This window comes from Trichomycterus rosablanca, chromosome 1 (genome assembly GCF_030014385.1).
Source record: "Trichomycterus rosablanca isolate fTriRos1 chromosome 1, fTriRos1.hap1, whole genome shotgun sequence".
Classification (NCBI taxonomy): domain Eukaryota; kingdom Metazoa; phylum Chordata; class Actinopteri; order Siluriformes; family Trichomycteridae; genus Trichomycterus; species Trichomycterus rosablanca.
This window is the reverse complement of record NC_085988.1, coordinates 46,932,240-47,053,607: the sequence shown is the minus strand read 5'-3', so window position 1 is coordinate 47,053,607 and position 121,368 is coordinate 46,932,240. Positions and strand designations below refer to the sequence as shown.

Below are 121,368 nucleotides of genomic sequence, written 5' to 3'. Positions count from 1 at the left end.
CAAGTGAGGTGAATTGTCCATGACTGTGTTCGATATAACCTTGTGAACTGATGAACATTGAGTAACGAGTAAATACCGTTTCCTGTCATGAATGTAACCAAAGAGTAAAACATGACGTTAAAATCCTAATAAACCAACAAACAAACAGGTGAAAAATCTTTATCTTTAATAAATGAAATGACCAAATGACCACTTGTGTGGCCTTTATCTTATATTCAATTAATTACTTGAAAAATCTAAAACATTAATCAGGGACACATTAGCAAAAATAGAAGACGCTGGGTGAGGGGCAAATACTTTTTCACAGCACTATATGTAAACTCCCTAATTATGAGCTTAATGGACATCAAACTCTAAAACCAAAATATAGAGTTGGCCCCCACATTGCAGCTCTAACAGCCTTCACTCTAGATAGGCTTTTCACTGGAATTTGGAGTGTCTTGCGTCTATTCAGTTAAAAGAGCATTTGTAAGGCCAGACGCTGATGTAGGATGAAGAGGCCTGGCTTGCGATCAAAGTTTCAGTTCTTTCCAAAGGTGTTCAGTGGGGTAAATATCAGGGCTCTGGACAGTTCCTGCACTCTTTATGCACCACACTAAACACAAACTGTTTTATGTCACAATGTGTTTAAGAAAATAAATACATTTTATTTAATTAATTTTATATGTCTGTTGCTGTCAGTGGGTGTTGCTGAAACACCTAAACTCAGGAGGGGTGTCCAGATATTTTTGACCACATAGTCTTACCTAAAGCAGTCTTTTTATTATCACAGTTATAGCTTGTTCACAAGACATTGTACTAATTAAATAGAATTGTTGGATTTGCAGTTCATACTACTTTGCTGACCAATATTCTCTAGTCTATTGTTTAGTTCATCAATCCATATAAAAGATAAAAAGGAAGTAAGGTAATACAGGCTGTTGAAATATATATGTTGATGTATTATGGACCATTCCACTTCCATTAGTTTTTGCAATTTGTCAGCCATCGAGTACTCATCTAAAGAAAGGAAGCACCATACACTAAGCTAATATTTGGATGGCGGATCATTTTCAGCACAGCTGAGAGACTGACATTATAATCACATGGTGTCGTATATTACGCTGGTAAAGATGTAGGCCTATTAGATGCAGCAGTGTTGCTGGGCCTTTAAAGCACCTTAATAACACTTCACTGAGTGTAGTTTAGAAGCCAAATCTAGTGATTCTATGATCTATGTACATTCTTTAATTCATTACATCACAGTGCAGCAATACACAGCGCAGGAGTACACATCATAGGACATTTTTTTCACTCACTTAAGCACAAAACAAGTGGACAAGAATGTGACTCTTTTTTTACATACAGTATACTATATATACTGTGTATGTATATATATATATATATATATATATATATATATATATATATATATATATATATATATATATATATATATATACTGTATGTATATATACACCAATCAACCATTACATTAAAACCACCTTGATTCTACACTCACTGTCCATTTTATCAGCTCCACTTACCACATAGAAGCACTTTGTAGTTCTGCAATTACTGACTGTAGTCCATCTGTCTGTCTCTGCATACTTTTTTAGCCTGCTTTCACCCTGTTCCTTAATGATCAGGACTCTCCCAGGACCACTACAGAGCATGTATTATTTAGGTGGTGGATTATTCTCAGCACTGCAGTGACAATGACATGGTGGTGGTGTGTTAGTGTGTGCTGTGCTGGTATGAGTGGATCAGACACAGCAGCCCTGCTGGAGTTTTTCAATACCGTGTCCACTGACTGTCCACTCTATTAGACACTCCTACCTAGTTGGTCCACTTTGTAGATGTAAAGTCAGAGACGATCGCTCATCTATTGCTGCTGTTTGAGTTGGTCATCTTCTAGACCTTCATCAGTGGTCACAGGACGCTGCCCGTGGGGCACTGTTGGCTGGATATTTTTGGTTGGTGGACTATTCTCAGTCCAGCAGTGACAGTGAGGTGTTTACAAACTTCATCAGAGCTGCTGTGTCTTATCCACTCATACCAGCACAACACACACTTACACACCACCACCATGTCAGTGTCACTGCAGTGCTGAGAATGACCCACTACCTAAATAATACCTACTCTGTGATGGTCCTGTGGGGGTCCTGACCATTGAAGAACAGGGTGAAAGCAGGCTAAAAAAGTATGTCGAGAAATAGGTAGACTACAGCCAGTAATTGTAGAACTACAAAGTGCTTCTATATGATAAAATGGACAGTGAGTGTAGAAACAAGGAGGTGGTTTTAATGTTATGGCTGATCAGTGTATATTATATTGCATTCTGTTGGCGTCTCATGTCAGACTGGTATTTTTATGAATGGAAGTAGGCGGAGCTGCCCATTGGCACAAATAATGCTGAATAACTCTGCCTAGGTTGACTTGTATCCAACAGGGGGCGCTATTATAAGTTTGCCTTTTCCGAGCTGCATTTGGCAAAGTACAGCCAAAGCCTGAACGCGATCGGAAGGGATCTTTAACTTTTTACAACTTTTCTATAATCTAAAAGCGGAATGATCAGGGATCTTGGTAGCGCAGATCGTTATTTATATTCGATCGTTAGGTTTTGTGTGCTCATGCGCTAGCCTGAGTAGCAGCGAGCTAACTATGTGTGTTTAGGTGTCGCCAGCGAACACTGAGTGGATTGTGTAGCAGCAGTCAGTCTGATCAGTGTTGATTTTGATGTGCCTGGTGCAGATACTGAAATAGACTCTGTTCGATCGAGCAGTTATGGAGCCTATGAGGCTTAGATCCGAATTCGGGTGTTATTTCATCTCTCTAAAATGCGGTCATGTTTGTTTTGGTAACATTGTTCATGTGTTTGGCTCGCATTTTTGATTTTTAGTCATTTTACTGGCTGAATCGCAGACTGGGCTGTGTGAATGTGACTCTGTAGTTGGCCTTTGCGATAAATTGTTGCACGTTTGTAATCCCATTCTGAAGGATTGGCTATATATATATACAGTATAAGAAGAAAAAGGTGCTGCATTGTTTTGGTCCAGACTTGAAGAATGGCTGCCACTTTATCAGCAGAGGAAGAGCAGGTAAGTGAACATACAGCTGCTGGGTTAAATAAGACATGGGTGTTGTTAATGTAGAAAGCTACCAGTATATGAACATACACTACGACACAAAACACACTCATTTTAAACCATTTAAAGCAAACCATATTTTGCCATTTTCTAATAACACAAAATACTGTATAATATTAGGGTTTTAAAATACCTTTACAAAATTAATAACGTCTTGAATGAAAAGGCCAGAGTTAACTAGACCAATTATATTACTGTTTAAATACTAAGTGTGAAAACTTAACTTTAAATTGAATGCAGTGTAAAAGTAAAAAGACAGTCGAGTTCTTACCTTGCTTACTTAACTTTTGCTTATGAATATTGTAGCTTTTCAGCTATTAACAGTAGACAAACGCGACCATACCATTTAAATACGTGTCCATAGATTTAAGACACATAATGGCTAAGAACGATGTATTTTCCACCTTAACTGTGGCAACTAGAAACGCCTAGTGGTTAAGGTACTGGACTAGTAATCAGAAGGTCACTGGTTCAAGCCCCACTCCTGCCAGGTTGCTACTTTTGGGCCCTTGAGCAAGGCCCTTAACCCTCAATTGCTCAGACTGTATACTGTAACTGTAATGTAAGTCGCTTTGGATGAAAGGCGTCTGCTAAAAACGTAAATGTAATGTCTACCTGAACCTTGGGTTTAAATATATTTAGGAATTATTTATTCAGAAATAATTAAGATTATTTATTCATTGGTATTTAAGTAAGTCTTATTTCGGCTCTTCATATTAAATACAGAGGCACATTTGAAGGAATTTAAGTACATTGTGTTTCACAGTGTTCATTTTTGCACTAGCAACACTGACGCTATTACAGTGATGCCATTCATGTAATAACTATGTTTATATATATATATATATATATATATATATATGTATATGGGTCATTCTATAATTTGGGGTACATTTCACATCTCCAAAAAAAGTACAAAAACAATGTTCTCTCTCAATAGAACAATCAGTGGTTCAAGTTAATATATTCCTTTAGTGTAACATATCCACTAGTTGCAAAGCTTAAACATAATTATTTTTTATTTTATTTAAAAGGGCAAGTAGATGTAGACTACTAGGTAACTTAGTTGACAGGTAACATAGTTGACAATTTCCCTATTTTGACCCATAACTTCAGTGGTAGACCTTGCCTGGCTGACCACATGTCATTTCTTGAACAGAATAATGTCTAATTTGAACATACATTTGAATTAAAATTATTAAAAAAATTGTAACCATAACAATGTATGTAACATAGTTGACGGTCAATTAATATACTCACTGACAATGTTCTATTATAGATAAAATATTTAAAAAAATAAGAGGACACTTACCACAGTTTGTTCAATATACCCTCCACAGAGAAAAATGATATCATGTAATGCTGGTCACATAGTTTTAGAACAAACCATTTTTGAGTTGCTGAGTGGAGTTCTGTTAGTAACATAGTTGACAGAACTTTTGCGGACAATAATAAATAAATATATTTAAATTATTTAAGAGATATTTAAAATATAAAATATTATTTTTCTTTAGTATTTAAACTATTGAAATAAATTTAAAAAAAAGATGTTGATGCCCTTAATGATTTTATTCATTATTTTGAAACCAAGGCACCCTCAACTTAAAAAACAGACACAGCAAAAACTGTTCATTTAGGAAGATCATGACAAATTTCAAGCTAAATGAAGCATAGGATGCACATAATGTTTTTGTGATATTACAACATGTTTTCCATTAATAGGTAAAATATGACATTTTTAAAGAAAATTGTTAGAATAAATATAATTATTATCACTGGACATGGAATGTACCCCAAATTATAGAATGACTCATATATGTAAACATAGTTATTACATGAATGGCATCACTGTAATAGCGTCAGTGTTGCCAGTGCAAAAATGAACACTGTGAAACACAATGTACTTAAATTCCTATATATATATATATATAATTTTTACAGCTTTGTTACATCAACATAAACCTAAAATATAAACCAGCCTGGTTCATTTTAGTGTCTTTCAAGTTTCAGAGTGGGAAAATCATGAGAAAGTGTTGCCCCGGGTTTCGCAATGTTTCCTCGAAATGGAGGAACACGACCAGCTAATTTCCTCCGTCCTGTTCAAAACCTCAAACGTGCAGCTATTACGTATTCAGCTGAATGTTGGCTCTAGACTTGTTATACTTAACTGTTTAGTATAATTCTGTATTTTTGTCATTAAATAGTTTAAATACTAACCGACTAAGTTAGGACTGAAGCCCAAATTGGTATCTACTCGATATATGTGGTGCACACTAACAAAATGAAAGCTCGTATTTTTACACCCTACATAGTGCACTCGTGTAGAGAGTTTTAGTACAAAGCCATTAGAAATGTAGCCCTTGTTACCAGACGCTTAGTCAGTTTACTTACCCGGCTTGCAAATGTTATTTTTTATTAATATTAATTAAATAATGTTATTTTCCCGAAAAGTGTTGTTTTCAGAACAATATCATTAAAACTGCTATAATACTTGTTTTCTTTTTCACCAACAACAGTGTTTTATTATCATTATTATCAGCATTTAGTTTTTAAGCTCTATTTTATATTACTAAGGCTGCAAACATATAATATATGAGTGTGCTGTAATGTGAAGAGTGTGAATGCTAATCATAAGGAATGTGTTGGCTTCGGTTTTGCAATGTTTCCTCGAAAAGGAGAAACACAGCTGCTAATTTTCTCTGTAATGTTTACAACTTAGAAACGTATTTATTCTGTGTTCAGTTAAATTTGGGTTGTTGTTAAGAAGTATTACTTTAACTGCTATTTTTTTCAGAGGCTATGTTAGGGCTGAAACCCAATGGCTATCCATTGGATTATACACCGATCAGCCATTACATTAAAACCACCTCCTTGTTTCTACACTCACCGTCCATTTTATCAGCTCCACTTACCATATAGAAGCACTTTGTAGTTCTACAATTACTGACTGTAGTCCGTCAGTTTCTCTGCATACTTTCACCCTGTTCTTCAATGGTCTGGACCCCCACAGAGTAGGTATTATTTGGGTGGTGGATCATTCTCAGCACTGCAGTGACAATGACATGGTGGTGGTGTGTTAGTGTGTGTTGTGCTGGTATGAGTAGATCAGACACAGTCCACTCTATTAGACTCTCCTACCTAGTTGGTCCACCTTGTAGACGTAAAGTCAGAGACGATCGCTCATCTATTGCTGCTGTTTGAGTTGGTCATCTTCTAGACATTCATCAGTGGTCACAGGACGCTGCCCACGGGGCACTGTTGGCTGGATATTTGTGGTTGGTGGACTATTCTCAGTCCAGCAGTGACAGTTAGGTGTTTAAAAACTCCATTAGCGCTGCTGTGTCTGATCCACTCATACCAGCACAACACACACGAACGAACATGAAAGGGGGCTAACAAAGCATGCAGAGAAACAGATGGACTACAGTCAGTAAGTCTAGAACTACAATGTGCTCCTATATGGTAAGTGAAGCTGATAAAATGGACAGTGAGTGTAGAAACAATGAGGTAGTTTTAATGTTATGGCCGATCAGTGTATATGGAACAGTAACATACTGTGAAAGCTCCCTATTTTAGTGAGTTGAAAGCATTTTCAACTCAGTTTATTTACATAAAGTATCTATCCATCCATCCATCCATCCATCCATCCATCCATCCATCCATCCATCCATCTTTATTGGTGTGAATACAGTATATTCTTAAGTGTTATTGACCTAGTATTATTTACCTGACAGCCAACAAAATTTACTAAGTTAATTTTGCTTTTTAGTACAACTATTTACCATTGCACCTTTAACACGATTCTTTGGAGTTTTTCTAAAACATTTAAGAAGTATGGACCCAGGTCCCTTTTCTGAGTGAAGCACAGTATACTTTGAAGAATACTTTTGAGGAGGTGCAGGATATTGGTTGTATATGTTAGCTCTGGATTTCATCATGACTTGGCAGTGGTGGGAGTCTGTATGTAGGAGGTAATTGCATCTCTGGCTGGACATATGCATCAGAAAAGGCGCCCTGTCATCCGGCTGCTAAAACCATTTCCCCTGTCTGAAGGCTGTGCTGTGGAATGTACCATCTCCCAGGAAGCTCCAGGTTGAAGTTTGTTGAGTGTGAGCTTGAAAGCGAGAGAGAAGTGAAAGACAGAAGCATGGGCAGAAGTGATGACGCTTATCTCTTCCTGTTCTGTATCGACTGACTGAAATAGACACAACTGACGGCAGATATACGTATAGCTATGGGGCATTGCATATGGATTTTCAGAACTACGTCTGTCCGATGTTAATTATATAACGCTTCAGAGCTTCATATGGATCGTAGAAGTGAGACAGTATGTAGGACAGTAGTCTATAATTTGAGAATAAATTGAGGTTATGTATCAGTACGAGAAGATTTAAATAGCTCATTTGATTGATTTCGGCTGTCAATAAATCCTTTTCAATTGTGATTAGCCCCACTAATGACTGTATAACCCATCCTGTCATGCTTCTTGCTTAGCTTTTTACTTCCATTAGAGCTAAAAGCTTAATTCAGCGGATAACGCCCCCCACCCCATTTGCGTACTTTACCTCTAACTCCAAGTGCCAACAATGCATACACAGTTAACGCTCTACAAATGGCTGTGCATGTGCAGCCCATAAAGCTAAGTTTTAATAAGCAGTTCTGATTGGTTGTATTTATATTGACTACTCCTGACCTCAAGTGTACCCCTGCTTGGACAACTTAATAACCAGGGCTGCCTGATCACAACCGTAGCAGAGCTCACATGACATTAGGTATTTAGGAATGTATACATAGTAAGTTGCATTGTAGTGGTGTGTCCAGGCAGAAAGTGTTAGCCAAGTGTTTTGTGTAGTACTTGCTAAGTAGTTCTTTGTAGTTCTACAATTACTGACTGTAGTCCATCTGTTTCTCTGTATGCGTTGTTAGCCCCCTTTCATGCTGTTCTTCAATGGTCAGGACTCTCCCAGGACCACTACAGAGCAGGTATTATTTAGGTGGTGGGTCTTTCTCAGCACTACAGTGACAATGACATGGTGGTGGTGTGTTAGTGTGTGTTGTGCTGGTATGAGTGGATAAGGCAAAGCATTGCCGATGGGGTTTTTAAACACCTCACTGTCACTGCTGGACTGAGAATAGTCCACCAACCAAATATATCCAGCCAACAGCACCCCGTGGGAAGTGTCTTGTGACCACTGATGAAGGTTTAGAAGATGACCAACTCAAACAGCAGCAATAGATGAGCGATCGTCTCTGACTTTACATCTACAAGGTGGACCAACTAGGTAGGAGTGTCTAATAGAGTGGACAGTGAGTGGAAACGGTATTTAAAAACTCCAGCAGCGCTGCTGTGTCTGATCCACTCACACCAGCACAACACACACTAACACACCACCACCATGTCAGTGTCACTGCAGTGCTGAGAATGATCCACCACCTAAATAATACCTACTCTGTAGTGGTCCTGTGGGGGTCCTGACCACTGAAGAACAGGATGAAAGCAGGCTAAAAAGGTATGTAGAGAAATAGATGGACTACAGTCAGTAATTGTAGAACTACAAAGTGCTCCTATATGGTAAGTGGAGCTAATAAAATGGACAGTGTGTGTAGAAACCAGGAGGTGGTTTTAATGTTGTGGCTGGTCGGTGTATGTTTACAGGTAGACGTTTTCTCTATTTCTACTATCTGTCCTGAGGTGTTTATATGTACACTCTATTTAACAATCTGATTAAATTCTCTGTTTATATGCACAAGTAATCTGATCCAAAATGACGCCCACATGTAGAGTACCACTTAGTCTACACAATACCATGACAATGAGCATCACATGAGTCCAGTCACAGTAAGAGGAGCAGCAGTATGTTACCTGAGTGTTCAGGTGGTGTTTGTTTTTTTATTTTCTTTACAATCATAGCCGACCCTGTACATAAATGTACATAAGTAATTTAAAGTTCACAGCGTAAACCACATCTCTTCTGCAGAACAGATTTTTACTCCCACCATGTCAAATTTTGTAAACTTCTGCCATGGTGTAAAAAAAAAAGCATATGCACAGAACATGCTTTTCAGATTGGGAATGTAATCTGATACTTGTGTTTACATGGCTATTATTATCCTTGTAGATTATTTAAAAGATTACACACCTTGGGTGTGTCTCAATTGGATAGAAATTGTATTCGGAATGGCCTCAATCTAACAGACTGGTGTGTTTCAGTTGAGGTGTATACTTTGACGTTCTTTTCTGATTGAGCTACTAGTCAGATTATTAACAGATTATCAGGCTGCATGTAAACATGGCTTACTAGAATTAAGATGTTTAAAAAAAGATAACTAATGATCTGGGGGTTTGTGAATACAGTAGACCCTTGACTTATGAATTTAATTGGTTCTGAAGGGCTGTTCTTAAGTCAAAGTGTTCCTTAGTTAAACCTATTTTTCCCATAAGAAATAATGTAAATAGAACTAATCCATGCCAGACCTCCCAAACCACCCCCTTACCTAACCTTTCTAATGTCTTAAATGGTATTTTTTGTTATAAATAGAAGTATATTTCCCCTTAAATATTAAATTATAGAATAGATAATACTGTAATAAACAATAATAAACAACAATACACAGTAGTACTGTACAGTACATAAACGCACGTCACATTTCAGTACAGTACGTGTGCTGTACCATACACCATAATACAATGTATCTACCAGAAACAACAATAACTCTCATATTTCTCTATTATTTCCTTCTTTAATTTAATAGCGTTTCATTTTGTAGGTGTAATTTAACGAAAGAATAACTTCCTTCTTCTCTCTCACTCTCTGTCCCCTCTGTCTGATACACAGTGACATCTACGTGCAGGATTAATTATACAACAACAAAAAACTGCGCTTTCTCTGCACCTTCTCTGGGGACATTTTAATATTAAATTTTACAAAATGTAAAGAAAACACCGTCCGCTGTCCGTATTTTCTTGTTGGTGACGTCACGTGTTTCGCGAATTTTTGTTTGTAATCCGAAATTTGTTCGTTCATTAAGTTGAAATAGATGGTTTGTAACCCAAAATGTTCGAATGGTAAACCGTTCGTAACTCAAGGGTCTACTGTAATATGTTGCACATAAAAAAACAGAAATGTTTTCTGACCAGGAACACTATCTTAAAGGCTGTATTGTAGGCAGACATGGTATTATACTGAAAATCCTAGTATTGGTTTGTACAGATTATGATGCCGTTCCCTTGAATGAGGATGATTCGGCTGTTCCTCTGGTCTGTTTAGTTCAAGGTTAAGTTGGAATTTGAAGGATTTCTCGCATGAGGATTTTGAGCTGATGTAGGGTAGCATGTCCTTTTAAGGCTGTAAATCATGGAGATGTTGAAGACTCTAGAGCTTGAGTCCCTAGGGAGAGATGCTTATTTAATGGTCAGCACAACTGGACATGCTCCAAGAATGAAGGAAGTGGTTTGGTAAAGTTTTATTTGATGCTGAGGGGAATAAAAGGAACTATGTGAAGTGATTACGTGTGACCTTTATTTGAAGTACAGCTGCACAGGATTTGCTAAAAATATAATCCTGCTTATTTGTCCTGCTTAGATGTCTATGATTAACCGGTAACAAACAGCAGTGGTCAAACAATTATTTATTTTTTATTATTAAAAAGGTCATCTTAATTTATTTCCAACAGCTGATGCTGTGCTCGTACACACCCCAGGGTCATTAAAGAAGAAGTTAGGTGCTCTTATTAAATTTGACACTTTCAACATGCAGTTTTTGCCCAACAGTGGCGTCATGCTTTGCCTGTAGGCATATGTATACTGTTATTTCTCAACAAACACGATTCTGACAGTTTAACTAGTGGCCAATTTTAAAGGCAGTACCCTGCTGATCATGTTTAATTATCTAACCAACTAACTAACATGTTGAAAGAGTAGCTTTTTGATACTTGCTGCCGTCTTGATAAGCACATTTAGCTATAATAAACTGCTACCACTTCCTTTGTTTAAAATCTACATTCTAAATGCTGGACTAGTTCTAGTCTTATCATTTATGTGTAGGCATAACCTCTACATTAAACAGTCTTATGAATCATAGTCCTATACGGCCTACATGAAACTCAGTGTTGTTTCATATTTAATGGGTTGTTATAAGATTGTCCATTATTGGTTAAAAGAATGCGTTAAATTTTCATCACTACAATTTATTGCACTTATTTAACCAATTTAGGAAAAAAAACTGTTTTTCTTTTTTTCTCTGCTGCATTTGCTTTCCAAACATAAATTCTGATCCAACATTCCTTTACATGTACCATCCCAAAGTAGCAGAGCATGGGTGTTTAAATAGACTGGAGGAATGGACCACCATTCTTCTAACAGATAATTTCTCAGTTGTTGTTTTGATAATGGAGAGTTCTGTCTTATATTTCCTAAAAGTGTTCAATGGGGTTAATATAATAAGGGACCCCTTAATAGATATGATAGGGCTGTTTATCTGTATGGGGAACAGGTGGGACTTAAACCCTGTCAGCTTCTGCCCCAAAGGTAAATGATTGTTTTAAATTAAATAGATAATCTGATCAAGAGCAGCTATGCTCAACTTTGTGCCCTGTCCAGGGTATTCCTGGCTTGATCCTGACCAGGATAAAAGAGGTTCATGAAAATGCAAATGAAATGTACATTTCTAATTTGAAATAGTGTAGGAAATGGGCTGGTATTGATTAAATCAGTGGTTTTCAAACTGTAGTATAAATATCATGGTGGGATGAAAAACTGCCCAGGTAACCACAGAAAATGTGCTGTTTACACAAAAAATACATTGGTAATTTGAATGTTTACTGTTTTTTTTTTAAGTATTAAATGTTAAATGTTTTACAGTTTAATGTTTAAACGTAAAGTTCACTGTACATGTATGCATGAAGTATGTGTGTTCTAGAATATATAGTTATAGACTTATAGTTCGTTCATAAGGTTTAGATTTTGGAACTTTGGCACAGTATTTTGAAAACCACCTTAATTCTTGAGTCATGACTTACAGTAAGCTGTATTTTCAGGCATAGATTTCTGGTGAAAAAAACAAAGTTTCTAAATACAGAAACAATGGCTGAGCAGTAATTATGCTTAATTATTGATGATTTTCACAAATAACCGCAAAAATCTCCAACAATAACCTAATAAAGCAACTGGCTAGAAACGTACACCCACTAACATGGTTTCAAAAGGTATAGGGGAAAACAGACATAGGTAAATATATGTCATGATGAGTCATGACTTTATTAGACTTCTCACAAATGATGAATATAAGTAAGGTTTAAACACAGTCATCCTGTCACTACTGTGTGGCAGTTACTCTCGGCGTCTTCCGTACTTAGGAGTCACCACAAAGGATCATTTTGGTCCGCATACCTGATCTGGCCCAGTTTTTACACCCGATGCCCTTCTTGCTGCAACTCTCCCAATTTTATCCAGATTTTAGACCAGCACTGAAAGCGCACTGATAAATGAACCTTCCAATAGCTAGGCTGTTTGTTACCCCCCAAATCGTGTCTGTGTAGATGCCTTACTGGCTGATAGCATTGCTGAGATTTGAACACCAGATCTAAGTGGTAGTGGGCTAGCATGTTTTACTGCTGTGCCACTCAGTGCTTTGTATCAATAAAATGTAATCCTGTCACATGCAATTTTAAAAGTGACTATAAACTGTTTTATAATGCAAGAACAAACAAGGTCATTTCTGAGTACAAACCCGAAAAAATTTATTGATGGCATGGTTTCTGTTGCAAGGCTGCTGTAGCCTCAACTTCCCAGCATGCCTTGTGGCAAATTAGTAATCTACAGTATTACATAATAATTTGGAAAAGATGCATTGAATCTGCAAAACTTTAAACAAAATTAACTGCTGTGTTTAACAAGCTGTGTTTGCAGCTTGGTTTATAGCAGTTTAAATAATGTAAATGCTCCTAAACGTACCAGTTTGGGGGGGTGAGGGTTAGCTCTTTAAAATACACTAATAAATTTGATCGTTGATCTTAAACAGAGGAAGTGAGTTGTTTGTAGGACTTTGTTTCCTGTCCTTGCTGATATGTTTGTGTGTGTCTTAGAAAGTTCTTTTTTGGGAAATGACTCTGTTGACCCATACTAACACAACTATAGCAGTCTATCCTGGGTCAATTTTAAATTCTATTTCACTTAAAATGCCTGTAAAATGTAGCTCTAAGTGTATAGAAAATGGGCTTTGCCAAATTTGGTATTCCCAGAGTTTCACTGTGTCATGTATTTTAAAAATATCTATTCAGTTACTAATTTACTCCTCATACAGCAAGGGGAAAGAAGTATGTAACCACTTTTGTTTTTTGGATTTTATAATACATCCTGTACATACATCTACTTCATGTTTACACATAATGTGTTCTAGTTCTTCTTCGGAATTTGTTACCACAAATGAAAAATAACAGTAAGTACTTAGCTGCTAAGATTTTGTTGGCAGGTACAGCTGTGAGATGTCAAAATTTGCTCTCTGCAACACTGTGACCATTTTTTCTTGGCAAGCAGCTTTTAATGCTATATGGTGTCAGTGTACCTCTAAGTCACGAAATAGCTAGGCAATGCAACCTCCTTCACCTTCTTTTTGACCAGTCTTGCTTTTTTGGCTTTTGGGTTTAGGGTCATTGTCTTTTAAAATAAATTCATTCCCTGGTACAACTGTGACCTGTGTGTGGGGTTTTATGCTTTTCACATTAAGACTGAAGTTTGGTAGACTTTTTTCTTCGTACTTACATAGATATCTGACACTCGCAGCCTACATTAGATTTGGAATGTATTCAGACCCCCTGCTTTTTTGTAAATTTTATTGTGTTTTGTTTGTTTTTAAATAAATGTATTTGACATTTTCGTCTTGTGGCGAAGTAACTAAGAATACTCGCTGCCAAATGTGCTTAAACAAAGCTTTTGAATTCTTCTGTAAATAGGATATTTCAGGACTTTCTTTGCATACTCAATGCCGACTTGTCATTATGGGTGATTATGTGCAGATTAATGGGTAAAAGAGGCAATTAGAAGTAGAGGTGGGTTTATAAAATAGATTTTTCGATTCGAATCGATCTTTATTTGAACGATCCGATATCGATTCATATAAACCCGAGATCGATCTTTTAAATACGCCCCTTTTTACGGTGCACACGGAAATCTGTTACCCCCTTTAATTTCGCGTGACCAGCCGTGTTTTTTCATGCAACGAGATCTGACCTGCACATCAGTTCAGCATGGCAGAAGCTCAAGTTATGACCACTACACAACTTTTTGCACTGATTTTCGCTCGGCGACGGGTCAGTGCTGGATTCGGGAGGAACTCGGTGTTCGCTCTGCGATCAAAACTCGGCTCTCGATCAATGTGAGAAACAGCGAGGGGAAACACAGGGGGGAGGTTGTAAACAGGTGGTGGAGCGCAATATAGTTTCTATCAGAATACATCAGCACACACGAGTTTTACAGTATTTCTGACCGGATCGTTCTCTACAAAACAAAATATTTATTAACCTCCAACTCACTATAGAACAAGCCATGCTGCTCGTGTTGCCAAATCCACTCAGATTCATTTATTTCATCAGTGCACAAACTTTGATCGCTCGCTACTTGTTGATGTGCATGTTTGGACGTGGTATCATTAAACCTTTCATCACTTCTCACGTGTGTTTTCGTGACAAAACGTAGTTTTGGAGACATTTACATTTTCGGCATTTAGCAGACGCTTTTATCCAAAGTGACTTACACAATGAGCTGAACACGATGAGCAATTAAGGGTTAAGGGTCTCGCTCAGGGACCCAACAGTGGCAACTTGGTGGTGGCGGGGCTTGAACCGGCAACCTTCTGTTTACTAGTCCAGTACCTTAACCACTGAGCTATCACTCAGAATACATAGACCAGAGAAGCTCGCCTGTGATTCCCCCTGGTGATGGATGGTGTAGTGTAAAACCCCCCATCGTCGATCAGTGGTGTAGTGTGAACATTACAGCGACCAGGTGTTAATCAGAGTGTCGTGTAGTGTAAACTTGGCATAAGCTGTTCAACAGCCAGGTGTATGTTTACATTACATTTACAATGTTGTAGCGTGTCAGACATATAAAATAATAATAAAAAATGAATGTTACTGTTTTCTATTTTGGAGTAATTATTTATGTAAACAAAATACGCAAATATTTTTAATAATGAGTGTTCTTTGTACAATTATCACATTCGTTCTCTGAACATCTTTACATATTTAAACAAAACCTGTTAATGTAACTCAAATATGTCTAACTGTGTTGAATCGAAGTCGAATCGAATCGGAAATCGAATCGAATCAGGACCTTGTGAATCGAATCGAATCGATCCAGGAAATTAGTGGCGATACCCAGCCCTAATTAGAAGTCTATATATTTTACTTCTATGTCATTTGCTCTTAAGTCTGCATAGTGTTTCAGGTTCAATAGCCTCAGGTAAGGAGATGTTTAGGAAAAAAGTCACCTTCAATTCTTGCATAATTTAGGCACAATATTGATCTAGAAGTTGATTATTGACCGGACCGGTATCCAAGTTGCCATGTTTATTTCCAAAAAGGTATAACTACCTTCAGTGGTGCTACCTTGAGCATTGCATGCCATACAGATTCACCGCTTCAAAGCTCAGTTTTTACCACTTGGCGCTGTGCTCAAAGTTTAGTTTAATTGAACTTTGTCTTATTGGTGGTGCCTTGAAAAGGTCAGCAGCAAACTGGGTCAATTTTGTATATCACAGTTTCAAAAGTAATAGCCAATTTCCAAATCCTGGAAAGAAACCGCCTTCAATTTTATACTCTCATATCTCCCGGTGGTAAGTTTTCTTGTTTTAAACTGTCAGTACTGTCAGTCAGAAAGGTTTTCCCACATCTCATGTGAAAGGTTGTGTGAACATTGTAAGCAACGAAATGCACCCAGCCTAGCTGCGAATGAAGCGCAAACCGCTTATCATGTGAAAGCCACCTTAAGATGGTATCTTCTTTCCTGCTTTATTGAACTGGAGGATCTATAGGGGCATGTGGGTGAATGTGAGGCCACCATCCAGGCGAGTGAAAGAGCTTACTGCTGCCGCTTCCTCATCTGCTGATTTATAATCACAGCACAGAGCACGGACTCCTCACAAACACCAACAAAAGGCTTCTTTCAGAATAAACTTAACAGAATAAGCTTATATTAGCGATGACGCTTCCTCTTATCCTATCAACCAGCTCACTTCAGAAGGGTTTTCCTGGCTCGCAATGAAGCAAAGGTGGTTGACTTGCAAAGCAGAAATGGGAAGAGGGTGGGGGTTAGGTTCCCACCAGCTGCAGGATCTTTCGACTGCACCAAGAGAACACTTTCAGACCTTGTTTGAAACCTGCATTTTGAACGAGAAGTCAAGCTAAGCTCTGTGACTGCAACAATAGCAAAGAAGAGCTTCCGAGAGTCTTGAATTCAACCTCAATGAACATTTGCTTGAACTTACCCATGGCTTGGTTTTTGAATGCTGTTCTACCTTCATAGCTCCATACATATGTCCATAGATTTGAAATTGAATGTCCAAAAAGCTGAAGGTTCTTTGGATAACAATGCAATAGGACTGCAAAAACAAATTATGATCAAACATCTTCACCATATTTGTTTAAAATTAAACAGTATACTCTTATTGATTTTTTCAATATGTTTTCAACATGTTTAATTCAATAGGACTTTCAGATTTTCTGTCTAATTTTCTGTCTGTCATTGGTTTCACCCAGCGCTCACACCAACAGCGACTTTTCGCCTCTTGTAGCCTAAATCGCTGATGGCTCATTGTCCTGTGTTCACACCGGCAGTGCCATCACCTGTGGGAGTTTGGTTGCCATGGTTTACTTGACGTCAAGCAAAAAAAAAAAAAAGCAGAGGCAGTACAGCAAACATTACTAGCTAGTATCTACAGAGAGTATATATCTCATCGTGGCTGAGATACAGCGCATACTGCTCAATACCTTTTGGTAATCGCCACATCACTTTGCTTCTAATTTGCATTTGCAAGTTAAACTTGACACCAACGTTTGTCTCCTGCTGCCGGAAATTATCAGCTCTAATTGAAAATTAATAAGAGTCAAACGCTTCTGGTGTGAATGCAGGGTTACCATTATGTTGGAGGTAGGGCAGTGCGATATGCCTAAAAAACTAATATCTTGATATGCTTTTGAGAAGTGGCGATATACGATACGATATAATGTAAACGTAAAGTACTGTGGCAGACCACTGCCCGTATTTTAGCTTATTTGGTTTACAAGTTATCTTAAAATAAGTATTATTATAAGGCTGTATTTGTATTCATATTGACAATATTTATATCAAACAAACCAGCAAAATCTCACAATGACATTTATGCTGTCCATTTTACTTCAAATAAATGAGCATCCAAAATAATCCCGAAAAAGTTCAATATTTGATAATGCAAAATGAAAGCGTGCGTTAAACAACGGCACCGTGACCCAGATCATCCACACAGCAGCATAAAATCATAACCGCTGCTTACCTGAGCTTCTCTTCCTCAAATTGCGAATCAAATTTATTGCCGTGTGTTGTTCCATTAGGGATATAATCACCTTGTTTTTCTTCTTGAAGGCCACCTTATAAGTTTCCAGAATATTTCCAGAATATATTAATACATTTTCAACTGTTTATCTGAAACCAATCAAGAGAGAGATTGAAATTCCGCCCAAAATCTGAATTCGAAAGCTCTGATTGGTTTATACAGCTGTTTTTCAAGGCTCGAATGAATCTCTTTCACAAATGAACTGATGAAACGGATGAATCGTTACCATAGATAAGAGCACAGCTCCCTGATTCGAATATTCCGATGAATAATTCATTTGAAAAGAGTCGTTTCTGACTCTTTACTCAGTGATTCAGTTTGCATGTGTGTGCGTGCATGCGCCCACCCGCTCATGCGCTAGAGAAAGCGTAATGCGCAGCACTTGTGCTCTGTTTTAAATGTTCTCAAATGGTAACCTGTGTATCCTAGACATACTCGATATATCAAATATGGTCATTTTTAACATCGTGTAAAAAAGTAATATCGAATATATCGATATTCACGATATACTGCCCAGCCCTAGCTGGAGGTGGTGTTTAAACATCTTAAAAATTCATACATTTATGTCATCAGATGCCTCTATGTGGGAAACCCATTAAACTGTGATAATCTTTTATTTCACAGATTCTGATCTTATATTTGTTTGACATTTAGAAGAGCTGTGTGGGTTAATAGTTTACAGAAAATAAGACACTTTGCACAGACACCCAGTCAGGACACATCCTTAGATCTAATAAACCAATAAACCCAATAATCTAGCATTGCCTCGGGATGGACAATTTTCTACTTTTCTACTTTGACAAAACCAGATTAGTTTCCCCATGTCCACCATGTGACCTTCATCAGCTAAAGAGAGAAACACCAAAAACATCATGAACTCATGTATGCAGGAAACAGGAACTCCTAAACAATTGCAGCTCTGTTCAGCTCCGCTATTCATTAAGGACAGCTCGACTATAGGGTTTGATAATGTGACTGGTCATCTTGGTAGGTTACTATTTCCCTTACCTCACTTAGCACGCAGTCAAACAAGCCTTAAATGCCTTAGTTAACATTCCATACCCAGGAATGTTAATGATTAACTGCTTGTTCCATAACTGACAATGAAGTAGTGTAGTTGTTATATCCTACATGTGTATTCATTTTATTTAGCTCTTGTAATTAACTGTTCGCTGGCTACTCTGGTTCTGCTTATGATCTTTATGTTCATCCTAATGTTTTACATCACTTCCATGTTCACTACACTACACTGTTTTTCATTCAGTAAAACCCACCATAGGGATCCTGGGCAGAATAGGTCTTCAGCACCCCCTTGCTGTTTGCAAGAGGCGAACAAATGGCCCGCCTAATTAGCTGTTAGGTGTGATCTGTGTCTTCCAAGGAATATTTCCTGTTTATTCAGGGAACCTAACGCAGTACATCGGCTCCAAAGTCCTGTCGATGCAGTTAACTGGCTGGTCAGGACGTGCCCTAGGTTGTATCTTTGTCGAGATGCCTAGAAGACAATGGCTCAGGGTCAATCAAACACCAGATACATCTGGTTGTTGAAGTATGTCACCCCTTTAGCCCTGATGCATACCCGCTGAAGATCTTGTTGAGCTCTGATGTGGGTGGAGAATAAGGATGTTAAAACTCTACTCATATAAACATGGCTACCAAACATAACCCTAAAAGGAAACTGACACATTACGTGATGACCTAGATTCGGATTCTGGATCCTCACTATTTGCTGTGATTTGAAAAATGGTCAATGGAATCAGCACCAGCTCTGAAAATGCCTTTGACAAAGCTTTACTTATTTGCTATACAAAACGGTATTATAGGCATAGCAGGAACCAAAATTTTTTTTATCAGGACAGACTAGGGATGTAATGATGCACCACAATACAGTAAATAACCGATTCAAAAATGCCACGATTCAAATCGATTTGACATGTAAAATGAATCGATATTCACTTTAAACAGCAGAGAGCACTGGTGCTATACACCTCGCCTGGTTGACGTCACTGCCGCTATAAGCCTGGTTGCCAAATTTGGGGTTTTTCAGCCAAATTGGACTTAATTCCAAATTGTTTTGCATAGTTTGTACCTACCTCAGAAATAAAGGGAATTCATTATTTAGATAAAAATAAAAGACAATCACAAATACAGTGTTTTATTTTAATTTTTTTAAAGAAATAATAAAAGGAAACTTTGTGATAATTTGTCCTCAATTTCAGTTTAAAAAAATCGGGAAAAAATCGTATAGTGAACCCAGTATTGTGAATCGCATCGCATCGTGGGTAGAGTGTATCGTTACATCCCTAGGACAGACCCTGATTGAAGATCTCAAAAAGGTGCAAGCTAATAACCTCTTAAGTGTCAAACCATTTACTGGCAAGTGTGTAAAGACACTTCCACATCCAACCCTGAACAGCTGCAAAGGCAGAAGAGGAAATAACTGAAACGAATGTTACCAACATAAAATGCATAATAATAAAGTCATTAAAACCGACACATACTTCATAACTAATAAATTTAGCAGGGCCCTACTAAATTGATGGACAAATGTGCTTAATTTCACAGACCTTGTGTTTCAGAAATCACAGATTTGACAGATTTTTAAAGAAAAGTGCCACACTTCATGGCAGTCATTAAATTACACTCATAAAGCGAATGATAGAATGAATGGAGGCTACAATACACAGCACAGCCTACCTTAACGGTTGAATGTAAACCTAGAACGTCTGTGTTTTGACACCCCCCCCCCCCTGCGTACACAGAATTGATTGGGAGTTTTCTAAACTCGAGTGGTGTTTTTAGATGCTGTAGGCTTGGACTTTTTGATTAAGCGATTGCTAACTGAATTGCTGTAGGCCTCATAGTGCAAATTAACAATTAAACGTGAGGCGCGTGAATGCTACACGAATGAAAAATGTTAAATCCCTAAACACAAACCTTACATTTTGAAATTTACAGCAAAGTGCATATTACACTGGAAAAGGCTCATTTTACAGTTTGTGACACGATTTTCACGGCCGTGAATTAGGTAGGGCCTAATCATATAATCATAACCTTTGATAAAACAGTCCCCCTGATAAAACTCATGACTGGATACCGAAGAGTAGATACAGAAATCTACGTCCCCAACCCTGTCAAAGGCTACGAATGCCAGAAATATGAACATGGATCAGCCATGTGCTAGACTAACTCAACCTATTGCAATTGTGGAGAAGCGGGCCATAATCTGCTCGAAAGTTCTCAAATGTAGAAGCTGCAGGGGTCCACACTCTGCTTTAGATAAAACATGCCCAATCTGGATAGACAAGTCCAATAATTAGATACCGAGAGAGTCAGCCACACAGAAGCAAGGAAACTGGTTTAAAACAGTCATTTGCTGCAGTATTGGCAGCAACACAATCTACTGTGAGCCAAACAGTATGTACATGGCTAAATAAAGCAGCAGATGATTACCAATTTTAAAAACCCAACACCCCCTCCAAAATTAAAGCACTCATCTGTTCAGAGTTCCCCCATACTCTTCCAGACAACCCCAAAAAATAAAACCAAATGCAATGCGAGTTAACACAATGGAAGATATGACCCAGAAGAGGACAGGATATTCACATCACTACCCAAAATGAACCAAAACCCTACCTTAAAGAGAGCAAACACCCCAAAGACATTGAGATGAAAGACAATGGACAAGGAAACCAAAGTATATCCACAGAAACACGCAAAAAACCAGCATATCCCCTTCTGGAATAAAATGACTAAAACGGACTCATTCAGTGGAACTGCTGATGCTTACAAGCCAACTTGAACTACAACAACTAGCTACACCCCTCACCCCAAAAATGATATGTCCCAAAACTCAACCGACTACCGACACTACCCTTTAAAGGGTTTTGTCCTTTATAACATCAGCTGGAGCTTTTCTTTAACAAAACAAAACAGACAGACAGCTACAAGAAATTAACATTCATAAATTTAGTACACCAGACTAAGAAATGGGATGGCCACCAATACAAAAATAAATCGTGGAGCAATTAGCCATAAGCTCAGCTGAAAACGACTCCAAATCTGAATTTGAAACTGTACTAACACAGACAAAGGAAACTAAGATCAACTTCTTTTCCAACAAGGCAGAGCCATATAAATAAGTCTTCACCCTGGATGAACTCCAACTCTCACTTCTTAAATCTTATAACACAGCAACCAGACCAGATAATATTCATTACCAGATGCTAAAACACTTACCACCAAATTCACTGTGTCTACTGCTAAAAATATTCAACCGGATATGGAAAACAGGAAAAGTCCCACCTATGTGGAAAGAGGTGACTATCATCCCTATTCCCAAACCAGGGAAAGATTTCAGTAACCCAAATAACTACAGGTCTGTAGTACTGACTAGTTTCAGTTGTAAGTACATGGTCAGCATGGTCAGAAGAAAAAGCTTCAGTAGTACAGAGGTATTGATTGTACATTTTATTTTTGATCTGCTGCATGTTTCTCCCATGTTAGTTTAAATGAAAGCCATTTTTTTCTCAGCTAACAGCTAATTTTACATTTCTGCTGGAGAGGTGTGTGTAGTGATAGTTGTTTATGTCTCAGTCAATACAACAGTGTCACATTTACAATGCTATTTACTACCAGAGGGCAAGGTTTTATATCTAGAGAGGTACTGCTGTAAAACCAACAGAAGAAAGAATGCAATTGATCTTATTAGAATGCTGCTCATTTGAATGGAAACCAACCACCTGCATGTCCTCTTTCACCATATACATAAACCTCCTCTTTGGCCTTCCTCTCCTCCTTCTCCCTGCCAGCTCTATCCTCAGCACCCTTTTGTAGATAGAACTCTCATCCCATCTCTATACATGCCCAGATCATCTCAGACCAGATCTTTTTGTGTTTTGATGTTGAAATTATGCCTTATTGTGGTACCTTGTAACTCAACGTCCCCTAAGCTCAAAATCTTTGAGACTCAACACCCTTCGTCAAGAAATTTGTACCCTTAAACTTAACATTTTCCTTAAACTCAATGTGTGTGTGACTGCTGCTTTGTTCAGCGCTCGACTTGAGCAGAGCGGTAAAACATCATCAACGTGCGAATATGAGACTGTGAGAGTGAGAATCTGCATTTGTGTGGAATAACCATCAAATCACTCTGAAAGCATCCACATGTATCTGTTTAGCTGGATTTTTCTTCTGTTTCACTTTTAAACTTGTGTTATAGCTCAGGGTTCTGAGAAATTGTGAAAATCAGCTTTTCCGAGAGAGAGTCTAGAATGCTTATTGTTAAAAAAAAGCTTAATGTGACGATGTATTAAAAGAACGATATAGAAACACTAAACCTCTCAATTATTACTGCTCATAAGTTCTCTCCACTAATTAAGAAGCATAAGGAAACAATAAAAAAGTTAAGCTAAAGAGCAGGTTTTATTGTATTTTTTTTATATTTCATTTTTATATTGACTTTTAATTGTATTTCAGTGTTTTTATATTATATGTGTTGTTTTCAGTGTATAAGTGTCAAAAACAACCTCATCATTTTACATGATAGCCTATGGACAATGGAACACATTAACAGGCTTTCCATACATCCTTGTTGGAAGAAATACCTTAAAACTCAAAGCCTTTAAAACTCAATGCCACTCTCAGAACCAATTGATGTTGAGTTTCAAGGTACCACTGTATTTGTACTGGGGGCAGCATATTTTCCTCCCACCCTTCAAAAACATGCATAATACAGTACAGTACAGTAATTTGATTATTTTATTTTTCCATTTTCATCAACCGTTTTATCCTGGGCTAAAGCTAGGAATACCCTGGATGGGGCACCAATCCATTGCATAGCTAATCCTGTGTAGATATCTGAAATTTAAACCCAGCTCTCAGCAGTGGTGGGCTAGCGTAACAGACCACTGTGCCACCCGAGTCCAGTGATTTGATATTATTTTAAGCCACTGCTAATAAACATAGTGTTTGGACAGACTTTAAAATATTGGGTTGTGAAACATGATTATAGTTTGTGATGTTTTGCTTAAATAATAGTAATAAGGTGAGTATGTGATGTCTGCCAAACAATTTAGGCATGTATGAGGGTACCTGCTGTGTTTCTGCTTTACCTCCTTATATTTTCTGTTCTTAATGCTGGTCTTGAGATCTAAATACAGTGTGCTGTTCATGTGTTCCAGGCAACCAAGCAGTTCCTGGAGGAGATCAATAAATGGACAAGTCAGCATGGTGTCTCCCCGCTGACCTGGGATGTGGCTGTGAAGTTCCTCATGGCACGCAAGTTTGATGTCCTCCGAGCCATAGAGCTCTTCCACAGCTACAGGGTATGTAAAAAGGGATATTCCTGTGTTCAGTTCTTTATATATGAAAATGTGCATTACAATTATTCATTACAAAGAATATGGAACTGTGCTGCTTATCAGGTTTAACAGTCTCCGCTCTGCAAGAAGTGAGATCATGGCTCTGTGGAGTTTTTCCACACCAAACCATGCCATTATGAACCCCACTTTGTGCTCAGGGACACAGTCATGTTGGAATAGCAAATGGTCTTCCCCACACTGTTGATAAAAAGTTAGAAGTATATGATTTATTACATTGATTTGAATTTATACAACCGGCTGAAACACCTGAATTCAATAATGAAGAAGTGTCCACGTACTTTTGGCTATATTGTATATGTTTGCTTTATGAATGTTGATGGAGAAGCATATTAAAGGTCAGAATGAGTTGCTTTGTGTGTTTGGAGATCTAGAGAAAGTTTACTACAGGGCATCAGAAGAGGAGCTGTGGTATTGTATGAGGAAATCGTGAGTGGCAGAAGTATGTGAGGGTGTTGCAAGACATGTATGAGGACAGTGTGACAGTGGTAAGTTGTGGAAGTGGGAAGTGGGACTGAATCAAGAGTCAGCTCTGAGAGGTATCTGCTGAAGTGAAAGGGAAGGTTTACAACACAGTAGTGAGGCCTGCTGTGTTATATGGTTTGGAGACTCTGACGAGAAGACAGGAGAGGGATCGGGAGTTGGAAGTGACGAGGATGGACGAGACTGGGAACGAGTTTGTTAGAGGGACAGCGTAGGTAGGACGTTTTGGAGATAGTTAGAGATTGAGACAGTTTGAGCATGTGCAGAGGAGGAATGAGAGTTATGTTAGGAGAAGGTTGCTAAGGATGGAGCCACCAGGCAGAAGAAGGATGGTTATGGATGCGGTGAGCGAGGACATGCTAATGGTTGGGGTGACCTGAGGATGTTTAGAACAGGGCAATAAGGGACGATAGAGCTGCTATGGTGACCCCTAACAAATGCAGCCAGTAGAAGACACTCCATAAGCCAGTTGCCTGTGATTTGTTACTTTTTTTAAATCATTTTTTTTTTAATTATGACCAACTTGATTGTATTTCATAAATATAAACAAATGTAGAATATGATGCCTGCAACAAACTCAAAAAAGTTGGGACATGGGCAGGATAAGAGTAAAAGGTTTATAGAATATAAAAATATGGTCTTTCACCATCTACCACGCATAATATTGTGAAAAGATTCCGAGATTTTAAAGAAATGTTAGTCTGTTTAGGGCAAGGCCAGAAACCACTGTTAAATGTGTGACCATCGAGACCTCAGATGGCACTACATGCCACTGTGATAAAGATAGCCATATGGGCTTGGAGGTGCTACGGAAAGTCCATAAGTTATTTCAGCAAGACAATGCTAGAGCTCATCCTGCATGTACGTGTAGCTTTATAGACAGAGCCCCCTTTTTTGGTGGACTATGAGAGCAATAATAATAGATGCACCATTTGGATTATTAGGCTTTCCTAGTCTGATAAATGGCCCACGGTGGCTAAGTGGGTAGCACTGTGTGTCGATCCCCAGGTGGGGCGGTCCGGGTCCTTTCTGTGTGGATTTTGCATGTTCTGCCCGTGTCTATGTGGGGTTCCTTCTGGAGCTCTGGTTTCCTCCCACAGTCCAGAGACATGTAAGTGAGGTGACTTGGAGATATAAAATTGTCCATGACTGTGTTTGACATTAAACTTGTGAACTGATGAACCTTGTGTACCAGCAATTACCCGTCCTGTCAGAAATGTAACCAAAGTGTGTAAAACATGACGTTACAATCCTAATAAATAAATATCCATCTGATCACTAGCCCAGAGCCATGACCAAAGGGCCAACACTGCCCAAACACCTAAGAAAGGTACCCAGTAACTGTGCAACCTTTTGCAATCTTTTAAGATGTTCGGGCAGTGGTGGCTCTGTGGTTACGATTTTTGAATCCCATCATTGGCAACCTGCTGAACCACCATGTCACCCATTGCAAACTATGCAAAACACATTCAAAACTACCACCAAAAAGGTGTTTATGAGACATGTTTAGCTTCAACTAGTTGCCCCCATAACTGCTAGTGGACGTTTTATTTATTTAAAGGAGTTCTGTTCTTTTCTTAGTTGGTTGGGATATGGCCTAGTACTCTAGTCCACCACCGCAGAATCCTTTGGTTGGATTTTGAGTGTCACTGGTGCCAGTGGGCTGGTCAGGTGCTCACTTTGTGTATATGTAAAGCCTGAATTTCTTCCTCAAGTTAGTTTCACAGTATTACATTATACTTTTAATGTCTACAAAACCAGAATGGGCATAGCTCAAATGCTAAGTCATGGCTAAACTTCCGATTGAACTGTAATGGTGCACCAGTTCCCAGCATATTCATATAAATAGCAATTTTATAGTGTGTGGTTTTAAGTTCTCTTTCTGGGTCTTGTTTTGATCTCATATCTTTACTGTTATCATCACTGTTTTGATGATTTATAGAATCCCTCAGAGCACACGCTTGTAAACCATAACATTCATAAGAACTACAGAATAAACTGCCCGAACCTGTGAACCACTTAAAAAAGGAACTGTAATGTTAGTGGTGTTGTTCCACGATATGACTTTCAAAAGAGCTTAGCAATCAGCTCTCATGTCTTATTCCACAGAATGACAGAAGTGAAACCACATGGCTGATCACACAGACACACTCTAGTTAATGACTGTTAATGGCACTTGTTATTGACACTTGCTCAGGAGACTTGATTCTGTACTCAGTGTTGATTCTGGGCTGGTTTATCATAAGTAGATTTAGTACCTCTTATTCATGACTGTGTAACTAGTGCCTAGTGTCATATACTCTTCAGCAAATGGGAGATTTTTTTAATATATATTTTATGCAATTTTCTCCCAATTTAGTGTAGTCAATTTATCTTTCACTGTTGGTTATCCCCGATATTTTGCATTTGAGGAGGGTATATTGCTGCTTACGCCTGCTCCGACCTGTGCGCACCCCTTAACGGAACCCTTTTCCACCCATGCACTCTGCACAAATGCCTCTATCCGCCAATCAGTGTCCTTACACAGCGTTTGAAGACCCCGCCCACATATTCCGGTCATCCCTCCCTGCAGGCACTGCCAATTATGCCCGCTAGATGGTGCCCAGCTGACCGGTGGCAACGCCGAGTTTCGAACCAAGGAGTTCAGAATCTCGGCGCTGGTGTGCTAGCGGAATATCCCGCTGTGCCACCTGGGCACCTGAAATATCATTTTTTTATGTTTATTTGTTTGTCTTTTATAATGGACTGAAATATAAAGACAACAGACAGTAACATAATAGCTGTTTTTTGCCATTAAATGACACGTGGTAAACATGGCATTAAAACCCAAACAAATAAATAAATAAATTTGTCTTTTATAACTGCAGCTTGAAATGTTTTAAAATTTTCCTGACAGGGCTTCATACATCCATATATTTACTCACTCATTTACACATTGAGTCGATTGCAAGTAGGCAATCCACGTCATTTGTTTTTTAAATAATGAAGTACCTGGAGAGAACCTACAGGTGGCACATCGGGATATTCCGCTAGCACACCAGCGCCGAGATTCTGAACTCCTCTGTTTGAAACTCGGCGTTGCCACCGGTCGCCTGGGCGCCATCTAGCGAGCATAATTGGCAGTGCTTGCAGCAGACACCAATTGGCTACCGTGTCTGCTAGGGCGGGATGACCAGACTATGTGAGTGGGGTCTTCTAACGCAGTGCAAGGATTAGCAGATAGAGGCGCCTGTGCAAAATGCATGGGTGAGAAGAAAGGGTCCGCTAAGGACTGCGCACGGGTCGGAGGAGGCGTGAGCATGCAATCATGGCTCCCCAGCAGCAGAAGATGGATTGATTGACTATACTAAATCAGGAAAAAAATGGGAGAAAATACATAAATAAATAGAAACTATAGTGCCGCCAGTATTGTTTTTATTTATTAAGTTGTTTTCAAGGCAATTTCGAGCAGCCGATCCACTTACTGAATATTTGTGAAACTTGAGAAGAAACCAAAGTACCCAGAATTGAACACACATTTTTAAGACTCATGCTGATGCAACCCACTGATGACTGTTATTTTAATGGCTGAGTATTATGTGTCAGTGCTTTACCTTGTAGGCTTACTTACTGCCTACTATTTTAGGAGTTGTAATTACTTGTTTTAACTCCCCATCAAAGGCCATAAATAGAATTTACACTACCTCATGGTTTTATCTGCTCATTTCCCACCAGCATGAAACTTAAAATAGGATTCAGCCAGTCACCTTATTTACATTTGATGTTTTTTTTTTTTATTTAGAGGACGTTTTTATCCAAAGAGACTTGGATAAGCAATTGAGGGTGAAGTGCCTAACCCAGGGGCTCAACTGTGTCAGCATTGCAGTAGTGGGGCTTAAAGCAGTTGTTCACCGATTAGTAACAGACTGCTTTCCTACATGGTATAACAAACCTAGAAATTTGTACCTGGAAGTGCAACCAGACTCAATTTGTTAAAAAAAAGTCAGAGGAATCTTTGTAGAACTAAAATCACATTTTCCACTATCAAAACAGGGCTGAGATGTTGTGTCTTGAATGTCACATGACCCTATGAGCTACACAATTTTAAGCCAATAATATATATTATTCAAGTGACTGCATGATAATGAGATTCTTTAAGCATTTAAAAAAAAATTAGGTTTTCATATATGCATTTAGTAATAAGATCTGCTTACTATGTGCTAACATTGTACCATAATAACTAAGATTATGTTTTAGTGAACAGTTCATTATAAGCTCTAACTACACATGGTCTCTATATAGAAGCTCTTTCTGTCAATATTAGTGTAGTTATTATGTAATGAAAGGAAAAGTTCTACCTTTATACTGGAACATAAATATTCACATCATTTTTGTAAAACCAATAAAAAAAAGTTACACAGACTACAAACTATGCAGTAAACTTTATATTAATGCAAAACATTAGCCAAAGTTTATTTTATAAATAAATAAATAAAAATCCCTCTAATCACTAGCCCAGAGCCACGACCAAAGGTCCATCACTGCCCAAACACCTGATAAAGGTACCAAATAAATATCACTTATTTCAGTCAGGGCTGTGGTGGATCTGGCTCTTCCAGAATAAAAAAAACAAACCATGGACCAGCCCATAGCAGCACTGGGGGTTTGAACCCTGGATCCCAGTGGTAGTGGGCTAGTGTATGATTTTCAATATAAATGCAAGAAAGAAAGAGTTATGGAATTGGAGTTATCGAGTTAAGGGAAATGGAATTATGAAAAGATGGAAGTGGTAATAATGCAGTAACATGGAAACATGTTTTAGTAATAAAGTAGTACCCTGAAACTCAACGTCAGTTGGTTCTGGGAGTGGCGTTAAGTTTAAAAGACGTTGAGTTTTAAGGTATTTTTTCTCATAAGGATGTATGGGAAACCTGTTAATGCGTTCCATGGTCCTGTGGAACTGCATATATTTTAGGCTAATGTCAAATAAAGGGGTTGTTCTTGACACTTATAACACATATAATATGAAACACTGAAATACAATTGAGAATTTAAATAAATAAAAAAATACAATAAAACTTTACCTTTACTTCTTTATTGTTTCCTTATGCTTCTTAATCATGTAGGTGCTTGATCTTGTAATACTGTATTCTGTTCAGTAAAGGCGCATTCACATGAGAAGCAGCATTATAGCTTTTGTGCCGGCTGTGCCGTTATTTCTATGGAGTGTGGCGGTACACAAAGTTTAATGGGACTTATTGTACTAAAACAACGAGCGAGGAATTTCATTAGTGGAGTAACTTATGAGCAGTAATATTTAAGAGAAGTTTAGTGTTTCTATGTTGTTCTTGTAATACATTAAGTCATGTTGAGCTTTTTTTTTACGATAAGCGTTACAAGAAAAAAAAAAAAACAGATCCATGAGCTATAACGCAAGTTTAAAAGTGAAACAGTAGAAAAATACAGCTAAACACAGATACATGTGGAGCTTTTAGTGTGAATTTGACGGACGGTTGTTCCACACAAATGCAGATTCGTCTCATATTCCAACTTAACCGAGTGCTGAGCAAAGCGGCTGTTCATTGTTAATTTAAAATTAAATAAATAACACGTTAAGTTAAAGGTAAACACTGAGTTTAAGGGTACAAATTTCTTGACGAAGGATGTTGAGTTTCACAGACTTTGAGTTTAGAGGACGTTGAGTTACAGGGTACCACTGTACTCAATTATTTAACATTTTTAGATAAAGACCTGGCTTGTCATTCTACTCACTCACTCTGTTTGAAATGACCAGTTTTGAAGGACGTTTAGATGGAAACACTTGCTAGAATTTGAACAAGTTGTATTTTTATATACAGTCTGTTGTACCAAACCTGTAGGGATGATTCATAATGAAATCACAATGATATTTAATATGTTCCACTAGAAGAGGTGTTACTGCAGTGGAAGAAACTGCTAGTTGTTCAAAATCTGATCAGCCAAAACAGGGTTGTTATGGAGGGGAGAACGGAAAGCTTTTTTCCTCTCTTCAGTTGCTGTAATGACTGAAAGTGTGTGACAAGTTACTGTAGGCTGAGTAAGTCCAACAGGACCAGAAATCAGTCATCATGGGTATCTCTGTTTTACGGAAGAGCCCTGAAGAACTCAACATTTCAGATAGCTTTGTTCTTCAAAACAAGACAGTTTACAGGCTGTTATACCACTTAAGTCATGGCCAGTTGGCAGTGTTTGTAAATAAATATTTTGTATATCGTGCTTTCTTACAGCTAAATATGTATTTATTTATGTTATATATTTTTGTTTTTGCATTTTCTCCCCTTTTTCCTGACTTTTTTTTAGTGTATCCAATTACCCAATTGCATTATGCTTTCTCTCTACTGATGCTGATCCTCGCCCTGGTTGAGGAGAGTCGAAACTGACACACGCCCCCTCCAACATGTGTGCAGTAGCCAACTGCATCTTTTTACCTGCACGAGGCGAGTTCATATGCGGATCAGCTTTGTGTACAGAGAGCCACACCCTGATCCTCATTATCCCTTGTCTCTGTGCAGGCGCCATCAATCAGCCAGCAGTGGTCCCTGTCCCACTCCCACCCAATATGAACAACAGCCAATCATTGTCCAACCTGCTGGATGGCAGAGCTAAGTTTCGAACTGACAAGTTCGAAATGTCAGCTCTGGTGTGCTAGCGTGTCTTACCACTGCACCAGTGCCCAGCTAAATATTTTTAAATGAGTAGTGTTATTATTTTATCTCAGAAACTTGTTACATTGTGGTTTCTATGTTGATGCAGCAACTGCTTAATTTACACCCACTGTGGCCTGTAAATAATAATGTCGCCTTCAGTTCTGTTCCTTCAATGTTCTGTCTTTTTCAGACTGAATGAAATTCATTACAAAGCCTCTTATAAAATTCATTATTTACTATAAAAACCATGCTGTTCATTTCTATACTGGTGTGATAGCTGTGATATTAATTCCACATTGTTATTTTGCTGTTATTACTTATCTTAATGTATTATTCTTTATATCAGTCGCCTATAGACAGGCCTCTGCTGACAGGCTGTTTAAACTCCAGGCAAATTCTTCATTACGTTTTTATTACTCTTGTTTTGTATCTAATAAGAAAGCAGAAGGTTCTCAAAGAACAAACTTTTGGTGTTCACATACTTGAAAATGGATTGCTCAGTGTGCCATACTGATCCCTTGCTTTGATTGCTAAAGCTGTAATTCATTTTCATTACTTTTCATGATTTTAAAAAGAAAAAAACATATAATTTCAACAATAACTATACTATGTATAATGTTCATAATGTTTCACAGTTTAGGTAGAGACAAGTCCAAGGTGTTTTTCTTGTACATCAAACCACCAACCACTGAAAAGTAATATTTAAAAGTGTGTTAAAAGTAATATTTTCTTTGTGGTGGCAGGAGACACGTCTGAGGGAGGGTATCGTCAAACTTCAGCCTCAAGAAGAACCACTGCGCTCTGAACTACTCAGCGGCAAGTTTACTATATTGGTGAGTTTTAAAGCTTACACTGTCTGCCTTAGCAATTGTACAACATCCATCTGTGCTGTCTATCACTGGATTGGGTCTTCCCTAAAGTAAAGTTGGGGGTCAGTGTCAATAAACCACTTATAAAAAAGAGAGATAAAGGCAGATTTTCCTATTTGAATGTAATGCCAACACTATAAGCCAAAAACATTTCAACAATAGATTTAAAATCATTGTCAGAATCTGATGATAAAGATGAATTAATAGTAAATATTAATTATAAGCATGTTTTAGAATTGTTTGATTTATATCCATTATTATGGTAACTTACCAATCCGCTGCTGGGGACCCCAACTATGTCCAACGTGTGTCTTACCAATCCCTTTTCATTCACCCACACTTTGGTGAATTTGCGTGTGAGGTCGGCTTTGCGCACGGAGAGCCACACCCCGATCTCTGCGCTCCTCCACTTTCTGTACAGGCACCCTGGGCAACCAAGGTCCTTACACAGCCCCACCCCTTTTTTAATCTGGTCTTTTCCCACAAAGCAGACTGGAGGCTAATTTTGTCTTAGCCAATAATGCCTGCTAGATGGCATCCAGCCAACCGGTAGCAGAGCCAAGATTCAAACCGGGAAACTCAGAATCTCAGCGCTGGTGTGCTAGTGGATTATCCCACTGCGAAAACCTGAGCACCTATCATTAAATTTTTTTGGCCTTCAATAGTTCACCCCCAGCCCTGTCTGAGGGAAGCCGTTGGCTAGCATCTGCCCCCTCCAAAACCGTGTGCAGTTACCAGCGAAACCTTCCCGCCTCCCTGTAGTAAAATCTTAAACAGCCACACCTCATGCCCCATGTAAATCCTACACCGCTCATGCTGGGGCCTTAATTTGAAAGAGGTTGTATGAGGAAAATTCCATTCGACCTTCAGTCTCTCAGACAAATGTGGTTAGTTTTACTGTAGCTAAGTAAAGTAATGTGTCACAGTTCACATTGTTTTTACATCATAGTTACTTGGATGACTTTTGTGCTTCTAGACAAACTATGACTTACTAATAACTTAGAAGACATTCGTAATATACACTGTGGTTCACAATAATAATTCATTATAATTTTAGGTTATAAATTATAAGTTCATTATAATTACTATTTACTGATGAGCACTGGTCTCTGGGTGGGAGGTATGTCATTCGCTTCTTCCATGTCGGTCAGGCATTACCAGATAATTTTAGGAGTCTATGAGCTCTTGCAAGTGGAGGAAGTAAAACTCTGATTTAAAGAGAGTGGGAAGCACCTTCCTCCAAATGTGGGACAACATTTAGTGCAACAGACTTCGTTTGCAAAGATAATGTTGGCTGGATTTAGGAATGTTGAAGTAAAGGCAGTTAGCCATTATTCTGTCAGATGGTTGGAGAACAATAGAGAAAAAACAAAAAAATTAAAGGGGAATTGACCCCAGTCTGAGAGGTTAAAAGAGGAAAAAAGAATATTGGAGATACACTGGATTTCTCTCTTATTGGAAACGTCTCCATTCACTGCTATTGATTCAGTGGCTGTACACCTTAAGTGAATCACTCAACCAGCAAACCATAATCTCAATGACTCACTTACTGCAGGAAGTAATGTGGAGATCAAGTTTAAGGACCAAATGGAGAAGATGCAATTATATTGTTTACATGTGTCAGTCTTGATGGCTGCCTTTGATTCATGGGAACGCTTGTCGGGAACTTCTAAATTTGATCAGCATGTTAACAGGAAATGGAGGAACTGTCTGATTTTTCTCACACAACCAATGTAGCCAAAACACCGAGCAACATCTTTACTAAAATATTTTAGAAAAATAAAAATCTAACAGTATGGTAATATTTAGGTGGTGCCATCGCTGAGGTCCTGAGCTATAAAGTTTGAATCTCAGCCATGCTATCAACCTGGTAGGGCATCCAATGGTCACTGAGGTAGTTGCTTGATGGGCTTCCTTATTCCTTTGATAACTAATCAAGGACCACTCCACCTTAGGGGTTGCCACAGCAGATCATTCTGGCCTGCATACCTGATCTGGCCCAGTTTTTATAGCAAATAATAGCAAAAGTAATAGACGTATGTGACAGTGTCAAAATAATACAGAACTATACATTTAATATGTTTGGATATCTTTCTACAAGCTTTAAACACCTGGATTTGGGCAGTTTATCCCAGTAATAATGGCAGATCCTCTCAAACTCTTTCAGATTGGGTTCTGGATTCTTAGGTTTATACAAGCTTTGATGTTCTGGATTTGCGCAGTTTGTCCCATTTGTCATGGCAGATCTTCTCAAGCTCTTTCAGATCAGGTTCTGTATTTTTCAGGTCTTGCAACAGATGTTTGATGGTGTTTAGGTTTGCTTAGGTGAACTGAGCCGTCTACTCATGTCCTTTACATGCTTTTACTCAACAGTGGGGGCGGCACGGTGGCTAAGTGGGTAGCACTGTCGCCTCACAGCAAGAAGGTCCTGGGTTCGATCCCCAGGTGGGGCGGTCCGGGTCCTTTCTGTGGGTCCTTTCGGGTGCTCCGGATTCCTCCCACAGTCCAAAGACGTGCACGTGAGGTGAATTGGAGATACAAAATTGTCCATGACTGTGTTCAGTATAAACTTGAGAAGTGATGAACCTTGTGTAACGAGTAACTACCGTGTGTCTGTCATGTATGTAACCAAAGAGTGTAAAACATGACGTTAAAATCCAAATAAAACAAAAAAACTCAACAGTGGCTTACAACTTGCCACTCTGCCATATGATCCTAATGTATGAAGTGCTGCAAACATGGTTGTCCGTCCACCACACAAGACATTTAGAGCCCTTTTAGAGTGACTGTTGGGTTCTTACCTTTCTGACCAAGGCCTTTCTTTCCCTGATACCCATTTTGTCCAGACAGCCACCTATCAGGAGGTTCAAGCTTGTCCTAAGCTTCACCATCCCAATTCATTAGGTCTTAGTAGTCGTGGAAACACTCAAAGCATTAGGTATTATTTCATATCCTTGCCCTGATCTATGACTTGCCACAGTTTGATCACAGAGATCCACAGACAGTTTCTTGGAATTTATGGTTTGGTTTTTGTCTTGACGAAGTGTAAATTGTGGGCCTTTCGAAAAAATGTCCAATCAGTTAAGATTGCAACAGACATACTCCATTTGAATTCTAGACAGTCTCAAGTATAATTAAGGCAAACAAGAGGCACCTGATCATAATTTGGAGTGCCACAACAAAAGTGTCAACTTTTGTCAATAGAACAAGTTGGGACATTTTGTAAAATGCAATAAAAACAAGAATCTTCACAAGAATACGAGAATATTTCGTTGACAAAAATACAAAGAAATTGCTCATTCTTGGCTGACCAACTTTACTGTCTTAAAAATATAAACCTATTCTGAATTTGATGCCTGCATCACACACAGATGTTGGGACAGACGTAAAATAGGACTGAAAAGAATATTTAAGCTACACTGTTTTGAAACATGATTCAAGTTGAGTATAAAAGGAGGTTCCAACAAAGGCTCAGTCTTAACATGCAAAGCTGGGTCATGACTCAGCTTGAGAGAATTGAGAGAATTGTCTATTAGTCTAAGAATATTTCTCAGTGCAAGACTGCAAATAATTTGGATCTTTTACCATGTACCATACATTATATTGTAAAAAGATTCAGGAAGACTTCTGATGAATGTGCTTGACTTTGAGTCCTCAGACAACATTGCATGAGAAACCATCATGCCACATGGTTTTGGGAGTATTTTAAAGAACTGTTATTGCTTAATGCAATCTGTCGTGGCATCAAGAAATGCAATATAAAACTATTATGCAAAGAAAGAAAATTTACATTATCTTTTAAGTGTGGAAATGTATCATCAAGAGGAGAGTCTGACAACAGCAACTACAAGCTTTTATCAAGCAAGAATTGGAAAAAATTCCACTTTTAAAACAATTAAAACAAAATAAAAAGTGGATGGTAGGCATCACATTCTAAACAAGTTTATATTTATAAAATATTACAATAACATTTTGGTTTCTCTTGAACTTAAGTAAATTTGACATTTGTTATTTCTCTTGAAACTTGAGACCAGATTGTACAACATGTTCTCTTCCAGAAATAGGGTTTGTAGTTGTATCAATGATTATGGACTGTATATTCCACTGTACATTACAAGCTTTGTCCACATCTACCACTCATCACAAATATTATTCATCTAAATTTGTTGTTGTAGTTTATTATTTATTTATTTTTAAATGTTTCAGGCTCTTTGCTTTTCTGCCTCCCTGTGGACGAATCAAGAACATCAGTTTGAGTTGCAAAATGATTACGATTCACGATTGTATTTTACCATTTAGTGCTAAGTGAAAATATTTTAAACTGAAATGAAACAATACAGTAGACCCTTGACTTATGAACTTAATTGGTTCCAAAGGGCTGTTCTTAAGTTAAAATGTTCGTATGTTAAACCTATTTTTCCCATAAGAAATAATGTAAATGGAATTAATCCGTGCCAGACCTCCCAAACCCCCCTTTATCTAACCTTTCTAATGTCTTAAATGGTCTTTTTTGTTATAAATAGTATAGTATATTTCCCTTAAATCTTAAATTATAGAATAGACATTCCTGTAATAAACAATAATAAACAAAAATACACAGTAGTACTGTACATAAAAAACACACACCACATTTCATACACCATAATACACCATCACATACACCATATAACATTTCCTTCTTTTTTTATAAAATGTATCTACCAGAAACAGCAATAACTCTCATATTTCTCTATTATTTCCTTCTTTATTTCAATAGTGTTGTATTTTGTAGGTGTAATTGCACGAAAGAAACAATACTTTACTCAGCAGACTTTCTCCTTCTCTCTCACTCACTGTCCCCTCTGTCTGATACACAGGGACAGCTACTGGCAGGAGTAATTATACAACAGCAAATGTAATGTTTCTCAGCTCTGCGCTCTCTCTGCACCTTATTTGGGGACATTTTAATATTGAAAACACCGGAAAAACACCGTCTGCTGTGCGAATGTTCTCTCACTATATATATACAGAGAGAGAGAAGCTCGGAGTCAACTTGTTCGTGACGTCATGTGTTTTGCGAATTTCGGTTTGTAATCCGAAATTTGTTCGTACGTTAAGTTGAAAAAGTTCGTTCGTAACCCGAAATGTTCGTATGGTAAACCGTTCGTAACTCAAGGGTCGACTGTATGCTTAAATTATCCAAATACACCAACTAAATAGAAATGTAAATTATTGCTCATTTAACTTATTAAAGCAGAATTAGATATCAAAATTAGACGTTATCTTTTCTTCAAAACAACCATGATGTATCTTATCTCATGTGTCCTTAAAAGAATGACCCAGAATCACTGTGGTATATCTTAATTTTTGTTATTATTTAAACTTATATGCAGCAAGTTTTATTGGGTTCCATTATTTTGTACTTGTATAACTACAACTCTCTCAGTGTTAGAAATAGACTTTAGCCACATTCTAGAGATTTCTGCAGGACTATTGTACATTGTGCTCTTGGTGTGGCCTGTCCCATGGAGAACATCAACAGTATTGAATTTCCTTTAGTTGTTGGCTGATTGTATTGTTTGTATTGGTGAGCAACAAGGTATTGTTTTGTAGCATTTATAGTCTCATTTTACCTCTATACAATTCTTTTCTTTATGTAGTTTGTGATAGGACATGGTTTACAAAAAATGTCTACAACCCACATCTTTAATGGTTATTTCATTTTCAGTAACCTTTTATTTATTCTGGTCAGAGTTGCTGTGGGCCACTTTCATTTGGATAAAACACACACTGGATAGGACACCAATCAATTCCATGGCTTCAGCCATCTGAAACCCCTCAGACATAGCCAATCATGTTTGTGTAGATGCCTGCTCAGCCGATGACACAGCTGAGATTTAAACCTGGGTCTAAGCAGTGCAATAGGCCGCTACGCCACCAGGGCGCCATCTCTAATGTAATCTAATTAAAGTGTATTTCATTGTGTAATTGAAGTGGGTGAGGTTGGTGGCCAGGAGAGTGTGTTTACTTAGGGCAAGTCGTAGCCTAGTGGCTACGGTACTGGACTAGTAATCAGGTTGCTGATGTTGGGCCCTTGAGCAAGGCCCTTAACCCTCAATTGCTCAGACTGTATAATGTAACTATAATGTAAGTCGCTTTGGATAAAGGCATCTACTAAATGTCGTAAATGTATTCATGCATATGACACACCCTTAAATAGAATAGAATATAATGCCTTTATTTGTCATATACAGTGTATCACAAAAGTGAGTACACCCCTCACATTTCTGCAGATATTTAAGTATATCTTTTCATGGGACAACACTGACAAAATGACACTTTGACACAATGAAAAGTAGTCTGTGTGCAGCTTATATAACAGTGTAAATTTATTCTTCCCTCAAAATAACTCAATATACAGCCATTAATGTCTAAACCACCGGCAACAAAAGTGAGTACACCCCTAAGAGACTACACCCCTAAATGTCCAAATTGAGCACTGCTTGTCATTTTCCCTCCAAAATGTCATGTGATTTGTTAGTGTTACTAGGTCTCAGGTGTGCATAGGGAGCAGGTGTGTTCAATTTAGTAGTACAGCTCTCACACTCTCTCATACTGGTCACTGAAAGTTCCAACATGGCACCTCATGGCGAAGAACTCTCTGAGGATCTTAAAAGACGAATTGTTGCGCTACATGAAGATGGCCAAGGCTACAAGAAGATTGCCAACACCCTGAAACTGAGCTGCAGCACAGTGGCCAAGATCATCCAGCGTTTTAAAAGAGCAGGGTCCACTCAGAACAGACCTCGCGTTGGTCGTCCAAAGAAGCTGAGTGCACGTGCTCAGCGTCACATCCAACTGCTGTCTTTGAAAGATAGGCGCAGGAGTGCTGTCAGCATTGCTGCAGAGATTGAAAAGGTGGGGGGTCAGCCTGTCAGTGCTCAGACCATACGCCGCACACTACATCAAATTGGTCTGCATGGCTGTCACCCCAGAAGGAAGCCTCTTCTGAAGTCTCTACACAAGAAAGCCCGCAAACAGTTTGCTGAAGACATGTCAACAAAGGACATGGATTACTGGAACCATGTCCTATGGTCTGATGAGACCAAGATTAATTTGTTTGGTTCAGATGGTCTCAAGCATGTGTGGTGGCAATCAGGTGAGGAGTACAAAGATAAGTGTGTCATGCCTACAGTCAAGCATGGTGGTGGGAATGCCATGGTCTGGGGCTGCATGAGTGCAGCAGGTGTTGGGGAGTTACATTTCATTGAGGGACACATGAACTCCAATATGTACTGTGAAATACTGAAGCAGAGCATGATCCCCTCCCTCTGGAAACTGGGTCGCAGGGCAGTGTTCCAGCATGATAATGACCCCAAACACACCTCTAAGACGACCACTGCTTTATTGAAGAGGCTGAGGGTAAAGGTGATGGACTGGCCAAGCATGTCTCCAGACCTAAACCCATTAGAACATATTTGGGGCATCCTCAAGCGGAAGGTGGAGGAGCGCAAAGTCTCGAATATCCGCCAGCTCTGTGATGTCGTCATGGAGGAGTGGAAAAGCATTCCAGTGGCAACCTGTGAAGCTCTGGTAAACTCCATGCCCAGGAGAGTTAAGGCAGTTCTGGGAAATAATGGTGGCCACACAAAATATTGACACTTCAGGAACTTTCACTAAGGGGTGTACTCACTTTTGTTGCTGGTGGTTTAGACATTAATGGCTGTACATTGAGTTATTTTGAGGGAAGAATAAATGTACACTGTTATATAAGCTGCACACAGACTACTTTTCATTGTGTCAAAGTGTCATTCTGTCAGTGTTGTCCCATGAAAAGATATACTGAAATATCTGCAGAAATGTGAGGGGTGTACTCACTTTTGTGATACACTGTATACAGGTGTGTACAGTACAATGAATTTTTTTTTTCTCATATCCCAGCTTGTTTGGAAGCTGGGGTCAGAGCACAGGGACAGTCGTCATATGACACCCCCGGGGCAGAGAGGGTTAAGGGCCTTGCTCAAGCACCCAACAGTGGCTGCATGGCAGAGCTGGGATTCGAACTCTCAACCTTTCAATTGAAAAGTGGCGCCATAGCAGAAGTAGTGCTAGTGTCTTACTGCTTCCGAATCCCAGTGGCTGTAATCTGATTACTGTCTGTTTAGAGTGTGATGTTTTTCCATGTGTCTGTTTGGGTGTCTTCCAGAACCTTCTAAACAGTGTACCATTAGCTACTTTAAATTGGATCTAGATGAGAGTTATCATATTCTCTTGTTTCTTTGCTTCTGGGATAAACTCAGGATCCAGCACCTTTCTGACCAGATTAAAGCAGTACAGTTAAATGAAACTACATTTCACCACATTTACATTACATTTTGAGACCATAATAACACAGGTTGAAACTACATGAGTTGTTTAATGGTTGTAGCAGTGTCGTCTTACTGGTCTTGTATAAATATCGTTAACATGTTAGGTAATATTCCTACATGTACAGATGTGTATGCTATATTAAACAAGTCCTAATTCCCCTCTGCAGGGTGTAAGAGACCCAACAGGTGCATCCATAGCTCTGTACACAGCTAAGCTGCACCACCCGAATAAAACAGGAAACCACGTGGTGCTACAGTCTCTCTTCTACCTGCTGGACCGAGCAGTTGAGAGGTCAGTCTACCTGTATTTGAATGAACACAAAGGTGATATACAGTACTGCAACATTTTTTTTTATTATGAATTTATTATATGCAATGCAGAACCAGCTTTAGAATGCTACATACATATGAAACATGTCAGTTGCAGTTTGTTTTCTGTTTCTTCACTGTAGTTTTGAAACTCAGAGGAACGGCCTTGTGTTCATCTATGACATGGCGGGATCCAACTACACCAATTTTGAGCTGGACCTGAGCAAGAAGATCCTCAACCTGCTCAAGGTTACTTTTACTTTTCTCTATTATATCTATAAATGTTTTACTACATTGTTTACTTTTAATGTTTTCTGCAAAGTAAGTGTAGAAATGAGTAGATGGTTTTATCCAATGGGAACAACCTATAGTTGGAGCAAGTGGCTTCTGGGTTTATGACACAGAAGTAATCTCCATGTACTACTACTTTTAATTAAAGATTTTGTTTTTATTCTATTATTATTGTCACATATGTTACTTTTCATATTTAATGATGTAACTGCTATTTAATTGTTACTTTATATTGAAACTACACCTGCACATGAATTCATTCTTTATAACTTCCCTGTTTGCTATTTTAGCTGTCTTACTGTCTATCTGTCTGTCTTACTATCTGTCTGTCTATCTATCTGTCTGTCTATATATCTCTTTGTCCATCTGTCTGTCTATCTATCCATTTATCTGTCTGTCTATCTATCTATCTTTCTGTCTGTCTATCTATCTATTTATCTTTCTGTCTGTCTGTCCGTCTGTCTTACTATCTGTCTGTCTGTCTATCTATCTATTTATCTGTCTGTCTTACTATCTGTCTGTCTATCTATTTATTTATCTGTCTGTCTGTCTTACTATCTGTCTGTCTATCTATCTATATGTCTGTCCATCTATCTATTTATCTGTCTGTCTGTCTTACTATCTGTCTGTCTATCTAGCTGTCTGTCCATCTATCTATTTATCCATCAACCTGTCTATCTGTCTGTCTGTGTATCTATATATCTATTTGTCCATCTGTCTGTCTGCCTATCTATCTATTTATCCATTAATCTGTCTATCTGTCTGTCTATGTATCTATATATCTACTTGTCCATCTGCCTGCCTCTATCTATTTATCCATCTGTCTGTCTATCTATCCATCCATCCATCCATCCATCCAACCATCTATCTATCTACCTGTCTACCTGTGTAACTAACTGTCTGTCTTTCTGTCTTTCTGTCTGTCTGTCTGTCTGTCTGTCTACAGTGCCTAGCAAAAGTATTCGGCCCCCTTGAACTTTTCAACCTTTTGCCACATTTCAGGCTTCAAACATAACAATATGAAATTGTAATTTTTTGTGAAGAATCAACAACAAGTGGGACACAATCGTGAAGTAGAACGAAATTTATTGGATATTTTAAACTTTTTTTAGAAATAAAAACTGAAAAGTGGGGCGTGCAATATTATTCAGCCCCTTTACTTTCAGTGCAGCAAACTCACTCCAGAAGTTCAGTGAGGATCTCTGAATGATCCAATGTTCACCTAAATGACTGATGGTGATAAATAGAATCCACCTGTGTGTAATCAAGTCTCCGTATAAATGCACCTGCTCTGTGATAGTCTCAGAGTTCTGTTTAAAGCGCAGAGAGCATCATGAAGACCAAGGAACACACCAGGCAGGTCCGAGATACTGTTGTGGAGAAGTTTAAAGCCGGATTTGGATACAAAAAGATTTCCCAAGCTTTAAACATCTCAAGGAGCACTGTGCAAGCGATCATATTGAAATGGAAGGAGTATTAGACCACTGCAAATCTACCAAGACCTGGCCGTCCCTCTAAACTTTCAGCTCAAACAAGGAGAAGACTGATCAGAGATGCAGCCAAGAGGCCCATGATCACTCTGAATGAACTGCAGAGATCTACAGCTGAGGTGGCAGACTCTGTCCATAGGACACAATCAGTCGTACACTGCACAAATCTGGCCTTTATGGAAGAGTGGCAAGAAGAAAGCCATTTCTCAAAGATATCTATAAAAAGTCACCTGGGAGACACACCAAACATGTGGAAGAAGGTGCTCTGGTCAGATGAAACCAAAATCGAACTTTTTGGCCACAATGCAAAACGTTATGTTTGGCGTAAAAGCAACACAGCTCATCACCCTGAACACACCATCCCCACTGTCAAACATGGTGGTGGCAGCATCATGGTTTGGGCCTGCTTTTCTTCAGCAGGGACAGGGAAGATGGTTAAAATTGATGGGAAGATGGATGGAGCCAAATACAGGACCATTCTGGAAGAAAACCTGTTGGAGTCTGCAAAAGACCTGAGACTGGGACGGAGATTTATCTTCCAACAAGACAATGATCCAAAACATAAAGCAAAATCTACAATGGAATGGTTCACAAATAAACGTATCCAGGTGTTAGAATGGCCAAGTCAAAGTCCAGACCTGAATCCCATCGAGAATCTGTGGAAAGAGCTGAAAACTGCTGTTCACAAACGCTCTCCATCCAACCTCACTGAGCTCGAGCTGTTTTGCAAGGAAGAATGGGCAAAAATTTCTGTCTCTCGATGTGCAAAACTGATAGAGACATACCCCAAGCGACTTGCAGCTGTAATCGCAGCAAAAGGTGGCGCTACAAAGTATTAACGCAAGGGGGCTGAATAATATTGCACGCCCCACTTTTCAGTTTTTTTTATTTCTAAAAAAAGTTTAAAATATCCAATAAATTTCGTTCCACTTCACGATTGTGTCCCACTTGTTGTTGATTCTTCACAAAAAATTACAATTTCATATCGTTATGTTTGAAGCCTGAAATGTGGCAAAAGGTTGAAAAGTTCAAGGGGGCCGAATACTTTTGCTAGGCACTCTATCTATCTATCTATCTATCTATCTATCTATCTATCTATCTATCTATCTATCTATCTATCTATCTATCTATCTGTCTACCTGTGTAACTATCCATCCATCCATCCATCCATCCATCCATCTACCTGTGTAACTATCTATCTATCTATCCATCAATCTGTCTGTCTGTCTTTATATTTATATATATATATGTATATATTTGTCCATCTGTCTGTTTATGTATCCATATATCTATTTGGCCGTCTGTCTGTCTGTCTGTCTGTCTGTCTATCTATTTATCCATCTATCTGTCTATTTATTTATCTGTCTATCCATCTGTCTGTCTGTCTGTGTATCTGTATATCTATTTATCTATCAGACCCACGCCTCGACCAAGGATAGCCACAGATTATTCCATTCCCCCTCCAACATCACTACTGTCTGTAACATTTCCTATCTCTGGTGCAGCAACCTTGACCACCCAGCAGAGGCTGCAATTGCACCAGCAATGAGGAAACTGTTTGACCATCCATGTCAGACACTGCCATTCGAGTCTGTGTCTGTGCCTGGACAGTCAGTAGTACAGCTGAGATTTAAACTTGGATCTCAGCAGTTAGAGCTTTGCGCCACAAATGCATTCAAATATTTAATTACATTAGTAATAATAGAATTGAGGTCATTAGCATAATTAAAAATGCCTGCAAATAATAATAATTGCAAAAATAAGAATGTTTTATTAACCAACAAAGAAAGTATTCAGATATACTTATAATATTGGGAATCTATGTTTTTGATTTTGTTATTTAGGAGAGTCAGAGACAAATGTGTTAGGAACAGTAATATTAATAATAATAATTAAATACATTTGTATGCAAACGCCCCCTTGTGGAGACCTTGTTACAACTTGTATAGAGAGAGTAAGATGCATTGTGTTGCCAGTTGGGTATCAATAATAGATGTGAGGTCATTCTTTTTACATGTGTACAGGGTGCGTTTCCTGCCCGACTGAAGAAGGTGTTTATAGTTGGGGCCCCAGTTTGGTTCAGAGTTCCTTACAACCTGCTGAGTCTGCTGCTAAAGGAGAAACTCCGAGAACGGGTCTGTTCATATCCAGCCTCTATCCACACCAAACCCAGTCATTAGCTACCATGCTTTTATTTTGCTTAACTGTGTTTTTATTCTTTTACTGTGTTTTTATTAACCAATCTCAGGTCCAGATGGTGAAAATGACAGACCTGCGACAGCACCTTCCCAGAGACTGCCTGCCCGAGCACCTGGGTGGTTGCTTGCCTCTGGATGTACACGGCTGGAACCAGAGGCTGCTGGCCGAGCAGAATGGGCGCGTGGACCCGGTCGACGAGCTGCTCGGTATTCCGCTCAGCTCCTCGGCGGTGCACACGCCAGGCCCCGACGCCATGCGGCTACCTGAGTTTGCAGCTCATGTGGCGCAAGCACAGCGCGGTGGAATTTACCATGAATATGACGACATCCGAAGGGAGCCGCCTCCTGGAACCTTTCTCTGTGCGCTGTGAGTACAGCAACATGACAACATTGTCACATTAGGTTTATTCACTGTTAGGCAACATGGGCTAGGTGGGGAAAAAGGGATTTAGAGAATGCTTGACTTTTTTGGCACTGAAAAGCAATATCACTCTCATATGAGGTGACATCATAAAAATGTATTTGCACCATAGGGTGCACCTGGCACTGTAGTATTGCCTCATACAGTTAAGGTCAACATCAAGAGGCCTTGATTGTTTATAAAAGGCCAATATCTTCAGAAATTAGTGGATACACATTTCTTTTCTAAATTGTTGTCCTGCCATCAAGATTATGATGCTAGGAGAAGACATGAACACTCTTTTAGATGTATGCTCTCATGACTGGCATCCGGCTACAATTTTATCAGTAATTGTGGCACAGCAGTCTATTATGGTAGGCATCACCATTTAAGTCTCAGTGGTGCCACTGGCCTGGTCAGGCAACAGACACAATTGACCGTGTATGAGGGAAGGAACACTAAATAAAACCCTTAGTTATTAGGGCTCTTTATTGGTCTGTCTGAAAACCTAGTGAGCTGCCTTGGTGCCCACTGCCTACCTAAGCAGCTGCCAAAGTAGAGTGGATTCTAACTGACATTTACAGACTTTATTTAGACGCACTACTAAGACAGCGATTCATCAGCCGTTCCCCATCTGTCGCCACAGTGTAAGCTTACTAAGCTAACAGAGTTAGTCTCAGGCCATTCAGACCAGTTGAGGTGACACAACCCGCTAGCATGCCAGCTAACATCTCCCTCCGTGTACCAAAAACTGTTACATTGTCACTGACAAACCCAAAATTGCAACTAAATGACACACAAATATTGGATTTTTCTTGTGAGCAAAGTTGTACCGCACTGAATACTGGGATTGCGTTCGCAGGTAAGGAAGCATGCGGCGCTCCTCTATTATTCAGTCAGAATATGGGTCAGAATAAGGCCTCTCTTTGGTGCCCAGGTGGCGCAGCTGAATATTCCGCTAGCACACCAGCACAGAGATTCTGAACTCCTGGGTTCGAAACGCCTGCAGCAGATACTAATTGGCCACTGTATCTGCAGGGTGGGGGCCGGACTATGTGTGGGGTGGGATCTTCATATGCTGTGTAAGGACCCTGATTGGCGGAAGAGATTCCTGTGCAGAGTGCAGGGGCGAGAAGAGGCATGTACAGTGACGTACATGCAATCAGGTATCCCTCAGCAGCGGAAGACAAATTAAGTGCGCTAAATCGGGAGAAAAATTGGGAGAAAATGCATTAAAAAAAATAAATAAATAAGGACTAAGGCAGCATTTTTAGACAGCCGGGTGCCCAGGTGGGGCAGCGGGATATCCCATTAGCATACCAGCGCTGGGAGTCCCCGATATCGAATCTCAGCTCTGCCACTGGTCTGCTGGATAGAAGACCAAACTTAAGAAGGGGTGGGATCTTCGATGCTGTGTAAGACAGCATTTCTGGTTAGTAGCCCGAGGCGCCTATACAGAAGTGGAAGAACGCGGTGATCAGTGCGTGACTCTACCTGCGCAAGACAGGCCTTACCCGTAAAATCACTGAAGTATGGGCCAATAAGCAGGGGTCAGTGGACTGCACGTGTGTCAGTTGAATATTCCCCTTCTCTCAAGCGATCGGGGTCCCCAACAGCGAAAGGCTAACTGGCATAGGATGACATAAAATGCTGTCTATGTAGAGAGCTCACTAGGTGTACAGACAGACTCTATAAGAATAGATAGATCACTTTATTGATCCAAATGGTAAATATCATATTATTCACAATTCAATATATGAATGGTGTAAACAGCTACTGTAAACATCACATAGGAGGCACCTGGTGTCCTGTGGCCCCCCTGGGCTGGCATTGCACAAGTGGCAGGGGTCACCAGAGTGCACAGGAGAACTGAAAGAATAGGGAATGACTTAGTGTTTGACCTGTGTTGCAGGGCTACCTACAACCAGGAGAGGAATCGCTACGGTGATGTTCTGTGTCTCGACCAAACCCGTGTACGTCTAAAAGGCAGGAGAAATGAGGTCTGTATTCGGCTAAAAGTTCTAGCTCCTGGCTTTCCTTTACTATGTTTTTGTTTAATGTTGATTTTTAATAATGCTTAAATTGCTTCTCATTGAGACATGCTATGCTCTTTCAGAGGTCGGACTACATCAATGCCAGCTTCATGGATGGCTACAAACAGAAGAATGCCTACATTGGAACCCAAGGTAGAATAAAACTGTCCAAAGTCAACTGTAGTAAAAAAGGTTTTGTATTTCATTTCAGTACGACTTTAATAAGCGGACTGTTTGCAGGGCCTTTGGAAAAAACCTATGGAGATTTTTGGACAATGGTGTGGGAGCAAAATGTGCTAGTCATCGTCATGACGACAAGGTGAGATGTGAATCGTACGTACACCTCTGTCTTAACCCAGGCTGCTGGGTTGGTTTTAGACAGCAGCCTAGTTTTAAAAGTAAAATGCCAGTATGTATGTGTGTGTGTGTACAGGACGGAGGAGGGCGGCAGAAGAAAGTGTGGACAGTACTGGCCGCTGCAGGAAGGGGGTCAGGAGGTGTACGGACACATAGCTGTGGTCAACCAGAGAGTGGACAATCACTCGCATTACAATCAGACTTTTCTGGAGCTGCATAACACAGAGGTAACGCACATGGATGAAGGGAACGAGGGCAGGGTTGAGAGCCGTCATGCATTAGTGTGCTTTTAATGAAGATTTGAGACAGTTACTGGTTGCGGGGTGGCTCGGTGGGTAGCACTGTCACCTCACAGCAAGAAGGTCCTGGGTTTGATTCACAGGTGGAGCGGTCTGGGTCCTTTCTGTTTGGAGTTTGCATGTTCTCCTCGTGTCTGTGTGGGTTTTCTCCCACAGTCCAAAGACATGCATGTGAGGTGAATTGGAAATACAAAATTGTCCATGACTGTTTGACATTGAACTTGTGAACTGATGAATCTTGTGTAATTGAGTAACTACCGTTTCTGTCATGAATGTAACCAAAGTGTGTAAAACATGACGTTAAAATCCTAATAAATAATACTGGTTGCTTGGCTTCACTAAATCAGGTACATCACTGGTGTGTCCAGAACAAAAACTCAGACAGTTCACCTGGTACTAGACTTTGGGGCTTTAAATGAGAAAGCTGGCAACCTTACACATTCAGTTTCATTCAGCTAATTGCATGTCTTATCTTCATGATGGTACTTACAGAATATATTCTAGGTGAAGATGAAGGAGCTTCCTAAAGTTCTCAGGAACAAAAATAATAAAACAGCACTGGTCAGGTAGAATAATGGAACCAAAAGCAACCAACCCTGGTGATGTGCGCCTCTGGTCATATAATAATCTTCAGCAGTAATTTAGCCTGTCATGTTTGGAGAAAGTAGGGTTGCACATATAATTCCAAGACCAGCACACCCACAGTGAAGCATAGTGGTGGGAGCATCATAATTTGGAATTGCTTCTCTGCAAACTAGGGCAGCACATATTATTGGTTGAAGATGTTGGAGGAGAATTTAATGACCCCAAACATACCGAAATACCCGACTGAAATAACTCAAGCCGGGTTTTTAAAAGAGAAGGTGAAGTTGCTTGCTTAAAGTTCCTAGACAATCGGGGTGCCCAGGTGGCACAGTAGGATAATCCGCTAGCACACCAGTCGATGCCGGTCGGCTGGGTGCCTTCTAGCAGGCACAATTGGCAAAAAAAAATTGGCTTCCAGTCTACTGGGTGGGAAAGACCAGACTACAACTCTGTAAGGTCCTGTGTAAGGACCTTGGTTGCCCAGGGTGCCTGTACAGAAGGTGGAGGTGCGCAGAGATCAGGGTGTGGCTCTCCATACGCGAATAGAAAAAGTTCCTAGCCTATCTCCTGACTTTGGAGTGGGGTCATTCTGTTAAAAAACTCCTCCACAAATTCTAAATGGAATTTAAGACTACCAGGTCCTACATGAGACTGATAATAAGGTTTGCAGGCAGATGCAGGGTTCAAATGTTTGTTCACCTCAGAGCATTAACATTTTTTTATTCTTTCTTTGCTTTCTCTATTAATACATTTCATGTCTCTTTAATTTTGCACTATTGTTTGTTAGTTACAAAACCTAAAGATGAATACAGACCATTAGTGGGCCATATTAAAGCCAAAACCCTGCCATTAAAACAGATCATCTGTCTAGCTTACATAAAATATGTTCATACTGTACAAGCAGAATGCATCAACTATTTGTCTTTTGTATATATTGTTTGTTCTGTTCTGTTCAGACCTGTGAGCAGAGGCAGGTAAGCCACTTCCAGTTCCTGAGCTGGCCTGACTATGGCGTTCCTTCATCAGCTCTGTCTCTGCTCGACTTCCTGAGCACGGTGAAGAGGCAGCAGAAAACAGCAGTGAAGGCTCTGGGCTCACAATGGAGGGGTCATCATCAGGGTCCACCTATGGTTGTCCACTGCAGTGCTGGCATCGGCAGGACTGGTAAAGCACTCTTTACTAGACATTATGAAAGTGCATTCATTTTTAATAGACTGTATGGCTAAAACTATTTGAACTCTTGACAATGAGATTGTTCACCATAACATTCCAAAATCATGGGCAGTTATATAAAATTGGTTCCCCATTACTCTCTGTTTTATTCCCACATTATATTAAACTACAACATTTTAACACACAAACACACATATATACAGTACATATACAGTATATCCAAATCCAAGAGAGCAGAAAACAAAAGGTTTGTTACAAGGCCATTTCTAAGACTAGGATGGCACCAAACACCAAAGAGTGAGGAACATCTACCAATGAATCTACCCAAAAGTGGACAGCTTTGTGTAGCGCTTGGCTTGGGCAGTGCGGTAAATTGTTATCAAAGTGCAAATATGAGACAAATCTGCATTTGTGTGGAATAACCGTCAAATCCGCTACATAAGTGTCCACATGTATCTGTGTTTAGCTAAATTTTCCTCCTGTTTCACTTTTAAACTTGTGTTATAACTCAGGGTGCTAGAGAGAGTTTAAAATGCTTATTGTTAAAAAAAAAACCTTAATGTGACTTAATGTATTAAAAGAACGCCACAGGAACACTGAACCTCTCCTAATTATTACTGCTCATACGTTTCTCCACTAATGAAACTCCTCGCTTGTTGTTTTAGTGTAGTAAGTCACCTCAAGCTTTGTGCACCGCCACACTCTAAGGGAAATAACAGCACAGCCAGCACAAAAGCTATTGTGCCGCTTCTCATGTGAATGCTCCTTTACTGAACGAAATACAGTATTCCAAAATTAAGCATCTCCACAATTAAGAAGCATAAGGAAACAATAAAAACGTAATTGTAAAGAAGTTTTCTAATTGTATTTCAGTGTTTTATATTATATTTGTGTTATTTTCAGTGTATAAGTGTCAAAAACAACCCCATTATTTTACATTAGCCTAAAATATATGCAGTTCCACGGGACTTGAGTATGTAGACACCTGACCATGAGCTTGTTGGACATCCAAATTTAAATCTATAGGCATTTATATAAAGTTAATTGTTTTTTTTTTTATATATATATTTTTTACCCTCTTTTCCCACCAATTTTTATCCCCCAGTCTAGTCGTGTCCAATTACCCTAAATGCATCCTCTATACTGATTCGACCCTTCACCGCTGACTGAGGACGCCTCTCAATTGACTTGCGCCCCCTCCGGTACGCACAGTCAGTACAGACAGACTGCATTTTTCACCTGCACGAGTCGAGTTTATACACTTGACGGGCACTGTGCATGGCGGGCCACACCCCCATCAGCATTATTCCTCGGCCCTGTGCAGGCTCCATCAGTCAGCCAGCAGGGGCCGCAGTCACACCAGTTATAAGGACCTATGATTCGACTTTCTTAGCCATTAACCCTGAACAACAGCCAATCGCTGTTTATGGTGCCGCCCAGCCTAGTCGGAAAGGCAGAGCTGAGGTTTGATACGATGTATTCGAAACCACAACAATTCTGGCATTGTGACGGCTTTGAATATGACTGATCTGTTAGCTCTCTATTGTCTACATCATGTTATTTGAACCATATGTTTGAACAAACCACAGAAGAGGAAAGCTCTGCACAAAAGATGGGTATTTTTGTTTTGTTTTGTAACATTTTTCATTTGAAAATATTATTATTGGGGAATAATATGACATGCCCCAGTGCTCTTAAATGGCTAAACTGAAATGTTTTGGTGTCCAGTTCTACTAGTAGGTACATGGATATGAAGTCAGCAGAGGAATTCAAATATGTGGTGTGTCCGTCCATGAAAAGGATCGGAGGCCCTCTGAGGCCCATCTTTTCTTTTCAAATAAAAAGCTTGATAAGCCACTTTACCCAGAGCTGTAGTTTAAATATAGCTCATTTCCATTATAACCCAAAAGCAAATGAAAAACTAAAAAAGTTTATATGAGAGAAAAACTAGTTTCTCTTGGCTCAGGTTTTCTATGAGTTAAATGGTTGACAGTAATATTGAATGTGTTTGTCAGCGACATAAACAGACAGCATATACAGTAGTATATTAGTACAATATTTATTATTAGTACAGTGTTTATTCTCAACAGAAAGCCATAATATTAGGTAGTACTCTACTAACCATGTTGATCTGATTAACTGGCTGTCTAATATTTGAGCTTATTAAGCCATTACCATACTTTAAAGAACTCTTTCTGTTACTTTTTCATATTTCTCTTCCCTCAACAACTGACAGTTATAGGTAAAACAAAGCTGGTAAAATGTGCATTCTTAATTCTAGGACTATTTGCATAGTACACGATATGGCCGAAAGTATTTGGACACCTGACCATGAGCCTGTTGGGCATCCCATTCCAAAAACAAATGGTACTAAAATAGTGACATCTATGTGATCTTTTCAGCAATAACAACAGCCATTCATTAGGTACGACACTCCTACGTCAGGGTAGTGGTCTGTAGCTGTGGAGGAATGATAAATTTGGGTAAATGAAAATAGCAAAAATGCAGAAATAAAATAAAATAAAAATTTGTAATAAACTACACCCAGTCATACTAAATAGTATATCTAATAAATGCACTAAATTTTATAGTGGGCGCCCAGGTGGCACAGCGGGATATTCCACTAGCACACCAGCACAGAGATTCTGAACACCTCGGTTCGAAACTTGCCGTGGCCCCCAGTCGGGGGATTTTAATACGCTGTGTAAGGACCATGATTGGTGGAAGAGACGCCTGTGCAGAATGCAGGGGCGAGAAGAGGAGGCGTGAGCAGTGACATGCTCTTCTCGGATGCAATCGGGTATCCCTCAGCAGCGGGAGACAAATTGAGTGTGTTAAATCAGGAGGAAAATAGGTTGAAAAAAAATACAAAAAATGTATAGTGACTGACAGTCATATATGTAAATAAGCATGTGAATACAATAAGGAATTAGCTGGTATTGGAATAAATACAAGCAGGAATATGTAGTGATGGAGCAGTAATCAAGAGTTGTATAATTTTTATTAATATTAAAAATTAATAATATTTTTTTCGAAGATCAAGTGCATAAATGTACTGGGTTTTTTTTACACAATTTTTCATTGGTTTGTTACTTTCCTTTCTTTTCTTTTTACTGCTGCTCCCATATTTAGGGGTTGCCACAGCAGATCTGGCACAGTTTTTATGCCAGATGCCTTTTCTGATGCCTCCTATTTTTATCTAGGTTTGGGACCTGCACTGAGAGCGCACTAACGGGTGCATCTCTCAGTGGTTACCCAATTATGTCTGTGTAGACATCTGACCGACCGACAACGCTGCTGAGATTAGAACCCTGGATCTCAGCAGCAGTGGGTTTTCATATTTTACTATTGCACCACCTAAATTGACTCAGTAGTAAAGCTTTCAACCTTTTTTCCAAATTGTACTGCTGCCTAGGTAGAAGAAAAAAAGGTCAATTTGATTAGTCTTGTCCATAGAACATTGTCACCAAAGGTTTGGGTAACATCATTCTGTTTCTATAGGTTAGCAGTGTTCTCTTCATTGCTAAACTCCTGTTAATCCTGTTTCCCTTCTTAGAAAAATAATAGACAGCTGTCCACTTTTGGGTAGATTTATTGGTAGAAAATGCTCCTCTTTGTTTGGTGCCACCCTAGACCTAGAAATGGCCTTGTACCAAATTCTTTGTTTTCCGTTTTTTGAAGGTATAAATACAATTGAAAATGGTTAATATATATATACGTATATATATATACAGTGTATCACAAAAGTGAGTACACCCCTCACATTTCTGCAGATATTTAAGTATATCTTTTCATGGGACAACACTGACAAAATGACACTTTGACACAATGAAAAGTAGTCTGTGTGCAGCTTATATAACAGTGTAAATTTATTCTTCCCTCAAAATAACTCAATATACAGCCATTAATGTCTAAACCACCGGCAACAAAAGTGAGTACACCCCTTAGTGAAAGTTCATGAAGTGTCAATATTTTGTGTGGCCACCATTATTTCCCAGAACTGCCTTAACTCTCCTGGGCATGGAGTTTACCAGAGCTTCACAGGTTGCCACTGGAATGCTTTTCCACTCCTCCATGACGACATCACGGAGCTGGCGGATATTCGAGACTTTGCGCTCCTCCACCTTCCGCTTGAGGATGCCCCAAAGATGTTCTATTGGGTTTAGGTCTGGAGACATGCTTGGCCAGTCCATCACCTTTACCCTCAGCCTCTTCAATAAAGCAGTGGTCGTCTTAGAGGTGTGTTTGGGGTCATTATCATGCTGGAACACTGCCCTGCGACCCAGTTTCCGGAGGGAGGGGATCATGCTCTGCTTCAGTATTTCACAGTACATATTGGAGTTCATGTGTCCCTCAATGAAATGTAACTCCCCAACACCTGCTGCACTCATGCAGCCCCAGACCATGGCATTCCCACCACCATGCTTGACTGTAGGCATGACACACTTATCTTTGTACTCCTCACCTGATTGCCGCCACACATGCTTGAGACCATCTGAACCAAACAAATTAATCTTGATCTCATCAGACCATAGGACATGGTTCCAGTAATCCATGTCCTTTGTTGACATGTCTTCAGCAAACTGTTTGTGGGCTTTCTTGTGTAGAGACTTCAGAAGAGGCTTCCTTCTGGGGTGACAGCCATGCAGACCAATTTGATGTAGTGTGCGGCGTATGGTCTGAGCACTGACAGGCTGACCCCCCACCTTTTCAATCTCTGCAGCAATGCTGACAGCACTCCTGCGCCTATCTTTCAAAGACAGCAGTTTGTCAGGATGTGACGCTGAGCACGTGCACTCAGCTTCTTTGGACGACCAACGGTCTGTTCTGAGTGGACCCTGCTCTTTTAAAACGCTGGATGATCTTGGCCACTGTGCTGCAGCTCAGTTTCAGGGTGTTGGCAATCTTCTTGTAGCCTTGGCCATCTTCATGTAGTGCAACAATTCGTCTTTTAAGATCCTCAGAGAGTTCTTTGCCATGAGGTGCCATGTTGGAATTTTCAGTGACCAGTATGAGAGAGTGTGAGAGCTGTACTACTAAACTGAACACACCTGCTCCCTATGCACACCTGAGACCTAGTAACACTAACAAATCACATGACATTTTGGAGGGAAAATGACAAGCAGTGCTCAATTTGGACATTTAGGGGTGTAGTCTCTTAGGGGTGTACTCACTTTTGTTGCCGGTGGTTTAGACATTAATGGCTGTATATTGAGTTATTTTGAGGGAAGAATAAATTTACACTGTTATATAAGCTGCACACAGACTACTTTTCATTGTGTCAAAGTGTCATTTTGTCAGTGTTGTCCCATGAAAAGATATACTTAAATATCTGCAGAAATGTGAGGGGTGTACTCACTTTTGTGATACACTGTATATACTTGTACTAAATATGAACTAAAACATAAAACAACGAGCGAGGAATTTCATTAGTGGAGAGAACTTATGATCAGTAATAATTAAAAGAAAATTCAGCTACATGTGGATGCTTTCTGAGTGGATTTGATTTATTAGTCCACACAAATGCAGATTTGTCTTGTATGCGCACTTTGATGACATCTTACCAGAGATGTTCACAAGTCACACAATACGAGTCCGAGTCAAGTCACGAGTCATTAGGCTAGAGTCCGAGTCAAGTCACGAGTCTTTAAGCTAGAGTCCGAGTCAAGTCACGAGTCTTTAGGCTAGAGTCCGAAAAATAATAGAAAGCTGTTCACTTCTGGATAGATTAATTGGCGTTTTCCGCTGGTATAAATATAAGGTATAAATATAATATAAAAAACACTTAAATACAAGTCACAAGTCTTTAGACTAGAGTCCGAGTCAAATCACGAGTCAGCGTAGAAATAAACAAATAATATGTAAGTTCAGATAAAAAAACAACAATAGATTAGCGACTGTATTTTGCCGTTTTACTCAGTGCCTTTACTTTCCTAGTCATTGTGCAAATGATTGTAATTTCAGTAACAAGAAGGTACCAGTTAAAAGCTTAAACTGATAGGTTTTGTTTTCATTGCAAAACAAAAGCGCGCGATAAATCACGGCAAAACAAGGCAAACAAATCATAACCACTGCTTACCTTAGCTTATGTTCTTCCAGATGCTATTAAATTTATAACCGTATGTCCCATTAGGAATATAATCCGTTATTTTGTAAATGTGCTTATAATTAAAAACCTCCAAACTTTTCCCGGTTGTGAAGTAAAACACTAACTCATTAGAAAGCCAATCAAGCGTTTCATTGACACGTCATCTGTGTGACGCAAACTGAATGAATTCAAATAACAGCATTTCTTACTAAAAATTTAAATCAGAAGGTCTGATTGGTTCAAAAAGCGGTTCTTCCAACCATTAGTGCCAATTCTGTAGGAGTGTTTCATTCACCCCAGTTGTTCCTGTGAAGTGCACTACGTAGGGTATTCCACCATTTTAAGTGAGATTCCAATCCAAAGGTAACGAAAATGTTCAAATGAAGTGAACTTGTCACACGTAACTAATGTTAACACATGCTGACGCTAGCGACTCTTGTTGTTTACGAGTCATTTTTTTGCGAGTCATGAGTCGAGTCTGAAGTCGCTGTGTGTGCATCTCTGCATCTTACTGCACCGCTCAAGCCAAGTGCTAAACAAAGTGGCTATTTATTGTCAATTTGAAATTAAATAAATAATTTTTTTTTTTTTTAAGCTAAACATGTTGAGGAAAACGTTGAGTTTAAGGGTACAAATTTCTTCACATAGTACACCATGTTTTAAAGGTTTTGAGTTTAGGGGACGTCAAGTTACAAGGCACCGCTGTGTGTGTATATACAGCTTTATATATAGCTTTTAAGGTGACCACATGAATTTAAGTGTTTTAATGATGGCTTGTGTTTCCTTCATTCCCAGGTACATTCTGTGCTTTGGATATCTGTTTGTCGCAGCTGCATGAGGTCGGAACACTGAACGTTTGCCAGACGGTGAGGCGCATGAGAACACAGCGTGCCTTCAGCATCCAAACACCGGAACAGTATTATTTCTGCCACACTGCCATTCTCGAGCATGCCCAGCGACATGGACTGCTCTCTACCAACCAGTGAGAACCAGTCAGCTTTTTGTGTAGAAGCAAGAGCGGAGACTGCTCTTAGCCAATCAGTGGGTCAGTGGCTGACGGACTGAATGGTTCCCCTTGGCCATGGATCTCTTTGTTGTACTGACATTCACTCCAGACGCAGTATTCAAGTCCTAAAAATGTATGATGTGTAAGAAGTGCCAGAAAGTAGGCAACGCAGTCGACCATGAGGCCTACATCTCTGCTGGATCTAGCTGAAGCCTGAAAGAGGTCGCTGTGTCATCGCCAATCAGTCATGCTGTTCACATTGTGCTCGAATGTTCGTGTGTTTTTAATTAGCAGTAAGTGTAGTGTTTGAGACTAACTGCACAGGTCACATTAGAGGAATTGAATGTCAGTAGAACTGCTCATCAGATTTTAATTGACCCTCAGATGACTGCCATGCCTAAATTATTCTCGTTTCTCATTCAGGCAGCTTATGTTTAATTATTGCTTAGGTTGAAATTTTAAACAGGCGCACATTTTTAACTGAACAGGAGACTCTGTGATTCTAGTTCTAAATTCATTTTTGACTGCAGAAGCGACTGCATCGCTTTACAGTGTGCAGCAATTCAATTAAGGGCAATTCACACTGGAGCCGGTTCTAAAGCATTTTATTATTAATAATATGTCTGTTTCCAATTTATGACTGGCTGTGTAACTCCAGACCTTCAAATAATAATTTTTCTTTAACCTCAGATTGGTGAAACAAACAAAGAAACCAAGAAACAAACCAATATCATATCATTATAGCGTCTTAATAAAGCAGGAGAAGAACCCGACTACATTCCTGACTTTTTGCTAAGGAACGATAGATTTGAGGTTAAGTGCATTTTTCTACACTGATCAGCCATAACATTAAAACCACCTACTTGTGTCTACACACTGTCCATTTTATCAGCTTCACTTACCATATAGAAGCACTTTGTAGTTCTACAATTACTGACTGTAGTCCATCTGTTTCTCTGCATGCTTTGTTAGCTCCCTTTTATGCTGTTCTTCAATGGTCAGGACCACCACAGAGCAGGTATTATTTAGGTGGTGGATCATTCTCAGCACGTGCATGGTGGTGGTGTGTTAGTGTGTGTTCTGCTGGTATGAGTGGATCAGACACAGCAGCACTGCTGGAGTTTTTAAATACCGTGTCCACTCACTGTCCACTCTATTAGACACTCCTACCTAGTTGGTTTGTCTTGTAGATGTAAAGTCAGAGACGATCTCTCATCTATTGCTGCTGTTTGAGTTGGTCATCTTCTAGACCTTCATCAGTGGTCACAGGACGCTGCCCACAGGGCGTTGTTGGTTGGTGGACTATTCTCAGTCCAGCAGTGACAGTGATGTATTTAAAAACTTCACCAGAGCTGCTGTGTCTTATACACTCATACCAGCACAACACGCACTAACATACCACCACCATGTCAGTGTCACTGCAGTGCTAAGAATCATCCACCACCTAAATAGTACCTACTCTGTGGAGGTCCTGTGGGGGTCCTGACCATTGAAGAACAAAGTGAAAACAGACTAAAAAAAGCATGTAGAGAAACAGATGGACTACAGTCAGTAATTGTAAAACTATATGGTAAGTGGAGCTGAGAAAATGGACAGTGAGTGTAGAAACTAGGAGGTGGTTTTAACGTTATGGCTGATCACGTTTTCATCTTGAAGCAGCTAAAAATGTATTGTATATACTGACAAAAGACTCATCAACGAGGGACTTTTACATCTCATCAACTGTAATCAAAACAAGATGAAAACAAGCTGGAAAAATCATTCTGAAATGAACCCAATTGTCAAACATTGATGGTAACAAAAACATTAGAAGATGTGAAGTCAGCATCCTATCCTGTAGTGTTAGAAAAAGAAATGATTCTACTCTATTATGCTAAATGATTCTATAAGTCGCTTCTGTGCTGTTTGTCCTTGTACGGTTCTTAACCAGACCACCTACAAACTAAAGAAACCTTTGTTTTTCTTGTTTGATGTTTGTGGACATGATGTTCTTCATGGTGTTATGTATGTAGAAATAGTCAGCAATGAGTAAGGCTTGTCTTGTCCGTGATTATAATTAGGTTCTGTCAAAGCAGGAACATCTGGCTCTGAACTAGCAGCCATTGGAAAAAGCACAGCTCCCAATTTTCATACAGTAAAAGTTCTTGTATGCTGTGAAGTGAATATAAATGTAATGAAACTTATGTTTTAAGGAGAGGGTGGCACAGCAACGCAGCCTCGGGTCACTGTCGGGGTTTTCTACAGATACTCCGATTTCCTCCCACCTCAGTGAAACAGGCCAGGTGTTTGACTGGCTACTCACAGATGCCCCAAGGTGTAGTGCAGTGTCACCATTTGATTCATGTAACAGCACAAAATCTTAAATTCGAATATAAATCCTTTTACAACTATAGCTGCCACTTACTTAGGCGTATATTTACTTTGCATGTCAGGTCTCAATTGTGATCAGCAATGACGCACAGCACATTTTTGTTTAATTTATTTTACCTCCTGTACAGAGATGTCTTATAAAATGCTGCAGGCGCACAAACAAAAATGCATGGAAACCTTATTAATTCCCATCCCGTATAGTTTATCCACACTTTTATTCTCCTTAGAGAAAAAGTCTTGTCCCATGAGACTTGATCTAGACAGATGCTGTATTGCACTCCATCTTCAGCTTTTGCTTTGTTTTTAGCGTTTTATGTAATGGACCAGAAACCGATCTTACGTTTTGCTCTGATTACATGCTAATGTAAATGCAGATTTAAGGTATTTACCCACTTAAGTCTATCATTGGTGTAGTTTAAGCTTATAACCATATGGATGCACTGTTAGGCAAGCATTCACTATGTGCATTCAGTGTATGTGCAGTAGCTGATTCTAACACTGCAGATGTTTAATATTATGATGTGGAAATGCAGTGGTGGTAACATGACCAACTTCAAAGGTCTGGTAAGATGTTTATTCTCGTAATCATATGTTTATCATGTTTTACATGTTATAGCTTCAAGATACTGTATGTATTCATAATGTCATGTATGTTATTCTTCGGTATAGAAACCTTTGCTACTCGATTCATATTGAATTTGCTTGTAGTGGAGCGTCTTGTAAATCATACATCTGTACACACACACACACACACACACACACACATCTAGGTTAGTCCTTTAAAGTTTAAACGATGGACACAAAACATAACTGACTTTATTTTTCTATTATACCCAACATATTTGTGTCCTTACAGCCATTATTATTTGCAGATATCTAATTATATTTTCTCATACTGTATCTTATGTGTTTAATTTTATGATTTAGGGTCATGTTATCATGCTATATAATTGATAATACCATCCTGTCTATAGGACCAATTTTCTGACCAATTGCTTTTGTTTCGAAAGAGATTATGGGATCATGTAATATGGGGGTTGTGCTGAAATGTAAAGTGGAATCCTGTACTCTGAGCCAGGAACACTTGTTAAAGCAAAGAACCTTGTAAAGTACAAACTTTAAAAACTGTGTGAAACAATTAAAAAGAGCTATTGATTCTTCACATGAAGCATTTTGTTGACTGAAAGACTCTTTCCTCTTGTGCACTTGTGTTCACTTCTTGGTAAATATCCATAAAGACAAACATTAAAGTGTCTTAGAAGATTAGAACATTTGTGATGCATCAGTTGGACAAGTCTGTAATGCTACTGGTGAATGGAACAACATTTTGTGTTTTGATAAGGTGGCACAGTGTAGCTAAGACTTGGGTCAAAAATAGTGTAAGTGTTTAATTGGCTTAATATCAGATAAATATACACCGATCAGCTATAACATTAAAACCACCTCCTTGTTTCTACACTCACTGTCCATTTTATCAGCTCCACTTACCATATAGAAGCACTTTGTAGTTCTACAATTACTGATTTTTTTGCATGCTTTGTTAGCCCCCTTTCATGCTGTTCTTTAATGGTCAGGACTCTCCCAGGACCACCACAGAGCAGGTATTATTTGGGTGGTGGATCATTCTCAGCACTGCAGTGACACTGACATGGTGGTGGTGTGTTAGTGTGTGTTGTGCTGGTATGAGTGGATCAGACACAGCAGCACTGCTGGAGTTTTTAAACACCTCACTGTCACTGCTGGACTGAGAATAGTCCACCAACCAAAAATATCCAGCCAACAGCGTCCCGTGGGCAGCGTCCTGTGACCACTGATGAAGGTCTAGAAGATGAACTCAAACAGCAGCAATAGATGAGCGATCATCTCTGACTTTATATCTACAAGGTGGACCAACTAGGTAGGAGTGTCTAATAGAGTGGACAGTGAGTGGACACAATATTTAAAAACTCCAGCAGCACTGCTGTGTCTGATCCACTCATACCAGCACAACACACACTAACACACCACCACCATGTCATTGTCTCTGCAGTGCTGAGAATGATCCACCACCTAAATAATACCTGCTCTGTGGTGGTCCTGTGGGGGTCCTGACCATTGAAGAATAGACTAAAATAAGGGGGGTGGTTATAATGTTATGGCTGATCAGTGTAAAAGTAAGCCCTTATATACTGATATGTCCTTTGAAACAGAATTGTTCCAAAATATTAATTACTCAGAATAACTTTGTATTGATTTGCAGGGACGCTTTCTTCATAAAGAAAAGATGGGACTAAAGCCATGCAGAAAAATGCTTCCCACACAGTATAGCAGAGCCAGCAGAGGTCAAGCATTTAAATCTGTACCGTTCTCTTGGTATATGCTATACATCCACTTACTCACTTGGTGATAGATAACCCATCAGACCATATGACATATTTTCATGCCTCTAGAACAGTGCCATCAACATAAACCATTGTTGTCACTTTTTGATCCAGATTCTTGATTCGCCTTTTGATTCAAAATCGAAGTTGGTGGGACCTGCTCAATGTGACGTTTATACATGCCACATTAGTTTACATTACCTGTTTCAATTAAGCACCCCTGTGCTATGGTGCTGTCACCACAACATAGCACTGCATGGATGGTATTACCCATATGATATGCAGTTCCTTTTTCACCAGAACATAGTGCTTGCTCTTCTGCCCGCATGTTGCTGGAGTCATTTACATGCTGTTTAGGGAAATCCAAATACTCAACAGTGGCTTCTATCTGGCAATACAGTCCTGATTTGTGGAGTGCTTCAGAGATGGTTATCTGGTTGGAGCTCTTTTAGAGTGATGATTGAATTCTGTCTTACATCACTGACCAATGCCCTTCTTGCCCGAATGCCTAAATTGGCAATGTATCTATATAAGTTCTAGCCAAGTTTCTCCACTGTTTGAAGGGTTCAGGTTCGGTTATGGAAAAACTGTTTTAACCAAGTAGGTAAGTGGGTCACTGCTGGGCTACCTATGATGTGTGAATGTATGAATCCATAAAAGGGACCACCACTGACCAGATATTATTTTTTCCTTAGCTCTACAGTGTCACTCACATGGTCATGTTTTCGTACAGTTATCTGGTGCAATGGCATTACTGCAATATTTCACTGTAGAGTTGAGGATAGTCCAGAAACCAAAAGCATCCTGACTAGATTTGCAGAAAACATGCTATAAATGGTTAATATACACTGATCAGTCATAACATAAAGACCACCTCCTTGTTTCTACACTCACTGTCCATTTGATCAGCTCCACTTACCATATAGAAGCAATTTGTAGTTCTTTGTAATTTGTAATTCTTCTCCCTCCAAACACGATGAGTTGAGTTTTTACCAAAAAGTTCCATTTTGGTTTCATCTGACCACATGATATTTTCCCAATCCTCTTCTGGATCATCCATATGCTCTCTGGCAAACTTCAGACGGGCCTGGACATGTACTGGCTTAAGCAGGGGGACACGCCTGGCACTGCAGGATTTGAGTCCCTCTCGGCGTAGTGTGTTACTGATGGTAGCCTTTGTTACTTTGGTCCCAGCTCTCTGCAGGTCATTCATCAGGTCCCTCCATGTAGTTCTGGGATTTTTGCTCACCGTTCTCATGATCATTTTGACCCCACGGGATGAGATCTTGACCCCAAGATCATTATCAATGGTCTTGTATGTCTTCCATTTTCTTACAATTGCTCCCACAGTTGATTTATTCACACCAACCTGCTTGCCTATTGTAGATTCACTCTTCCCAGCCTGGTGCAGGTCTACAGTTTTCTTCCTGGTGTCCTTCGACAGCTCTTTGGTCTTGGCCATGGTTGACTGTTTGAGGCTGTGGACAGGTGTCTTTTATACAGATAACGATGTCAAACAGGTGCCATTAATACAGGTAACGAGTGGAGGACAGAAGAGCTTCTTAATGAAGAAGTTACAGGTCTGTGAGAGCCAGAAATCTTGCTTGTTTGTTATTGACCAAATACTTATTTTCCACCATAACTTACAAATAAATTCTTTAAAAATCCTACAATGTGATTTCCTGGATTTTTTTTCTCATTTTGTCTCTCATAGTTGAAGTGTACCTATGATAAAAATTACAGACCTCTCTCATCTTTCTAAGTAGGAGAACTTGCACAGTCAGTGGCTGACTAAATACTTTTTGACCCCACTGTACATGGACCATTTTTAGATCTTCCTCAGCATGGCTGTGCTATTGATATTAGGCTACAACAGCAGTATTGTGGGTTCCATACATGCATTAATGTTTAGGAATAATAGGCAAGGGTCCATATTTTTTTCTGATTTAGAAATCTACTAAATTGTGGAGTAAATGTACTAAATCACTTTTACTAGCAGATTGTAGCGCCTTACTGATTTGTGATTTGACCTCCCATTCACATAAAACTGTCTTTGGTCACTGAAAACTGAGCTTTTTCTAAAACACTGAATATATTCATTTAACAAAATTGCTGCTTTTTCAAAACACTGACAGACAGCATTGACTTCTGCATTCTTATTGCTGTTTTTGTCTGATAATAATGATGAATCTAGACAACATGGCTACAAACGTGGTTCTATATTTGTGGTTGCTTATACTGCATTTAATGTGTACATTTAACATATTTGCACCACTAAGCCAATTCATTAGAACCACCTGCCTAATATGGTGTCCAAAAAGCTCTTTCACACTGAGATATGGACTGCACAGTGCATTTAAAGGAATCCTGTGGTATCTGTTACCAGGACATCAGCAACTCCCTTAACTTTTGTATGCTGCCAGGTGTAATGTTCAACAGTGCATCCTGGTCCCATCTTTTCCATATGTTAACGATGCACACATGCCCAGCTCTCCATGTGATTATGGGGAAAACATGATATTTCTGACCTGTTGATCTTCTTCCATTGCTTCTAAGTACAGATCTGATGCCTACATGCCTATTGTATGTGCACAGTGGACAGGAGTTAGCACAGAAATTTTAGAAATTGTACAAGATGGCTCAGTGGTTAAAATACTGGTAATCTGAATGTAAGTTCAGGGCCCTACCACCAGCAAGTTGGATCCCTAAGCAAAGCCCTTAACCTCTAATTGCTTGCATTGCATTTGGTCACTGTTGTAAATGGATTCTAATAAAATAGTCTGTTAAATGTCGTCATTTCAAATGTACAGGATACAACTTTTCTTTACAGATTGATCTGATATAGATACCACGTTGTGTTGTGACTGACATGAATTCCATATAGGGTGTCCATATAGTACATCTGGTTTTCATCTGCCTGTCCGCAGTCCGACGCAATGCCTGGATGGACACGTATTTTTCCTACTTTGGAAGCTAACCTGATGCTTGTAATGATCATAATTATTTTTCCTCCCATTGGCTTACGTACATGTCAAAAGAAATTACTTTTATTACATTGGTTTAAAGCCACCACTTTCAGAGAACATCCACCACTTTATTGCGGAACGTCCAGCCCTGAAATGCTAGTTAATTACTGTTTACTAATAGCTGTTTATGCTGTCAACATGCCAAAATGAAAAACAACATACAGCTCTGAGTGGTCGGCTCACCACCCTTAATTTTGAAAAGTAGGAAAGTATCACAAGTAGATTCTAAATGTGGTGAGTAGAACATTAATGTGGCAATTTTCTAATTCAGTTGGTTGCATCACAATATCAATTAAGGTTTTAATTTTGTGTGCTGTAGTCCCAATCCTAACTACCTACTGGCATGCCCTCCTTTTTGGGGCTATGTAGGGTGACCATATTTTGGTTTTCAAAAAAGAGGAGGGAGCTATTCTTTAACAAGACAACTAACAAATGCATTTATGGTCAGATAATCTTATTCTCCACCATTCAGCATTTTGCCCTAAACAATAAAAACAACAAATAAAATAGTTCATCAGTAGAGCTATTTCGCCAGAATGTGGCGCGATCACGGCATCGACAATAACCTCTATCTTAGTACGCACATTTGGAAATGTTTACGCTGTTTCAGCATTAGGTAAAGACTTTTTAACAAGGCAGACGTGCACTCATTGATCTGTAGCTGTTGTGATGCTTCAAAGTGTGAAATGCAAAAACTCCCTCTGCAGAAGTAACATCTTCTGTTTTACCCCGTCTCACAAAACAGTTAATTTACATGACAAACTCTTCTTTAGCTGCACTTTTGTATTTTGCTGAACTTGTACCTTTTTTGGACACTTTGCAGGTCATGCATTCCTCTTCCCAAGGATCCAGACCGAGATGAAAACACAGACATTTTTTCTGTAATTCATCTGTGAGAGGGCAGAACCTAGAGAAAGGTAAAATCAGGGCAAAAAGAAACAAAAAGTAGTATGTGCAGACTACAAAAGTCGAATCCCGGACATTTTTGGTAATTTAGAGATCACGCCCCGACGCATTTTTAGGTCCAAAAAAGAGGACATGTCCAGGAAAAAGAGGACGTATGGCCACCCTAATTTTAAATGATTGCAGTGCTGTAAATAATGTGTATGAGATGTAACACTGGCACCAACATATTCTCAACTTAATGACAGCAGTATTGAAGCTGAGTGTCACAAATATGCCAGAAAGAATTCATTTACTTTTTACCCTCAGTCTGTACACCAATCAGCCATAACATTAAAACCACCTCCTTGTTTCTACACTCACTGTCCATTTTATCAGCTCCACTTACCATATAGAAGCACTTCGTAGTTCTACAATTACTGACTGGAGTCCATCTGTTTCTCTGCATGCTTATTTACCCCCCTTTCATGCTGTTCTTCAATGGTCAGGAATCTCCCAGTACCACTACAGAGTAGGTATTATTTGGGTGGTGGATCATTCTCAGCACTGCAGTGACACTGACATGGTGGTGGTGTGTTAGTGTGTGTTGTGCTGGTATGAGTTAATTCAGACCCAGCAGCGCTGCTGAAGTTTTTAAACACCTCACTGTCACTGCTGGACTGACAATAGTCTACCAACCAAAAATATCCAGCCAACAGCGCCCCGTGGGCAGCATCCTGTGACCACTGATGACGGTCTAGAAGATGATCAACTCAAACAGCAGCAATAGATGAGCGATCGTGTCTGACTTTACATCTACAAGGTGGACCAACTAGGTAGGAGTGTCTAATAGAGTGGACAGTGAGTGGACACGGTATTCAAAAACTCCAGCAGCACTGCTGTGTCTGATCCACTCATACCAACACAACACACACTAACACACCACCACCATGTCAGTGTCACTGCAGTGCTGAGAATCATCCACCACCTAAATAATACCTACTCTGTAGTGGTCCTGGCTAAAACAAAAAATGTATGTAGAGAAACAGATGGACTACAGTCAGTAATTGTAGAACTACAATGTGCTTCTATATGGTAAGTGGAGCTGATAAAATGGACAGTGAGTGTAAAAACAAGGAGGTGGTTTTAATGTTATGGCTGATCAGTGTATTTTCCTTTGATGTTCCACCACAACTGTTACTGTACATACGGTATTTGGCGGGTCATATTCAAGCTCTGATTACGTAAACAATGCTATCGACCAATGAGAAGCGAGAGGGGCGTGCCCAGTGATTTTGTTACAAACACGAATCCGGAGTAAGAGCTTCTTTTTCCTAGGTATGTACCAGCTGCTAAACTAAACTAAACTAAATATCAAATAACAACGTAAAGCAATGTTCAGAACTAACACTAGCTCAACGCGTGAAGTGTAACTTTCTCTGTTTGTTTGTGCAAAATTGGGTCTTTTTTGTTAATGACAAATGAAGGAGCCATAACGAAGAGCTAAGTAGTTAGCGCGCGTTCATGTTCATACAAATTTCATATTTCGTTTAATGGTGTTCTTTAGTGGTGTGCCGCTTTACCTCGGGTATGTTAAATACACCGTGCTATATCCAGTCCAGCTTTGTACTGTACTCTCTTCAGGCTGCTAGTTAACGGAGGGGGAGGGAGTTTTGTTGTGGTGAATCGCTTCGACATTTTCGCCTTCTATATAGAAGTAAACAAAGAGCCGTTTACTCGGTTTGGTCGCCTGTTTCACGTAGACAGGAGTCGGTAAACTTGTGGTGCTACACGTCGACATGCTGGACTCGTGTTTACGTCTGGAGCTCGGTTTTGACTTTAGGACATTAGGGACGTGTTGGAAGGGTGAAACGTTCATCCAGGAATATAAGTTCAGGTCGGGCTGTGTGTGTGTGTGTGTGTGTGTATAAAAGGCTTGAGTATTACGAGTGATAGACATAATAGTGTATTTTGTGTAATATTTACTGCGTTTCGGAGTCTTTTGTTCACCGGACATTGAAGTAAGTGTATGTGACGTATTAAAATGGACGCGGCCCGACTCCTAGTCTAAACCAGCGATTACAACAAACAAGCGACACTGTCTTTATGTATCGCAAGTCAGTTAGTGCCTGACCTGTGCGGCAACCATCTCTTTTAATTAGCAACTTTTGACAACAATCGATACCTATGCATATACCGCGCTGTCTGTAAGCACAAACTCTCAGCGTTGCGATAAATAAGCTTTTCGCTAGTTGAAGAGCTTAGAGGTTTTACTGTTTAAATCTGTCCTGATTAATTAAATTCCGAACTATGGGCATAAAGATGGTCGGTTTTCTGTGAGCGACTCGCTCAGCGTCGATAAGGAATCCCGGGCAAGTGTTTGACTCCGCCTGTCGTGGGCGACGCTTTATCCTAAATGGTCCACCTCTGGTAGGTGGAGCTTACTATATTTCGTGTTTTGATTGGTCAATATGAAAAGTAGGCTGTCACTTGCGGTTAGAGCTGTGTGTGTGTGTGTGTGTGTGTGTGTGTGTGTATATATATGACGTATGCACTAGATCAACTAGCGATGGCCGCTCTGGCTCTTTTCCTTGATTCACATAATTGGATTAACTCACCAGTAAGAGACGACTCTTTTGACTCCACCTACCTACTCTTTACTTGCCAAGATCCAGTTATTATGATGTGTTTTTAAAGGAACAGTGCCCGAGTTCAAGAGAGGCTTTATTGTCATTTTAGCTATATATGATCACATATTGAAACAACTTTTCTCCAGGACCAGGGTGCAACACAGAACACAAGTGCAAACAAGACAATACACACAGTGCAATACAAACTACAATAAACACAAGGCACATTCTAACCTAAAAAATGTGAGTGGACGGGACCAAGGACAAGTGTGCTGTTGGCCAGTACACGGTACTGAGTGAATGTTAAGGTAGTTACGTTGAAGAATATTGTGTAAAATTGTGCAAAATGCATTACTGTCCAACCTGTTTGAAATATACGTGTAGTTATTTCGGGTGGCACGGTGGCTCAGTGTCCAAGAGCCACGCAAGAAGTCCAAAGACATGCAAGTCCATGACTGTGTTTGACATTAAACTTGTGAACCGATGAATCTTGCGTAACTATTAACTACTGATTCTGTCATAAATGTAACCAAAGTGTGTAAAACATGACGTTTTTTCGGGTGGCATGGTGACTCAGTGGGTAGCACTGTCGCCTCACAGCAAGAAGGTCCTTGGTTCGATCCCCAGGTGAAGCGGTCTGGGTTATTTCCGTGTGGAGTTTGCATGTTCTCCCTGTGTCTGTGTGGGTTTCCTCCGGGAGCTCCGGTTTCCTCCCACTGTTCAAAGACATGCAGTGAGGTGAATTGGAGATACAAAATTGTCCACGACTGTGTTTGACATTAAACGTGTGAACCGATGAATCTTGTGTAATGAGTAACTACTGATTCTGTCAGGAATGTAACCAAAGTGTGTAAAACATGACGTTAAAGTCCTAATAAAATAAAATTAATATTTTGTAGTTTTTTCGGGTGGCTAAGTGGGTAGCACTGTCGCCTCACAGCAAGAAGGTCCTGGGTTCGATCCCCAGGTGGAGCGGTCCGGGTCCTTTCTGTGTGGAGTTTGCATGTTCTCCCCGTGTCTGCGTTTCCTCCCACTGTTAAAAGACATGCAGTGAGGTAAATTGGAGATACAAAATTGTCCATAACATTAAAACTTGAAATGATGAATCTTGTGTAATAAGTAACTACCTGTTCTGTCAGGAATGTAACCAAAGTGTGTAAAACTTGACATTAAAATCCTAATAAACAAATAAATTGTAGTTATTTTAACAAGTCATAGTGTGCTTATGTGATTTACTGTATAAGCAGATCGGTTCAGTCAATACTTGTTGGAAAAACTACAAATTCAAACAGGTTGGGCAATAGGAAAATTCTGATCAGTTTATTATTATTATTATTATTATTTATAAATGTGTTTGGAAAATAATCAGTAATACAATTGACAAATAAGAAACTGCACCAAATCCTTATATATTATCATTTTAAGTTATATTCCAATCCCATGTGACCTATTTGCCCGTCTAAAACGGATCTCTAGCGCGAATCGGTTCTTTCTCAAAGGATTCGACTCATTGGCGAACGACACAACTATGCTAAACCTTGCCGACCTGATCACGTGTGTTATAAACTTCAGGAAGTAACTCTACAGTTGCACTTATGCATAAAGCATTGTTTTTATTTTCGCATACATTGTGCTGTAGTATTCGGACTTAACATAAGTGCTTGTAATAGAATTGATTATCACATGTATCAATCGTTTTTGTAGCATTTAGTTTTCAAAAAAACGTGGTCCTAGGAAACCTAGCAACCAAACAAGCGCTAAACCAAACTGCCAACGCGCGTGAACGGTGACTCAAATGAGCTACAAAACGATGTTCTCGGTTTACGTTATACACATAATGCATGTCCGAGCTGTACAGATAGATATTTAAATAAAAAAAATTATTTATTTTCCAACGCACCGTTTGTTTTGTTTTATAGATGTGTATAGGCTGGTTTAAAGCGTGTATTTGTGTAGGAGATGAGCCCGTGTTCATGGCTTTTCGTTGGAGTGACGTCTAAAATCGTCCAATCAAATCCACTCGTTCTCCGCCCTCGCAGCTTTTCTCAAGCATCAGCCAATCAGATCTTTGGTGGGTGGGCGTTAAGGTAAAAGCCTTCAGAGCCACGCCTCTCGACAAAGAACCAACTAGGGTTGTTTTCAGACCAGATTTTCCCCCCTTTTTAGCTGTTCTTCTGAATTGCGCTTTTTAATAGTAAACCAGGCTGATCAATATTTTAGTACCGCATGCACAAGTGCTCTCCGATCCACGCACATGTTTTAGTTTTAGTGTTTCGGCTTTAAAGTTGATTCGGATTTTGATCGAATTCGTGGTGTCTCAACTCGACTAGCTTAGCGACTGCCAGGAGGTGAGTGTGAACTGTTTGTTCTGATTTTGTCCTGTAACTTACTGAGTAAAAATCATCAACACTGGTACGTTCTTTTTTTTTTTTTTTTACCTCGATCGCTTGCTTACAGCTGTATGTCCTGGTAAACGAAAGGAGCGTGGACACAATGTAGTCGTGTGTAGGTGTGTGCTGTGGAAATAGCTAGCTGTTGTGTACATGTGGCTGTCCATCGTGCGCTGACATATGCACTAGGTTTAATCACGAAGTTGGCTGGGAATCAGCGGGTGTTCAACACTATCTGTCTAGGTAGTGTGGTGGTCTTCTTAAAGGATTAAAAGCATCCAGATCGTCTTTCAGCCCTGCTGTGTTCAGACTGCAGTGTAGTTGCTGGCTGCTTGCTTATGTAGCCGATCGCTGATTAGACGATTGTTTTGAAAGCCTCTGTATAGCTGGCTTGATTGTAAAGGTCTTGCACGGTGGAGGTTTCAGCAGGCACTGACAGGCCTCAGGCGCAGGGGGAGGGGGCGGATAACACAACACACTGCTGCTAGCTGCTACACTCCGCTTCAACCAGGAATTACTTACTATACATTCAATTGCGATCACAGCGACCACAAGCTTTAGACCTAAATAATACTAAACAAGTGGGCGTCTGAGAACCTTTGAGGCGAGGTTTTAGCTTGTTATTGTCGTGCTGCTGTCCTTTACGCGTTCACTATGGCTAAGGAAAGGACGGTTCATAGTAGACATTAGTGTTTCTTAATCCTGGTGTGCTTCTTATTCGCACACGATTGCTCGTAATCAGTAGTTTTTCCGTAATGAGTTTATTACATGATATGTGTGGTGTGCAGAGGAGGCGATTAGTAAAGCATGCTGCTAAAGGAGTACTCCAGGTACAGGACTAAGCAAGATTGTTGTATATAATAATATACCAGTAGAAGTATATATGTATCTTTAAGACAAAACGGGTTATCGTTTCTGATCTAAACCATAGTAAACATACCAGGCTTGCTACGTGGACTGAGATCAGACGAACACGTGAAGTTAACACGGGCTGCTCGTTTGCTAGCGTTTTGTGTAGTTGTTCAGTCTACCAGATCGTCCACATGTTCGAGATAAACAGTAATACAAAAAGCGCAAACCAATGGTAGTTGCTCAGACGATCGTTCGAACGAAACGTCTCGATGGTTCGCATCTTTAACCAGCATGTGTTGTTGGCTCGGTGCGAGTTCCCATTTCAACCGTTCAGTCCTATTAACGATCGATCGATTACACGATCAAACAATCCAGTCCTCACACATCCAACGCGGACTGAAAGCTGTCGTGGTTCTATAACCGAGACTTGGTCATATTTTTAAGTCGTGCCTTTGTTGTGGTTAGCGTGTGCGCCTTGGCAGGATCAGAACGATGGCGTAATGCTCAGATCCGCAGCATGCTTCCTTCTCGGTCCCCAATCGAAGGACTCCCAACTGCGGAAAATGCAGAGCAGAGCAGAACAACAGCTTACCCAGTCCTATCTTCCCGCTGTACATTGAAATAAAGTGACGAGCTGAAGCAGGTGTGGAAGAGCAATGAATCACTGTGCCTAGTGGTCTGCGAGAGGCGGCCAAACTATAAGCTTGTACATGTAGCTCAACCATCAGTAAAGCATCACCATCCTCTTATCACAAGTACCCATGGCAAGAGTTCCCACATTTACACTTGACTCAACATTTTAAGTCCTAACCACACACCCTGTTGAGCTGCACAATTATGCAAGGACTTTCCCCAGACAATGTGACAAACTATCTGCCACCCCTGCTCCCCACTAACCCATTACTGATTACCAGTGTTAATTTTGACAGCAAATTTTGATTTAGTTTTAGTCATAGTCTTTTGACTAAAATGTAATTTAGTTTTAGTCATAATTTAGTCATCTGAATTGTTTTAGTTTTAGTCGACTAATTATCATAAGAATATAGTCGACTAAATCGACAGTCGATTCAGTCGACTAAAATACATATTTGTTTGTTAGGATTTTAACGTCATGTTTTTACACATTGGTTACATTCATGACAGGAACGGTAGTTACTCATTACACAAGGTTATATCGAACACAGTCATGGACAACTTTAGTATCTTCAATTCACCTCACTTGCACGTCTTTTCACGCAGACACGGGGAGAACATGCAAACTCCACACAGAAAGGACCCGGACCGCCCCACCTGGGGTTCGAACCCAGGACCTTCTTGCTGTGAGGCGACAGCGCAACCCACTTAGCCACCGTGCCGCCCTAAAATAAATATAAAGGGTGTAAAATGTAAATGCTTTTTTATCACTTCCCTTAAATTATTTAATTCATTATATACACTTACACAAAATGACACATTTTTAACCAGTTATGGAATATTATTAATGTTTGAATGTGCAATACACACAAAACCAGATTTAACTTATTTCAAACAACATCTTTATTTACCTGACCTTGCTTATTGAGCATAACAATAACAAAAGATTAATGACCAGTAAGCCTGCTCTGCCTGAAAAATATATGCATTGTTCATAACAAATTGCATATTACATTCTTTATAAAACTGGGTACCATAAAAGCAGCTGTGACATTATGTTGCCATTATACTGCCAGCGGTGCCAGATGTTTCAGATGTGTTGTGTTTTTACCCTAGATGGCCCACATGGTTTATACACATCGTCTTGTTTTTCACGACATCAAATGAGAAATGTGTCCAGATATCGGCTCTCCTCTTTCTCCCTGTTGACATTGTGGAGTTAATCTAGTTCAATGAGTAAAGAAAGTTCACAGGCTAGTCTGGTCTTCCCGGGTTTAGATCAAACTTGTGCGAGTGTGCTCTTAACGCGGTACTGCAAAAGATTAGTACTGATTGGATGGCTAATCGGCTTGTCCCGCCCCTCCTCATACGCTAAAGTAGTTCTGATTGGATCTCTTCCTAACTTGTCCCTACCTTCCACAAAACTAAATCAGTTATTGGATGTCGTCCCTGCCAAACATTTTCGTCTCGTTTTTATTCGTTGACGAAAGTGTCGATTCATTTCGTCATAGTTTTTATCTTTTTTTGTAGTTTTTATTTAGTCATCGTCTCGTTTTCGTCATGAAAAAAAAGTCCGTTGACGAAAACTATGACGAAAATCATTCGTCAACGAAATTAACACTGCTGATTACCTGATTAACAGAGCCTCACTAACATCATTTTAGCAGATCTTTGATCATTCAAACCAGTGATGTAAATAATGCTGAATTCTTACAACATATAACTATCAGTATTCAATGGTTAACCATAAATCAAAGAAACAGATACTGTTCCTTACTATCGATTAATTTTGTAATCGAGTATTTTACCGATTAATCGAGTAATCGGATAAGAAATACTTTTGCTTTAATAAAGATCAAAAATAAATACGTATAAGATTAAATAACACCTGTCTCTCAAAACAAACTGTACATTTTTATTCCTCGTGTACAGGACAGTTGGCGGCACGGTGGCTAAGTGGGTAGCACTGTCGCCTCACAGCAAGAAGGTCCTGGGTTCGAACCCCAGGTAGGGCGGTCCGGGTCCTTTCTGTGTGGAGTTTGCATGTTCTCCCCATGTCTGCGTGGGTTTCCCCCGGGTGCTCCGGTTTCCTCCCACAGTCCAAAGACGTGCAAGTGAGGTGAATTGGAGATACTAAATTGTCCATGACGATTCGTGTTCGATATAACCTTGTGAATTGATGAACCTTGTGTAATGAGTTGCTAGCGCTTCTGTCATGTATGTAACCAAAGTGTAAAACATGACGTTAAAATCCAAATAAACAAACCATCAAAATACAGGACAGTTTAAAGAGAACATTTTAATATGCATTAACAAATACATCAAAAATAAATCAAATATTTTTAAAATGTATACAGGCAACCTAAAACTAAGGCATAAATAATAATAATAATAAAGCCTCTAATTTGTGCAACTTTTAGAACTAAAGGTTTTAGCTACAGCTCACACATAACATAAAGCTTTAATATTTTTTTAATAATTTTTTCCAGCTTAAAATTATCTCAGACTTTCTGTGGTTTTCTCTGTCCAGTCTCCTCTGTTCACCCCTCACTATTTTCTCTCTCTCTCTCCCTCCATTCTGCAGTCCTCGCTATCAAATCTCGGCTGCATCCTAAATCGCACTTTTATACTGAACAGTACGCAGGAGCGGCGGCGAGCGTGTCCAAAAAACGTAGTATTTATTGAACTGTACGCGAAAAGTACCCGGATTAAGTCCTGTTAAGTACTGTAAGATAAGTAAGTGTGAGATTTCGGATGCAGCCCTCGGCTTCTTAACGTCACCTTCCCACAGCGTGAACGCGTTGTGCAAAAGTGCGAAACACTGTGAGCTGTATGTAAATGTATGGATTAAACCAGTGTTTTTCAACCTTTTTTCAGTCACGGCACCCTTTAAAGTATGCAAAATCACCCCAGTCTAAAATGTATTAAAAAACGTACACTCTGCATCCCTCGGACTACTAACACACACGCACACACACCATAAGGTGTCGTTTAGGGAAGGAGGGGTAAACGTGACTTACTTTTATTGGGAAACTTGAGCCTGGGATGATGCACACAATCGCCCTATTCTGGCAGGGATGGATGAGAGGCAGACACGGAGCTCCTGGTCCAGAGCCCTCAGTCGCTCCCTGTACTTGTTCTTGATGTAAGTTTGGCTCGAAAAGCTCAGTTCGCGCCATGAACGAATCAGATTTAACATAATTAAACAAGTTTATAGTTTATTTCTCAATTATTTGTCATTATACTAAGAGCACTGCTTCTTTTCTGCATGTTCTCTCTGTAGCTCGGTTACGGCTCTCTCAACTCAAACTCAAAAGAAGCTTTACTGGCATGACAAATAAAGACATTCGTATTGCCAAAGCAAGTTAGAGAGAAATAATAAAAAAATAACATTAAGAAAGAACAAATATATACAAAACAGTTACATGTGCAAAAAAATATAAAATAGAATAAAATATTAATTAAAACAGTGCAAAATAATAACAATAAAAATTATTATATTTACAGTAATGAGGTAGTAATAACGATCAGTTTGTGTGTGTGTCTGTGTGTCTGTCTCTCTCTCTCTCTCTCTCTCTGTGTGTGTGTATGTCGCTCGCTCTCCACTCTCCGTTTTCAGATTTGAATTTCGACAATAAACAGCTCTTATTATGACTGATTGATTCCCTTTACTGATGGAAGCGGAATGGGTGGATTACAGCCGATAAGAACTGCGCAGAAATAAACCGACTTGGTTCCTTTTGTTCATTTTAGAGAGTCGTTCAATAGAATCGGATCGTTCGCGAACGACCCATCATTATCAGAATATTTTTGACGGCACCCCTGACGAAGCCAGACGCGGCACCCCGGTTGAGAAAGGCTGGATTAAACGATGCCTCGATGTGAAAAATTTGAATAGATGATTTTTAGTAATCGAATTACTCGAGTTTCTCGAGGAATCGTTTCAGCCCTATTCCTTACATTGACTCTTATTTTATTGCAGACAGTATGAACCCTATTCATGCTATTTCATCTGTTAATACACAGTCAAGTCACATTATTATGACCACCAGCTAATATCCAGAGTAACCTCCGTGTGCAGCATGGACAGCAGCTAGACGGATTGGGAGTGACTCAATAAGGTCCCGGGGTTGTCACAGGTATCTGGAGCCATGCTGACTGCAGTGCACCCCACAGCTGCTGGAGGGTGCATGCGGGAGGATCCATAGAGTGAAAACGATGATCGAGGTGGTCCCACAGATGCTTAATTGGGTTCAAGTCTAGGGAATTTGGGGGCCTGGGTTGTACTTGGAAGTCTTGGTCATGCTCTTCCAACCAATGTCGGACATTGCTGTAAGATCCCATCCACCCCAGGAAGGACAATCAGCATCTATGGGTGTACGTTATCTGTAAGGATGGATTCATACCCAAATCGGTTAAGAGTGCCTTCCACATGGATGCATGGGCCCAGAGAATGCCACAAAAAACATTCCTCAGACCACAAAGCTGTCGAAAGTAGGAAGTGGTCATAATTATGTGCCTCGACAGTGTATTAATCCATTCTTGCATTTCATGCCTGCATCACATTTCGAAAAAGTTGGGAGGGAGGCGGTTTAGAGCTAGTACGACATAGTATGATATAAAAAAAATTCAAAATAACGACTTGAATTCAAACAGATGATGTCAGCAGGTGATTGTAATCATGATTTGAAACATAAGCAGTATCTACAAAAGACTGATATAAGGATATGCATCTTTTCCTTGCATAATATTCACAGTGCATAATATTGAAAAAAGATTTAAGTAATCTTGAGAAATTTTAGTGGATGATGGGCAAGGATGTTGATCTCTGATCCCTTAGACTTCACTGCATCAAGAACCATCATTCATCAATAGCTGATATAACCACATGGGTGAGGGATTACTTTGGCAAACCTTTGTCAAGCACTACAATACAGAGTTACATTCACAAATGCCACTTAAAACTTTACTATGCAAAAAAGAAACCTTATGTTAACCAAGTCCAGAAGTGGCGTCGACTTCTCTGGGCTTGGAGACATCTGGGATGGACCATCATACAGTGAGTGTTTTTGGTGGTCAGATGAATCAGATCTTTTTTTGGAGGAAACGGACACCGTTGCATTAGTGGCTACGCACTTAACCAAAAACAGGGAAAAATGCATCGGAAGGTGACTATAGAAAAGTGATGCCATTTGTTTTTGAAAATAGTTTAAAAAAGTAGAGAAAACTTTTCTTTTAAGAACGCTTCTGATCCCTTACACTTCTGTGATAATGCAAGTAATGCAGAAGGGTACATTGAGATTTTAGAGCAACATGTGCTGACATCTTTTCCGGGGATGTCCATGCAAGACAATGCAAAACCACATGCTGCATACATTACAAAGGCATGGCTACAGAAGGAGAGGGTACGGGTACTGGACTGGCCTGCCTGCAGTCCTGACCTGTCCCCAATAGAGAATGTGTGGACAATTTTGAAAGGAAAAATGCAACAATGACGACCCCGTACTGTTGCACATCTTAAGACGTGTCTGCAGGACGATTGGGACAAAACAAAACCTGAAACACTAAATCACTTGGTATCCGCAGTGCCAAAACGTATTTTAAATGTTGTGAGAAAGTAGTTTACTGTTCCAACTTTTTTTTGGAATGTGTTGCAGGCCTGAAATGAAGGAACGGATGCATTTTAACAAATTAAATATTTGTGGGTTCATGTTCACTGTCTGCAATAAAATAAAAGTCAAAACTGGTGTAACTGGTCATTTATGATCATTAATAACTTGAAAGGCAATTTCTTTAAACAAAGGTCAAAATTGTTCAGGTTATGGTCTTCACTGTGGTTCTTTATGGATGTGAAAACTGGACAAGTGTGAAATAGAAAGAAATGGATTCTTAATCAATTTAGACCTCTTACTTACACAAATAAACAAACTGAAGCTTCTTATTTTTGACACATAAGAAGAACCATTTATTAATACAGTACATTAATTCATTGGAAAAAAATAATTAAGCTCAGAGGGGTTGAAGGCAAAAGAGGAAGAGGACAGCCAGCAACAATATGGATTAGAGGAACAATTAACAAGCAATTAGGAAGCCTAAAGCCTAAAACAGAAGACAGGAGGAAACAGAGGACTGTTTCTTGATGGTGTCACAGTAGCTTTTAGGATTTGCTAATATATACTGGAATACATTGTCCACCTATTTGTGCAAAGTTTCCTGTGCCACTGACTTTCACACCAGGCGTAATTGGTAATGTCAAAATCCCCTTTTCTTTGCTCGTTTTCCCCAAAAGTTCAGATCATGCTTTACTGACCATTGCTGCACAGTAGAATGGTGCACCACCACTTAGCAACTCAGCAAAGTGGTGATTCTTTGCTGTAATATAGGGTTTTTACTTGGCCTTACTGGCCAGCGTATCAGCAGTTCTATTTGAGAATTTTCTTCTGGGTCTGACGATTTGTCATGCTTTAAAGTTGTCATCAGCTGTAATGTTTCACAATAAAATAAAAGCATATTCATTTAGTATGTTGTCTGCTTTCTTTCAGGTGTTTGCATCTCATGAGAATGAGTTCAGAATGAAGCGGCGTTTGGAGGATCAGGAAGTCTTTGCGGCGCAGCAGCGCAGGCCGCTGGGAGGCATTGAGACCTACCAGCACAGGGTTTTGGCACCAGCGGTGTATGAGGCTGTATCTGACAATGTCCAGCCCACTGCAGGCATTCAGTATCCAGTTCCCCAGGGCTACCAGGTATGCATACAATATGTGAATGAATATATAAAAATCCATGAATAATCATGAACTACGACTATGTCTTAAAGCTGTTCCCATTAAGGGTCGCCACAGAGAATCATTTGTCTTCATATTTCCTTGTCCTGAACATCCTCCTCTTTTACCACAACCACCTGCATCCCACACCTTGACCTTTCTCTCGCTTTCGGCCTGGTGGTTCCATCCTCAACACCCTTCTCCCAATATAACTCTCATTCCACTTCTGCACATGCTCAAATCATCTCAGTCTCCAAGCCTTCAAGCCATACAACATAGCAGGCTTTGCTACTGTCTAATTTTCTCTTTTACTCAGACATACCTTTCTGTCATACATCACTCCTGCCAATCTATCCCATTCACTCCACCCTGCCTGTACTCTTTTCTTCACCTCTGCATCACACTCTCCTTTATTTTGTGTAATCAATTTCAAGTATTTAAACTCGTCCAACAATTAACAATAACTTAAATACAGTATGTAAATAATTAAAAATGTGCAAAGATTACACAATATAAACCACTGTTCTAAAGGAACAGCAAATATTACTGTGGAAAATTAAAATATGATATGAAAATATGATTTGCCCACTTTGACTATTTTACCAACTTGGCAAATTCTTCCAACTTATGACTGACCACTTTTGAATAATGGTAATTCGTTAACAGACAGGCCTAAAGATTCTCATTTTAAAATAAAGGCTACACTAGGAGTTTGCATGTTCTCCCTGTGTTTGCCCGAGACACTAAATTGTCCATGACTGGTTTGATATAAACTTGTGAACTGATGAATCTTGTGTAATGAGTAACTACAGTTCCTGTCATGAATGTAACCAAAGTGTGTAAAACATGATGTTAAAATCCTAATAAACAAACAAACGCATCAGTCTACACTTAATCACCTATAATGGCAAAGTGGAAATGTGAGTTTTCACTTAATAATTACAAAAAAATGCTATGTTCAATACTATGTTTTGCACATGGCTCGCTTTGCACATGAATCTAGGCAGTTTATCCAGTCTGTCATGGGAAACTTACTTAAGTTCCATCAGATTAAATGGCAAGCATTTGTGTACTACCATCAGATGTTTGATTGGGTTTTAGCCTGGGCTTTAGCCTGGGCTTTTCTGTTTTTCATCAAACATAATACCTGCTGTTCTGCTGAAAAAAGTTGCCAGACTCATTTATGAGGTGTTATATGTTTTTATGTAACTGTGTCCTTTTATCTTGCCACTCTACCATAAAGGCCTGCAGAGATGAGTGCTGCAGAGATGGTTGTCTGGCCAACTGCTTCCACCATTTCTGCAGAGGACTGTTTGAGCTCTTTTAGATTTGCGTATTGAGTTTCTTTACTTTCCTTACCAAGGCCCTTTTTGCCCACATCTTAAGACACATCCCAGAGGATGCACCTGCCCACAATTTGGAGTGCCACAGCAAAAGGGACTAAATACTTTATATTCAGAGATTTTTTGAAAAGCTCTAAAACATTTTACTTTGCCATTATGGGTGATTAATTGTTGATTGATGTGTAAAGTGGTAATTATACACACTTAAAATCGAATCCATCAAAAAATAAAGTGCACAAAAAGGCAAGGGGTATAAATACTTTCTGAATCCCCCATACATTTGGCATGAATGGTTTTGTGGTAAACGTGTTATTTTAAAATGGTATATTTAAGCTGAGGGGGCACAGTTAGATTTCAGACACTAATGTGTAATATTCACATCTTTGCTCTCAGTTCTGAAAATAAATGCCATTGTTCTCTTTGAGTGACTGAACTGATCTGTAAACTTACTTGTAAGTTATTGGCTAATCATTATAATTTCAATTAATAAACCTAGTGTTTGCCATTGTATTAAAACATAGAATTGTAAATTCTATGCTCCTGTATTTTATGGCTTGCCACAGTTCATCACTTTGGTCTGCATACCTGGCACAATATTTACGCCAGAGACCCTTCCTGACAAAACCCTCCTTTTTTTATCTGGGTTTGGAATCTGCACTGAGAGTGCACTGACAAGTGAACCTCCAATTGACTAGGCTGTTTGAGATGTCCAACCAGCTGATGGCATCACTGAGATTCAAACATTGATGGCACCACTGCGCCACCTGAGCCCCTTCTAGCAAGGATTTATTTACATGAAACAATTGCAATTTGCTGCTATTGTAATGATTGTCTGAAGAAGATTATACGTATAATATAAGTACTTAATAATGACTTGGTATGTTTTGAGTGTATTCTGATATTTTTCTGGGATTCTTTGCAGGTTTCCACTGTGACGCAGAGTTCTGGGAGTCATGGCCACACTCCGAACACTGCTGTTCACAGCAGCTCTCACCACCACAGCCCTGCTGTGCAGCCACACGGCCCTGCGCTGGTCCAGAGTCACGCTCACCCACCCAATCCCACTGCTTCTGCACAGGGCCAGCAGCAGTTCCAGAGACTCAAGGTATAAAATACTCACTCTGCAGTCTGCATTACAACTTATAATTAAAATGTATGATTTGGATGTTAATTAAGAATCTTTTTAGCTTTAAGTGATTTGTCAAAGAGCTTCTATGTGAATAACAAGGTGATGCCACAGCTATACATGGCTGAAAGTCCAAGAAAGAATATTGTCTCTGCTCTCTGTGAATCACAGTCATACTAGCCAGTTTACTGAAAGAGTACTTTTTCACTACAGGGAACGATAATTGGGGTGGCACAGTGGGTTGTGCTGTTGTCTTACAGCATATAGGGCCATAGTTTGAGGATTTTGCATGTATATCCGTGTGGGTTTTTTCCAGGTCCCACAACTCCAAAGACATACAGTCAGGTCAACTGGAGCTACTAAGTGTGTATGTGTGTTAGCAAGTGTTAGCAGGCTTCAGGACTTCTGGACTTGTTTCCTTCAAGCTTTGATTGATGTGGAAATATACTTGGGATCACTATCTTGCTGGAAGGTCCAGTTATTATCAAGGTGGAATTTTACATTCCTCTTAAAAATGTTACGTGCACACGTGAATTTGTGAATTCATGAATCATAACGTCAGTCACTTTAAAGATTCCTCACATCATCACCGACCCACCTCCATGTAGGGCTGGGCAGTATATCGAAAAATATCGATATATTCGATATTACTTTTTACATGATGTTAAAAATGACCATATTGTTATATCGAGTATGTCTAGGATACACAGGTTACCATGCTCTCTTTCGCGCATGAGCGTGGATTATATCCCTATCGGAACAACACACGGATATAGATATAGATTCTCAATTTGAAGAAGAGAAGCTCAGGTAAGCAGCGGTTATGATTTTATGCTGCTGTGTGGTTGATCTTTAATGTGACTTATCCGTGCAATTCAATTGAAAAAAAAAGCAATCATTCATTTTAGGGGTGAAACTTAAATAATGTGGTTTCATAGGCGTGCACTACATTTTATAATTGGGGGATAATTGAAAAGGACTGTGCACAGGAGATGCCCTCACAGTCTGGCAGATTTTGAGTGGTTTTTCAGGGAAAAGTGAGCAAAGATTGCTAAGTCAAGATGTACCATGCTGATAGATTTCTACCAGAAAAGACTGAATGCTGTCATACAATCAAAAGGTGCTTGAACAAAGTGTTAGTTTGAGTGCATATTTATGCAACCACATGACTTAAACATAACACTGATCATGCCATAAATAACACAATGAAGTGTATAAAGTGGTGTAAAAAACTCAAATAAATTAATAAATATGCAACCACATTATTTCATTTTTTAATTTCCCAAGCTTCAGGCATGTGGTTGCACACTACATGCATAGGAAGCATGTGTGTTAGCCAAATGCTGCCAGAATGGAAAGGATTTAGCAGTGAGTAATCTGGGTTGCCTAAGCTGTCCTGCTTCAACTATTGCAATTTTTGTTTTGCAGGTTGAGGACGCTTTGTCCTACCTGGACCAAGTCAAGTTGCAGTTTGGAAGTCAGCCACAAGTTTACAATGACTTTCTGGACATCATGAAGGAGTTTAAGTCACAGAGGTGACCTCAGTTTAACTTCTTTCTTTTTAAAGTTTTGGCACCAATGCTGTATTTTATAGTTTTGTTTTAAAAAATAGTACAATATATGGCCAAATGTATGTGGACACCTGAACATGAGCTTATTGAGACATCCTACTCTAATAACATAACTTTAAATCTAGAGTTCAGGCCTCTGTGTATGTCACTGAAGTTTTTCCAAGCCAAGCTTGTCCAACCTTGTCTTAATGGACTACGCTTTGTGCACAGGGGCACAATTACACTTCAACAAAAAAGGTCCCTCCCAAAATTAAAAGCCTATTATTTATTATGACTGATTTTTACAGGTACTTAGGAAATGTATCTACATAGTTTTGACCTAGGGTATGGCACGGTGGCTCGGTGGGTAGCACTGTCGCCTCACAGCAAGAAGATCCTGGGTTTGATCCCCAGGCGGGGCAGTCCGGGTCCTTTCTGTGCAGAGTTTGCATGTTCTCCCCGTGTCTGTGTCGGTTTCCTGTGGGAGCTCCGGTTTCCTCCCACAGTCCAAAAACATTGTCAGGTTAATTGAAGACACTGAATTGCCCTATAGGTGAATGGTACTGTGTGCCTTGCACCCATTGAAAAGCTGGGATAGGCTCCCCCCCCGTGACTCACTCCGTGAGTGAGTGAGTGATTTTTGACCTACAGTGTATTTTTGCTCAAACCTTTTTGCTCTTGATCTCTGTGTAGTATTGACACCCCTGGTGTGATCAGTCGAGTGTCGCAGCTGTTTAAGGGTCACCCAGACCTCATTATGGGCTTCAACACCTTCCTGCCACCTGGATATAAAATTGAGGTGCAGAACAACGACCTAGTGAACGTCACCACACCGGGTCAGATCCACCACATTACACCACATGGCATATCGGTGCAGAACATCCCTCTAGCAGCTCCAGCACAGCACCAGAGTCATCTGAACGCTCAAACTTCGGGTACTGGTGCCCCTCCAAGCCAGCCATCCCAGAAAACCAAGGTGAGATTATTCCGGCTTTTAGTTGTACTTTTTTGCTGCTTTATTTGGCAGTCATACATTAAGGGTAGGGGTGGGATGTTATTAAAAAAATCAACCACAGTGTTTGGTTTGTCAGAGTCTGTGTCCCATTTTGAAATCAGACTAGCATTATATGACGTAAAAGTGCAAGTGCAGTAAAAGTTATTTAAATGACGTGTTACAATTAGGGGAATTATGTAAAATGCAGTAAAAGGAAGAATCTGTGATCTGTTCATTCCATTGAATCTTTATTTAACTCACAAAAGTAAAAAAGGAAAGATGGTTCAGTGTTTTCACTCATTGGCTTAATTATATTTACAAAAAGATACAAACTCATCTACAATTTGAGGGCTACAATGCACTCCAAAAGTCTGGGATAGATGCTAAATAAAAGGCTAAAATTTATAGAATATTCAAGTTCAACAATACAACAATAAGCAGCTGAATTGGTAACAGGTGAAGGACTCGTGATTGGGTATAAAAGGAGGATCCCCCAAAGGATCTTTATAAGCAGTGTACCACTGTTGAAAACCAATGTTAAACATGCATGACCTTTGAGCTCTCAGACAGCATTGCATGAAAAACAGTCATGGTACTGTGATAAATATAGCCGTGAGTGTGTGAAGGTTTGCCTTAAATACTATTGTATCAATATAAAGTAGGTGTGCATTGCAAATGTTAACAAATTTCTATTAACCGATAACTGACCAGCATTAGTTGACGGTAAACAGGTAACCAACATCCCATTAAAGTGAAAATTAAGTCTCTTATGCTTTATTAATTAAAGAATGCTTTATCAGGGGTGCTTGGGTGGTGCAGCGGTGTAACACACCACCACTATGAAGTGTTCACACAAACAAAATTGGCCATGGTTAAGGAAGCGAATATCTGATGGTGTCTCTTCCTGCTGCTGCTGTAATATGCAATATTCCCGACTGGCCTGGGAGCCTGTGCCACTATATGGGGAGTCACATGGAGCTTAGCACATGCTTTTTGTATGTGAGATGGCTCTGTGTAGGAACTCAACACCGGCAGGTGATAAAAAGAATGTCAAAGGGGGTGTGTGGTGATCTGGCTCTTCTTGTTAAAATCGGGTGTTGTACAAGCAGCAACAGATTCACAATCAAGAATTAGAAATGATTAGATTGGAACATCAAGGTAATAAAATCCAGGAAAAAACAGTTTAAAATAGTGAACCTGGTAGTTTGTTTGTTTGTTTTATTAGGATCTTTTAATTAAAGTCATGTTTTACACACTTCGGTTACATCCACGACAGAAACGGTAGTCACCCGTTACACAAGACTCATCCGTTCACAAGGTAATATCGAACACAGTCATGGATAGTTTAGTATCTTCAATTCACCTCACTTGCATGTCTTTGGACTGTGGGAGGAAACCAGAGCTCCCGGAGTAAACCCACGCAGACACGGGTAGAACATGCAAGCTTCACACAGAAAGGACCCGGACCGCTCCACCTGGGGATCGAACCCAGGACCTTCTTGGTGTGAGGCGACAGTGCTACCCACTTAACCACCGTGCCGCCTGAACGTGGTAGTAATGTAGAACAGCACCACAGTGAGCGCTTTTATACAAAGTTTATAGCATTCTATTACAAGAAAAATTAGAAATGCAGAGGGCATATTAAAGCTTTCCCTGACTACATCAGTGTAGTTATTACATTTTGTACGAGCAGACCATGTTTCAAATTACTCTGTACAGACTGTAGCTCTTCTCTCAAGTAATATCCAGCCTTTGCAGCATTAGAAATGAATGTCACTTACATGCTCCCAACAAAGATCTGTACTTACCTAGTATTTGATCCATGCCTTATTTTAAATTTTCTCTTGACTATGTTTCTATTTGTTTTGTGGACAGTGTATACCATACTGCTAGACATCTAAAAGATTTCCCTTTTATTATTCTACCTCTCAAAACATCCTCTGTTAAACACATTTTCTATGCATCTCAAAAAATGAATAACACCAGAACAAAATTTTACAGCTACACTTAAAATCTTTACCTCACTTCTTTCCAAAAAAAAAAAACCTGCTAAAATTCTTATAAGCAGTAGGACTTCAAACACCATATAAAATGAAAAGAAAATCAATTGAACTCTACTCCTTCACAGTTACACAAACAACACTAATCCATATAAAGTATTTTCATGAATTCCTATGAAGAAACATTTTGACCCCCGCTTTGACTTTTTAAAGTTGGAATTTTTTATTCAGCCATAATAATAGCCATAACAGCTGACATGGCATTAAGAATTTAACAAACTAACAAACAAACCTCTCAAAACATAAATGTGGTTTGAATGTTTAAGGCTTGTTTGTAGGCTAAAAGGAGCAGTTCGGTGGCTAAGTGGGTAGCACTGTCGCCTCACAGCAAGAAGGTCTTGGGTTCGATCCCCAGGTAGGGCGATCCTTTCTGTGTGGAGTTTGCATGTTCTCCTGTGTCTGTGTGGGTTTCCTTCGGGACATGCAAGTGAGGTAAATAGGAGACACAAAATTGTCCAAGACTGTGTTTGATATAACCTTGTGTGAACTAATGAACCTTGTGTAATGAGTGACTACCGTTCCTGTCATGATCGTAACCAAAGTGTAAAACATGACGTTAAAATCATAATAAACAATAAACAACTGTAGGCTAAAAGTTTTAAATAAACCAATAGGACGTGGTGTTGTCCACTGCTTGTATCCGGACAGATTCTATGATGCAGGCCTGTGAAATTTCAAATCAACCATATTTCAAACCCATCCTATCAAGAAACTCCCCGAATTTAACAAATGCTTCTCCTCTCTCTTCATTTTTAGCTGTTGCAATCTCCAGCACTGACGCCTAGCAGTCAGCCCAATCCATCCATCCCCCCATATGCCTCACCTCGTTCTCCTCCTCACCATCCTCACACCCCCATCAGCAGCACCCCCAACGCCCCACCCCTGCAGAACAACCAGCCTGTGGAGTTTAACCACGCCATTAACTACGTCAACAAGATCAAGAACCGCTTCCAAGGCCAGCCAGATATCTACAAATCCTTCCTGGAGATCCTTCACACATACCAGGTGGGCACCGAGGTTCTTTTTGCATCCTTATTTCAATACGCTGTATGGTCTAACTGTATGGTGTCAATTGTGAACAGCAAAGCCTCTCAACCTGCATCACTCACTTTTACCTTCTGTACCGGTATCTGTAACTTCCTCCTGCTGCAGACCCCCACCCTGACCCTATCACTCACTCTCTCTGACATGTGCTTAGTCACTGACCGACAGTGTCACAGAGCATTATCACATACAGAGAGTCAAGCACTGCTATCTGTAAATCAGCCATCTTTTATGCAGTCACCTTGAGACTGCAACTCATTTGACCTTCTGCCCCTCTTAGACACAGTCAAAGAAAAATGTTTGTTCTTCCTTTGTTAAGTCAGTGTGGTTGTACAATATATCCCTGAGAAGCATGTTCTATCAATCGTAGATCGTAGGCTGGTTGACTACTGGATCCAGCACTGGCATTAGATCAATGACACTATTTATACCTGGTTGTGTGGTTAATGGGGCAGTGAATTATGCTAACCCACTACTACTGGGATCCGGGGCTGGAATCCCCAGCCGTGTTTTCGGCTGGTCAGGCGGCTACATACAGACATGGTTGACTATGTCTGACGGGCCTCTATAGATTGGTATGTTACTTCATTGGGCCCAGCAGTACTGGGAAAACACACTGTGACCTTGACCAGGATAAACATGAATATGAATCAGAGAAATAGTCTGTAACAGTTTTTTTATTGTGTTGTTTTTGCAGAAGGAGCAGCGTAATGCAAAAGAGGCGGGAGGAAACTACACCCCAGCTCTTACCGAGCAGGAGGTTTATGCCCAGGTGGCGAGACTATTTAAAAACCAGGAGGACCTGTTATCAGAGTTTGGCCAGTTCCTTCCAGATGCCAGCAGCTCTGTGGTAAGGAACTGAAAGACACTCAGTGAACTTGAGTTACAAAATTGTTGCCTTTTTTAAATTGATCATTCGCTTTTGTACGGTTGTCTCTTCCATATTTACATACTCATTGTTTCTGCCTCTTTGTTTACTAGCTGCTGGGCAAGACGACGGCTGAGAAGGTAGAATCGGTGCAGAATGATCACGGAAGCACAGTAAAGAAGCCACAGCTTAACAACAAGCAGAGGCCGAACCAGAACGGCTGTCAGATGCGCCGACACTCTGGAAACCCTGCAACCACTCCACCAGTTAAGGTAAATGCAATAAAAGCACAGCTAGAAATGTATTCACTGTTAAAGGAACATTTTGCACGTAGAGAAGCAGTCATGTCCAATTTAAACATGCTCGGGTGCTGCAGCCCACCATAGCTGTGATCAGAGTTTGAACCTCAGCGCTGCTATGGATTTTCTGCGTCACTATGTTGGTGATGCTCCTAGAGTTAGAAGAGGCAGGGCAGTAATCAAAATCATTTTCAAGTGCAGATAGATAGATAGATAGATAGATAGATAGATAGATAGATAGATAGATAGATAGATAGATAGATAGATAGATAGATAGATAGATAGATAGATAGATAGATAGATAGATAGATAGATAGATAGATAGATAGATAGATAGATAGATAGATAGATAGATAGATAGATAGATAGATACTTTATTAATCCCAAAAGAAAGTTAAGGATTGCATAACGTGACTACATAGGGATCACATGACCTTGGAAAGATTTTTTTTATTGCCATCAGATCATACAGTGGATGCAATAAACATGCCACTAAAATCAAAGCAAAGTCTATAACTGACTTAAGACATAAAATTAAGGGTATTTTAAAAGAACCAGATATACATGATGTTGACAAGTATTTGGACACCTGACTATGAACTTCCCATTTTACAAACAAATGGTGAAACAACAGAGTGACTTCTATGTGATCTTTTTAGATATAACAACAGCCACTCTTCTGAGAAGGCTGTGTGAATTTGTGCCCAATCAGTCAAAAGAGTATCTGTATGATTGGCACTGATGTTGGTCAAGAAAACCTCAGTTGATGTTCCAGTTAATTCCAAAGCTGTTTAGTGGGGCTGAGGTCAGAGCTTTGTGCAGGACATTGGAGTTTCTTTAAACCAAGTCTTTCTTCATGTCTTTATAGACCTTGCTTTGTGCACAGGGGCACAGTTATGGTAGAACAGGAAAGGGCCTTCCCTAAACTGTTGCTGCAAAGTTGGAAGCATATAATGTACAATATAATATAGTAATCTACATATAATGTATAATTATTACACCTGTTAGCAATTGTTGTGGCAGTTGTGTTGTAAAACACATGAATTTACTAATTAGAGTGGTTGTCTTAATATAGTGACTCTTTAACCTCGACCCTCTGACCCCTATTGCTTTTTTCTATTGCTTTGGCCCACTGAAAATGTATTGCTGGACAACCAATCACAGTCCAACATTCTTTCTTGCTACAGCAATGGGTGGGCTTCTTTTGTTTAACCCTTCACATTCTAACTCAAATTTAACAGGCACTTATGACGAATTTATTTGCTTAGATTTGTATTCATTTGAATGTTTTAAAACTATGAGTAGATAAAATATATAAAAACAATTTTTATATATTAGTCCACGATCTATGATAGTAAAAAAAACAAACATGTGTGTATAAAATTGTCATTTGCTGTTCTAATTTGATGACTGGTTTTGGCTTTTAGAAGAAGCCCAAGTTACTGAACCTGAAGGAACCACCCACAGCAGAAGCCACTAAGCACGGAGTTGGCACAGAGTCTCTGTTCTTTGAGAAGGTATGAATTATTAAAACAGCATGCTTTTATAGCATTTTTCAGAAATCCGCCAGTCACATTTTAGCATCCTTTGAAATTCCCTCCTAGGTGCGGAAAGCCTTGCGAAGTGCTGAGGCCTACGACAATTTCCTGCGCTGCCTGGTCATCTTTAATCAAGAGGTGATATCACGAGCCGAGCTCGTACAACTGGTGCTGCCTTTCTTGGGGTGAGTGTGTTGATGTTAAGACAAAAAATATTACACATAATGGGTCTGTTTGAAAACCTAGTGAGCTGCCTTGCTAGTTGCTGCCTACTTAGGCAGCTACCTATGTAGCGAGGATTCTAATAAGACATGGAACTTATAAGGCAGGTTATTCAGATGCACTATTAAGACAGCGATTATGTCACCGCAGTTTTAGTTTACTAAGCTAACACATTTAGCCTCAAGTCATTCAAACCAATGGGCTGAGGCAGCACAACCCGCTAGCATACCAGCTAACATCTCTCTCTGTGTACCAAAAACAGTTAAATTGTCACTGACAAGCTTGAATTTGCAAATAAATGACACTTGTACACATTTATACAATTTTAAAATCAGTAAAAATTTATTTACATTTGAAAAGAACTCCATTCGTTGCTCTGCATTTGTCCTCTATATTAGTATTTTTTTGTGAGAAAAGTTGTGCTGTACTGAATGCTGGGATTGCCTTTACCGCTAAGGAAGCATTGGCTGCTCCCTCGTTATTCAGTCAGATTATCGTTTAGAATTAAGGCACCTCAGTAGGCAGCATTTTAAGGCATCTAAGAATTTGAGCCTTCTTCTCAGGAGCATGCGCAGGATGAAGTAAAATGCTGTCTATGTAGAGACCTCACTAGGTTTTTGGACAGACCCAGTGTGCTGTATGACGTGCGTAGAGCTCCATGTGTTGAATATAAAATTCTACAAATGCCACTTTTTGATTTGGTTGCAAATATTTGGACGTCATTCAACCAAAACACAATTGTGCTCTTTAGGAAGTTCCCAGAGTTGTTTACCTGGTTCAAGAACTTCTTGGGCTACAAGGAGATGTCACATTTGGAGACCTACCCCAAAGAGCGTGCTACAGAGGGCATCGCCATGGAAATCGACTACTCATCATGCAAAAGATTGGGCTTCAGTTACAGAGCACTGCCCAAGAGCTACCAGCAGCCCAAATGCACAGGGAGAACCCCACTATGTAAAGAGGTAACGTGCCTTTTAGTTCATTATTATAATAGGTGTCTAGACATGATTGACACTGAATCAAATTTCTCTCTAAATATTTAAAGAAATTTTATCACTGTTAAGAGTCATAAGCAAATATGAAGTATCAATATTTTTACTCCGTATTGGTCTACACTTAACGGTCAGTTGTCATATAGAAAGGGAAAATGGTATTACTGCATCCCTGATTGATTGTATCTTTGATCAACCTGTTTGCCCAGGTGCTTAATGACACATGGGTGTCATTTCCTTCGTGGTCAGAAGACTCCACTTTCGTCAGCTCAAAGAAGACACAGTATGAGGAGCATATTTACAGATGTGAGGATGAGCGCTTTGAGGTTAGTCAGCTGAAATGGTTCTTCCTTTTTTCTAGAAAGCAAGGAAGTAAACACAGCATTTTCAGCCAACTGAAGTCTCATTCAACAATTACCCAAAGGGACATTCAAGATTTGGAAATGGGGTAGTCGATGTATCATGATTAGGGCCCACTATATTCACAGGAAAATGTGCTTAGTTTCATGTACGCTAAACACAAAACTTTTTTGCATATTACAAGAGAAACAGCTCATTTCATGGTCCGTGATGCAATTTTCACGGCAGTAAATTAGGTAGGCCCTTAATCGTGATATATTTAGCATCTGCACCTGATGTAGTGCTGTGGAATCATAGCAGTATACCACTGCATTGTAAAGAATAATAAAGCCTTGTTCCAAAAGGGCTGCACAGTTCTTTTAGAGCATTTTAGTTTTTTGCCGTTCTGCAGTTGCAAAATGTAGCGTGGGATTAAGGTGTTACAGCAGAATCACACACCCTTGGAAACATAGACCAAAAAGTGGTAACACACCCCAGACAGGATGCCAATCCGTCATGGGGCCTCGGCCATTTCTCCCCCAGACACAGCCAATCATGTCTGTAGATAGATGCCTGACTGGCAGATAACACAGCTCGGGATTCTAACCCTGAATCCCAGTCATCTAGCATTCTAGCAGTAATGAGGAATCCCTTTAACCATTCTTCCCTGACAGTTACAACCAATCATGTCTGCCATGTCTGTGTAGGTGCCTGGCCAGTTGTTATTCAAACTCTGATCTCAGTGGAGCTCCTTTTAACAAACTATTTTAACACCACACGTACGCTGTATGGTCAAAGGTATGTTGACACCTGACCATTGGTTTGCTGAACATCTCATTCCGAAACCATGGGTATTAATATGGAGTTACCATATATTTGGCCTTATAGTGTATACAGTGGGGCCAAAAAGTATTTAGTCAGCCACTTATTGTGCAGGTTCTCCTACTTAGAAAGATGAGAGAGGTCTGTAATTTTCATCATAGGTACACTTCAACTATGAGAGACAAAATGAGAAAAAAAAATCCAGGAAATCACATTGTAGGATTTTTAAAGAATTTATTTGTAAATTATGGTGGAAAATAAGTATTTGGTCACCCACAAACAAGCAAGATTTCTGGCTCTCACAGACCTATAACTTCTTCTTTAAGAAGCTCTTCTGTCCTCCACTCGTTACCTGTATTAATGGCACCTGTTTGACCTCGTTATCTGTATAAAAGACACCTGTCCACAGCCTCAAACAGTCAGACTCCAAACTCAACCATGGCCAAGACCAAAGAGCTGTCGAAGGACACCAGGAAGAAAATTGAAGACCTGCACCAGGCTGGGAAGAGTGAATCTACAATAGGCAAGCAGGTTGGTGTGAATAAATCAACTGTGGGAGCAATTGTAAGAAAATGGAAGACATACTGTACAAGACCATTGATAATCTCTCTCGATCTGGGGCCCCACGCAAGATCTCATCCCGTGGGGTCAAAATGATCATGAGAACGGTGAGCAAAAATCCCAGAACTACATGGAGGGACCTGATGAATGACCTGCAGAGAGCTGGGACCAAAGTAACAAAGGCTACCATCAGTAACACACTACGCCGAGAGGGATTCTGCAGTGCCAGGCGTGTCCCCCTGCTTAAGCCAGTACATGTCCAGGCCCGTCTGAAGTTTGCCAGAGAGCATATGGATGATCCAGAAGAGGATTGGGAGAATATCATGTGGTCAGATGAAACCAAAATGGAACTTTTTGGTAAAAACTCAACTCGTCGTGTTTGGAGGAAGAAGAATGCTGAGTTGCATCCCAAGAACACCATACCTACTGTGAAGCATGGGGGTGGAAACATCATGCTTTGGGGCTGTTTTTCTGCAATGGGGACAGGACGACTGATCCGTGTTAAGGGAAGAATGAACGGGGCCATGTATCGTGAGATTTTAAGCCAAAACCTCCTTCCATCAGTGAGAGCATTGAAGATGGAACGTGGCTGGGTCTTCCAGCATGACAATGATCCCAAACACACCGCTCGGGCAACGAAGGAGTGGCTCCGTAAAAAGCATTTCAAGGTCCTGGAGTGGCCTAGCCAGTCTCCAGACCTCAACCCCATAGAAAATTTATGGTAGTCTGTGTTGCCCAGCGACAGCCCCAAAACATCACTGCTCTAGAGGAGATCTGCATGGAGGAATGGGCCAAAATACCAGCTACAGTGTGTGCAAACCTGGTGAAGACTTACAGGAAACGTTTGACCTCTGTCATTGCCAACAAAGGTTATGTTACAAAGTATTGAGTTGAACTTTTGTTATTGACCAAATACTTATTTTCCACCATAATTTACAAATAAATTCTTTAAAAATCCTACAATGTGATTTCCTGGATTTTTTTTTTTCCTCATTTTGTCTCTCATAGTTGAAGTGTACCTATGATGAAAATTACAGACCTCTCTCATCTTTCTAAGTAGGAGAACTTGCACTATCAGTGGCTGGCTAAATACTTTTTGGCCCCACTGTATACAAGTGTTTATGAGCAGCCAAAATGCCCAAACCTCCTCAACTGGCTCCTCTTGATCCGAAGTAGCACCAGATCTACTTCAAGGCTCCCCAGGATTGCTGGACTCCTCACACTGTCTCGAAAAGTACCCATTTTACTCTTTCAGTCATTAGCCAAAACGAATACCAAAAATATATGTTACCTAGAAATAGTATCTGTATCAGTTCTAAGTATCGGCCAATCATTGAGGATGAATTACAGCGCCCTCCACAATTATTGGCACCCCTCATTAAGATGTGTTCTTAGGCTTCTAATAAATTCTTTTTTTTTTTTTTTAATAATATAGGACAACAATGCAAAAAAGAGAAAAATCCAACCTTTAATTCAAGTGCATTTACTCATTGGAAAAAAAAAATCCCACATTAAGAAATAATTATTTTACATTAAATCATGTGTGCCACAATTATTGGCACCCCTGATGTTAATACTTTGTACAACCACCCTTTTGCCAACAAGACAGCACTTAATTTTCTTCTATAAAATTTCACAAAATGGGAGAATACAGAGAGAGGGATCTTCGACCATTCCTCTTTGCACAATCTCTCTCAATTGTCCTGGGTCCTCTCCTATGCACTCTCCTTTTCAGCTCACCCCACAGGTTTTCAATTGGGTTGAGGTCTGGGGACTGAGATGGCCATGGGAGGAGCTTGATTTTGTGTCTGGTGAACCATTTTTGTGTAGATTTGGCCACATGTTTAGGGTCATTATCTTGCTGAAAGACCCAGTGACGACCCATCTTCAGCTTTCGGGCAGAGGCCACCAGATTTTGATTTAAAATGTCCTGGTACTATGATGCCATGCACCCTAACAAGGTTCCCGGGGCCTTTGGAAGAGAAACAGGCCCACAGCATCTCCGATCCTCCCCCATACTTCACAGTGGGCATGAGGTGCTTTTCCGCATACTCATCTTTTGTGTTACGCCAGATAGAGATAGAGCTTTTTGTTGCTAAAAAGCTCTATCTTGGTCTCATCTGACCAAAGCACACGGTCCCAGTTGAAGTCCCAGTACCACTTATGCCAAGTTTACACTACACGACTTTCCAAGTCGTCAGGTCTCTGTACAATTCACACTACACGACTGAATCTCTTGCACTCGGGAGTCTTTCAGTCTGTGTATATTTCACACTACACGACTGATCGGCGATAGGGGGTCACACACTACACGATCTATCACCAACTGGAATCTCAGGCGAGCTTCTCTGGTCTCCCTTTTTTTTCTTTACAAAAACACACGTGAGAAGTGACGAGGGGTTTAATGATACCACGTCCAAAAATGCACGTCAGCAAGTGGCGAGTGATCAAAGTGTTTGTGCGCTGATGTGCAGCTTAAAATCAAGGAGGAAAAATAAATGAATCTGAGTGGATTTGGCAACACGAACAGTATGGATTGTTCTATAGTAAGTTTGAGGTTAATTAATAATTTTGCAATGCAGCATGGGTATTATGTTTTGTAGAGGACGATCAAATCAGAAATACTGTAAAACGTGTGTGTGCCGGTGTATTCTGATATAAACTATATCCTCTCCTGCGTTTCCCCTCACACCGTATCCTGCGTTCTCATTGGCTGTTTGACATGTCACTCATTCCCAGTCGCACATCTGAGATCAGATATCTGACGTGCTAGAAAACTCGATCTAGCACTCCGAGCGCTCGGCGAGCCGGTCGGATGGAGTTGTTGGATAGTTCACACTTAGCGACTGAGAGCCGAGTTTTGATCGCCGAGCGAATTCTTAGTTGCTCCCGAGCCGGCAAATCAAAGCGCCGACCAGTCGCCGAGCGAAAATCAGGGCAAAAATCGTGTAGTGTGAACCAGGCATTAGCGAACTCCAGACGTTTACGTTTATGCTTGTAAGTGAGAAAAGGCTTTTTCCGTGCATGCCTCCCAAATAGCTTGTTGGCATGTAGATAGCGCTTGATGGTTGTTATGGAGACTTTGTGACCCCCAAGATGCTACTCTTTGATGAAATTCTCTAACAGTGAGCTTTGGAGAACTTTTTACTTCTCTTACCATCCTCCTCACTGTGCGTGGTGGCAAGCTAAACTTGTGTCCTGGTCCAGGCTTGTTTGCCACTGTTCCAGTTGTTTTAAACTTCTTGATGATTCCTCTGACTGTAGATATGGGCAGGTGTAGGCGAGTGGCTGTTTTGTAGCCATTGCCTGACTTATGAAGGTCGACACACATCTGCCTTACTTGAATGGTGTGTTCTCTTGTCTTTCCCATGTTGAAGAGTGGATAAGAGAAATAGGCCTCTGTGTCACGTCATATTTATACCCCAGGGAAACAGGAAGAGATGAATTACTAATTAAAGGTTCCTAGATACTGTGATCAACTTTATGAACTACAGTAGAAATGACAGAAATGCTTCAATTACATTTATTTTCTAGGAATTGTTAGGGGTGCCAATAATTGTGGAACATTTGTGGTGATTTTATGAAAAATAATTATTTATTTTCTTTTTATTATTTTCTACTTCTTCTTTTTTTTTTTATTTCACTTGAGTTAAGGGTTAAATTTTTCTACAATTTTTCAGTGTGAGATTATGCTTCTGCAATAAATATTGAATTTATTTTAAGGCTTTTAACACATCTTAACCAGGGGTGCCAATAATTGTGGAGGGCGCTGTATATGCATTGGAAGGGGGACAATTGTTTTTGTGCATCCCCCTTTTAAAAAAAATCATTTTAATAAATGTTCCATGGTTAAACAAATAACTAAGCCCTAACTTAATACTTTACCTACATCTTATGTTGTAATATTGGGTTGCATAGTTATAATGCTGCCATTTCACTTTTAGCTGGATGTGGTTCTGGAGACGAACCTGTCTACTATCCGGGTGCTGGAATCAGTACAAAAGAAGCTCTCGCGCATGCCCGCTGAGGAACAGGCTAAGTTCCGATTGGATAACACGCTTGGTGGCACGTCTGATGTCATCCACAGAAAAGCTATCCACCGGATATACGGAGAAAAAGCCCTAGACATCATTGATGGACTGAAGAAAAATCCAGCAATCTCTGTCCCCATTGTGCTTAAGAGGTATGTGTTTCAAAATCGCAAAGCTTAAACACCTTATAATTCTGTTTATAGTATGCTCATACTTTAGGTGTCACTTCTTTTTTCTGGATTGTTCTCCCTTTTTTTCACCTACTCACAACCCCTGATCTGATCAAGAAGAGCAGGATCACCATATGCCTTCTCAGACGGGTGCCACTTCTTATCACATGATCCGTGTCGGATTCCCACTTAGAGCCGTATCACATATGGAAATCCATGCTACGCTCCATGTATCCCCCCACCCCACTCGCGGAGGTGCCCAGACGAGTCCCGGACATTGCATACCACGGCAGGAAGAGACCCTGTCTGACCTTTCCTCCCTCAAACACGCTCAATTGTGTTTGTGTGGACACCTGGTCGGCAGCTGCTGAGATTTGAACTCGCCAGTTCAAATAGCATGCAGTGGTATGCTAACACTTCAGACCACTGCGCCACTCGAGTGCTTTGTGTCACTTCTGAATGATTTGTATTCAAAAAAATATATAGTTCCATAGGTAGCTACTGTTTAGACGTTATGCTTCTAGGTGAACTGTTCTCCCCGTGTCTGCGTGGGTTTCCTCCCGGTGAACCGGAGATACAAAATTGTCCATAACTGTGTTTGACATTAAACTTGTGAACTGATGAATCTTGTGTAACGAGTAACTACCTGTCCTGTCATGAATGTAACCAAAGTGTGTTAAACATGACGTTAAGATCCTAATAAATAAATAAAAACTAGGTGAACTTTGTTGAAATACGTTGGGCATGCACATTGTTAGCCACAGCTAGTTTCATGTATTATACAGACTTCTTTTGCACAGTTACAGCAACGTTCTTATGCAGTTAATGTTGAAGCTTTACTCTCTATTAAAGGGACATATTGTGTGTGTTCTAGGTTAAAACTGAAGGAGGAGGAGTGGAGAGAAGCACAACGAGGCTTTAATAAGATATGGCGCCAGCAGAACGAAAAATATTACTTAAAGTCTCTTGACCATCAAGGCATTAACTTCAAGCAAAACGACACCAAGGTGCTACGCTCCAAGACTCTCCTCAACGAGATCGAGAGCATCTATGATGAAGTAAGACACCCAGTCAGATTTAGTCAAATTTCAATCCAAGAATAGTGTAGTGTAGTAGTGAGCTCATTTTTTAAATGAGTATTTCTATCCCATTCCATATATTCCAGTATTTATATTAAAAAAGAGTTCTCATTGTAGTGAAACAGGTACAGCCATTGTTTGCCACCCTAAGGCAGTTTCCACTTGATAAGCAAATTGGCACATACTGCAGTGTTTAAGCTTCCTGCCGCTTTCTGCTGGCCATGTCACTGAGCACCAAGTCTTGACGATTAATTTACATGCAGTTTTGTATAAAATGTATTTTAGTTTAACAGAAGAACACTCCAAGGACTCATCATTTGGAGACATGAAAAGATAAACACCCAGCAAAAAATAAAGTGGCTTCTTGAAACTCTATTGTTTTGTTATGCCAAGTTCACACTACACAATTTTCCAAGTCGTTAGGTCGCTGTACAGTTCACACTACACAACTGGATCTCTTGTAATCGGGAGTCTTTCAAGTCGGTGTGGCTTTCACACTACACGACTGATCAGCGATAGGGGGTTTCACACTACACCATCTATCACCAACTGGAATCGCAGACGAGCTTCTCCGGTCTCCCAAACTACGTTCTGTCACGAAAACAAACACGATAAGTGACGAGGGGTTTAATGATACCACGTCCAAAAATGCACGTCAACAAGTAGCGAGCGATCAAAGTTGTTTGTGCGCTGATGTGCAGCGTAAAATCAAAGAGAATTTGGCAACGTGACCAGCAGGGATTGTTTAGTTCTGCAGCGAGTTGGAGGTTAATAAATATTTTTTTGTAATGCAATGTTGGTATTATGGTTTGGCGTAGACGATAAGATCACAAATATTGTAAAGCTTGTGTGTGTGCCGTTGTATTCTGATAGAAACTATATTATCCCCCTCACCACACTCATTGCCAGTCGCAACCGACTGATCCAGATATTCAACATGCTAGATATCTCTCCTCAGCTGCTCGGATCGAGTTGTTGAGTAGTTCACACAGCGATTGAGAGCCGAGTTTCGATCGCCGAGCAAACGCCAAGTTGCTCCCGAGCTGCCACATCTAGTGGTGACCAGTCGGGGAGCGAAAATCAGGGTAAAAATCGTGTAGTGTGAACTAGGCATTAATCTGAGGATGAATTAAATCATATTAAAGAGTCGTGTATACAAAGCCACAACAAGCTACTATAGGATTTGGAAACTATCTATACCCCGTTGTCCATGTTTCACAGCTCTCTAGTCACCATGATGTATTTTTCTCACAATATCTTGTTAGATTTATAGTTGGAGGAAAGGGAGATCAGTTTTTCTCCGGCATGTCTGTGCTTCACTTTAGTGTACATCATACAAACAGTTTGTTTCATTGGCGACTATTTTAAAGTCAAAGAGTCAAACTGGGTCAAAGTTCAATCAGATTGAACTTGGCACTCAGCGGCAAGCTTTAAAAACGAAAGTCAGAGCTGCAAATCTGCGCATAGAAGCACAGCTGTAAATGCAGCCTAATAGGCAGCACTGACTGACTTCATGTCTCCAAGAAAAAAAATTAACTAACAATACTTCATCTGAAGTACAATTAATGTAACTCTGTGTAGGCGACCAACCGGCTAAGAGCATACTGAGACTCTAACCCTGGATCTCAGCAGTAGTGGGTTAGTTTGTTTTACCGTTGCGCCACCCAAGCACCAAGTAACTACTATTATTAATTGTGCTTTTTTTAATTTCCAAGACAATTGTAAGCCTAAGCGTTTAACAGCTATGAAAAATGCATATATGTTAATGGGCAGCACAGAGGCTAGCGCTGTCACCTCACAGCACGAAGGGCCTGGGTTTGGTTTCCCGGCCAGGCAGCCAGGGTCCTCTCTGTGTGGTGTTTGCATGTTCCCCTTGTGTCTATGGGTGCTTGGTTTACTCCCACAGGTTCAAAGACAAAAAATTGTGAAATGTGTGTGTGTGTGTGAGACTCTTGTGACCCTGATCTAAATAAAGTGGTGATAAAGCAGACAATAAATAAATGAATATAAGTTAATAGACTAAAATAGAATTTGCTATTACCCTGTTTAGTCTAGTTGACAAATGTGTTCATGCAGCAAAAAAAAGGTCAGAAAGTAAAAACAGATTTGTGTTTATCTCTAAAGCACCAGGAACAGGCCTCTGAGGAAAACGGGACGCCCCCCAGTGGCCCTCACCTCACCTTCACTTACGACGACCGGCAAATTCTAGAAGATGCCGCCGCCCTCATCATCCACCATGTCAAGAGACAGACCAGCATCCAAAAAGAGGACAAGTACAAGATCAAGCAAATCATTTACCACTTCATCCCTGACCTGCTTTTCTCTCAACGGGGGGTGCTGTCAGATGCCGAGGAGGAAGAGGAGGACGAAGAGGATGCTGACCTGGATGAAGGAGACTTAAAGAAGCACAACGGCGTAACGGGAAGCCCCAGCAAGTCCAAACTGCTCTTTAACAACTCGGCAGCGCAGAAGCTTCGCTCGTGCGATGACGCCTACAACCTGTTCCTAGTCAATAATAACTTGTACATCTTCTTCCGGCTGCACCAGACTCTGTGCACACGGCTCCTACGACTGTACACGCAGGCCGAGCGCCAGATCGAGGAGGAGCTGAGGGAGAGGGACTGGGAAAGGGAGGTGCTCGGACTTAAACGAGACAAAAACGACAACCCTGCTGTTCAGCTCCGGCTTAAGGAACCCAGTGAGTACAGTCATTTGTTCTCAGAGGCTGAGCACTGGCTGGCCATCTTTACACTGATAAAAATAGAATTAACATTATTCTGTTAAAAAAACTGATTTATCAAGTACTTTTAACCAATTTCCTTTTGTGGAGGACATCTAATATTACGAGGGTTCTTCAAAAAGTTTCCACACTTTTTAAAACTCTATTTTATTAAGCATTTCAAACACAAATTGCATCACTTTTCTACATAGTCACCTTCCGATGCATTTTTACCAACGTCGTACCAACTTTTTTATGCCATCAGCAAAAAATTTTTTGGGTTGAGCGTGTAGCCTTTGATGAATCGCTGCTTTCTCATCATCATCACATAAAAAATCTTCTTCCCCTTAAAGCTTCTTTGAGCGTCCAAAAAGGTGGAAATCAGATGGCGCTAAATCCAGACTATAAGCTCTTTTTCTCAGTCTCTCTAAAGCTGAGATGTTCACAAGTCACAAAATACGAGTCCGAGTCTTTAGGCTAGAGTACGAGTCAAGTCACGAGTCAATATAATGTACACAAAACATATATTAGAAATATAGCGTAGAAATAAACAAATAATATGTAAGTTCAGATAAACAACAACAGATTAGCGACTGTATTTTGCCATTTTACTTAGTGCCTTTACTTTCCTAGTCATTGTGCAAATGAATGTAATTTCAGTAACAAGAAGGTACCAGTTAATTGCAAAACAAAAGCACGCGATAAATCACGGCACAGCGGCCAAAATCCAAAACACAGCAAAAAAAAAAGCCGCTCAGGTGGCGCAGCGGTAAAAAGACATACTGCAACTACGGTGTATCTGGAATCCAGCTCTGCTTCACTGGTTCGAAGCTGGGCGGCTGTATGAGCAACGATTGGTATGAGCATCAATGTGTGGGTGGCAAAGATGCATCCGGCTGCTGCCCATGTTTCGGAGGGGATATGGGTTAGCTTCGATCTCCTCGGTCAGGGCAGAGTTCGGCATAGACAGAGAGGAAGCACGATGCAAATTGAACAATTGGCTGAGCTAAAGGCGGAGAAGATGGGAAAAAAAAAAAATCAGAACCACTGCTTACCTTAGCTTATGTTTTTCCAGATGCTATTAGATTTATAACCGTGTGTTGTCCCATTAGGAATAGAATCCGTTATTTTGTAAATGTGCTTATAATTAAAAACCTCCAAACTTTTCCCGGTTGTGAAGTAAAACACTAACTCATTAGAAAGCCAATCAAGCGTTTCATTGACACGTCATCTGTGTGACGCAAACTGAATACATGCAAATAACAGCATTTCTTACTAACAATTAAAATCAGAAGGTCTGATTGGTTCAAAAAGCGGTCTTTCAACCACTAGCGCCAATTCTGTAGGAGCGTTCCATTCACCCCAGTTGTTCCTGTGAAGTGCACTACGTAGGGTACTCCACCATTTTAAGTGAGATTCCAATCCAAAGGTAACGAAAATGTTCAAATGAAGTGAAAGCACTACAACTTTAAGCACAAAAATTAAGCATAAAACACAGAGAAAAAGGTGAAAACAAAGTGAGCCTCCCGACAAAATAAAGTCTATCACTCATGTAATCAGAGAGACGTGTGCTGGCTAGCGGACGATTACTGAACTACTGGTCTTGGCAATCGGACCGGACGTTCGGCCTTCCAGATTTTGTCCATTAAAATCGAAATCCATTAAATGGAGGTTCCTTTGTAGTTTTTCACATAACCAGTTTAGAGGAACGTTAAGTCATCTGTCTGACACTTGTAACTGCGTTCTATTTCCATTGTAATGTCTTCTTTTTTCTCCTTTTTTTTTCTCTGTCTGTCAGTGGACATTGAGGTTGAAGACTACTACTCAGCCTTTCTGGAGATGGTGCGCAGCATGCTGGACGGGAACATGGAGGCGTCTCTGTACGAGGACTCTCTGAGAGAGATGTTCACGATTCATGCCTACATTGCCTTCACCATGGACAAACTGATCCAGAGCATCGTCAGGCAGGTCTGTGCTCTTCTGCTTCTTCAGTGCATTAGCTAGTGCTACAGTGTCAGCTCTCTGTCCAAATAGGAAAAGTACAGCATGCTTCCGTTTGTTGTCCAGTCTTCATCAAGTCCTTCAATGCCATCTTTGTCATTGCTTAATCCGTTCGGAGTGCAGTCTGAACAGAGCACACAAGCCTCTGTGCTACATGCCTTTCAAAAGTCAGCAGTTCCAGTTAATGAGAACAGACTGGGGATTGTGGAGATGACCTGTGGTTGCTGTATCACTAATTGGAATTTTCTTTAGTAATTAAAAGTTCCTCCATGGCTTGACCTTTGGCCCATGATTTACATGGTTTAGGGGTTTTGGTTGGCAAATGGAGCTCATAAAGACATCATTATTATGAACACAATCATTCATTATAGTTAGGGCCCTACTAAATTCACAGGAAAATGTGCTTCATTTTATGGACCTCGTTTTTCAAAAATCACAGATTTTACGGATTTTCAAACAAAATTGCCAAATTTTACGGCAGTCATTAAATAACACTCATAAAATGAATGATGGAATAAATGGAAGCTGCAATACACAGTCAGCCTACTTTAATAGCTCCCTCTCAAAGACGAAAATACTTGTCTGTGTTTTGACACACCCTCCTCTGCATCCACAGAACTGGTTGGGAGTTTTCCAAACTCAGTTACCTTAGTAGTGTTTTTAGCTGCTTTAGACTTCGACATCTTGGACATTTTGTCGAACCGATTGCCAATGTGACCGAGGGTCTTTAGAGTTTGCTGAGTTTATAAATTAAGATATAAACTGTACATAGACGAACTGTTAGGAGCATAATACTTTACTGGCTTGTTCTTTTGAGACGCAGCACAGATATGATCACGTGTGTAGAGAAGCACACTTTTCCTTTAATTATTATGGAATCCCCAAAAGGACAAAATGCATTTAATACGTAAACATATACATCCAACACTGTAAGCACGCTACACCACAGAAAAGTATGTTACACTAGTTTCGGACTGCCTCATATTGCACCTCACATTTTATACCATACGCGAATAAAAAAAATGGTAAACTTTTGAATTTCAAAGCAAATTGCACATTTCATGGGAAATGTCTCATATCACGGACGGATTTTCATGGCCATGAATTAGGTAGCGCCTTGATTATAGTGTTAGTATAATGGAAAACCTACAGATCCATACGAGAACCAGTCTGCTTATTTACTGATTATGTTTACTGTACATTATTGCTTATATTTTTCCAAAACCAGGCCATCATTCATGCTATTGAATGAAAAACAGCTTAATTTTTTGAATTGATAAATTGAATTGAGGTCATTGTCGTGTTGAAAAGTGTTTCTGGAGGTTTTCGTCAAGGATACTCATTTATTTGGCTGCATTCATCCATCTCTCAATTCTTACCAGAGTGCAGTTTTAAGCTCTTTAAAACAAAGAATCTTTTTTTCCCTTCTACTTCATGCTGTTTAGCAAAACCCACACTTAACAGTGGTTTCTGTCTTGCTACTTTGCCATAAAAGTCCTGATTTATGAAGTGATGCAAACATGGGTGTCTATCCAAGAGGTTCTCTTAGCTTGAGCTCTTATAGAGTGACCATTGGGTCCTTCCTTACCTCCTTGACCAAGGCCCTACTTGTCTTGATGCCCAATTTGACTGGAAGGCTAACTCTAGGAAGGTTCTTCTGTTCGTTTCAAAATGATTGAGGCCAAGAAACACTCTAAGCCTTAGATATTGTTTCATATTTTTTGCCTTTATGTATGACATGCCACAGTTTGATCACAGAGGTCCAGACACAGATCGCAGTGTAGATTGTGGACTCTTATTAGAAAATGACCCTTAGAGCTCTGTAGTTGCCAGGTTGCCATGCTGACTACCCAAATGCAGCATAATGGGAGACTAGCACATGCTATTCACACCGCAATAATGAACAATGCATTGAGCAGAATTAATTAAACATTAAGCATCTTCTTAAAGAGACTCAATACATAACCAGTATTTGTACCAGTTTTCCCTTTTGGCACATGAAATTATAAACAGAACAGATATAAGTTCGTCTCTCTCCATGTTCCTCTCTGTGCAGCTGCAGCATATAGTGAGTGATGAGCTCTGCGTTCAGGTAACAGATCTGTATCTGTCAGAAAGCAGCAGCAACGCCACCGGCGGCTCACTTACCACGCAAACTTCGAGAGCCACCGCTGAAGGAGCCTACCAGCGAAAAGCAGAGCAGCTCATGGCAGAGGAGAACTGTTTCAAGGTGAACACTTAACTCTCTACGCACTGTATCTTTTCAGCAGACACATTTATTCTATAGGTTTTGTTTGCACTTCATTGTCTTAAGATGACTATTTTTATAGCCTTTGCCACCATTCTGGGTGAATATTTATTCACTCTACTTGGCGGAAGCAGTCGAGTTTAACCAAGCAACCTTTCAAATGTATTGGTTTTCTGGCCCAAACATGTTCTTGAGAAGGTTGATGTCAGGACCTTGCAATAATTATAATAACATAATATTAATTACAGATGTACCGATCTGGGTTTTTGGCACCGATTTCGTTCTCCTTTCAGGGCGATCGGCCGATAGCCGATTCCGATCGGGGGTGGGGTTGGGGGGGATGGGTGCAACATGCAAAATTAACAGTAAATAAACAAAGTAAATCAAACAAATACAGCCAATACTGTAATGATTATATTTAGACTAAGCACGCCCCCCGGGGGGAGGGGGAGGTTGGGCGAGTACTTGTCTGGGGGGGCGCGAGTGCCTGACCAGGGGGCGTGGCATTGCGAGATTTTTTTTTTTTACTTCTAAAACTAAAGCAATTCATTTTTTCACCCACAGGAGACATATTTCATTAGTCTAACTGACCACACACACACACACACACACACACGCAGGTTTAATGTTATCCAGTTCAGTCTGAAAAAACCTTAAAAATAGGGCTAACAGATAAACCGGTGACAAAAGCAACGGCGTGTGTCTTTAAGAGAGATGCTCTGTTCACAGTATCGATATAAGTGATTCAGGAGTCGATTCATTTTATGCAAAGCGTAAGTTTCTTTTCTGTTATTAATGAATGTCATGGTTTTAAATAAACACCAGCTACTACAGAACATTTTGTGTGACTCTCTTACATTAAAAAGCTTAATTAAAAAGCTTAATTAAACTGCTATTACCACAGAGCGGTAACCGAGTCAGACTCGTTCTGCCTGTGGAGCTAAAAGTTTTTTGTCAGTCAGAGCAGATGATCCTGAACTAACCAATTTAGTAATGAATAAACTTTTGCCTCTGCTCGGCTCTGTAAAGTTTTCTGTTCTCATCTACATCACAAGCAAGAACCGCTTACGATTTACCAAAGTGAACCACGAATTTATATAATGTGCTCATAGAATCGACTCAGATGGGATCGGGTTGAATTATCTTTTAAAGTAAATATTTCAATCAGCAAAATTACATCGTATGTATGATGCACAACGTTAATTATGTTATTTTAGGTTGTGAAATGCGATGGTTGACGAATGGTGATGCGATGGTTGGTGCTTTGTAGCTCAAAGTCTGGATCAATCCACTGAGCTGTTAAGCTTAACATAGAGGTGATCTTTATATATCACGCGATCGGATCTGCTGAATTTAGGAAATATCGACCGATCGCATATTTTGATTAAAAATCGGACGATTTCGATACATAGCCGATCGATCCTTCCATCTCTAATATTAATTGTTTTTCTTTATTATTCCATCTCCCTACTGCAGCGCACGTTTCTCTTTTAGACACACTTCTGTTTAATGTGACCAAATACCGTTATCTTAAACTCTAGTCATGCCCTAATGTGCTTTCTCCCTCACCAAGTCACTGAGCCCATGGCTGTGAACCAGCTGTCATCTTTGTTTATTCAGTGCTTGTTGAATTATATCTCACTCCTCTGCCAAGGTTGGGAGGAAAACTCAAGCTGGCAAATTGTCAAAGAGACTACTGTTCAATTTGCTATGTACTTACAGAAGACTGTTTGTACAGATGATCCTGGGAACTGAAGTTGGAAAGCTCTTTGAGATTTGTGCAGAGTTTTTAAGCCTTTCCATTGAACAGCTTGTGGCTTATTTGTTTTGGGGGGTGTTTTTTATAGAAAGAGTATGTTTTATTTATCTAGTCACAATGTGAAATGTAAACGTTTGACACACAGGTAGTAATTTGGTGGAACATACAGTAAATTGGATGAGCACTTGGGTGGCCTTATTTTACAATTTGCTTTAGACTTTATCTTCTTAAATATTTATGAGTATTTATGAATGTGTATGCATTATTCATAAATACATATGTAGATGTATATATTAAAGATATATCTCTTTTCTTTTCTAGTTGATGTTCGTAAAGAATCACGAGAATGTGCAGTTGATGATTGAGCTGTTGGACACGGAGGAGGAGAACTCAGATGAGCAAGTTGAGACAGACGTGAGTCTTCTTTTCTTCTTTCCTTAAAATGACCGCATGTTTGTATCCGTGGATACGTTTATAGCAAATGCCATTTTAACATTATTGGGCTTTTTGAGGGCAGTCTCAGAGCTGCACGATGGGGCTGTCATTAGGCTTCTTGCCTAATAACTTGTCACAGTGGGTTACAGATACAGATCAGCCATAACATTAAAACCACCTCCTTGTTTCTACACACACTGTCCATGTTATCAGCTCCACTTACCATATAGCACTTTGTAGTTCTACAATTACTGACTGTAGTCCATCTGTTTCTCTACATATTTTTTTAGCCTGCTTTCACCCTGTTCTTCAATGGTCAGGACCCCCACAGAGCAGGTATTATTTAGGTGGTGGATTATTCTCAGCACTGCAGTGACACTGACATGGTGGTGGTGTGTTAGTGTGTGTTATGGTGTTATGAGTGGATAAGACACAGCAATGCAAGACACTGTCACTTCTGGACTGAGAATAGTCCACCAACCAAAAAAATATCCAGCCAACAGCACCCCGTGTGCAGCGTCCTGTGACCACCGATGAAGGTCTAGAAGATGACCAACTCAAACAGCAACAAGAGATGAGCAATCGTCTCTGACTTTACATCTACAAGGTGGACCAACTAGATAGGTGTGTCTAATAGAGTGGACAGTGAGTGGACACGGTATTTAAAAACTGCAGCAGCGCTGCTGTGTCTGATCCACTCATACCAGCACAACACACACTAACACACCACCACCATGTCAGTGTCACTGCAGTGCTGAGAATGATCCACCACCTAAATAATACCTGCTCTGTGGTGGTCCTGTGGGGGTCCTGACCATTGAAGAACAGGGTGAAAGCAGGCTAACAAAGCATGTAGAGAAACAGATGGACTACAGTCAGTAATTGTAGAACTACAAAGTGCTTTTATATGGTAAGTGGAGCTGATAAAAAGGACAAGGTTATGGCTGTTATGGCTGATTAGTGTATATTAAGGTGGTGGAAGGGACATACTACTAAATGAACAGCCATTCATCACTTCTTATAACCAAATTAATATGAATAAACCATATGTTAATGTTCTCTTTGGTTTCTCTGGGTTTGTAATTGTCTCCACACGTACAAGTTTCTGTAACAGTTTAAATATGCGTAATATTTTCTTACTGTGTTGTTTATTAACAGCGTTTGTGTGTGTGTTTAGCGGTGGTCCGATTACGTAGGCCGGTATCTCAGTGCTGATGTGACGTCACCAGAGCTACGAGAACACCTGTCTCAAAAGCCTGTCTTTCTACCCAGGTATTACTACTTAGTTTATGCTGTTTCGGGTCATCTGAATTGTTATGCTTGAGATATTTTGTTGTTTGAATGTTTTTCTTCATGCCTGCTGCTCCAGAAACCTGAGGCGAATCCGGAAGTACCAGCGTGGACGTGAGCAGCTGGAGAAGGAAATTAAGGAGGGAGATAAAAAGGAAAATGCAGAGAACATGAAAATGGAGTGCATGTTCAAGCTCAACTCCTACAAGATGGTGTACGTCTTCAAGTCCGAGGACTATATGTACCGACGCACTGCACTGATGCGAGCTCATCAGGTAAAGTTCAGGGTTTTTTCAGCTGTCTTACTCTGTTATTAACACAAGCTGGCTTTTTAATCTAGGACTTTAATGAGTCATTCTGTTATGTCATGAAAAATATCTCTTACGGAATCCTTCTACAACCCCAAATCAGAAAAAGTTGGGACAGCATGGAAAATGCAAATAATAAAAACACATAGTTTCTTACATTTATTTTGACTTTAATTTGGTTGCAGACAGGATGAACCTGAGATTTTTCATGTTTTATCTGCTCAACTTCATTTCATTTATTAGCAGGCAGGCCAGTCCAGTACCCGTACCCTCTTCTTCCACAGCCATGCCTTTAATGTGTGCTGCATATGATTTTGCATTGTCTTGTTGGAAAAGATGATGTCTTGAAGGCAGCATATGTTGCTCTAAGATCTCAATGTACTTTTCTGCATTAATGCTGCCATCACAGAAGTGTAAATTACCTTTGCAAGAGCACTGACACAGCCCCATACCATGACAGACCCTGGCTTTTGGACTTGGCTTGGCTGATAACAGTCTGGATGGTCCTTTTTGCCTTTGGTCTGGAGCACACGGCATCTATTTTTTCCAAAAATGACCTGGAATGCTGATTCATCTGACCACAATACATGCTTCCACTGTGTGATGGTCCATCCTAGATGCCTCCTAGCCCAGAGAAGTCAACGCCGCTTCTGGACATGGTTAACATAAGGCTTCATTTTTGCACAGTAAAGTTATAAGTGGCATTTGTGCATGTAACTCTGTATTGTAGTGCTTTTCAAAGGTTTGCCAAAGTAATCCCTCACCCATGTGATTATATCAGCTATTGTTGAGTGGCGGTTCTTGATGCAGTGCCGTTTGAGGGATCGAAGATTACTGGCGTTCAGCTTAAGCCTGCACCCTTGGCCTTTATGCACTGAAATTCCTACTGATTCCTTGAATGGTTTAATGATATTATGCACTGTAGAGGGAGAAATATGCAAATCCCTTCCAATCTTTCTTTGAGGTACATTGTTTTTAAACATTTCAATTATTTTCTCATGTATTTGTTGACAAACTGGAGATCCTCTGATCATCTTTGCTTATCAAAGACTCCTTTCCTGGATGCTGCTTTTGTACCAAACCATGATTACAATCACCTGTTGACATCACCTGTTTGGAATCACATAATTATTTAGTTTTTTCACCTCATTACTAGCCCTAAATTGCCCCTGTCCCAACTTTTTTTGGAATGTGTTACAGACCTGAAATGCAGGAATGGAGGTACAGTGTATCACAAAAGTGAGTACACCCCTCACATTTCTGCAGATATTTAAGTATATCTTTTCATGGGACAACACTGACAAAATGACACTTTGACACAAGGAAAAGTAGTCTGTGTGCAGCTTATATAACAGTGTAAATTTATTCTTCCCTCAAAATAACTCAATATACAGCCATTAATGTCTAAACCACCGGCAACAAAAGTGAGTACACCCCTTAGTGAAAGTTCCTGAAGTGTCAATATTTTGTGTGGCCACAAAAAGTTCCCAGAACTGCCTTAACTCTCCTGGGCATGGAGTTTACCAGAGCTTCACAGGTTGCCACTGGAATGCTTTTCCACTCCTCCATGACGACATCACGGAGCTGGCGGATATTCGAGACTTTGCGCTCCTCCACCTTCCGCTTGAGGATGCCCCAAAGATGTTCTATTGGGTTTAGGTCTGGAGACATGCTTGGCCAGTCCATCACCTTTACCCTCAGCCTCTTCAATAAAGCAGTGGTCGTCTTAGAGGTGTGTTTGGGGTCATTATCATGCTGGAACACTGCCCTGCGACCCAGTTTCCGGAGGGAGGGGATCATGCTCTGCTTCAGTATTTCACAGTACATATTGGAGTTCATGTGTCCCTCAATAAAATGTAACTCCCCAACACCTGCTGCACCCATGCAGCCCCAGACCATGGCATTCCCACCACCATGCTTGACTGTAGGCATGACACACTTATCTTTGTACTCCTCACCTGATTGCCGCCACACATGCTTGAGACCATCTGAACCAAACAAATTAATCTTGGTCTCATCAGACCATAGGACATGGTTCCAGTAATCCATGTCCTTTGTTGACATGTCTTCAGCAAACTGTTTGCGGGCTTTCTTGTGTAGAGACTTCAGAAGAGGCTTCCTTCTGGGGTGACAGCCATGCAGACCAATTTGATGTAGTGTGCGGCGTATGGTCTGAGCACTGACAGGCTGACCCCCCACCTTTTCAATCTCTGCAGCAATGCTGACAGCACTCCTGCGCCTATCTTTCAAAGACAGCAGTGGGATGTGACGCTGAGCACGTGCACTCAGCTTCTTTGGACGACCAACGCGAGGTCTGTTCTGAGTGGACCCTGCTCTTTTAAAACGCTGGATGATCTTGGCCACTGTGCTGCAGCTCAGTTTCAGGGTGTTGGCAATCTTCTTGTAGCCTTGGCCATCTTCATGTAGCGCAACAATTCGTCTTTTAAGATCCTCAGAGAGTTCTTTGCCATGAGGTGCCATGTTGGAACTTTCAGTGACCAGTATGAGAGAGTGTGAGAGCTGTACTACTAAATTGAACACACCTGCTCCCTATGCACACCTGAGACCTAGTAACACTAATGAGTCACATGACGTTTTGGAGGGAAAATGACAAGCAGTGCTCAATTTGGACATTTAGGGGTGTAGTCTCTTAGGGGTGTACTCACTTTTGTTGCTGGTGGTTTAGACATTAGATAAGATAAGATAAGATATCCTTTATTAATCCCACAATGGGGAAATTTGCATCGTTAGAAATGGTTAATGGCTGTACATTAATGGCTGTATATTGAGTTATTTTGAGGGAAGAATAAATTTACACTGTTATATAAGCTGCACACAGACTACTTTTCATTGTGTCAAAGTGTCATTTTGTCAGTGTTGTCCCATGAAAAGATATACTTAAATATCTGCAGAAATGTGAGGGGTGTACTCACTTTTGTGATACACTGTATATTAACAAATGAAATAAAGTTGACTGGACAAAACATAAAATATCTCAGGTTCGTCCTGTCTGCAATCAAAAGTCATTTTCCATACTGTCCCAACTTTTTCTGATTTGATTTGGGGTTGTAAGATTAACACTACAAAAGTATTGGAAAACCTTTTCTGATTTTTGAATGCATGTTTCTTTCCCATCCCATTTTTTTTAAAGTGTTTTGAAGGATGAACATGAAGTTTTTTTATGTTATTAGTTAAAATCCTTTGTCCTTTATTAACCAGTATGTGTATTCAACAGTCACATGAGCACGTGAGCACGAAACTGCACCAGCGCTTCCAAACCTGGCTGGACGGCTGGCAGAAAGAACATGTGAAGGAGCACATGGCAACTGACACCACCAAGTGGCTCATGGGAGACAGGCGGGAAGGGCTTCTACCCTGCACAACGGCCAAGGAACCCGAGATCCTTCACTTCAGGACCGTCAACAAGTACAGAGTCAAGTACAGCAACAGCTTTAAAACGCCATGAACCCGGGCAGTTTAGAGTGAAAAGGGGGAAGTTCAAGGTATAGTGGGCAGGGAAGGATGACTTGGCTACAACTTTTTAAGGACAAAGTGACTGCACAAAGCTAAGCCCAGAAGCTCTTATGTCACACAGCAGTGGTGGCCGGCTGTGGTATATGTCTCATTTTTAACAGCGTTTCTAGCTGTACCCATGCCTACTTGTTTGAGTGCCAAACTGTGGGAAGAAACAGGTGAGTCTGTTTGATGGCTGCACTAAGCATCGAACAAAGGTAGTTTCCAGGCTTGCAGAGCTGTTACAGTGTAGATACCAGAATACTGACCGGGCAGGAGAACTGGCATTAATGTATTACTGTTTGTACAGGTAGAATCTATATAATAAGGAGAGAATGCATTCGTGTTCCATTTATCTGCTTCCCTATGACAGATGCTGTCAGTATTGAGCTTCTCTGATGAAAAACAACAGACCTGTAGCAGCGAAATGAAGTGCACTTAACTTTGTTTTCCAGCCATATAGGGAACTCCACAGGTCTTCAATAGCTCAGATCATAATCGCCCATTGTTACGGCCAATCTAAAAGTACAATCTTTTTTATTTATTTAAAAGCAAAAAAAAAAGATCAGACAGCAATAAAGATCTTTAACCTGTGTTAACTGAGGAGTGCGCAGTGCAGCACAGATAGCATTGAGAAACGAAAGAATGAAGCTTCCAAATCATACAGAGGTTGGTTTTTGAATGTCAGAATGGGACGTGAGCACAGTTGTTGCTGGCTGCAAACCTTACAAAGTTGCTGGCAAAGCCCAATGCCTATACACCAGCTCGAGCACACACACACACCACCAGTTACCAATAGACTCTATACATACACAGAAACATTTCACTATTGTTGTAAATAATTTGTATATATTACCAGACTTTTTTATGACAGAGACCTGTGTTGTGCTAGTGAACCTTTTACAGGCTTACTGCAGACTTTAGGACAAGATGGCTCAACTTCGAACCCATACGGACAAAAACATGCAAAATGCGTTTAATACAGTTTTTACCAAAGGGAGTTGATTCTAATAATAGCTGTTTGTTTTCTTTCTTTCTTTGTGTGTTTATTACCTATTTTTGTCTCTTTTAATAGTAAAGGAGTGTTCATTTTTGAAAAGTAGAAATGTATCCAGGTTCTTGTTTTTGAAATGTTTTTATAAGATTAAAAAAGACAAAGCTTTTTAATTTTTGAACAACAAAACTGGGCTCACTTCAGCACACTTTAATCACTGCCTGTTTGGATATGCATCCATCTCTAGTCTGAACACTGACGAACCCACGCCGTCAAAGCTCACACTATCCTGGGCTAACCGAGAAGCCCCAACGATGCAACGCATCGGCGCATTTGCCGTGCAAGGGTTTCTCCATCAGCCTGGTTAGATTTCTGCTGGATAAGAATATAAATATAAATCTATATATAGAAGTTATAAATATATGCATTTTAAAAATGGAAGTCACAAAAGCATGTCTTTTCTGTGGATCATCATAGCCCCTTTATTTCAATATTATTTAAGATCATAATAAAAGAACATTTGTAGCAAATTGTCAGCATTTTCTTGGGTTTCTTGGATTTGCTTGCTCACACTTAGTGCCAGCTTTGGCCAGATTATGGAGCCAGGTTATTACTTGTAGGCTGCTTGTTATACTACTCAATTTATTTGGGTCTGCTTTAGCCTCAGAGGGCAGTTTGAAGAGGGGGTCAGGTAAGAAACTGGCAGTTGCAGCTATTTGGTTGATGTCTCCTAATGGTAGAAGAATTGCAGTCTTGCATATAAAAACAGCAGTATAGAAAATACAACCCTAAATCAGGAAAAGCTGTGACAGCATGGAAAACACGAAGTTTCTGGAAAATGCATGGACGTTCTTGGAAAAGATGACGTCTTGAAGGCAGCATATGTTGCTCTAAGATCTCAATGTATTTTTCTGCTTTAATGCTGCCATCACAGAAGTGTAAATGATCTTTGCAAGGGCACTGACACAGCCCCATACCATGACAGACCCTGGCTTTTGGACTTGTAGCTCATAACAGTCTGGATGGTCCTTTTTGTCTTTGGTCCGGAGCACATGGGTCAATTTTTTTCCAAAAAAGACCTGGAATGCTGATTCATCTGACCACAATACATGCTTCCACTGTGTGATGGTCCATCCTAGATGCCTCTGAGCCTCCTCGATGGGGTCTCCTCGATTTTGCTTGTCTTGCTTGCTCACACTCAAGTTGCCAGTGCCAGCTTTGGCCAGATGATGGAGCCAGGTTATTATTTCTAGGCTGCTCCGTTATACCACTGATTTTATTTGGGTCTGATTTTGCCTCAGAGGGCAGTTTGAAGTGGGACATAACAGTCCATCAAAGGGGGTCAGGTAAGAAACTGGCAGTTGCAGCTATTTAAAGACTAAACTGCTTAACCCTTTAACAGTCTCACCAAGAAAATAGTGTTTAAAAAATTTTTTTTTTGGCATTTCTTAGTTTCTTGGGACTATACCAACAACAAACAATTCTTATTAAACAATTCTTTTTTTTATTTTTTATTAGAGCACACTCGTTAAGTATTTTCTTAATGAGTCTCTACCACACAGTTGAGATGATCACAAAAATGATGCAGCTTTCATTCGGTGATTGTTCAGCTGCTAGCTTCAAGCTGACATGTAGATTAGAAAGGCTGTTTTCTTAAAACCATCTACAAGTATTTTTGAGTTTAACACGTCAACCAATACAGCCCAATTTTACAGCCTTATTTTAACCCTAGTATTTAGACTCAAATAGTTAACCAAATAATTGAGCAGACAGTTATTGTAAATAAAACGTTATAACGGCTAAATGTATCAAGATTCACCAATTCCTCTTAAAGTACAAAAACAGCATAGTTAGACTGGTCTATTCACTTTTAAATGTCACTAATTTGAAAAAGCTTCACCTGAAACTTTGTGTTTTGGTTCTGGGATAATTATATTAATAGTAAACCGTAATGGCGAGCGATGGTGGTGTACGTAACTTGATAGTTGGTCGTTATTTCGGTTCATTAATAACGTTAAGTTTTTTAGAAAGCTGTTGAAAGGCTGTTGTGGTTTTCAGTGAGAGAGAATCACTCCGTCTCACAAGTAAGTTAAAATATTTTAAGTGGTTTAATAACGTCGAGCACTAGTTTCAGTACAGTAACTGTTAAACTAAAGCCATTAACTACTAATGGGTGATTCTTCAATTGGGGGAACTTTTACGTCCCTAGGTTATAAATTTGTGTTAAAAATACTTTATTACAAAACAAATATTTTAGGTATTAAAAAGATCATTCATTGCATCACTAAAAAAATTACATACCAAAATAATTATGATTTCCATTTTTTATGATGATTTAAACAACAATATTTTGCTACTTTGGCTTTGTCCCAACCCAGACTTTAAAACTTCTCTGCTCTAATAAAATGCTAAAAAGTGATCAATTCATTATAAAAATCACAATATTAGTTTTATTATAACTTAAAAAGAAACAAAATGTAATTTTTATTTTCATATTTGTACAATCTATGCATATTTTTGAGCAATATATTACTGTCCCCAGCATTATCCTCATTACCGCAGCAGTGTATGGTTTCTGTAGGGAATCATCTGAAGGTAACACTTGTTTATGTTGTAACCATGGAAACAAAGACTCACAAGGAAGCACATGCCAGCCATGAGAGAAGATTGACATTTTAATGTCTGGAAATGTGAGTAATTTAATCATGTATTCCTCCTGATCATATATTTATTCAGCGTCATTACCAGTTACATCAGTATGGCAGTACTTTACCAAAAAAAAAAGAAAATTACACATTATTTATATGTATTTAAAGTGCATCTTGTACTAGCTGTTGACCAGCTTTAGCAAATCCATGGCCTAGCTAGTCTTTTTCTTAAAAAAAGTAAAAATTGTCATTACCGCAACACGTCATTACCAACACATAATGACATTTTGCTATGCCACTTTGCTAATAAATATGAAATATTAAAATTCTATATAAGCTCAATTGTAGCCATCATTAAGTCTTTGCTCTAAAGCATGTAAGCATTATCTTGACATAATTAAAACTAAATTATTACTAATTTTATTTTTCAAAAGTTAAGATGGTAAAAAGAGCCCGCAATTGAAGAATCACCCTAATATGGATTTACTTCATTCCATCAAGGCCATTTTAAACCATCCCAATGTAAAAAAATCAGATTTAGCTAAATTTACACTTTCACAGTTTTTGTACGTTTGTCCTACTTAACCCTTTAATGGTCTCATCAAGAAAATAATGTTTTGCATTTCTTAGGTTCGTGGGACTATACCAACAACAAACAATTAATGTTTATATATATTTTTTTTACTATTGCACTACTTTTAGAACCTCTACCAAACAGTTGAGATGTCTCCTAATGGTAAAACGTGCATTATACATTTAAAAAAAAAATTTAATCTACACACTTTTTAATCTAGTCTGCATGATTCAAGAAGTCTTACACATGAAAACAGCAGTATAGAAAATATACCGATCAGCCATAACATTAAAACCACCTCCTTGTTTCTACACTCACTGTCCATCCACTCATACCAGCATAACACACACTAACACACCATCACCATGTTATTGTCACTGCAGTACTGAGAATCATCCACCACCTACATAATACCTGCTCTGTGGTGGTCCTGGTGAAAGCAGGCTAAAACCGTATGTAGAGAAACAGATGGACTACGGTCAGTAACTGTAGAACTACAAAGTGCTTCTATATGGTAAGTGGAGCTGATAAAGTGGACAGTGAGTGTAGAAACTAGGTGGTGGTTTTAATGTTATGGCCGATTGCTGTATATTTAAACAGAGTTGTAAACGAATCTGGATTTGAAAGAAAAACACCTGCTTTTCTGTATTAGTCCAACACAACAATTTTATGCTTGAAAATACATCAGATACAATATTGTAGATGGCGGCACGGTGGCTCGTTGGGTAGCACTGTCACCCTGGGTCCTTTTGTGTGAAGTTTGCATGTTCTCCCCATATCCACATGGGTTTACTCCAGGTGCTCTGGTTTCCACAGTCCTGCGTGTGTGTGTGTTTGCTCTGTGACGAAGTGGCGACCTGTCCGGGGTGTTTTCTACCTTTTGTCCAGTGAATTTCACCCATCGTGACCCTGGCCAGATGACATCTGGACTTTACTGCTTTTTGTGTATTTATATACTGAGTGTGCGTGTTACGTCCACAGCCTGTATGATGAGGCAGCATGCGTCTGTGACTGAAGCAGTAGTCGTGACAGTCCTTGTGCTGTCCCTTTCATGCCAACCAAAGAGGTGCTTGAGTTGCGCTGCCAGTGAGGTGCTGTTGGTCAGGTTGTTGGTGGTAGTGTTTTGTTTTGTGATGTGTCGTGTCGTTTATCTTGCCATGCACAGTGGAGGTCTGAGTAATCTAAGTAGCCTTAAATCCTCCTCTTGTAGACTGATTTGGCATCCCTAATACTTCTCTTCAGTTCCAACCTGGCAAGACTGTACTGCTGTGTGTCACGTCTTTTGTGAAGCACAGATTTGTTTTGTAGTGGTCCATGCAGCATCTTAAAACAGGAAGGTGGAATATGGTCCAGTCAGTGTAACTAAAGCAGTCCTAAAGCTGTTCAAAAGCAGTTTGGCCACACTTGTATAACTTTAACAGTTGGTTTAACTGTTTATAACAGATCTGTATGCTGCGTTAAATGTTTAGACCAGTCCAGAAGTGAAAGAGGTTTATAGGTTTGTTTTATTAAATTCACCTGCCATTACAAACACTTCATTCTGGTGGGCACTTGATATTTGTTAATAGCATCCAGCAGACAGCCCAAGGCAGCTGCATGGTTAGCATCAGGAGGTACAGTATGTATACAGCAGTGATTATTACTATCATTCTCTCGCTAGATAGAGGACACTACAAGTGTCTGGACTACTGGAATCCCTTCTGATAGGTGCTCCCATGTCCACTATTAAATCCCTGCAGCTAATTTAATATGGAGCTGCCATTTTTAGTTTCAACCAAACTTAACACTGCCACATAACCCCACTGCTGCGTTCTCTTCACTGGCCTCCGCATTCAGTTTAAAACACTGGTGTTCGCCTACAAAGCCAAAAATGGACCAGCCCCAGGCTACCTTTGAGGTCTAATAAAACCCCGCTCTGTACCATGCAACCTCCGAGCCACTAGTCTCGCTCGACTTGATTCTCCCAGAACTCGAGGGAGACACACATCAAGGCTCTTCTCTGTACTGGTACCCAAGTGGTGGAACAAACTTTCCCCATCTATTTGAACATCTAAGTCTCTCACCATCTTCAAAAGACGATTAAAGACCCTTACTAAGCACTGAGCAATAACATGCACTTAGTTACCCTCTATAGCAGGGGTGTCAAACTCATTTTCACCGAGGGCAACATCAGCATTATGGTGGCCCTCAAAGGGCCGATTGTAACGTATCCTGCTGTGATTGCAGTCTGTTGTTTTTCTTGGAGGCCGAATTCTGCATTTATATTGTCCTACTTTACCACAGACATGGCCTCACAACACAAGAGACGCACCGGTTTCTCTTCCTGAAGCACAAACTTGTTTTCACTTTCATTAAATTTTCTCCTTATGTTTACTTTTCTTACTTATCTTCTTGTACAGTGGGGCCAAAAAGTATTTAGTCAGCCACTGATTGTGCAAGTTCTCCTACTTAGAAAGATGAGAGAGGTCTGTAATTTTCATCATAGGTACACTTCAACTATGAGAGACAAAATGAGGGGAAAAAATCCAGGAAATCACATTTGTAGGATTTTTAAAGAATTTATTTGTAAATTTGTATTGAAAATAAGTATTTGGTCAATAACAAAAGTTCAACTCAATACTTTGTAACATAACCTTTGTTGTCAATGACAGAGGTCAAACGTTTCCTGTAAGTCTTCACCAGGTTTGCACACACTGTAGCTGGTATTTTGGTCCATTCCTCCATGCAGATCTCCTCTAGAGCAGTGATGTTTTGGGGCTGTCGCTGGGCAACACAGACTTTCAACTCCCGCCACAAATTTTCTATGGGGTTGAGGTCTGGAGACTGGCTAGGCCACTCCAGGACCTTGAAATGCTTTTTACGGAGCCACTCCTTCGTTGCCCGAGCGGTGTGTTTGGGATCATTGTCATGCTGGAAGACCCAGCCACGTTCCATCTTCAATGCTCTCACTGATGGAAGGAGGTTTTGGCTTAAAATCTCACGATACATGGCCCCGTTCATTCTTCCCTTAACACGGATCAGTCGTCCTGTCCCCTTTGCAGAAAAACAGCCCCAAAGCATGATGATACCCCCATGCTTCACAGTAGGTATGGTGTTCTTGGGATGCAACTCAGCATTCTTCTTCCTCCAAACACGACGAGTTGAGTTTTTACCAAAAAGTTCCATTTTGGTTTCATCTGACCACATGATATTCTCCCAATCCTCTTCTGGATCATCCATATGCTCTCTGGCAAGCTTCAGACGGGCCTGGACATGTACTGGCTTAAGCAGGGGGACACGCCTGGCACTGCAGGATTTGAGTCCCTCTCGGCGTAGTGTGTTACTGATGGTAGCCTTTGTTACTTTGGTCCCAGCTCTCTGCAGGTCATTCATCAGGTCCCTCCGTGTAGTTCTGGGATTTTTGCTCACCGTTCTCATGATCATTTTGACCCCACGGGATCGAGGGAGATTATCAATGGTCTTGTATGTCTTCCATTTTCTTACAATTGCTCCCACAGTTGATTTATTCACACCAACCTGCTTGCCTATTGTAGGTTCACTCTTCCCAGCCTGGTGCAGGTCTACAATTTTCTTCCTGGTGTCCTTCGACAGCTCTTTGGTCTTGGCCATGGTTGAGTTTGGAGTCTGACTGTTTGAGGCTGTGGACAGGTGTCTTTTATACAGATAACGAGGTCAAACAGGTGCCATTAATACAGGTAACAAGTGGAGGACAGAAGAGCTTCTTAAAGAAGAAGTTACAGGTCTGTGAGAGCCAGAAATCTTGCTTGTTTGTGGGTGACCAAATACTTATTTTCCACCATAATTTACAAATAAATTCTTTAAAAATCCTCTAATGTGATTTACTGGATTTTTTTTTCTCATTTTGTCATAGTTGAAGTGTACCTATGATGAAAATTACAGACCTCTCTCATCTTTCTAAGTAGGAGAACTTGCACAATCAGTGGCTGACTAAATACTTTTTGGCCCCACTGTACATTTTAGGATCATGTGTAAATATCATCTACTGGCGGGCTGTGTCACTTTGCAGGTCACAAAATCAGTATGCATTTTGAAAGATGCAGTTTGTTTAAGATTTTACAGTGTATTTTTAAGACAATCATTCTGCCCTCACTAATAGTTTATCCCCCTTACCCAGCTAGACAGACAGACAGACAGACAGACAGCTCCCTTCAGAATACAGTCGGTTTTATTTGCTTCCCAGCTGTGTGATACACTTTGTGCATCAAAATGAAGTACAAATACAATAAAAACAATAAAGAACTTAATACAGTAAAAGCACACAGCTGTAGTCAAGTGTTACATCTGGTACAATATGAGATTTAACCAAACGTAAAATAACGCTAACGAGTTAAAAATTTTGTGTAAAGATACTAATTGCTATAGTAACGGTAACAACAGTATTTAATTACGGTAAATTTGTAACTAAAACGCTGTGATATACTCACTAAACATTTACAAACAACTGAGAATATAAACGCCACTACTTACAGACGATGCTTTGGTATTATACTGAAAGATAATTATTTGTATTTATTTATTGTTTACATTACTGACTACGCTACTTCGTGTTCTCTTTGCCGTAAAAGTCACATGGCTTCTTAGCGAAGCTTAAAGTTAGTTGCCATGACTACGATGTCACGGTTGTCTCTTAAAGGCGCAGGAGTCCCGTTAAATTATAAGCGCGTCTCTGTAACGACTCGAACCATCACAACAATCATACAGTCGTTTAAGCTCTCGCGGGCCACATAAAATGACGTGGCGGGCCGGATCTGGCCCGCGGGCCGTGAGTTTGACACCCCTGCTCTATAGCATCTTATTTAAAAAAAAGTTCTAACAGAATTTCAGCAGATTAGTATCCTTGGACTGTTGTACAGTATACAGTCTAAGCAACTGAGGGTTAAGGGCCTTGCTCAAGGGCCCAACAGTGGCAACCTGGCGGGGTGGTGGGGTTTGAACCAGCGACCTTCTGCTTACTAGTCTAGTCCCTTAACCGCTAAGCTACAGATGCCACTGTTTACTGTTGCTCTGGATAAGAGTGTCTGCTAAATGCCAAAAAAGTAAAAACTACAGGTAAAGAACATAGGGTGTCCTAGCATTTGTGCATCAGTTGTCATTTGTGTAAACAAAGTCTTTCCTCTCTGCACTTACAAGAGTCTTTCATTCTGTCAGCTCAGTGTGTAGCATGGCCTGCTAGCTTGATAGCCTTTTCCGAGATCGCTGGGTTAAGCCATGTCTCCGTATTGATCATAA

General features: G+C 40.0%; 2 protein-coding genes across 4 annotated transcripts; both read left to right on the top strand.

Annotated features, from left to right (window-relative positions):
• Positions 1–2,986: 2,986 nt before the first annotated feature.
• ptpn9a (protein tyrosine phosphatase non-receptor type 9a) lies at positions 2,987–57,133 on the top strand. Its single transcript, XM_063003652.1, has 13 exons — positions 2,987–3,080; positions 23,896–24,039; positions 31,985–32,074; positions 40,626–40,750; positions 40,911–41,016; positions 44,573–44,683; positions 44,797–45,113; positions 47,059–47,146; positions 47,263–47,332; positions 47,420–47,498; positions 47,613–47,763; positions 49,377–49,584; positions 56,477–57,133. Exons 1-13 carry the CDS (start codon positions 3,048–3,050, stop codon positions 56,665–56,667), a joined length of 1,713 nt encoding a protein of 570 aa, XP_062859722.1. The 5' UTR covers positions 2,987–3,047; the 3' UTR covers positions 56,668–57,133.
• Positions 57,134–66,591: 9,458 nt separating this feature from the next.
• On the top strand, positions 66,592–113,432 carry sin3aa (SIN3 transcription regulator family member Aa). 3 transcript variants are annotated; one of them, XM_062993670.1, is made up of 21 exons: positions 66,592–66,663; positions 78,373–78,573; positions 80,857–81,039; positions 82,489–82,595; positions 83,304–83,586; positions 86,421–86,669; positions 87,406–87,558; positions 87,690–87,848; positions 89,306–89,392; positions 89,480–89,598; positions 90,387–90,597; positions 90,837–90,953; positions 96,294–96,532; positions 97,425–97,608; positions 99,754–100,327; positions 102,147–102,316; positions 104,406–104,579; positions 106,678–106,770; positions 107,969–108,063; positions 108,161–108,356; positions 111,625–113,432. In XM_062993670.1, the coding sequence occupies exons 2-21, from the start codon at positions 78,403–78,405 to the stop codon at positions 111,853–111,855; spliced, it is 3,795 nt and encodes a 1,264-aa protein (XP_062849740.1). In that variant the 5' UTR covers positions 66,592–66,663; positions 78,373–78,402; the 3' UTR covers positions 111,856–113,432. The 3 variants fall into 3 exon arrangements, with proteins under 3 accessions (XP_062849740.1, XP_062849729.1, XP_062849733.1); XM_062993659.1 differs by having other exon boundaries at positions 89,303–89,392; XM_062993663.1 differs by lacking the exon at positions 66,592–66,663 and adding an exon at positions 70,193–70,303 and having other exon boundaries at positions 89,303–89,392.
• The last annotated feature ends 7,936 nt before the right edge of the window (positions 113,433–121,368 follow it).

Excerpts from the sequence above, each read along its gene's own strand:
- ptpn9a (XM_063003652.1), top strand. The coding sequence starts at position 3,048 with ATGGCTGCCACTTTATCAGCAGAGGAAGAGCAG. Across the intron at positions 3,081-23,895 it reads TATCAGCAGAGGAAGAGCAG|GCAACCAAGCAGTTCCTGGA; the intron begins GTAAGTGAACAT and ends CATGTGTTCCAG. Across the intron at positions 49,585-56,476 it reads TGCTGGCATCGGCAGGACTG|GTACATTCTGTGCTTTGGAT; the intron begins GTAAAGCACTCT and ends CTTCATTCCCAG.
- sin3aa (XM_062993659.1), top strand. The coding sequence starts at position 78,403 with ATGAAGCGGCGTTTGGAGGATCAGGAAGTCTTTGCGGCGCAGCAGCGC. Across the intron at positions 86,670-87,405 it reads AGATCCTTCACACATACCAG|AAGGAGCAGCGTAATGCAAA; the intron begins GTGGGCACCGAG and ends TTGTTTTTGCAG. Across the intron at positions 108,357-111,624 it reads CACTGATGCGAGCTCATCAG|TCACATGAGCACGTGAGCAC; the intron begins GTAAAGTTCAGG and ends TGTATTCAACAG.